This window comes from Alnus glutinosa, chromosome 1 (assembly GCF_958979055.1).
Source record: "Alnus glutinosa chromosome 1, dhAlnGlut1.1, whole genome shotgun sequence".
In the NCBI taxonomy this organism is placed as follows: Eukaryota; Viridiplantae; Streptophyta; class Magnoliopsida; order Fagales; family Betulaceae; genus Alnus; species Alnus glutinosa.
In genome coordinates, this window is record NC_084886.1 from 9,090,113 (window position 1) to 9,225,253 (window position 135,141).

The 135,141-nt window shown below is 38.5% G+C and overlaps 8 protein-coding genes and 1 long non-coding RNA gene across 13 annotated transcripts in view; 5 read left to right on the forward strand and 4 right to left on the reverse strand.

The window, feature by feature from the left end:
• The window catches only part of LOC133858597 (probable trehalose-phosphate phosphatase D), an 8,918-nt gene extending 7,699 nt beyond the window's left edge, over positions 1 to 1,219 (forward strand). The window contains exons 8-10 of the mRNA XM_062294076.1: positions 21 to 98; positions 215 to 358; positions 917 to 1,219. Of these exons, the coding sequence (XP_062150060.1) occupies positions 21 to 98; positions 215 to 358; positions 917 to 1,066 (372 nt within the window). The 3' untranslated portion in view covers positions 1,067 to 1,219. The remainder of the gene's footprint in view (positions 1 to 20; positions 99 to 214; positions 359 to 916) is intronic.
• A 2,245-nt stretch (positions 1,220 to 3,464) lies between these two features.
• On the forward strand, positions 3,465 to 8,141 carry LOC133871025 (large ribosomal RNA subunit accumulation protein YCED homolog 1, chloroplastic). 2 transcript variants are annotated; one of them, XM_062308365.1, is made up of 3 exons: positions 3,465 to 3,596; positions 5,033 to 5,798; positions 7,596 to 8,141. In XM_062308365.1, the coding sequence occupies exons 2-3, from the start codon at positions 5,233 to 5,235 to the stop codon at positions 8,005 to 8,007; spliced, it is 978 nt and encodes a 325-aa protein (XP_062164349.1). In that variant the 5' UTR covers positions 3,465 to 3,596; positions 5,033 to 5,232; the 3' UTR covers positions 8,008 to 8,141. The 2 variants fall into 2 exon arrangements, with proteins under 2 accessions (XP_062164349.1, XP_062164357.1); XM_062308373.1 differs by having other exon boundaries at positions 3,472 to 3,596; positions 5,022 to 5,798.
• A 1,752-nt stretch (positions 8,142 to 9,893) lies between these two features.
• LOC133858514 (protein COFACTOR ASSEMBLY OF COMPLEX C SUBUNIT B CCB3, chloroplastic) lies at positions 9,894 to 12,053 on the reverse strand. Its single transcript, XM_062293988.1, has 3 exons — positions 11,940 to 12,053; positions 11,784 to 11,827; positions 9,894 to 10,655 (listed from the first exon to the last, which is right to left on the reverse strand). Exons 1-3 carry the CDS (start codon positions 11,980 to 11,982, stop codon positions 10,125 to 10,127), a joined length of 618 nt encoding a protein of 205 aa, XP_062149972.1. The 5' UTR covers positions 11,983 to 12,053; the 3' UTR covers positions 9,894 to 10,124.
• A 1,424-nt stretch (positions 12,054 to 13,477) lies between these two features.
• On the reverse strand, positions 13,478 to 34,729 carry LOC133871038 (uncharacterized). Of its 2 annotated transcripts, none has more exons than XM_062308392.1 (8): positions 34,464 to 34,729; positions 33,174 to 33,584; positions 32,237 to 32,317; positions 31,741 to 32,132; positions 29,254 to 30,667; positions 19,647 to 19,741; positions 18,600 to 18,741; positions 13,478 to 14,378 (listed from the first exon to the last, which is right to left on the reverse strand). In XM_062308392.1, the coding sequence occupies exons 1-8, from the start codon at positions 34,639 to 34,641 to the stop codon at positions 13,684 to 13,686; spliced, it is 3,408 nt and encodes a 1,135-aa protein (XP_062164376.1). In that variant the 5' UTR covers positions 34,642 to 34,729; the 3' UTR covers positions 13,478 to 13,683. The 2 variants fall into 2 exon arrangements, with proteins under 2 accessions (XP_062164376.1, XP_062164367.1); XM_062308383.1 differs by having other exon boundaries at positions 19,647 to 19,744.
• Positions 34,730 to 36,647: 1,918 nt separating this feature from the next.
• Positions 36,648 to 37,622, forward strand: LOC133860027 (uncharacterized). Its single transcript, XR_009898846.1, has 2 exons — positions 36,648 to 37,058; positions 37,192 to 37,622. It is a non-coding gene; the product is annotated as an uncharacterized LOC133860027 (long non-coding RNA).
• Positions 37,623 to 40,265: 2,643 nt separating this feature from the next.
• On the reverse strand, positions 40,266 to 99,661 carry LOC133871049 (MAP3K epsilon protein kinase 1-like). 2 transcript variants are annotated; one of them, XM_062308404.1, is made up of 24 exons: positions 99,386 to 99,661; positions 98,234 to 98,368; positions 81,371 to 81,391; positions 80,542 to 80,615; positions 80,352 to 80,442; positions 80,185 to 80,268; positions 75,033 to 75,134; positions 72,341 to 72,472; positions 71,921 to 71,992; positions 62,499 to 62,602; positions 59,491 to 59,605; positions 58,976 to 59,371; positions 57,905 to 58,234; positions 57,764 to 57,808; positions 56,180 to 56,359; positions 55,978 to 56,061; positions 55,581 to 55,672; positions 55,395 to 55,478; positions 49,656 to 50,521; positions 48,902 to 49,287; positions 48,661 to 48,795; positions 41,954 to 42,360; positions 41,110 to 41,224; positions 40,266 to 40,905 (listed from the first exon to the last, which is right to left on the reverse strand). In XM_062308404.1, exons 1-24 carry the CDS (start codon positions 99,443 to 99,445, stop codon positions 40,729 to 40,731), a joined length of 4,287 nt encoding a protein of 1,428 aa, XP_062164388.1. In that variant the 5' UTR covers positions 99,446 to 99,661; the 3' UTR covers positions 40,266 to 40,728. The 2 variants fall into 2 exon arrangements, with proteins under 2 accessions (XP_062164388.1, XP_062164395.1); XM_062308411.1 differs by having other exon boundaries at positions 98,234 to 98,378.
• A 7,729-nt stretch (positions 99,662 to 107,390) lies between these two features.
• On the forward strand, positions 107,391 to 122,273 carry LOC133871065 (multiple RNA-binding domain-containing protein 1). 2 transcript variants are annotated; one of them, XM_062308421.1, is made up of 15 exons: positions 107,391 to 107,711; positions 107,801 to 107,908; positions 108,052 to 108,166; positions 111,017 to 111,750; positions 111,998 to 112,129; positions 112,526 to 112,615; positions 112,705 to 112,828; positions 113,166 to 113,489; positions 114,356 to 114,420; positions 115,985 to 116,156; positions 120,570 to 120,674; positions 120,760 to 120,861; positions 120,946 to 121,119; positions 121,546 to 121,677; positions 121,766 to 122,273. In XM_062308421.1, exons 1-15 carry the CDS (start codon positions 107,623 to 107,625, stop codon positions 121,937 to 121,939), a joined length of 2,640 nt encoding a protein of 879 aa, XP_062164405.1. In that variant the 5' UTR covers positions 107,391 to 107,622; the 3' UTR covers positions 121,940 to 122,273. The 2 variants fall into 2 exon arrangements, with proteins under 2 accessions (XP_062164405.1, XP_062164414.1); XM_062308430.1 differs by lacking the exons at positions 107,391 to 107,711; positions 107,801 to 107,908; positions 108,052 to 108,166 and adding an exon at positions 110,263 to 110,323 and having other exon boundaries at positions 110,997 to 111,750.
• Positions 122,274 to 123,081: 808 nt separating this feature from the next.
• Positions 123,082 to 126,412, reverse strand: LOC133871080 (15-cis-zeta-carotene isomerase, chloroplastic). The gene is made up of 4 exons (XM_062308442.1): positions 125,821 to 126,412; positions 124,390 to 124,536; positions 124,077 to 124,286; positions 123,082 to 123,571 (listed from the first exon to the last, which is right to left on the reverse strand). The coding sequence occupies exons 1-4, from the start codon at positions 126,262 to 126,264 to the stop codon at positions 123,236 to 123,238; spliced, it is 1,137 nt and encodes a 378-aa protein (XP_062164426.1). The 5' UTR covers positions 126,265 to 126,412; the 3' UTR covers positions 123,082 to 123,235.
• A 3,631-nt stretch (positions 126,413 to 130,043) lies between these two features.
• On the forward strand, positions 130,044 to 132,465 carry LOC133871089 (amino acid transporter AVT1H). The gene is made up of 3 exons (XM_062308454.1): positions 130,044 to 130,421; positions 130,767 to 131,374; positions 131,723 to 132,465. The coding sequence occupies exons 1-3, from the start codon at positions 130,118 to 130,120 to the stop codon at positions 132,263 to 132,265; spliced, it is 1,455 nt and encodes a 484-aa protein (XP_062164438.1). The 5' UTR covers positions 130,044 to 130,117; the 3' UTR covers positions 132,266 to 132,465.
• Positions 132,466 to 135,141: the final 2,676 nt, after the last annotated feature.

Consider the following 135,141-nt stretch of genomic DNA (forward strand, 5'->3'; position numbering starts at 1 on the left):
TATCCTTATTGATCATGCAGAATGTTGAGAATGTTAAGAAGATAGTAGACTCTGTCATCAAATCTTATCCAAGCTTTCGCACGGGAGGGGGTAAAAAGGTATATACACTACATATCTTAATTTATTCGTAGGATTAATTTGTTATTCTTTTCTAAATAATTATATTTTCCAATTCATATCACTCATTTTGCATGTGAAGTTTTTTGTTGAACAGGTTATGGAAGTACGCCCGAATATTGAGTGGAACAAAGGTCATGCTTTGGGCTATTTACTAAAAACTTTTGCGTTTGATACCCAAAATGACCATGTCCTCCCATTATATATAGGAGATGATGCATCGGATGAGGACGCCTTTAAGGTAATTTTGGTCTTTACTGACGACATAAAGTTGTTGCTAATGCTAGTTGTAATTACTCTGTTGAGAAAGGTTATTAGCGACGATCGTCATTGATATATCATTATCCGCAATGACATTACTCGTCACTAATAATATTAGAAGTCGTCACAAATAGCGTAAGAGCTTTAGCCGATGTGTCATCGCTAATAACTAGTCATTAGCGCCGACCAAAAAATGTCATCGGTGATCAGCGGTGGCATTTTAATTGTTGCTAAATACCAAAATTTTTGTAGCGTAAGCAATTCAGGTAATTAGCCCATAAAGAAAGGGGTGTGGGGCGTACCTGGCTGGGCCCTACACCCAAGTTGTTCGGGACAATTGCAATTTAGACATTCCAATTGTAGGGGATCCTAATCCGGTCCCTTCAAAGATCGAACCTAATTAGAGAATGATAAAAAAAAAATAGTGATGATCGATGCTATATATATGGAAAAAGTATCATTTGTGGATGGCATTTGATTAATGCATGCAAGTAAGGCCCATGCTAATGTGAAAAATATTGTATACGAATGGTTGCAGTTTATAAAGAAAGTTGGAAGAGGGTTTCCCATCGTCGTCTCTTCCACACCAAAAAGAACGGACGCTTCATTCTCTTTACGTGATACAACGGAGGTGATGAATTTCTTGACAAACCTTACGGGGTGGACAAGAAGCTCTTCTTCCGACTAATCTGCTTCTGCATGCACTGTTTATGATCTCCATATCCATTATATATATATATATAGTCAATTGTACAACGCCATTTAGGCTAGGGGGGAAAAAAAAGTTTTTTCTTTTTGGCTTTATAATGTATAGGTTGTCTGTGTTTGTATCAAAATATATACGTCTGTACGTACGTTTGTAGATTTGTTAGGAAAGTTACTTCGATGTTTGTCATGGTAGATGGTCTTGAGTTTACATCATGCATATATGGTAGAAGCTTCTTTATTCTATGTATGAACACTTCTGTTGATATCTTCGAAACTTCCATCGGTGTGAGTGCAACTATTGAGATCATAAAAATGAAGTCTCCGACCTTTTCAGGATTAGATCCTTTCAAATTATTTGTCTGAATTTGAGAGAATTTGGACAAATGATTGTGAGAGACTACTTATAGGACCTACTTGACCAGATAAATGGCTGGACAACCTAATTTTTATTTGGTCAGGTGGATTCCATAATTGATCTTTCACAATTGTCTGTTCGAATTCTCTCAAATTCAGACAGATAATTTGAGAGGATCTTAATCCTTTAAGAAAATAACTATGCTCATTGCTCGAGGTTGACCAATCTATCTTATGTCTGCATTGGGTGGAACACTAATTAATAGGGTTGTAAACGAAAAAGGCCACTCGCAAACGGTTCGAGTTTGGTTAAACTCGATTTAGTTATTAAATGGGTTGTTTGTGAATGCAAAATTATGCTCGAGTATTGAACGATACAAAATCGTATAAAACTAGACTCGAGTCGATTAATATTCGTGAATAAGCTCGTGTAAGTTTGGCTCGACTCAATAACTCATTTGAATATATATATATAAAAAAGAATAAGTTGTATAAATATAAGTTTCATCTGTTAGAGTATATTAGCTATACCAACTACATGCTACTATGTTAATTAATAGTGATATAACATGTTAACGTATATTGACTATCTCATTAGCTATTTAGTCAATATACTAACTAAAAATAAATTTAGATTCCTAAATTACCGCAAACAAACAAATATCTAAATATAAAAGCAGTAAGGAGAAATAACACAGACATTTTATTACGAAGTGAAAACTCTTTGCACCAAAGAGAAAAATCACTCTGAGAAAGCCAAACCCAGAAAATCAACTATCAGAAGAAATAACTAGTTACAAGACATTCATACTCATAATACCTTTGCAATAGTCATACCTTGAGCTCTAATAAGTACTTATACTTGAACGGCTCTCTCCCAGACCCATCTGGAGAGTTCTTCAATTGATCATTTAACTAGAACTCATCTCTAGTCAGACTTCAAATGGTTGAATGGTTACAACACAATAAACAAAGACTCTAAGAGAGATACATAAAACGTTTATGCATAATATTCTTCTCTTAGCACAATGAAATTCTATTTAGGAATTCTTAAAGAAACAATGTCTAGAAGCCCATTTAAATATGCTTCAGAAATCCTACAATAAGTCAGGAACGGATTTCTAGGTGGCAGTGTCCGAACAATACTTTGAGCGTTCGGACGAGCAACAACAACTCTATGTTTTGTTAAAGGGCGTCCGGACGGCTTGACCTAGCGTCCGAACGATTGTAGGGAAAAGTTTCTCTGTCTGCAGTCTTCAGTTTTGCGTCCGGACATCCTTGCAAACGGATGCTCTCTGTGGTTCGCGTCCGAAGGCTGTTTGGACAAGTAGCGAACAAGAGCTCTCTATGGTTTACGTCTGATGGGCCGTCTGGACAAGTATCGAACTTTGACTTTTTGTGATTGGCGTCCTGACGCTGTTTCTGGCCGTCCAAACAGGTTACAAGGAAATCGACTATGCTGATTCTGTAAAGTCTTCAGAATATTTTCTTTCCTTCTCTGAAAGATGCAATGCAGATCTTGCCTTGTTCAACCCTTTCTATTCTAGATCAATTATTCTGCAATATAATTTCTGACAGTCTTGGAAATACGGAGTCCTTGATATGGCAATGTTTTTGTCGACAGAATGTAGTTAATAAAATAAATCAACACTAATATATAACATATTAAGTAGTCAACACACGAAGTTTATATGTTAGTATTACTACAACACTAATATAGTAATACTTAATATGCTAGAAAATGTTAAGAGAAATACTACTTAGAATATTGTTATATGACTATCATACAATTAAAATGACGTGACAGTAAAAATCAGTTCTTAATTTTTCTATTTTACGAGTAGTCCTTATTGATCAAAAACCCATCGTCTCAGGTGAAATTTCTCAGGATTTATTTAAAAGTCGAATAAATGCTTGGAGTTAAATGCAAAAAATTAAAAACCGAAAAAGCAATTTTATAGATGGTGGGCCTTATCAAATTTTGCTATGAAGGCCCATGACTGCTTCCTCCATATCATCCTCACCCGGTAGCATTTCTCTGGAGAGTCCCTCGTACATCATCTCTCTCTCTCTCTCTCTCTCTCTCTCTCTCTCGTGTATATATACACATACGTTTAGTAGTGTTTCCAATCGTAGAGAGAATATCATTTCACTGTGTAAGTACCCGAGCTTGAATTGGTCTGCTTCTGAGAATTTTTGGGTTGATAATCACTAATACAGTTTGAGTCTGTTTTTGTGCTATTGTTTGCCTTTTCCCTCGCTCTCTTTAAAAGATTGTTCATTTTCTTTGACATTTTTCTATATTTTTCTTTCTGTAAATCAAAACCCATAACTGCCAAACGAAACGTAGTCTAAGTTCACTCATGACCCATGAACATAGGGTCGTGGCGTCGTGCTTGAGTTAGCTGGAACGCAAAGTGTTTGTGGGAATGCCGAACTTAGAACTTTAATTGACTTCATCAACCTGTTGTCGATTTTTTCATAGGTTTGACGTTTTTGCAAGCATTTATCCACTTCCTGACACTAACAACCAGTTTGCTACCAAACTAGCTCCTCCCCACTTCATTTGTTCACACCAAATTCAGTTTCTAATGAAAGCACTTCACTATTGTACTTGCATATCCTATTGTGTACTATAATGTCAATGAGGACATGAAGACATTCTGGTAGTGGTTGGTGCTCACATTCTTCTTCTTCCTTTTTTTTATTTTTTTATTTATTTATTTAGTTTGTCAAGTCAAGTCAACAGCTCTTTCTGGCATTAGTTGCTCACCCTGCTAAAAATCCTGTCCATTATTTCTGGGCTTGATGGACTCTCTTTGCTGCCCTAATTGAGATGGATTGGATAACTAACTATGTTTTAAATTTTTATTATCCAGCAATATGAAAAGCTTAGTAGTTAAAACAATAAAGGAAAAATAACGAAAGAAGAATAAGTGCTGCATGTTATTCATTTCTTAATTATACTACTTCTGAGATCCAACAATCTCTCTTAGTTTAAGGAAGATTTTTATTCCCTCAGGTTATGATTCTTCTCTACACTAGCAAATTTTGCCACTAATGTTTGGTTTTTCTGTTTTATATGTATAGACTTTTCTCTACGCATCATAGCTTTTCTTGATTAATATTTGAATTGAATTGATTATGCCATGATATGCTGAAATCTAAAGTGCCTTTTATTTTCCTTTGTCTTCATAATATTCAGTTACTTCTTGACTGAAATGGTGCTTGGTTTTAACGATACCATTTTTTTTTTTTTTGAGGTAATCTTTTATTTAATGTGGTTAAATCAAAAAGTATTGTCTGCTAACCAGCACTTTCTGCCAAGAGCACTGAAATTCTTCCTTACTATCTTTGTGTCATTGTATTTGTGCGTGTGTTCTTGTTTTTTCTTTAAATGCTTATTATTATTTGAGGCTCAATTTGTAACTTCGGATTCATTTTGAATTCATTATGTTATTTCACAAAGTTTTTTCTGTTTCTTCATGTCAAAAGTATTCTAATGTTTCTTTATTTTGTGCCATGTACTTTAATTTTGCAATATAATACAACTCCAATTGTTTTGTCTGAACTACTTCCAGTGGTCTTGCAGAATTTGGTTGCTCTTTTTCCCTTGCTGAGTTTCCTGACTCATCCAATATAATCATAGAGGCATAGAGCCACGTTGATATTGATTCGCAACCATTCTTATATCCAGAATTTGACACAATGCCCAATTCCTTTGAATAATTATCTGAAAGCCTTATAAAGTTTTCTATCCCATAGAATTTCCTGTAGTGATATCATAACTAAATGTCATTTATATTCCCCTCATCTTCTGTGGTTCCCTCCTCTTGTTTAAACCAATTGAAGGTCTATAGTTTGAAATCCAAGGGAAGTGCTTCTCTAAATCCGTGCTTTCCCCGCGTTCAATACAAAGTTCTATGGAGTATAACCAAAGATAAACATCCAGTTTCCAAAAGTAAACCCCATAGTATCTTAAAGTCTACTGCAAGAGATTGCATACGAACTAATAATCAGTCAATCGAAGAAAATGATGTATCTTTTGATGGGGGAGATCAAGGACAAAAAGAGATTGAAGACACAGGGTCACCATGGAAAGGGGCTGTTATTTACAAGAGAAACCCTTCGGTTTCACATGTGGAGTACTGCACAACCTTAGAGAGGCTTGGGTTGGGAGAGCATTCAACTGAGATCTCCAAGTCTAGTGCTTCAATAATGGGTTTACGGGTCACAAAAGCTGTTAAGGACTATCCGCTTGGAACACCTGTGCAGATCTCCATTGACGTAACAAGGAAGAGGCAAAAGTTGAGGCTCGATGGTATCATCAGAACGGTCATCACTCTTTGCTGCAATAGGTATTCTAATCTATTAATTTGAATCTAATTGCTTATCTCAGCGGTGCTTTGTGCATGTGCTCCAATCAATTTCTATATCTTTTGTGTTCATATTTAACTAGTAGACACTCCCTTTGAATAAATATTTTAGTTTAATCTATGTTTTTAATGGTCACGTTCTGAAAATCATTCTTGTCACTCACTAAGCTGACTGGTTATTTAATTGCTTACTTACTGTGTTGCACTAGAACGTACGCTGCATTTGTCTTGAATTACTTAGCTGTGTTTTGTTCCAGTACTCTCATTTCCGGATTGCTTAGCTGTCCCTTATTTGTATCTCACTGGTAATTATAAAAACAAGTTTTTTGGATGATTAGCAGAAAAGGAAGTCTATACCCTTAGAACCAGGAAATCATGTCTTTTAATATAATAGCAATGCCCTTGAATATGTCTATGTGATCATTATAAAGAATTTAAATGCTTATTATTATTTTAGGCTCAATTTCGGATTCATTTTGCTAGAAAGAAAAAAGAAAAAAGAAAAAAGAAGAAGCATTTTCTTCATGTCGGAAATAAAAAAATGTTAATGACCCTACCGAACAGGCGCCAATAACTAACCTTGTTGGCTTGGGGTCGATAGTTGTTTTTTTTCTTTTTTCCTTTTTTCGCAGGTTGAGTCGGGCCTTTGGGGATTTTGCCTTCCTCTACTTGGATCCCACATGATAAAGAACTAGAGTAATGTTACTCTTCATATCCATTTATCACGCTCATTTCACACTGGCTGATGTGGTGTGTTTTAAGTTGCTTCTTATATTAGCCACTAAAAAAAAAGGAAAATAAGGAAAGCCACTTAAAACACGTATGTAGGTTGGTGTGAAATGAGCGTGATAAATGGGTGTGAATAATAGCATTACTCAAAGAACTATGCAACTTATACCCTAATTTTGGAATCTTAGGCATGTGCATGCTACCTATTAAATTGCAATAGCCTAAAAGTTGCCGCATGATATTAGCAATAAAGCTTTACCTGAACTGACTTGGTAGTTTCCATAAAATCCTAAACCAAGACTGCACACAGTCGTGCAAATTACTAAATGCTGACTGCACTGAATTGAGGTTAGTTTGGTTTGGTTATCAGGTTTATCAAGATTGGATTGTACTTAGTGTTTAGTGTTTCCAGCACGAGTCTTGATTTTGAAACCACCTGCTTGAATACTTGTGCGCTTTGGGTTGTACATGACAATAGACCATGCATCTTATGTTCTCTTATTAGGATGATCAAGTTCGTAAATGTTAGGATGCTTCACAGGCAAAGTCTTTGGACTTCCCCCCTCCACTTCATATTTTTACGTGGATTTTGGAATAAATCTACTTGGATATTTGTGATAAATGAGTTTCTGTTGCCAAACATGTGGAAAGTGTAACCAGAAAAAAGAAAAAAGAAAAAGAAAAGAAAAGAAGAGTTAAAATATGGAACAAACGAAAAAAGTGAAATGTGTATATTTGCATGTATGCTACAGATATTGGGATTTGGAAAATGGTAATACTTCAATCTTCTGTCATCATTTTTCTAGTGTGCGCTCTTTTATGCATTTGGATAAGAGGGACTGCATCTTATGGAATGAAAAAATGCTGCGAGGAACAAACGGAATGGTTTCTTTTCACGTGTTTGAAATCCCTTTTTATGTTGCCGGAAGAACAGAATCTGCATGCAGCAGCCTTGTTTACCGTTGCGGCTCATTCTACCCGGACTATGATGCTATCATTTAATTGTTCCTTTTTCATATAATTTGAATCATTGTTAAATTCTTGTTGAAGGTGTGGCGAGCCTGCTGCTGAGAGTGTATTCTCCAACTTCACGCTTTTACTAACTGAACAACCCATTGAAGAGCCAGAGGTTATCAGTATGGGAGTCATGTTTGGGGATGGGAAAGTCAAAACAACTTCTGGAATTAGTGAGGAAGAAGAGGAAGATGATGAAGCTTCAATTGATTTGGATGACCGGCTGTATTTTCCTCCTGAAGAAAAAGAAATTGATATTTCGAAGAACATAAGAGACATGGTTCATGTAGAAATTACCATTAATGCAATCTGTGATCCGAGTTGCAAAGGTTTGTGTCTGAACTGTGGTACAAACCTAAATACTAGTAGTTGTAGCTGTAGGAAAGAGGAAGTGAAGGAGAAGAGTTACCCTCTTGCAAATTTGAAAAATCAAATGCAGCGAACATGAGGTGAGGTGAAGTGATATGGAGTCCCATTAGAAGTAGTTTTGTTGTTCAATATACCGTCCTTTTCTTTTCTTATCTGATTGTGATTGAAAGAATTGACTGACATTTTAGAGGAAGATAAGAGATTAGTTGACAATTTCCATGACGCCAGTCCTCTTGACCAGCAGCTTTGATGCATGAAAATATTTCCTACATAGTTGGGACATGGGATTCAGTCTTAACAGGCAGGTTAAGACAAGCATAGAGGAATGATATGTATCATCCTTTTATTTCCTCAAAGTTGATGTAGGTTTTAAAATCATTATTGAATCTATTTCAAATCTAATGGTAATTTTAAAAACTATCTCAACTTTGAGGAATAAAAATGTGGTATGTAGCGTTACTCGGCGCCATAACCAACCTTAGGAAATGGAGAGTGTAAACCTATTAGCGATTGAGTAATTAATGTTATATACCACACTATCATCCTACGACTATTTCATTATGCTAACATATCATTATTAATCCACATTTATTATTATTTTTCTTTTAACGAGGGTTGATCTAAGAGTAAATTGACAATAATGATAAAATAGTGGTGTGGTGAACAATTTTACTCTTAGCGATTACATTCCACCAGCGACCAACATTCCAACATTTTAAGCTTGGAGGGGCAAACCAAAACCCTATTGAATACATACATCTCATTTTTGCCTTTTGGAAAGTTATGTCATGACCTTGTATTTTGGCTTTTTGACATTAAGATCCTAGTTTTTAATTTAATGAATCGAGACCGTGTTTGAGACCGTGTTTTAGACATTTGTAAATTGAGACTTCCATTAATATTTTTTGTCGAATAGACAACATAAATGACATAAAAATATGATTGTCCTTCAAATAATAATAATAGTAATAAAAAAAAAAAAAAAAAAAAAAAGGCAAGAAAAGACGTGGCTTGAGGTTCTATTGCCTAGCTCGGCCGTGGTTGAGATGTTCTCAGCCACTTCTTTTCTTGCTTTTTGGCCGTGGTTGGGAGTCTTGGGACGTTCCAAGCGACTTTTTACTTTTCTTTCTCCTTTTTTCTTTTTTTAAATTAAAAAAAAAAAAAAAAAACTCTTTTTGAATATTTTGATTTGATGTACATAATTGTATTTTTACGCCATTTGTTTTCTCTATTTGATGGAAAAAATAACGTAGGTTTCAATATACAAATGCATGAAGCATGGATTCGATTTCATTAAATTGGAAGCTAGAATCTCAAATGACAGATAAAAATCGCAAAAGTTGGGGATTGTGACATAATTTCCATATTTTTTTTTTATTTTTTATTTTCAATCCTTGCAACGTTTCATGGTCCTTGGAAAGAACGAGAGAAAGGAAAATAACTAAAAATTCTATGGTGACTCGAGCAAAAACACAAATCACTTGGACAAGTGAGTGAAAGGTCTCAACTTTCAATAAGAATTATTACTTACGATGAAAAAAGATATTATTTTAATAATAATTTAAGTGTATTTCACACGAGTCACCATAGAAGGCTTCCATAATCATTTCTAGATCACCACAAAATAGGGTATCTAGTTACCACTTGAGGCATTTCACCAAATCTAATTAAAAACTATCAAGAGTTTGAGTTCCAAAATGGCTTAGTAAAGTGCAATTTACGGTCCATCATTGAAGCCACTCTGCATATAATGATAAGAAGAATAATGCTACTTAAGAGACTGTTATATGACTCATACAACTTGATAATGTGACAGTAAAAATCAGTCATTAGATCATGAATTTCTTTTTTTAAAAAAGAACTAATGGCTAATTTTCGCTATCACTTCATTCCAGTTGTATAGCAGTCTACTAAATACTATTATTCAAATTAAAAAAAAAAAAAAAAAAAACTCTTTAGATGAGCTTTACAATCAGAAAAGTGAAACATTCTTTTCCTTCCTATTAGGAGTTTTCTTGTATACTCCATGTGTACTAGGGTTACGTCCATCTGCGCTTTATTAATGAAATGACATTACTTATAAAAAAAAAATTAAAAATTAAAAATTAAAAAAAATGAAAACTCTCCCATATCACAGCAGAGAAGACCATTTCCATAGATGAGCATTCTTCATTCCTACATCATCTTTCAAATTTATCAGCCAACTTGTTGAGAAAGAATGACAAGAAGCCCTTGCCGGCCCACTAATATTTCACTAAGAAAACTGATCAATCCGAACCACACCACAGGAGTTACATCAACTCCACCAAGGGGTGGAATCAACTTACGTGCTGGGATGAGAAGTGGCTCGGTGGGAGCATAAGCTATGACAAATGGGAACTTTCCAACAGGCAGCTTTGGGTACCAGGACATTACTATTCTCACTATAAACAGAAAACCAAATATGGAGAGAAAGGGTCCAAGAAATCCAATTGCAATCTTCGCAGTAGCCGGGTCCAAATCAGCTACTACTACCAATCTCTGCATAAAATCTAAAACACCATGTGATGATGTACCTGGTACGTCGATCTTGAGAATGTCAACAACTGCGTGTGCATCGAATGGCTCTCCCGAAAGATATGCATCTATTTTTGGCAGTTCATTGCTAGGGAATGACACGATTTCTCTAAAATATGAGCTACATCGAGCAAGTTGGGACTTTCTTTTCGTTGGACACCTAAGGTTTTCCTGCCACAAGGTCATGAAAAGTTATAGTCGGTCAATGCACATATGGATTGGACTACAATTTCAACAAGCATGAAGAGGACAGAGATCTTCATTTCAAATGTTTTGGGTTGTCTATTGAGACAAGAGTTATAAGCACTCAAGAGACAAGGTCACAAAAGTTACAAGGTGATAAATTGGATTTATTGTTTTTAATGTAAAAGTAGAAGAGACTTGTAACGTTTATACTATTTCTCTATAAATAGGGTCTTACATACAATCAAACAAATAATCAAGGAAACATGTAGCCAAAGAAAAGGCTTTGATGTGTGGATGTAGGTCATAGGCCAAAACACCTTAATTCTATCTCTCTTTCTTTGTTCTCATCTCTTTCCTAGATTATTAGTTCTTACACCGTCTACTTTCAAAGTCTTACCAGTGTCTTGGCCTTGTGGTTAGCAAAAATAAACACTGGATGAGTAGATTCCCCATAGACTTGATCAGTCCAATTTTAAAAGCATTTGCAGGCAATTACTTATTTCTTACAATGGAATCATTCAAGATAGATTTCACATTAGTACTCCAGTAGTAGAAAGGAACTGTCAGAAAAGCAAAGCCTCTTTTCCTGATAGTTTTTATTCAAGTAGATTGATTTGGCTGTAAACTTAAGTAGCCAATTCAAGGTGCATGAGTTTTTGAACATCTACCAAAGCCAAGGAGCACATAGGATTGAAAAAGCCAACAACCAGAGAGATTAAAAACTTTTGTAAAAGGGAAAACAAGTGCTTATGCTTCTGCAGTTTCTTTGTGACATGAAGGAACACTAAGGGCACTTTTTTTTACAAAAAAAATAAATGAAAACCAGCATTTCTGTGTCTTATATAAGATTGCAGTAACCAGAACGCCACAAAACAATGGTGAATAAACTGAGATTATGAAACCAATTAGTTTCAAAATAATAAAACCATTTTGATTATTATAACTAATGGCAGGCTCCATTTGCCAAATTTAGAAACAGAAAAGAAGGGGAGACTAGAAATTCTGCAAAATATCTCGATCTTATTAGCTATTCTCAGCTCACCCATTTCAAGAGAAGTTTCAGGAAATTTATATCGAGTATCAAGCGATAACAACGAAGATTTGGGTACTCACAGAAACATGGAAATGGCCTCGATTGGATGAAAGAGCCGGCCTTCCTTGAAAAAATTGAAAACACAACCGAAGAGCATGCGTAAGATGAAATATAACAGGAATTTTATAATTCCCAAAAAGCGAAGGACAAAAGGACACTATATTATTCACAAATACCTTTGATTTGAAAGCAGTTGAGCAGTTGAGAACAAGTCGCCATTTTAGTGTCCAGGAAGAGTTTGAGGGAGAGTGTGAGTGAGACGTGGAGGAAACGTTATCGTTCTTACGACTCAAATAACTGTAGTGGCAAACAGAGTAATGGTTCGGGTTGGGGCGGGTTGGATTTTGGACAATTCAGACCCGTTACATAGTACGAATATCTTTGTTAAAGTTTTTTATTTTATTATTTTATTTTATTTATAGATAATTTGTAAAAGTATTTTGATGTAACATAAAAATGAAAATTGTTTTTATTTTACCTTTTTAGGCCTATTTTGTATTTTAGGTTGTTTGCTAATATTTTTTATTTTGAAAATAGAAAACAAAAATAAATCCTTAATAGTGTCCCACAACTAATTAATGGAGTCAAAATAAAGGATTTTTTAAAGTTGTTATTTTATGATCCTTATTCATTAGATATTAGGAGTTCTTATTTATAGAATTAAAAATATTTGTTTAAATAAGATTTTATTTTATTTTTATTTTTTTGTTGCTGGTGATAATTAGGAATCCTTGGACGTTAAGGTTTAAAAGTTCTTATTTAATTCCATTAGGATTTCTACTAATAGTAGAATTAAGAGTCATTGCCCTAAACTTATGATATGAGACCTATTATTTTTACATATTTTTACAAGTCACCTATCCAATGTGACATTTAATATACATTACAATCCGATTATGATATCTCGGATTGTAAACGATTTGTTTTAAATATCATATCGGGTGTATGAATTATGAAAAGCATTATTACATAGGCAAAACCAAGTCCCCATATTGATTATGTACGGAATAAAACTTCGCTTTATAAGTTTAAAAAAGTTATAAACAATTTTAATTATTATGATTAGCCGTTTGATATGATACAAATGTGGCTAATACTTCCTTCAATCACGACAATTTAGTCTTTAAATACAAATATTTGTTATTAACTTGCAATTTTGGATTATTCATAATTATATCTGTAATTTCTAACCTTCACTTTACTATAATTTAAACTTCATGAATTTTTCTAAAAAACACTCGAAAGTAAGGTAAAAATTTGACACACTACACCCAGATCTCACCTCCGTCTTATTGGGCTAATGTGACAATGCTAATCACCCCTTAGTTTTTTTTTATTTTTTATTTTTATTTTATTTTTATTTTTTATTTTTTTTTATTTATTATAACAAGATATGATGTTAAGAACTGATGTCACTCACTACTACATTAGTCTAGTGGGATGAAGGTGATATGAAAATATATTACGTAGCATTACTCTTAAAACACATCTCGAAATGACCCAAAATTACAAAGAATAATGCTACTCTTCACACCAATTTACGTGGTGCATTTTAAGTGACTTTTTATGTCAATCACATTTTTTTAAAAAAAAGTTACTTAAAATATGTCACGTCAGCCGGTGTAAAATGAGTGTGAAGAGTATAGTAGCTTTACTCAATTGCAAAACAATAACTCTTTCGAGAATAACAGATTTTCTTGGAAGTTACAGCCAATTAAAGCAAAACTCAGACTTTCTTTTAGTAGCAACAATGTATTTACAATTATCGTGCACAAAAAACGATTCAATGGAACATGATATTTAACATATCAAATGGTATGCTAAGCTCTTCTCACTATCATACCTCAGTGGTTGTCTGCTGCTTTAAAGTTCCTGTTTGAGTTACCCGAAAGCTCTATATTTGAAATGATAATCCAGCTGCTAAACAGTCAACTTCATGGCCAATCTAAATTTCCCCATAGCATCATCGCTTACATCCCAAGCTCCCTCAGCAATCTCATCAAATAGCTGCTCCCAACCCCAACTGGAGTAGCCCAAGAAAAACCAGTAGTCAGCAATGGATCGATTGTCTGACTTGAACTCTTCAATTTTGCGAATTGTGGCTGCTTGATCAACAAAGTAAACACCTGGTAGGACTTCAGGATACTGATGTTTAGTTGCTTTTTGAGTTAAGGCGACAAGAGGCATTCCATGTTCTACAATTGGCCCCCCAAAGGACAGAGGTGCCTCTTTTAGCATTTCTAACCCTTCTTCCAGTTCATGCAGAGAGTCCCATCTGATATGCTTGTTGATAATTAGACCTTGAAATCCGGTAATTTGATCGGCCTTCACAATGAGAATTACTGACTTATCAAATGGTTGTATGCTGAGAAGTTTTTCAGTAGCAATTAGAACAGAACCAGCCACCACATGAGGAGCCGTTTCATGCAACTCTTTTGATGTGTCAGATTTGATTTGACTGTATTTGAATACTCCTTTTGGTGTCCTGTCTTTTAATAGGACTTCATGGAATTTGTCCTCAGCATCTGGAATTTCATCATGAATTTCAGTTGGTGATGCGTCCTTAAATAGATTCTGACTCCTGCCTCCTTTTTCAGCAACACTCCAAAGAATTCCTACCAAAACCAGCAGAGAAGTTCTATGAGGGAGGAGAAGAACTATAGATAAGTGCAATAAACAGAGACTTAAAAAAAAAAAAAAATGGAGTCAAAAGAAGCGAACAATGAAACCGCGGAGGTTCAAAATGTGCACAAGCTCAATATGATCTCCTTCCATGTATTATGAATTTTAAATCCAGAAAGTTCATCAAAAAACTTATGTAAACTATTTTGCCAGTTTGTTAATAAAATGTAAGATCATTAGCCATATTACAAGTTTGTTCTATTACATGAAATTGCTTTCAATCTCAAGGACTAGTTTAACAAATGCAGATAAAAAATTAATTTTTTGTCCCACAAATTGGGGCATCAAGTATTCAATTCATCTCCACATTGTAATAACAAAACTCTTTCTACATCCATACTGCATTTTGCAAGTCGTGTCGTAAAGGTATCAACATCAGCATCTAGTATGGGTTTACCTTTGTCTATGTGCAAGGCATATGCCCAGCCCACAGGTATATTATTGGGAAAAGAACGAAAGAATGAAGCTCATAACAGCAAGGCTTTACAATGACGTACCAATTAAAAAGCATAATGACAGATTTACACGAGAAGGGGGAGATATTTCTTTTGACAATACAATAATAACAAAAATAAAAATAATAAAAAACCATGACTTCAGAGAAGATAAAATTTGTAAAAAAATACTAGGCTCTGATAATTGGCTCTAATTCTTTTTTTTTTTTTTTTTTTTTTGATAAGTAAGAAGATTTTATTAAAAAGCATAAGGCGCCTTTAAGTACACCGGGAGTATACACAGGAACCACCAAAGCCAGCCCACAAAAAGAAAAAACCAAACAAACCTACAAGGATCAACCCTAAAACTTAACTCATAAGGTTTGGATGCTTTACTCCGACCTTTCTAAACTTCGTAACAAGTTCTCTCTCTCTCCGACCTAGGAGCGGCGCGTGTGAGCGCGTTACGTTGGGGGTTTATTTTGGTTTCGCCTTTCAGACTTCCGGTTGCTGTGCGGGACGAGTTCCTGAGCGTTTGGTGATCGTGGGTCGCGATAGTAGATCGTGAAGGGGCGTCTACAGGTGGGTTGGCTCCTGTCCGTCGAGAATGTGATCGTTCGCTGGGTCAGTCGCTTGGGTTCCGGCTGTTTTTTGAGATGGAGATTAGTTTTATCGTGGAGTCGAAGACATTTGTCTTCTCGGTTCTGGATGGGGCGTCGACGATGAGGGTGGGGGAGAAGAGGAAAAGTTTCTCCGGCGTTATTTTCATCAATCACTCGAGCACTGAGTGGTTGGCTTCGACGTTGGAGTCACTTGTGGGTGTTCCGGAAGATCAAGCTTTCATCAAATCTTTCAGGGAAGGTTCGAGAGTTCTGATCGCTCGGAGAGGATGTAACCAAGCCGGCCGTTTCTTAGAAGTAGCTTCTTTCGGGATGGGTGGTCGGAAAGGGTTTATCCTGATTCCTGAGGGACGTGGAGGGTGGGGATGGATCAAATTTTCCGAAGAGTTGAGGAAGTCCGCTGCTCTTTTCTCTGTTTCTGTGGGCGGGGAGAATGGGTCCTTACATGAACTGGTGGAGAAGAAGGGGAAGGCAGTTGAGGTTTGGCCGAGTTTGGTTCCCTTTTCGAAGGGGCCCTCTTTTGTGGAGGTGTTGAAGGCAGGATCGGTCGATGTCGTGAAGAAGGGGCCTATCATGGGGGGTAATTCCTCCGGGAGTAAGGTTGTGCCAGTGGTTCACTGTGAGCCTGAATTCCTTCCGGCGGCGAGGGTGCTAGATGCAGATCTGAGGATGGCGTTGGACTGTTCTTCTTTGGAGCCGTTCGATCCGTTGGGTAAGGACCAGCATCACCGTCCACTGGGTAAGCCTTATCGTCCACGTGCGAGTTTGAAATTTGAAATCTCTAAGTTGCGCACGTGGAGTAAGCGGGTCATAGGGTCCAACAAGGCTTTGGGCCGGGCTGTTAACAAGATACTGGGTCGTCTTGCAAGGAATGGTTTGCGCTTGGGATGCTTCGTGCCGAAACCTAGATCTTCTCGGTCGTTGTTGCCGGTGATGACGTCGGTGGATTCTTCTGGGCTGTGCAATGTCGTTTCGTCGGAGTTGGTGGGTCCCAGTGGGGACCTTTTGAGCGGAGACTGCTCTGAGCCGACTACTGCGTTCGTCTCTCCACTGCCGAGTGCGGATCTGCCGTCGCCGGCGACCTCTGTTCCTCCGACGTCGTCTGGGTCTTTGAGTGGTGAAAGATGCATCCACTCAAAGGAGAGGAGACGAGCACCTGAGATGTCCTCTGGGTTGGTGCCGAATCGGATTCTTCCTGGGGGTGTGAAGGTGTCAACGGTGGGAGATAAAGTGGGCGTGAATCCAGCTTCTTCGGCTGAGATCTATCCTAGGCCGGAGTCCTTATCGGCGATTGTTACAGGGACAGATTCAAGTTCGGTGTTTCTGTTCGGGGGTGAGACGAACAGCACTATCATGTTCGGTTTCCCCCCTTCTCTGGCGCTGGAGTTGGGTCTTCCGGTGGGTTCTACTACTTCATTCAAGTTTATGCCTCTGGGGAAGATTCAGTATCCTAATCACTCTTTTGCCGCTCCGTCTCTCGCTGGTGCTACTCTTTTAGGAGAGAAGCTGCGTTCTCCCATCCCTGTGATGGACTCTAAGCCTTTCCAGTGTTACTACAGAAGGGCGAAAAAATTGAGGGAAAGGAATTCTGTAAAGTGGGATGATGGGCTACTTTCTGACTCTTTGCAAGCTGTGAAGATGTCAGTTGGTTTTGTTGATAAAGGGGTCTCAGGTCAAGTGCCACCAGCGGAGAAGGCGGTAAAAAATCCTGCAATAAAGAAGGCAACGACGTTAGTGAGTCAGGGCCTTTTTAGGAAGGGGTTTCTTAATCTTCCCCCGATTTCAGTCCCAACGGTGGTGCCTCAGGAGGTCAACAACGGGGAGATTGTAGTACGGGAGGAGGATGAAGATGATTATTCGGAAGTTTTGCCTTTAGATTATTGGGCGTTGGATGGAGATTTTGGGGAGGGGGCTTTGGCTGTTCGGGACGCCATGGAAGAGGAGTTCCAGGTTGTTGCGCGCCAGAAGTCTAAAGGAAAAAGGGAACTTCTTAATTTGCAGAGTTCCATCAACTATGGTGACGCGAACTATCCCTCTAGTCGTAGGAAAGCCGGTCGGAGGATTTGTCAGGGATCGAACATGGGCTCGGACTTGTCATATTTGGGCTCGGATTCTGCCGTGGGTCCACAACTTTCCATTGAGATGGGCTCGCCGGAAGGGAGGATACTTCCTTCCTCCTCCCTGGATGTTCCCACCTTCAAGCATTTAATTCAGGACAAAAGTAAAGGGAAGAAGCCTTTATCTCATTTGGAGTTGTCTATGGCTTGCTCTTTGTATTTCCGGGAAAAGGGGGATAGATCTATGGCTTTCCTCTCTGCCCTTGATGAGGAACATAGGCGATGGGATATGATTGAAGATTGTGAGCTTTAGGGGCTTAGGGGCTTAGGGTTGGGTGGTTTTGTGGGCTGTTCCTTGTCGGGTCGGTTGTGAGGCTGTTGCTTCTTGTATACTCCGTGTGTACTAGGGGCGCCTTACGCTGTTTTTAATAAATTTGCAATTACTTATCAAAAAAAAACTTAACTCATAAGGAGCACCCATAACACCTAGAGTCCAAAAAACAGAAGAAGCTCTCATCAAACACCTAAACTTGCCTTGTAAGCACTCCAACCCAACAAACCCCCCAAAACCCGCAAGAAAACCCAAACAACCCTCCCAAAAAAAACACCCACAACCCAAAATACATATGAAAATAAAACCCAAAATACAAAGTGGACAATATAAACATTTGCAATATGTGTGGACAAGAATGAACCAGCCAACAAATGAAAACACGACTCAAAGAAGATAAAACAGTGATATTTGAACCAACTTGAACCCTATCAAGAGGAAAAAAGATAAAATTCTACTAGAACCAGCACATAGATTAGAAACAGAAATGGTTGATTTTTTAAAGACATACGAGGAATAGCCACTGGCACTTTGGAATTGCCAAGAGAAAGAGGAGAGGGCAAGGAGGGAAGCCGGGAAGGGTTATGGAGCAGAAACATGAGCAACACTCCAATATAGGCAACATCTAAGTTATCAAAGTTAACGAGTTTCCTTCGTATGGATTGTAAGTCTCAATAGTTTGTCATATAATTGTAAACCCACAAAAGATTACCCGTATCACTGATAAGATGATGAGAATTGCTTCCATGATCAGATATGAACTTGAAAATATCAGCAACTGCCATATCTCCATCATAGGGGACAACATTCTTCTTGTCTGCTGGAAATAACATCAGAGCAGGATAAACTTCTCTCTGCACAATTGCAAGACATCAAAATAACGCAAATAAAATGACATTTCAATCTGCAAAGAATGATTCTGATTGTATATCTGTTCATTTGTTTAGGCACAACAACAATAACTGGCAAGCACGTACAGAAATCCTAATCATCTACACATTACATGGGTACAAAAATTACACCACATTAAAACAACTAAGGACAAGATATAAGTTACTAAACAATATATTTGAGCAAAAACATGAAATTTTAAAGAAAACTTTAAGAGGCAACTGCTCAGTCACATATCAAAGCCGCGCCCCCCACCCCCCCCGCGGCCGCCTTTCTTCTTCTCCAAGAGGAGGCTGGAGGGGAAACAACTAAATGGAAAATTGAAAAATCGTATTTAGTTTCCATACTAGATCTCTACTCTATTCATAAGATATAAGAACACATATAGTTTATACACAAAGAGATGCATATAACGCAAATCAAGTTACTAAGCTCCACAGAATAAAAAAATCTCCACCCCAAAAGAAAGTCATAATTCTGAGAAGGAACTAACAAATTCTGAATGCAGCTCGTTAAAACTGTTGCCCCGTTTAAAACCCCAAGGGGTTGGCTCAAGTGGTAAGGGCATTGGTATTTGTAGTAGTCCCATGAGGTCTAAAGTTTGAATCCCCTTGGGTGCAAACAATTCATTGGGGCCCGCCCGATCCATGTGGAGAGAGCGCTTTACAAGGGAGGGAGGGAGAGAGAGAGAGAGAGGGGGAGGGAGAAGTAAAACAGAATCCCCTCAGCCAAAAAAGAAACTGAATGTTTGTGGCAATAATAAACTTTGGTTTATAAAAAATAGAGGGCACATAAACCATTACTTGTATAAAATATTGAAGATACAAGAAAAATATATAGAAATTAAATGTGGATCCCACAAACAGACCTGATCCATAGATTTTAATATCAAACTGCAATCATTCAATGTGCAATCCATCAAATAGATCAGCGGAAGCTTCGCCAAAGCATCCTTCGAGTTGTCTGCTACATGAATAGCCAATTGTCCAACCATGAGATTTATAAGAAGTTAAGTTGTTCTACCATTTCATAATTTAAGAGAAAATGTCAATGACAAAATATACGCAAAGAATCCACAACATACACATATATATAGATCCCAAAACCATGCAGCATGTCATAGGTCATAACAAATAGATGACTAATCTCCCAAGTCTAACAGATAAAGACATAATAACCAAGTTTTGCATAACAATAACAAATTCTTGTATCAAAAGACCACACAAAACTATAATTGCAACCAAAAAGTGAAAAAAACAAATTCTTTTATCGAGAAAACCCAGCTGTCAACACATTTTTAAATACAAACTTTTCTGAGCAAGAATAGTGTTTGCAGAAACACTAGTAGTTCAAATGAACCCTAACATAGAAAATCACTGTCACGCCCATAAATGCAAATATTGCCAAGGCAAAGATTTGACAGACATATAGTTCACAATGGTCATCCGAAGCCTTAACCACAAAAGTTCATAGACAGACTCACGGAATTCATGTCAACTGGTGATTCAGCAACAATTTTCTAGGACTGAGCTACCTTCATCTTAATAAATAGAAGCATTTATTTTGTGGGAAAAAAATTAGTCCATCTTACAAAACAAAATATCCATAAGAAAAAACCTAGTTTCCTATTAGCCAGGCAGAAAACTAGTTGAGTCTTTTGAAGTTTTGAAATAATTAAATGCAAGAAAGAGGGAAAAACATTTTTTTATACAAAAATCTTGCAGAGCACATATTAGTCTGAACTTATTCATGTCTGAACTCACAAATATGGCGAGTGGGTGTCTTCTTTTTTTTTGATAAGTAAGAATTCATTAAAGAGCGCAGAGGGGCGCAACCCTAGTACACAGGGAGTATACAAAGGAGCCCCTAATTAGAGGACCGAAACGAACAAGAAAGTAAAAAATCAGCGTACGACATACTACCCATGCCATTCGCCGACACCCAAAAAAACAACATATTAAGCATAATTCTACAAAGAGCCCCAGCCTGAACCTCCACATCCTCAAAAAGCCTAGAATTTCTCTCCCGCCACAAGCCCCACAAAACACAAAGAGGAACCTGCTTCCAAACACGGTGAGCAGGACCACGACCCAGCAAAGAACCCCAAGCACTCAATAAGTCCAAGACGCTCCTAGGCATAACCCACTCCACCCCAAACAAACCATAAAAAAAACTCCAAACAACTCGAGCCACGTCACAATGGAGAAGAAGGTGATCAACGGATTCCCCATGCTTTTTACACATAACACACCACTCGACCACCACAATTCCACGCCTTCGTAAGTTGTCATGAGTTAAAATCTTCCCTAAAGCTGCTGTCCATACAAAGAACGCAACCCGCTTCGGAGCTTTAACACGCCATATACCCTTCCAAGGAAAAGAAGCCGTCTCGTGACAAACTAAAGCTTTATAGAAGGTCTTCACTTCAAAATTCCTCCTCTTGGAAAGAATCCACACCGCCCTATCAACCTCCCCATGCCGAACCCGAGTAGAGTATAACTGTTCGAAAAAGGACATCACCATCTCCAACTCCCAATCCTGAGCATTGCGCGTAAAGAGAACATTCCAATGAGCCACACCTCGAACCATAGACAAATTATCCACCACCCAAGCATCAGGAGAACGCGCAATGGTAAACAAAGTTGGAAAACAGAGCTTGAGAGGCCTGTCCCCACACCATAGATCATGCCAAAAGCGAATATGGGACCCATCACCCACCTCATAACGCAAAAACTTGGCAACATTATCCCACCCCTTACGAATAAACTTCCAAACACTGACACCATAAGGCCCTGTCACCGGTAAAGAACACCAACCTCCCCTCACACTCCCATACTTTACCTCAATAACCGATCTCCACAAAGCATCGCGCTCCTGAGAAAACCTCCAGATCCATTTCCCCAATAAGGCTTGATTGAAATTAATAACATTACGAACTCCTAGTCCACCAGCCTTAATTGGAAGACAAATACGATGCCAATTGACTAAATGAAATTTAGTCTCATCACCCATACCATTCCAGAGAAAATTCCTTTGAAGCTGCTCCAGCTTTTTAGCTACACTCACAGGAATAGGGAACAAAGATAAATAATAAGAAGGAATGCTAGAAAGAGTACTGTGAATCAAAGTCATCCTACCTCCCTTGGATAAATAAAGTTTCTTCCAACTAGCCAACCTTCGTTCCACCTTCTCAATAACCCCATTCCAAATAGAAATAGATTTGAAAGACGCTCCCAACGGCATACCCAAATAGGTCATCGGCAAAGACCCAATTCTACACCCCAGAATATGTGCCAAAGACTCCACATCTTCCACCTCGCCAACAGGGACCAATTCGGATTTGCCTAAATTGATCCTCAACCCTGACACCGCTTCGAAACATAAGAAGGTACACCTCAAATTTCGAACGTGCTCGGCTTGTGCTCCACAGAAAATTAAGGTATCATCCGCAAACAATAAGTGATTCACCACTAAAGCTTCATTACCCCTAATGCCCACAGAGAAACCTGACAGCAAGCCTTGATGCATAGACGCATACAACATCCTGCTAAGCGCTTCCATAACCACCACAAACAGCAAAGGAGAAAGAGGATCACCTTGCCTAATCTCCCGCGAACTCTGAAAGAAACCATGAGGGGTACCATTAATCAATATGGAAAATTTTACTGTAGAAATGCAAATTTAATCCAATCCCTCCACCTCTCCCCAAACCCACATCTCTGAAGCATGTAAAGAAGGAAATCCCAATTCACGTGATCATAAGCTTTCTCCAAATCCAGTTTGCATAATAACCCAGCCTCCCCTGACCGTATCTGGCTATCCAAACATTCATTGGCAATAAGAACTGAGTCCAAGATTTGCCTTCCACCAATAAAAGCATTCTGAGAACTCGAGATAATTTTTCCCAACACTGATTTAAGCCTGTTAGCAAGGACCTTAGAGATAATTTTATAGACCCCTCCCACCAAACTAATAGGCCTAAAATCCTTAACTTCCATCGCATCAGCCTTCTTAGGAATAAGGGAAACAAAAGTAGCATTCAAGCTCTTCTCGAACTGGCAACTATTATGAAATTCTGAAAAAACCCCCATAATATCTTTTTTGAGAACCCCCCAACATTGCTGAAAGAACGCCATAGAAAAACCATCTGGACCCGGAGCCTTATCCCCATTCATCTCTCGCACCACCTCCCACACCTCCTGCTCCTCAAAGCCTCGTTCTAACCAGAGGCACTCATCCGCATCAATGGAGGAGAAAGAAATCCCATCCACCCTAGGCCGCCACGAACTCTGCTCGGTGTAAAGAGAGTCATAATAATTCACAATATGCTCCTTAATTTCCAACGGATCAGAAGACAGAGCCCCATTTATCCTCAAGACTCCCACATGATTGTGCCTCCGATGGGAATTAGCCACCCTATGAAAAAATTTAGTATTATTATCCCCTTCCTTTAGCCACAGAGCCCGAGATTTTTGCCTCCAATTAATCTCCTCGCACAGGAGTGTTTTTTCCATCTCTATGATCATGTCTGACTTCTGAACCCTCTCCTCCTCCACTAACCCCCGATCTTCTTCAAAACACTCCAACTCTTTAATACCTTCCAATAGTTCCTTCTTCTTCTTCCTCACATCACCAAAAACCTCCGCATTCCATTTCTTCAAATCTACCTTTAAAGCTTTCAACTTATTAGCCAGCACAAAACTTGGTAGACCTTGAAAATCATAAGACTCCCACCAACGATGCACAAGATCTACAAAACCATCGGATTTGAGCCACATGTTTTCAAATTTGAAATATCCTTTCCCTTCTCTATGCACTCCACAATCCAACATCAAGGGAAAATGGTCCGAAAAAAGCCGAGGCAAACGACTTTGTGACACATCCGGGAAATGTTCTTCCCACTCCGGTGATAACAGAAACCTATCAATTTTAGACCAAACCTGATTATTGGACCAGGTGAACTGCCCTCCTTTGAGAGGAAGATCCACCAAACACTGCCCATGAATGAACTCCGAGAACTCTTCCATAGCAACAGAAAAACCACCAACTCCAGAACGCTCACTTGGAAACCGCACCACATTGAAATCTCCCCCAAAACACCACGGCCTATCCCACCAACTCATCAAACCAGCCATCTCATCCCACAGCACCCTCCTCTCCCCATCATCATTAGGCCCATACACACCCCCAAACGCCCACAAAAAGTTATCATTAACGTTACGCAACGAAACAGCTAAAGTATACCGCCCCACGCATTCATCCACCTTCTTCACAACCCTCCTATCCCACATAATTAGAATCCCACCTGACGCCCCACAAGCCCTCATATAACACCAATCCACATGTTGACAACCCCATAAACTTCGAACCACCTCTCTAGAAATGACTTCCATTTTTGTCTCCATCAAACACACCAAATCAGCCTTCCAATCTCTGATGAGCCCTTTAATACGCAATCTCTTGTCTAGCTCATTTAATCCCCTAACATTCCAAGATAGAATTTTAAGCATCATTAACACAAAACAAGCCCCTTCCCTTTCCTCTCCTACTATACGATTGAACCCCTTTCTTGTCATAGTTTATGGAACAATCTAGCCGCTTAATTTCCCTTTGACCTTTCACTCCTGATACTGAGGAAACCCTTGCCAACGATTGGTCCCGCTTGGCTTCGATTAGTTCGAACAAAGCCAACAGTTTGTCTTCAAATTGATCACATGACACTCCTATTAGTTTGTAGTAACCCTTCACCTTCTCCATCACCCATCTAGGAGACACAATCGAACTGGAATCCTCGTCCATCTCCACTGCCAAAGGCAAAACCGATATCGGGCCCAAATCCTCCACCTCATCGCCTACACCACCCTCCACAAAAGCAGAACAGAGCGCAGATTGAGCAACGACAAGCTCAATTGAACCCTCCTGCTCACAAGGAATACCCCCAGAAAAAGCTCCCTCAGCCTCCAAAACCGGGACCATATCCAGCCCCTTCCAAACCCTCAAAGCAGCAGACTTATGAGGAAATGGGTCAGAAACCAGCGCAGATTTAGAGGGAGAAAGCACCGCAGCAACCAAGGTGTCCGAATGGTCTAAACCAGCCCCGACAGCCTGCTCACCGTCTACATGCATTGAAGATTCAAACACAGCAAGGTTGGTCTCCATACTGGGCACTGACTGCGCAAACCCAGTATTCAGTTCTGGTTGAGATGCCAAGCTAGCCATATCACTGGAAGAAGCCGAGCCAACGAAAGGCCCTGGACTCACCGAAGAAAAGGCCATCGACCCATGCGAACCCACTCCAACCTCCTGAGCCGTTGTCCCGAAATCAGGCAGAGGATTTCGCCCAGGTTTGGGGGACTGAAATTCCGAAACAGAAGGAACAGACGAGAAAGACGACGGACACACGCCACCGGAAAGCTCAGAAACGGCTGGAACTGTCTCTGACCCACCATAACCCGACGCCGATGAAGGACCCACGTCAGGACGCACTGCAGGACACACCCCACCGGAAAGCTCAGAAACGGCCGGAACTGTCTCTGACCCACCATCACCCGACGCCGACGAAGGACCCACGTCAGGACGCACTGCAACTAACGGGTCATCTCTGGGCTTCTGAGCTACCGGAGCCCAACGCAGCCTCCTCTTCTTATTCTTGTTGCTGTTCTTCCGCCCAAACCGTTTGGACTTACAGCCAGGCCCAAACAAATAAAGCCCCTCACAAACTCTGTTAAGAGCCTGGTCCACGTCCTCCTTCAACTTTTCCAGCTGGCATTTCCACAACAGGAGAGAGGGAAACGTGTGTTCCACCCCTGACAGCTGACGGTCTGCACAAGAGACACCGAAATATCTATCATCCATGCCTCGAGAATCAGAATTTTCATGCAGCCGACTGACATTCGACCCTTCCTTCACGTAATCAGCGCCACAACGGTCACACCGGTCCTTGCCCAATGGTTTCTCTGATTGAAACAGCTTCTTCTCCTTCACCAAAGGATCACGGCGCTTCACCTCTACCGGAGCCACAGGAAGAGGCATCTTCTTCTCCACCTCCAGACCATTAGCACCCCTACGCAGAACATCGGCGAAGGAGGACCCTCCATGATAGACGGGAGAGACGGCTTGGACAGCAGGGGCAGAAACTTTAAAATTTTCAATACCATCTAAGCTTAACTTCTCTGTGGTTGAAGCCAGAGGAGACAAACCCTGCCCATCCGGGATTTTGAGGAAAGCACTAACCTTACCCAACTCAAGAACAATTTTTCTCCACCCCCGTCCCTCAAAACCTTCAGGGAAGTAAATAACCCCTCTCCGGCCACCCACAGCATACACTGCCACTTCAAGAAATCTACCAGCTACATTGCCCCCTCGTCTAACAATAAGCACCTTAGACCCCTCCCTGAAGGACCTAAGGAAATCCTTTTCCCCCGGACACCACAACAGACTCTCCACCGTTGAAACTAGCCAACCAAACATGTGAGCACCAAGCAGAATCATCCCTGAGAAATTCCCCCTCCTTTCTTCCAATCTCACCACAGAGGCTCCTTCTACCACCGTAAACATAAAGGACTTAGCCTCCACGCAACACCGCCTCTCCATCTAAGAAAACGTAGAGATATTCGGGAACGGCGGCCTGCTCGGGTTGGTCGGCGTGGTCGTGGGCGACAGTGGTCCGCGCTGTTTGTGGCCGGCGTAGGGCGGCGGAAGATGGAGATGGCGAGAAGGATTTTTGGGTGAAAACCAGATCTGAGGTTGCCGGTCCGAGAGAGAGTCTCGCCGGGACGCTGTCGGTCGGTAGAGATGGAGATGGGTCGTGGGCGCCGTTCTTCTGGGGTCGACGGTCTGCTTGGTCGCGGGTCGAGATTGGTGGCCTACGGTGGTCTGAGAGGGCCGGACGATGTCGGCCGTTGGGCGGCAGTCGGTCGGCGAGGGAGGGGACGGTGGAGAAGGGGTGATTTGGGAAATGGGGGGAAATGAATCTCTGGGTGTCTTCTTAAGATTCTATATAAAATAACCCATATTGCGTTTATAAAGAGAAAGTTCATGTGAATTAGCAAAATGATAGGATGGAACCCTAGGTCTTTTCCATCTTAGAAAAAATATATTCAATGCCACAAACTACCTTTCCTTTCCCCTTGTTGACTCCTAAAAAGAGTTTCCACTGGAAATAAAGCTGAAATTCCTAAAATAACTTTAAACAAAATGCCAATAGCATAACAATCTCAACCTTACCCTAATAACTGATTAGAGAAACAAGTGAGAAGATAAGCAATAACTGACTAGAATAAACGTAACAACCAAAACCCGATCCCACAAACCCCAGTTCCTGCGCTAATACACCTTATGCACAGAAAGATCTGTAACAAATTACAAATATTGATACAGCATCTAAATGTGGGAGGGGAAGCAATTTTTTTTTTTTTTTAAATAAAAAAAAAAAAAAAAGAATTCAAAAACCAGGAGACTGGCATTCCCTCAATAACAGGCTAGCTAAATTCAGACATCATTAGGGCGGTTGTTTTCTCTTGTATTCTTTTTGTGTAAGAGGGCTTTGCCTTTCATTTTAATAAATTATTGTTCATTAAAAGAAATATCAGCTCTAGGTGAATAATGACAGAGGCAAAGGATCACATCATCAGTTGGTGAGGAGAGAAGGTGAACCAATAAGTATATTTTAATTACTTGTTTGGATTACTGAGGAATTGAACAAAATGAGAAACCAGATTCCTTTATAGAAACTAACAAAGAAGAAAACATAGAAAGCTATCTATGTTTCAGGAGATGGATGTTCTCTCAGTGGCACCAGATTTCATACACAACAGCTCTAGGTAAGAAATGACAGGCAAATGATCACTCAAGAAGCACATCTTCAGGTGGTGAGGAGAATGTGAACCAATAAGAAGATTCGTCATCACTTGTTTGGATACTTTTTTTTTTTTGATAAGTAATTTAAATTTCAATAAAAAGCGCAGAGGGGCGCAACCCTAATACACGAGAAGTATACAAGAGAGCCCCTAAACAGGAGGAACAACTAATAAATTAAGAAAGTCTACAAAAGTAGAAACACCTAGGTGGCAAAGGTGGGGAGCTATCCATAGATATAGCGTGTTAAGAAGACGATATATCTATGGATACTGATCACTTGTTTGGATACTGATTTTAACTTGTCAAAAAAAAAGATACCGAGGAAATGAAGGGCAAGCACAAAATGAGAAACCAGAGTCATCTATAGAGAAACTAAGAAGTCTACATCAAGAAATTTTTTCGTCCATGTTTCTTTCTTTCTAGGATATTTACATTGAATGACTTGGCATTTATGTGTTGATGCGCATGAAAGAAAAAGAGAACTACTAAAATAATATATATTTGACCACAGTTGTTATTTGAAGGCAGACCCTTGATTGTAGTTGAGTTGACTGACCTGAGTGTGAAATGTACTAAAAATGACCAAGTACCTAGAAATTGTGGCTTGAAAACTTTGAGTACTAAGTTTTGAAGGGGAAAAGAAGTGAGAAAGAAGAGCTAATATAGAAAATGTGGTTCACGAGGGTTGAGAGAAAATATTTATCTAGTCTAATAGAAACAACTTACCACTAAGAGAGAACCAAAAATTTATGATTTTGCCGTTAATTAAAAAAGAAATCTGAAATAGATGGACATTCTCATTGAGTTCTTCTAGATGGATTGCTTTAGCCACGCTATGCTTAGGACACTTAAAACTCTAAATATCAAAGTATGAACACCATGTATCTTTAGATAGCTGCTTTTGTTTCTACTTTGGTATTAGCTATCATGATTTTCTTGTTTTTTTTGCTCCTACTAGATAGGTGGTTTCTCTTGTATACTTCCGGTGTGCCTGGGGGTGCTTTATGCTTTTTAATAAAATCTCGATTACTTACCAAAAAAATAAAAAATGAAGAAAGAAAGAAAGAAAGAGAGAAAACAATCATTAACAATATGAATTGCCAAACATCTTCGCCTTTCAGTGCTTGGATTGATAGAAAAGAAGAGCAAACCTTTTGGATTTTGCATTTTTATTTAACAAACAATCATTTATTGATAAAATACAAAAGGTGGCGGAGAACTGAAATCCACAGACAGTTTACCAAAGAACCCCCTAGAATAACCTTTTGGATTTTGCATGTTCCCAAATGTTAAGCAAATCACTGATTTCGATTTTTAAAATTTGAGGTGTTTGGAAAAGATTAAGAACGATTTACAAAAATTCTATATAAATTCCAAAATATATTGGTATTCTATATAAATTTGAGGTTTTTGGGGAACAATTTATATAGACTCAAGGTTCATAAAGAAAATTTGTAACTATTAGCAAAATTTAAGAGGGAAAAAGAAAAAGGAAAAGAAAAAAAATAGTATACAAAATGGTGTGAAGCTAAATTGCCCATATGAAGCAATAAAATTTTATTTTTTGAAAAAAATTGATAGTGCCAATTTTAATTAACACTTTATTAAGCACTTACCACCACTAAACACTTTTTCCCCATTCCTTGATCCACCCCTTAAAGCGATCATGTTGCCCTTCACAGCCCGGTATACTTCACGAACAACCAGTTCCATTCTCTGGCAAAATCCGCACCAATTATTGCTAAAGAGGACCAACACATCCTTATTCCATGTATGGACTACATTTTTGGTGTCAGATTGATTAAAACCAAGAACCAGCTCAGAGAATGTATGAGTTGTAACTCGAGGAATCGAATCCACCTCATGAAAATCCACATTAACAAATGGAGGGTGAGTGGCCTCCCTAGGGCTTTGAAGAACAGGTTCTGACTGTTGATATGGAAGAAGACTTCCATTAAGAAACCCATTGAGAAAATCAGTAAGTGAGGAGTAGCTGAAATTTGACTCCTGGGGTAATACATAATGTTGCTGCAAAAGGGGGTCAATTATTACCAAGGATGGAATCTTTGATCCACCGGTCATAGCTCTAAGTAACCGGTAGTTGCCATCAGAAAAGAAGAAAGAACCCTCAAAACCTTGAAAGTCAAGTTGTTGCTCCACCAAGTCGTCCACCTGTGAAGAAATCTTTTGTGGAGCCACCACATCTTCAGATCTTATCTCTCCAACCACTACATCTTCAGAGCTTTTTTCTTCCACCACCAAATCTTCAGCAGTAGCAACTTCTTCAAGAGCTGTAACAGATTTGTGGGCTTCTACTGATATTAACTGCCTACTTTTATCAATATAAGCTGTCTTCTCTTCATTATATTGAGAAGGGGGCTCACCATTAGTCATTATAGAATTTTCCTCCTGCATATGAGCAGATAAACTTTCGCTTTGTGGTAACTGGTCTCTGTCCAGAGCAACAATATTTGAGACAAGGCCTTCCTTAAGCACTGCTGGTGAAACCTGACTAGACTGAACTATCTGCGATGTCAAAGTATTCGCCGACTTGATATCAATGTCATCAGATAGAAGTTGGAAACCTAACTCCTTTGCAAGGGAGCGTAATGTACCTTCTTCATTTTGCCGAAAAAGGTGTGCCAAGATCTTCTGCAAGGAACTGCCTTCTAGATTTGAAGCTATTTTATCCAAAGTAACATGTTTATCATCATTTATAATCATGATAGTAGACAGCTTTTCCTTCAATTTAATCTTTCGAGCTGTAGGAGATAGTTTCAATCTAGGATGTTTAAATTTACTATCCGATGCTTGATAATCTTGGACCGAGGATTTCTCAGGTTTTTTCCTCTTCTGCTCACCTATCTGATTTGACACATGATAGTGCAATGCCAGTTCTCTAAAAGCATCAAGAGCTTCCTTACCATTTCCTCCAGTTTCTGATAACTCAGATGATCTATCCACAAATAGAAGTATAGATGGCTTATTTGCAGGTAAAGCAGGTCCAATATCATGCTTATCACCGTCCAGCTACATGATCAAAATAGATATATATAAATGAAACATGCTAACATAGAACTTACTAAGGAAACAACCAAATTATGGGGAAATAAAAACCCAAATTAAGAGAGAAAGGAACAAACATGTAGAAAGATGAATAGTAGCATTACCGGTTGTTCAAAAACCACTCGGCATGCAAGGAAGTCAATTTTGGCATAGTACATAACTATATCAAAGCTTGTTAAAAATGAGTAACAGAAAAGTTTCCGAAAAATCATGGCCCATAAACAGAGAGCTCTTGGCTGTAATGATATTGACTATAAAGAAACTATGGGATGAAATTTACCAAGCGGAGGTCACGGTGCAAAAACTACCAAAACAAGAATGAAAGTAGTCCATCACTTCTCCCTGTATGCAAAAAAGCATTTCCATCCTCACTGGAATTAGTGGCTAGATTTTGCCATCTACTCAGTTACACAGTTTTGGCAATATTATATTCTGGTCCACTATGGGAATTAAAGGTTGTTTAGACTAAACCAAAAAGAAGATGGCCAAACTGTCTACAAAATTAAGATGACACCTGGGAAAAAAAAATTTGATACTCGTTTCATTTAGGACAAGACTATGATGGTGTCTCAAGACAAGTGAGGACAATTATAGTATGTACGGACAAGACCAAACTATAAAAAGGGTTAGCACAAATGGTTACGTCCAAACACCTTGTAGTCCCACACACTGACACAAACATGTTGCAACAATTGAGGCCAGCAGTTAAAGGCTTTCTAAATAATAAGACAAATGAGATACTAAATGGTCAGAGCTTAACTGTCTAACTCAGTAAAAAAAGAGGGAGCCCTTGACACATAAATGTTGATGGACGAGCTAAAAGATGACGTGCATTTTGATCTTCTAAATTTTTCTTTTGACGAGTAATTAAAATCTGCAACCACTGGGCCATGCCAACTCCTAGTGATCCCAATTTGCATTGAATCAGCAAAGCCATACATCTAAAAGGGTTTTAGAGTTTTAGCCACACAATTTTTGGCACACGATATTGTCATGTAAAGAAACCTTGTAGAGATCAACTGACAAGTCAAAATTACCTCCATAACAACAGAATTATCCATCTGTAAAACATTCTTGAGGTCATCCTCCTTTTCAATAATCTTTGAACAACTAGGACATCCAGCAATGTAAGCCATTGCCAACCATGAACCAGAATCTTCAAGACCAAGAGATGAAAGCATTGATCTTTCAAGGACCAAACCAAATCTATGCCTTTCAGGGGGCAGAAAGAACTCTCTTGCAACGATCATGAACTTTGAGAAGAAAGAATCAAACTGCTGAAATTCTTGTAAGGTACAGGATGATACGACATTAGAGCTCACATTCTCAATCTCCTCGAAAGTAGCACTTTCATTTACTGAGCCAGATTCCCCAAGCCAAGGAACTCCGCTGAACCCATTTTCAACGCCACACTTCCAGTTTTCAGCCCCTGTTTATGAAAAGAAGGAGAAGAAGTGACAAATTTATTGCTAATAGTTTTCTTTTATTTTTACTTCAAAATCAGTCTCGTAATGATGTGCAATTAGAAACTACCAGCCACCTTCTGGTTATTCTTCCCTTTAAGTGTCGGTGATCTATTTGTCTCTCCATTAAAGTTCATTCCTCGAAGATGCCCTGAAAATAAAAAAAAAATAAAATTGTCAGTATCATTAAGGGACAAAATAACCCTGCAAAAACCAAATAGTAGCAAATAGAGACATTGTATATCTTACCGAACCGAAACTTCTGTTTCTGCTAATACATAGACAAAATCATTGCGAAAGTTTATGATTAAAAAAAATATATATCTTACAAAAAAGCAGATTAGAAAAATAGAGGATATTGATACATATTGAAGTAAAATTAATTAAAACGAACATCAAATGGAACTCTGGACACAAACTCACAGAGCAGCTAAATTGCTTTTGCTATTTTTGCAACAAATATATATATATATATATATATATATATATATATATATATATATATATATATATATATATATATATATATATATATATATATATTCAGTCACATGATCATACTATTTGGTAAAACACCTAATCTTCACAACATCTCTGTTATCAATATATATACAAGAAAGCTAAAGAAATTTTAGGAAATTAAAAGCTGCAATCTCTTAGGCCAAGCCTACAACATAAAAAGGAGAAAAAAGGAAAAAGGTAAAGCAGTGAATCACAGTCCCAAAATATATATATAAAACTTCAAAAACATACATAATCAATTTCGAATGAGAATTAAACTTGAGTCTTTCTCAGTCTGATGTTAATTAAACCTGAGAAATCATGGTTAGAATTTTTTATTTTTTTTTAAAAAAAAAAGACAAATCAGTACAAAATTCCAAGAAACAAGAAAGGACGTTCAATTCGAGAACTAAATTCCATCACTTCTTAGATAGATATTTAATCAAGGCAAGCATGATTAGATTAGTTGCAAGAGAAAATATGAAAGTTATGCAAGGTTGACAAACCTTGCGCATCAATATCATTTTCAGTTCCATTTTTCTTCTCATTGGCAAGCAATTTAGGGGTCCATCCACAAAATTCCAAAAGAAGTAAAGCCTTGTCAGTTGAACTAAGAAACGTCTTCAAGTCCTCTGGACTATTCAGGGTTTTGAGTGGAAGTTCTTCAGGCAATAGGGACATATAGGGATAGACTGATGATAATATACTTTGTGCCCGGTATTTGCCTCGATATTTGTAAGATATAGAATGGTGGTAATATAAAATTGTTATTTCCTCCACAGTAGCACCAATAGCATCTGCGAGCATCTTCTCCATATTTCTATACATAAACATCAACTTTAACGAACTAAACTCCTCTTGTCTATCAGAAACCAGATGTGCTACTTCTCTCATCAGAGATCGAAACTCACCGGACCCTGCGCATCAAAATGACTGGGTTTAACCTAAAAGTAAAATATCAAAGGCAAGCTCACAATGATGATGATAATAATAACAATAGCAACAACAATAAAAATTAATGACAATCATCATAATCATAAACGTCACCGAAGAGTTTTGCTTGGTGAGCATACCTTTTTTTTATTTTTTTATACGTAAATCTAGTCTTATTGAAAGCGTAAGGCGCCCCAAGTATACTAGAAGTATATAAAAGGAAATACCTAACTAGGAAGAGAAAAACGAACAAGGAAATCAACAAAACTAAGCTTGGTGAGCATACCTACTCTCTTCATATGGCTTCTTCATTCATAAAGCAATATATCCCACTTAACATGCAGTACATTTCAACCACATGGGCATTATCATTTTTCGTAGATGAGTTAAGTTGAACAAAATTTGATTACCAAAAACGAGGAAACGGTTATTAGTGGTTTAGACTTTCCAGTTACGGCTCTAAAATCAAAGATTGCAAACATCAATTCTTAAGGAATTCACTTCTGCTCTAAAGAATTTGTTTGTTTCGACCAGAAGTAATGCCTTAAGAATTTTTTGTGCATAGATAATTGGCCATGAAGGTTAAATATGTTTTATTTCCTTCACCACTCTAATGCATCGAATGCGTTCAAGTTATTTCTGCACAAAGTAATCCTTCATTTTGTCTCTTTCAAACAAACAGAACCTAAAAAAATAAAAATAAAAATAAAAATAAAGAAGAAAAAAATCCCAGGACTATTTGAACTCGAAACAGACAGAGCCCTAGCTTTATAATCATTAACTAAAAGGTCAAGATTCAATTCTACACGACCAAATCAAATATGCATATATACATGTAGAGAGAGAAAGAGAGGAGTAAATACAGGGAACAGTAACGAAGAGGAGGATATGCGGGTGGAGTCGGGTCTGAGAAGAGAAGTTTTGCTTGGTGAGCATCTGCCATTCACCGACGCCGTCTGATTCACAATCAACGGGTAGTATTAAGAATGCTACAAGGACGACCACCGGAACCCCCACCAGCGGCAATTTCCACTTCTTCATGCTCTCTACTCTGTAGAACACAGACTCTTCCACCTCACTAAAGCTGGCAACGCAATAAGAGAAGATCCGGAACGAGACTTGGGCTGGTGGTCGGGTCGATTCTCGCTCCTAACCAACCCAACTTGACCCCGCGGACAATGATTGGTATTAGAAATAGAAACGAGTCGGGTCAGGTTTGGGCCCAACATTTTCGGAATCCCAAACCGTTACAAAATCTATACCCAACTCTGTCTCAAAGTTTTGTTTGGTTTGGCAATTGTTTTCTGAAAAATGTATTATATGTGTTTCAGAAGATAAAACACTTTTTGGGATTTTTTAAACACATTAGATTATCTGCCGACCTCTTGCAATTTGGGTCTAAACTAAATGGAAAACTACACGTATCTAATAGGGAGAAAGCCTTCATTTCTAACCAAGAATGCACAATAACATTTCTTTTTTAAGATATGTTACACATCATTTTGCTGTTCATGCGGATCTAAGAGTGAAAATGCGGATGTAATTATTAGCAATATCCTCATCCGTACCCGCAACATATGGTTATCACTTTTAAATATCCGCACCCGCATTATATGAATATCATTGGCATATGCGCAGTTATGAAATGCGGTTATATATTATCTGTTATCCGCATATGAGGTAATGAGCGTTTTAAATTATTATCTAAATCTATATACAAGCTTAAATAAATCAAGATTTAACTTGTTACATAATTCGCAATTATCAGTTATTGAGGGTCACTGTGTCATAGAGTAATTGAGATTTGGATTACCAAAGAAAAAAAAATGTAAATGTAATGAGGTATGACTTTGAAATGATAGTAAAAAAATCTAACATAACCCAAAAGTCATAAACTTACAAAATCCAAAACGACATTATTTTTGTGAATTTAATATATATATATATATATATATATATATATACAAAATGAATGCAGATGCGGTTATTAACAACATTCGTATTCTCTAAAAAAGCTATCCGCAACCGCATATGTTGATATTGGTTTTTGCTAACTGTATCCACGTGTGCGGATAGCAGATGCGGGCGGTTATTATCCGCCGGCATTTTCACCCCTATGCGGATCATTCCTTTTGCAAATTAATTATATGGATCCCACAAATTTAATGGTTTATTTGCAAAAAAAAAAAAAAAAAAAAAAAAAAAAAAAAAACTGAACGAAAATATACAGCAGATATATACATATAGACAGATACGAAGTAATGCTAGAAGAAGGACTCTTATCCTCCTTGTGTTATTCCAAATGTCGAGTGGTTTTTAAAATTACCTTTAATTTTAAGATGATCATTATTAAATTTTGATCCAATGACAAATTTAAAAGCCAAATAACATTTAAAAGGAAAGAAAGAGTACAAAAATCCACCACTTGCAACAAGTTGCTTTTGTCCAGACTCGGAGAAAGGTTAGAAAAATTCTTCAACATGTTTGGACACTTGCAACTTGGGCAACGTACAGTACTGCTGACTTCTGCACAAAATATGGGAAAATCTTTACCGTACCCTCATTTATCATACATATATTACATACCGATCGACTTATATTATGTGATGTGTTTAAAGTAAAAATGTAGTGCGGAGATCGAATTACTCTTTTTCTAAATGTAGCCAAATTACGGCATGATGAATGATTAAAGAAAGAAAAGAAAAGAAAGCACCCAGTTTGAGGCCCCCACAGAATGGGACATGGAGAGTGAGTTAGTGTAGTAGAGGAATCGTCGGCGCACAATGCGGCATACAGACCGCGGAAGGGAATCAGGAACTCATCGGAAACTAACAAAAGAGAGAGAGTCCCCACGTAACACCTCTCTCTCTCCTCGCCACGTGTGCTCGGATCTCCCCCACCATCCCCTAGCTACCACCAACCGGCTCTCTACCTATTATCATCTTAATTTGCAGCTTCCTCCTCGATCTCTACCGGCTTTCATGCGCATATATATATATATATATATATATATATATATATATATATATCTTTATGGAATTGGAAACTATAATTAATTCTTCTTTTGGGGCCGGCCTGCCTTTTTGACTTTTTGTTTTTCACTGTCATGCTGATCACGACTCTCGTAAGCTAGCTAGGTTTTTCCTTTACATATCAATTTTGATGCATTTATATATATATATATATATATTTTCCTGATTTGAAGAAGAAGAAGAAGCAGAAGAAGAAGGAGGAGGAGGAGGAGACGAGGAAAGGAAGAATATAGAAGGTCGTAGCATGCTTTTCCACGGCTTTCTTGAACTTGGTACTTTTAGGTCTTGCTGCTTTTAACTTCGTACGTCGGTCCTATCCATTATTTAAGCACTAAGCTCAAGAAAGCCGTGGGAAAACATGAAAGGATTTTGCTGCACGCACCTCACCAAATCACTCATCATATATGGCCCCCACAGAGCAACAAGGTACGTAATGCATATATACTAATTGATATATACTTCTCCCCGTACCCTATATATGTTTGGGTAGCGAGAATTGAAAAAATTAAAGCATATCTGATTAATTGAATGATTTTGTTTCTTTTCTTTGGCGACACAGTAGAATCAAGATATGATGATCAGTACAATTATTAGCAATTAGATTTTCCATCTCCTTGCTTCTTGTTTTGGATGGCGCCCGTCAATGGGATCGGTGTAAGGGTTCGTGCGATCGATTTTGGGGGAGCAAGCTAGGCCCAGGGGAAAGAGGGACTTAAACCAGAATTAGTGTAATTTTTCTTTTTTTAGTAAATGTTAATCTGATGTGGATCTTATTAGCTAGATACGTATAATTGATGTTGATTAAATCCTGCTTAATTAATAGGATAAATAATGCGGCACATGAGACACTTGTCAGATTTTGAGAGGCCTTGGCGCAAAATGCCGTTTAAGTTATTGGACGAAACATGACTATATTTGATAGAGGCAAAACACATGTAGTGAAAAATTATTTAACGCAATTAATTTAGTGGAGCTGATCATATTTGAAAAGGTTGTTGTATATATGTGAGGTCACGTACAAAAGAAAATTCATTTGATAAAGTTTTGAGGTATTTATTAAAAAAAACAAAAACTGATAAGTGGTTCTGAAAAAAAAAAAAAAAAAAAAAAAAAAAAAAAAAAAAACTCATGGGGATAGTCTCCATGGTGGCGGCCGCTTGATGACAACAATTATAGTAACGATGTAGTGGCCACCGCAAGGTCACAAAACTAACAACCATCACAAGGCGGTCATATGGTCCAAACAAATCACTCTAAAGCCAGACTTATTAATTGTCACACATCAATTTTAATGGTTTGACCATTTTAATACTTTTTTCTTTTTTTTTTTTTACTTTTATTATTATTATTATTATTATTGGCCTTTTAAGCCCTTAGACAACACGTTTGCGCATGAAGAATTCGTAAATGGGACAAGGATTATCTTGTTCCCATAATGAGAACGATATACACACAACCAAAATCTCCGATCTAGTACACTTGATCCTTAGGATATCCTCAAACCAAATTAAGGATTATCCTTTCTACAACAAAACAAACAATAGACACAACTCAACGGGACAAAAATTAGACTCAAATTGGTTTGTAGCTAATTCTTACAAATTAGTCTAATAAATTGCCAAGTATGTGATAAGTACATATTTTTTTAATAACACGTGCTTTTATATATATATATATATATATATATATATATATATATATATATGTGTGTGTGTGTGTGCTTCTCACATTTATGAACACATGTCATTGAACTAGAATGGTTTGTAAAACTTAGCTACAAACTAGTTTGCTGCTAATTTATATAACTTCCAATCTAATAACCAAATAGGTTTAGGATATCCTCAAACCAGGATAATACTATAGCTTATTCATGCATGATGCAACCAAACACCCTCTTCTTTACAAAAACTCATAGATGCGCACCAAAAAAGGAGAAAATTTGCTGTGTTTTGATTTAACAAAACAAAACCTCATGAAAGTTAGTTACTTCAGAATTTGCATGTGGGTTTTAACGATGAGTTTTGTTAAGGGTATTATAATTTTTTTATAAATTTACGTTGTAGTCCACAAAATACTTATTACTTTAATCACTAAATAATTAAATTTATATGTCAAATTTTGTTGCTTAATTTTTTTACCTACGTTGTGTCACGTAACACTCATATGGATTGTCTGTTCGTAAGAGATGGTAAAAACTGTATTACCCAAATTATTTTTTTTGGAAAAAAAAAATTATAAGATAGTTTAGGTCTAATACCAAAGATACCAACCGAAGTTTCTATTGATGTAAATCAAAGAAAATTGAAAGGAAAGACAAGAGAGTAGTGAAAAATTAAACATAAATGTAAAATATTGGAGATTATGGCGTAATTGAGCAAATCAACATGAATGGAACCAAATCAAACAAGCTATGGAATTATCAACTAATCCAATTAATGCATTATTTCATAACTAACGAGAATTCCTCTCAGGAGAGAGGGTGTGAGCCTCAATGAGACGAGTATTGCTATAAGGAGGACTCATGTCTATCTTGAGTCATCCTAAAATTGATGTTGATACAAACAGCAAGCTAGGGCTGATGTGGCACAACAGCACCCCTTAACCCTAGTTGTCGTACTGCAGCAGCAACACTAACCCTAGCCGCATAAGACATGAGTCCTCTTAAAATTGATGTTGATACGGACAACAAGCTAGGGCTGACGTGGCACTACAGCAGCACCCCCTAACCCTAGCCACCGCACTGCAGCAGCAACCCTAACCCTAGCCGCCTCTAGCATAATAAGAAGCATCTAACCGAATAAGGAGTAGAATATTTCTCCATATTTTCTTTCCCTAAGTGTCTTAACTAAATAAGGAATGTATTTTTCATTCTTAATTTATTTGACGCCGCACTGCAGGTCAAATGGGCTTCTTGGTGAGGTTCATAGAGGAGATTTTGGGACTTACATAAATAGAAAATATTAGAGATTCTTGTGTAATTGATCATATCAACATGAAAAACTAGACAAGATCGGAAATCGTGGCAAAATTGACTTTAATCCATTTAATGCATTATTTCCTAACTTACAAGAATTCCTTTCAGGAGGGAGGGTGTGAGCCTCGACTGAGTAATGCTACATAGTATCCCATTGTCTTCCTTTTATCCTCCCAAAATTGATGTGGCTCTTAAAATCACCATTGAATTTATGATAGATCATTATTGGATTTTAATCTAACGGTGATTTTAAGAGCCGCATCAATTTTGGGAGAACAAAAAGATGACAAAAATATGATATGTAGCATTACTCGCCTTGACTAGACTAGAATGTGAAATGGGTGCCCCTCAGGTCAAATAGGCTTCTTTTTGGCGACGTTCATGGAGAAGCTTTTTGGGGCTTAAATCACCTTCACCGATGAATATTTGGTAGATTTTGGGACGGATAAATTATCGGTGATGTAAACCCCAAAATCTCCTCCACGAATCTCACCAAAAAGCCCATTTGATGAAAGCCCATTAGGCTTACTACCATGAATCCTTTCACCACTCCAATCATGTATAGCACACATAATAACTTCTGTCCAAGTTAACGTTTCATCTTAACAGAAAAAAAGATATTACAACAAAATTTTTCGAATTAAGATAAGGGAGTATAATTTACCAAAGAAAAAATTTATAAGATCTGCTCTCGTATAATGTATGATCCACAAGTATAATACATTTAATGGGACAATCACTAATCACACTTGGTAAAAGATTTACATCACAATTCTAGGCAGCTCACTGAAGCAAAAAAAAGGGGGCCTTAAACCTGAAAACTATGGGGAAAAAAAAGAAGAGAAAAAAGCGATCCAGGCAGCTCACTGAAGCCAAAAAAGACGGCCACCATTTTGGAGTCCTAACGCATCCCAGATAAATATATATATATATATATATATATATATATATGAAAAAAAAAAAAAAAAAAAAAAAAAAAAAAACCGTATCCCCTGATAAAGTTAGGGCACTCCCATGTCCAGTCCCCACGTCATTGGAGGAAGGCGAAAAGCCAAACAGATATGAAAGAAGCATACACAGTGGGGAAAATTGAAAAAGATAATCGAAGGATCTAATTTAAATTTACAAAACGGTGTTTATATGAAGTGCTTTTAGCAGTGATGTAGCCATTTGCTTCACCAACACTTGGCCCCCAGAGCTTTGCCCATCTCTACGTTCCTCTATTAAATTCTGAAGCTTCTGAGGCAAATCATTCTCCACAATCAGTTGCTTGGGCCGGGGGTGGTGCTCATAAACAGCCTACGATATGAAAAAAATTGAGCATTAACCAAAGAATTCAAAACTCATAAACATAAAAAAGACCGTATCCTCAAGAATCAATCTCACTAAAACTTCCTATCAGAAGAAAAAATCGCTAACTATAATTTAGTGATCATCAAAAGAGCTACTTAATTTTTAATTTAGAGATCATAAATAAACGGAGGGGAGAAAAAGAACTCTCACCTTTATCAGCTTAAGCAGATTAAGGCGAGCTATAGCATCTTGATGGTCCAGCCTCGCAATGAGCAATGGTGTCAAACCGTTAACAGCTAACGTTGTATTGATTCGAGATGATTTCCTGCAATACAGAAATGCAATGTTAAATTAATAAAAACCCTTACTGTGCATCCTTCCCCTGCTGCTATCCACTGAGAGAGAAAAGTGTGGGCAGATGAAGAAAGAGAGGGGGCCGATGGAGTGCACAAATTTGTAAACCAAAAGAGTCTGCTTCCCTAATGCTAGACAAGGCATATAAATAATGCGTCAAAGTAGAGTGTTCGGGAAGGAGAACTCAAGTATTGATAAAATCAAAAGAAAACCAACCGATATGCAGCCATGCTACACTTTAAAATTGGTCAGTAAAAAATTGAGGTAATCTCAGAAGCCACCCTCATTCCACTCCCCGAAAGAAGACAAGAAAAAAAGACAAGAAAGAAAGAAGAAACCACATAGTAGTATATATGCAGTAATGATTATCTATAGGCTTTCTAAGAGTCAGTGCCTTGTGCACCAGTTTTTCAGTTAATAAATCCTCTTTGCAGATTTTAATCCATCAAAAAGTTTCGCGTGGGAAAAAACCACTAAGAGAGTTATCCAATAGTCATTGCTATACATGTTTGATCACCATATCAACTGAATATTAGCCCTTTAAGTTTAGGCCAAACTATGTTTAACTCACTTCCTATGTAACTCTTCAATACCGGACTCAACACCTATGAGGATGCTCACGACAAAGTCAAATTTCATAATATAAAAATACAATCTTAATTGATAAAATAGAATATATAGGACATGCAAGATCACGTACGTGATCATTTTCAAGAATGGCTCCAATATGTGTACAAAATGTTGTTCTGGACAGCATTGGAAGAACTTGACCAATTTCTGGACTGCATCTTTTTTCAGCAATGCCTGCTCCACTTTCCGGTTGTCATTGTCAAGAGCTAAGCAAACGGCAATAGAATCCAATGCTGTCACAGACCAAAGCTCATCCTCAAGAAGGCTCAAGTACACATCCAACCCCCCATGAGCCCTTAATTGCTCCCTTGAGTTACGAGATGCATGAGCCATATCACACAGTAGAGGCAATGCATATTGTTTCAAGAGAGAATCCGACATGATAAACTGCATTAAGTGTGGAATAATTCCATTTTCAGCTGCTTGTTCCTGTCTCCTCTTATTTATTTTGCATAGATTAAAAAGCGCATTGAGAACCTTCAGGGACAAAAGAAATAGTTAAAATATAATTATAAACTCGTTAACTGGCAAAAAGTACAATCACTGGGGAAAAAAAAGAAGAAAAAAGCTGTTGTAGGAAAAATGAACAAGCTCAAAATTTCTAAAACATACATTAGTACATTAACAAGCTAACGAAGTGGTAATATATAAGATAGAATATTGAAGATCAAAACTCACATATATAAGGAAGAGGTCGCAAAAAGTACTATTAATAACTGTCTAGCTAAAGATTTCATTGCAGTATAGCTTCTTTCCTCTGCCAGATAGATATTTCTACAGTTGAATCAGAGAAAGGCTACCTAATTCTCAATTCAATTACCTATCCCAGCAAGCAAGTGAAAGTAACATCTGAAATTTCAGAACCAGACAATTCGATGATATGATTAATGAGAAATAGGCTTGGAAAGGAGATATTCACGTTGCACGTTTCATAACAAGGAAATAGGGAACATGACTAGCAAAAAGTCAGAATGCAAACATTAAGGATTCTCTATTGATACTCCAAAATTAAGAAGAAAAAAAACCTTCTTGATTACAAAATCAACTTTATTAAAAGGAGCTCCAAACATTTACATGTCATGCAAATGCCATTATTTTCTCACGTATATTCTCTTCATCAGTAACACATTATAGATGAGTCCAAAGGAGTTATCGAATTCCCCTATGCACCTTATGAACCGAGAACCATATCATGTATCCCGATTCATGGCACTTTCACATTCCAATTCCATAAAATTGGCAATCCCCACATACTGTGGGGAAGTTAAAGGAAAAAGAAAAAAAAAAAAGACAGACTTGTCATATACCAATTTTACATGTCACACACACATATATAGTACGAAAGCGACCCAAACATACACACACATACACACACACATATATAGTACGAAAGCGACCCAAACATGCATTTTGCCCAAATAGAGAACCACCTAAGCCTATCCCCACATACTGTGTTTATTCATCATTGTTGAATAAAGGCGGCATATTTGACTAAACATCATTAAAAAAAATTACAATATGTGGGGAAGTTAAAGGAAAAAGAAGAAAAAAAAAAGACAGACTTGTCATATACCAATTTTACATGTCACACACACACACATATATAGTACAAAAGCGACCCAAACATGCATTTTGCCCAAATAGTGAACCACCTAAGCCTATCCCCACATACTGTGTTTATTCATCATTGTTGAATAAAGGCGGCATATTTGACTAAACATTATTAAAAAAATTACAATATGTGGGGAAGTAAAAGGAAAAAGAAAAAAAGAAAAAGACAAAGACAAAGACTTGTCATATACCAATTTTACATGTCACACACACACATAGTACGAAAGCGACCCAAACATGCATTTTGCCCAAATAGTGAACCACCCAAGCCTATCCCCAATGTACCACATACCTAGTATGGGAGCGTCCCACATTCTCGGTAAATTTGGCTCAACAGAATTCACATAATGTATACATACATATGTGTGTGTGTGTGTGTGTGTGTGTGTGTGTGTGTGTACATATATATATATATATATATATAGAGAGAGAGAGAGAGAGAGAGAGAGAGAGAGAGAATGATGGTAACAAAAGGAGTAAAGATATTAAAAGAGGTCTGTAGAGCATGTCAGATACATATGACTGTTTCTTTTTCTTTTTGATGAAGTAATAGACTTATTAATAAATGGAGAAACAGTCAAGAACACAGCGTGTACAAAAGTTTCCCATATGTACAGCATATCAAAGACAACGCTCTTTTTCTTTTTGGGATAAGTAATAGATTCATTAATAAAAAGGAGAACACTAGATTACATGGCAGGTATGCAAAATTACCTATAAAGTAGACTCTGGAGCAATTATGCATTTGATAACTGAAAAAAATTTCCATTGTATTTGTTAGAGAGAAAGGGACAAGTGTCCTTATTCTAGAAGGTAGTGAAGTGTCCCTATGGGGTGTCCTAAATCTAGAACATTGTATTTAATCCTATAAATACTGGTGTATGAAAGAAATGTATGTGGGTGGGTGGAATGTTTTTGGTGAAATATACAAATCTTAACATGGTATCAAAGCCTAGGATTTCTTTTTTAAGTGTATCCCCTCCCCTGTTTGGCTAATTTAACTTCAGTCATCTCTTTTCCCCGTCTGCAGCAGTGTAGGGGCTGCCACCATTGACCTCATCAATATGGTGGTCGGTGGTAGTGAGTGACGGACGAAAGAAGAAAAAAAAAAGTCCTGCGTTTATGGGTTTATCCAGAGGTTTTCTTGTGGTTGTGGTGTTGTGTGCAGAGTTCTTTGGTAGTTCTTGTGGTCTAAGTTGTCATCTAAGGTGGTTGGCGACATCTAATAAACAAATCTGCAATGGTTGAAGTGGTGACCAGAGTTATTGCTATGGTGGTTTGTTGACACCGTTGCCTCGTCAGTGGTGTCTGTCCATGTTCTTGTGGTGGTTGTCAGCTCGTCTGTTTCGAAGACAAAAAGGGGTGCTTGGTTCCGGCATTTGTTATCCCTATCCAGGATAAGGAAAAGCTCAGTGTGGGTCAATTACTTATCTGGAATACCTTATCCCAGTTTTATCTTTGGGTCAACCCATTCAAGTCCTGCCCAAGTTCAAAGCCAGGTCCATACCCAAATTTTCTTCGCCAAGGTCAAGCCCAATAAAAAAACCAAACCACATTGACCCTAATCTGAGTTGACCTGATCGGTATTGGATCTTCCCAGCGGCACATCGACCGACATTGGGTTTTTCGGTGAATCTCACCGGCGATGCTGTTTTCTTGCAAGTATTGGACCGTTGTTGATGTTTCCGACGAGTTTTCAATCAGCATTAGTGTTTCCCGGTTATTTTTTTACCCGCGTTAGTGTTTCCTGGTCAGTATTTGACCGGTGTTCGTATTTTCTGGCGTAATTCAGCCGGATTTGTTGCTTTTGACGAGCTTATGGTGACGTTTTGACTGCTTCAGAGTTTTCTGGTGATGTTTTGATCGTTACCTGCGCTGTTTTTACTGGTGCCGGTTGGTTCTGTTCCTTTTCAGCCGATACATGTATATTTTGGTCAGTTCAGACGTTTTTCGGCCAGTTTTGCAATGTTTTGAACCGATTCAGCTTGGTTTTCAGCTGGTTTGGTGATATTTCGGCCGATTTAATTTGTGTTTTGTCCGGTTTAGTGATATTTCAGCCAGTTTTGATGGTCTTTCAACCAATTTTATTTATTTATTTTTTATAAATAATAATCTTATTGAAAGAAAAGAGCAAAGCCCTCGTACATGAAAGAATACAATAGAGCCAATCACCCTACAAGCTTCTACAATCTAGAAAATCAACCAGATCTACAAAGTCCGATGAGGAGAAGTTATGAACAAATACATAAAAGAGATCTCAAAAAAGAGGATTTTAAGGAAAACACTTTGGACTTGCAATCCTAAAAAAGACACTGATTCATTTCTATCCAAATGTTACACATTAAAAAAGCATGAATAACTTTTCAGATGGCTTCTTTGGACCAGTTTGGTGGTTTTACGGTTGGTTTCGTGGTGTTTTCATCTGGCTTTTCATGTTTCTTGGCCAATTTTAAGGCATTTCAGCCTGCAGATAAGGTTTACAAAGCCTTACTGTGGATAAGATTTCATTCAAGTTGAGCTTATATGATATAGAAGCTCCAGCTTGAGGGGGAGTGGTAGAGAGAAAGGGACAAGTGTGCCTATTCTTTCTTTTGATAAGTAAGAAATGTTTTATTAAAAAGCATAAGGCGTCCCTAAGTACACAAGGAGTATACACACGAATAACCAAACCAGCCCACAAAAAGAAACCCAATCAAACCCACAAGGACCTAAGCCCTTAAACTCAAAACCCACAAGGAGCAGCCCACAAAAGAAACAAGAACCCAAAACAAACCCTCAAGAAGCATTCTCTGCTACCGCACGTGAGCCTTCCCTTTTCTATGCCAAGTGGACGCACTTGCATCACTGTAGTTGATGGAGCTAACCAAATTTAAAATCTTCCTCCTGCCTTTGGACTTCGGGCATGCAACCTTGACTTCCCGAAGAAAGTCCTCTTCAAAGGCATCCAAAATCGCCAAGGATGGATCTTCATCCTCAGCCCTATCCACCTCCCAACCCAAAGCCATGCTGGGAGGAAGAACACCCAAAGGGTACAGGGAACACCAGTCTCCCTATCCCAAATCTCATCACCCTGCTAACCCTATTGGCCACTCTTGAGATTGGGACAAACCATTCACCCTGAATTCATTGCCCTTTTCAAAGATAGGAGTGATGCAACGGAGTGATGCAACCATTCAAGGGGGAGAGAAGCCCTAACAACCCATCTTGCTTGACATCCAGAGTCGATGACAACACAACCGAGTCTAAAAGCGAGGAATGAGATGTAGAAGCTTTCACAGTCGGGCTTGGGTTGAGAAACCCCCTCTGAACGAAACCCTTCTTCGAAGTATATAGCTTAACATTATCCTTCACGGAATCTGTAACTCTCGCAGAAACCTTCGCTAGAAGCACTGCAACTGCTTCCTCAGCTGTAAAACTGACAGGCAACCTCATTGGTGCCACAAATGCTGCTAATAAGTCCTCATCCAACTGCACTAAACGACCTTCCCTAGACTTCCGGTAGTATTTCTGAAAAGGCTTAGATATCAGAGACACAGGAAAAGAAGAATGAAGCTTCTCACCCAACTCAGCCGCCCCTAAAAAATGTGAAGGGCGAAGATGGGCTGAAAAAACCCCTCAGGTCTGAGCTGAAGGGTCAAACAAGCATCACCTGAGCTGCTTGGCAAAGGGGCAGAGGAACTGAAAGAACCAAACCCAAAAACAGAGCTTACTGGAACCTGAGGAGCATACAGAGCCACCGAAGTCAACATCTCTAGTGTCGGCAAGGGGGAAGGACGAACCGAGATGACATAGAACCACCCCCGAAAGTTGACAGACCCAGAACCACCCCAGAAACAGCCGCCGGACATTGCAAACACTTCGCAGAAACGACCGCTTCAGGGTCCAACACAGGACCAGTAACCTTAGAGGCTATCATCGCCTGATTCGTCTCTTTGAATTTGGGTTTAGGCATGAACCAGCCCAAACAAAATCCTTTGATCTTGTGGCCCAGATTGAACCCAACAACCCGGCCCACAACTAAATTAAACCTGGCGAGCAGCTCACTCCACGTACGCAAATTCAAACACGCATTTGACCTCCTTGCAGAGCCTGTCGAGCCTCGAGTAGAGAGACCAGCTTCGAGCTTCTTCTTACCCAACGGACACAGCAGCTTCTCCTTGCCGATCGGATCAACCGGAGGTATCTCCAACAATGAGCAATCCACCGCCAATCTCAAAACCTCACATTCTACAGACCTCACCGCCGGAAGGATATCAATAGCACATGGCTCTGCCAACGGAGCCCACAAACTGGAATGACGAAATGGCTCCGACCACACCACCTCCATGTACGACGATGGAAAACCACCCACGATGGGCATCATTGTTGCATCAAGGCCCGAGTTCGACCTCACCACCTCTGTAAACGAAGGCCCCATCCTATTCAAAACCATACCCAGCCTTGGCCCCTCCTCCTTCCACCCTTCTTCTTTGCCGAAAACGAGGACCCATTCCCAAAACTCACCGTAGCAAAAAGTAAGTCTTTTTCCTTATTTAGCTCACCAGGAAAATTTGTGCCAGCCCCACCCTCCATGACCCTCAGGGATTAGTAGAATCCCTCTCCGTCCACCCATCCCATAAGCTGCTACCTCTAAAAACCGGCCATCTTTGTTCCTACCTCTATGCACGATCAAAACCTCCGTCCCCTCCCTGAAAGATTTGACAAACTCTTTATCTCCAAGGAAACCCAAAAGAACCTCCATCATCAACACTAGCCAGGCGGTGCACTGGTTGCTCAGGAGGACCTCACTGAAGAGGCCTTTCCTCTTTTTTTCCACCTGCAGCACCGACACCCCACCAAAGACCTAGAGCACAAAAGATTTCGACTCCACTAAGAAACTCCTTTCCATCTCAAGGATCACCCAAACTCAGATGGCCAACCCAGAAGAAAGATGGTCGGTGTGAGGTAGTGAGGTGTAGGTATTCGTATGAGGAGCCATAGTGTAAGGTGTCCTAAATCTATAACATTGTATTTAGTCCTATAAATACTAGTGTATGTGGGTGGAATGTTTTTGGTAAAATACACAAATCTTAACAGTATTCACATTCAAACTTTAAATGCAGAAAAAATGCAGCTTGTAGCCTAGCCATGCTCCATTACTACTCAGATGTAGGTCAAGAGGTCTACCTCATGATGTATTTGAGATACAAGAGACCCCTCTTTGAGTTCAAGATTTGGGATCAAATATTTAATGGCATCTGCCCGCTGAAGATTTTCTAAGCAGTTTGGATCCGTTGACAAATGATTGATACACTTCAGTATCTAAAAAATGATGAGCAGCAATATTAGAGAGCATAGTAAGATATACTGCAACACTAAAGAAAAAACAAAAAAAGATTGCAGAAGTAGAAGAAACTGTCTTACATACCTTTAAAAGAATAGGAGGCTCTACCCTATTGAACATCTGGAAAAGACGGCTTAGCAAACTTTGGCTACACATGTAAGACTTCACAGTTGTATCAGCTTGGGCGAACTTAAGCAGAAGATCCGCCACCTTTTCAAGGTACTCCCTGGCAACATCTGCATTCAATGTTGAAACCATGTGGGATAGTAACCCAGAGGATGTTGCACTCCCTGGTCTAGCATTTAGGACACCTGAACCAGACAGCACACCTGATGCTGTCTGAGATACAATCCCAGATGTTGAAGCAGCTCCCTCATTAGATGCTACTGGTCCAACCTTCTTACTTGTTTTATGTGAAACTCTAGCACTAGAGTCAAGATTTCCATTTTCTCTTCCACGTTGAGAAACATCTGTGAGACCATTAACAAATAATTCACCCTCTATAGAAATACAGAATATGCTCAAGCCAAAAACTGAGAACTACTGCTACTATTGTATTTTATGTTGGTAGGTTAAGTGCACAAGAGGTGAGATGTGTTGAAAACAGCTTTTTAAGTTCATGTACGAACAGGACATTGGGATGTACTCAATACATTAATGAAGGTGCACATAGAAGCCACTTTCTAGATGATGATGTTCACATTCTGGAGGATAACTTCTAGGTATATGCTAATCCCAAAGGATGATATGGTTTTGAGGATATAATACAACAATCCGAGTATCACATTCACTAATTTGAACAGTATGTGAAATTGGGTAAATAAATGCAACTAATTACCTGCAAATTCAGCCATCAGGAAATCTAGTTCACCATTTGTTTTCTTTTCATTAGACACATGTAATAGAGGAAGTACACTCTCATGTTTTTCCAACCCTGAGAGGTGGCGCACATACTCAAGCTGACCAGAAGAATGTCGGGAAGACTCCAACAAGCTAAGAAGAGGACGAACTTGCTCTTGTTGAGAGACCCCTGTTATAGGAAACCCATTTGATGCACCTTCAATTAATTTTGAAGGCCGGTCTGTGGACGTCCTATTAGCAGAATTAGCAGCACGCTGCTGTCTCAGGTCAACATCTGTTCGAGAAGGATCAATCTTCCACCGGTCCAAGTTGTCTCGCTCTTTATTAATTGCTAGATTTGAAACTCTCTCTAAAGATGTTGGGTCTGGCAATTTAGAAGCAACTAAAGATTCCATGGCTGCATTGCTAGACTGAGGCCTATCAGGATCAATTGGTAAGTATCGGGCATCTGATTGATTGGCATCTGATCTCTGCGAATGTGAAATTGAAGCACGTGAAAGTTCTTGCATTCCAATTGACGTGTACTGATCTATTGTACCATGCTTAACCTTGGGTAGATCATGCTGATCTGTTGTGGAAAGTGGTGCCTCAAACTGAACGAAAATTGGATGGCTACTGTCCAATTGACCTGAACGTGGTCGTTGAGTGAAACCATCAACTGTAAATCCTCCCCCAACAGATGTAGAAGCTAGCCGAGTTGCCTCATTCAAGCTATAAAGGGTGTTGATAAGTCTAAACAGCATCCCATTCTTTGCAGCTATGCGACAGAAATCATTTCTAGGGGTTGATCGCTGAAGCTTAAAGACCTGCCACATGCAGTCAATAGCGAGATGAACCATTTCCCTGGATATAAAGAGCTTTATCAGCAGCTTTGTAAAGAAATATGAAAGAAAAAGAAAAGTGGACAGGAGAAATAAGAGAAAGAGGAGATAGAAGAAGAAAAAAGATAGGAAGAAAGAAAGAAAAATGGAGCAAGCGTATATACATATGATCTACACATAAAAGCAAATAGGTCAACAATTAGGTCAACCATGAAAAATGTCAAAAACAAAGTTCTAAAGTATGATTATAAGCTGGAAATAAGCATCATATTGGAATCTACCACTTAAATGTAATATAAGACCCTCAGAAATAACATGCACACCATGCACAGTCAAAAGCCTTAGAGCCTTTCTTCTTTTAAAGGAAAAATCATCACACCAATTCAAAAAAAAAAACTGAACAATGAGATGGATTGAATATCAACGTAGTCAAAGTTCAATATTATTTCGTTTTAATTATGATTTGATATGAAAATATTCAACCACCATTCTAAAGCATCAATACACTGTCTGATGTGGAACATTTCAACCAAAACAACATGGTTTCAAAGAATAAGTTAGGACAATTTTTCCAGTGAATTTATTTTTCTATTTTAAATTTTTGTCAACACCTAAAATGTTGAAGATGAAGCTACCAATAATGTTGACACTGGAAACTGCCACTATGCCATGATTTTATTCTCCTTGTTTTTATTCTCTTATTTATTTTTATAAGGAAAATATAAAAAAACCTCCTGAACTAGCAGCCGATTTTAGAATAGCCCCCTGAATTTCCAAGTGTACTAATGTAACCCATCAAACTACTAAAGTGTGCCAAAAATGCCACTTTTGTTAAAATATTCCTATAATACCCCTATTCTCTAAAAAACTTAAAAAAAAAAAAAAAAAAAAAAAAAAAAAAAAAAAAGAAGAAGAAGAAGAAGAGAAAAATGTAAAATCAATCCATGTGGTTGGCCTAAATTAAAAATCGCACACAACGGTATAAAAGATAATTCAAAAGTCTTCAATGTAGGCAAAAAATAACAATTTAATCATTGTAGTCAAATTCCGTCAAAATACTTTACGGATTCTGTTAGTATAAACGTCAACACCAATAAAATAATGACATATGTCACTCTTACTAAAAAAAAGTATCAATATATCAAAAATATACATTTATAAAACCAACTCATTCCCCGCAGTCAAATTTCCTTCAAAACATTTGAAGAATTTCATTAATATGCCACGTCAGCATCAATAAAATGACGACACATGTCACTATATATATATATAAAAAGAGTTAAAAAGTTAAAAAATTAAAAGAATTTAATTTTTTTAATTGGGGTGGCTGCCGAGCCACCCCTTTTGTTCTTCTTTTTCTTTTTTTTTGTTTTTGTTTTTGTTTTTGTTTTTTATTTTAATTAAAAAAATTTAATTTTTTAAGTTTTTAATTTCTTTAACTTTTTAGTTTTATATTAACCGTTTTTTAAAATTTCTTTTCTTTTCTTTTTAAAAAAATAGTTTTTAATTAATTTCTTATTTTAGTTTTTAAGAGAATAAGGATATTATATGAATATTTAGACAAAGTGGCTTTTTTGGCACACTTTGATAGTTTGATGGATCACATTAGTGCACTTGAAAGTTCAGGGGGCTATTCTAAAATCGGCTATTAGTTCAGGGAGCTTTTTTATATTTTTCCTTACTGTTATTATTCTGATTGAAATCTCCTAATAATTCCCTTCTCTGATAGTTTGTATTCCTCTCCTATTTAAACCAATGTGAACCTATGGAACCGCATCATGGAATACACAGTTTTCTTCCTACAAAATTTCACTTCTTCAACTTCGCCTTCTTTCTTCTTCTTTTTTTTGATAAGTAAACAACAATTTTATATAGAAAGCGTAAGGCGCCCCAGTACACAGGCAGTATACGACGAGCACTTACAAACCCAAAACCCAATAACACGCCCAAAAATAGCAGAAAGCCCCAACAACACCCACAAAACCTGAAACGCCAAAAAAACACCCACTACAACCAAAATCCAGAGGCACCCAAAGACCAAGCCTATTGAAGCCGATTGAAACCACAAGAGACCCAAAATCCAAGCCGACCGAGGCCGGACTACAAAGTAAACCCAAAAAACAACGAAAAAACAACCCACAACCCGCCAATACCTACTCCACGTGAGCCTTGCCTTTCCTACGCCTAAAAGGAACCAAATCGTCGCCATAATTGACGGAGTTATGCAGATTCAGGAGCTCTCTCTTTCCTTTGGACTTCTGGCGCGCAATCATCTTATCCTGCTGAAATTCTTCTTCCATGGCATCTCGAATTGCCATAGCCTCCTCCCCAAAGTCCCTATCCAACGCAAAATCCCCATCCAACGCCCAATCCAAGGGCAAACCATCCCAAAAATCATCTTCCTCCTCCAAAACCACAATCTCCCCGTTATGATCAAAACCGACAGGCCAATTCTTGGATTGGGAGAATCCATTTCCCTCCACAGAGAAAGGAATGATGCAACCGCTCGGAGGGGAGGAAGGTCCTACCACCCCGACATCGATGACTTCCGGAGGCGAAGCGGAAGGGGCTAAAACAATCGGGCAAGGGTTGAGAAACCCCTTCTTAAGAATACCCTGCTTCACTGGAGGCTTTACAACCTTAACCGCAGGAGGCTCTAGCATCAACACCTTATTGACAACAAGGCTAGCAGACAACTTCGAAGCTTCTAGAGAGTTCGATAATAACTCATCATTCCATTGCACTGAGTGACCTACCCTAAACTCCCTAGCCCTCCTGATATAATGCTGAAAAGGTTGAATTTGCAGCAAGGGGGGGGAAGAACGAATCTTCACTCCCAGCTTAGAAGCCCCTGAGAGAGGAGGAGCAGCAGCAGGACGGAAGGCCCTGAACCACACGAGCTACTGGAAAATTCCGAACTCACTAACAGCCCAGCCGGATTCGGAGGAGCAGCCGACGAGAAGGGAAGAGCCCCGCCAAACTCTGCTAGATTTGAGCCCTTCAAAGAACCCGAGGACTGAAAGACCTCCTCCGTCGGTGCAGAAGAGGAACCTTGCGCAGGAGACACCGGAGAAACAAGCACAGAAAACGCCGGGGAAAAGGGGGCCCACCCAGAAGACGCCGGAAAAGAGACCGGAGCAGAGAGCGACTGGACGGGAACTGCCGCCGAAGGCCGCTCAACAGAAGGCGCCGGAGGCAAAGCCTCCGGGATGAGAGAGCGCTGAACGACAGGACCGCACCACCAGCGAACGGTGGAGATTTGGTGAGATGACTGATCTTGGCGGGTGCTGTACAGTGGTTTTGACGAATCGATAGTGAAGGGTTGAAGGGTTGTCTCCTTTGGTTATTTGGCAGCCTCTGGGCGTTTTCCTAAAGTTTTTGAGGACCACTAGTGTATTCTGGTAGCGGCAATTTGCTCTTCAGCGGCTGCATGTGGAGGATGTGTTTGGGAAGCAAAAACAGCACGTCATTTTGGGATGATGGAAAACATGTTGTACAGTGTTGTTGTAGATGGTTTGTCATTTAGACCTCAGAAAAATGACAAGTCGTTCTGCTTCTGCACTAGTTATCGCAACCACTGATTGTTTCTTGCTACATCATGTAACCAAATTACCTTCCACAAATGTACAAGATTCTGACATGAATCGTCAATGCATAATCAATCCAGCCCAATCTGCATCTATATAGGCTCTTATTTTCACATCACCCATCTGCCAAGAACCTTGCAAGTGACGACATATTTTGACAAGAAACATAATTTATAAAATGTCTATGCATTATGACAAAAAAATGTCTTAGAGATTTCAAGTCAGAAGGTCGGTCTACAATCTCTCCACAAGAACGACGACGGCAAGAGATGATCGTTGACAAGCTCAATCTTGACGAGCCAGTGGATCAAGGCAAGAAAAGCAGGGCCACTAATATAGGGTATGGGGGGAACTTGAGGATGGATCTGCTGAATTTGAAGGGGTAATATAGGGATTTGAGCAAAAAAGGGAGGCCTTCAATAACTTTAAAGGGAAGTCAGGGTGGGAAAGGTGACAATGGAAGGTTTGGGTGACTGTTTGAAGAAGGTAAGCAGAGAGGAGATGGAAGAGAAGTAGGAGTTCATGGTTGATTTTTTAGGGGAGAAAGAGGAAAGAGGTGATTTTTGGAGGGAAATTCCATGTAGAGCTCAAACTAGGTGGTGGCCGCAACAATGTTGGAGGAGTAACCAATTCCAATCAAGGGCCAGCTGCTTAGAAGCTGGCACTGTGAGTCGTCCAAATTGGCAAAGATGCTCCAATGTAGTTGTTGCCGGTCAGGAAAGATAAGACCGAGAGAGAGAGTATAGAGTTTTTTTTTGTTGCTATGTAAGAAAGAAAGAGAGGTGTAAAAATGGCTTCCGCTTTTGCATCTGTTGACAAGTCATTTTTCGTTAACCTAAAATCATTTCCAGTTAACCAATGATTTCCATTTGCGATAGACACTTTAAAATATGAAAAATATTTGTCAAAAACAATTTACGCCAAAACAAATACAGCTCAAATTGACAATGACTTATATTCACCGTTCAATTTGAAGCAAAGTGATACATCCACCCACTAGAGGGAAGGCCTTTGAGTATGGGAGGGCCACCGCCACGGTGTAGCTAGCTATCACCATTATACTTAAGGAGGCACTAAAAAATGTGCATCCAGTCACCCATTAGATAGTAGCACCTTCAAAAGCAATGAGATGCACAAGCTCCCACAAAACATTCAATTAGTCAATACTTAGGCCAGCTCTCATAATTTTACTTGTGCCATTTCTGTAGAACTTTCACTTTTAAACCAAAATGGTCAGCTGAAATGTACTTCACTAAGTAGAGTTCCAGAACATATATTGTTCCATCCATGGCAAAAACAACCACAAACCTGTACTTCGCATAATCAGCCTCTAGAAATCCCACCAAAACAGGTATTCCACGGCAAGCTATGAACATTTGCAATGTCAAGGAGCTGCACAGAAAAGAAGCCTCCAAAGTGAATTCTAAACCCCATTTAAGAAGAGAGAGAGAAGAAGAAAAGCGATAATAACAACACAAGGAGACAACACTATACCTCGATTGACAAAGCTGCTGCAAGAAATAAGCTGCTTCCATGCGAACTTCCCGAGGACGATCAGGTGTGGCAAAGCTCATTACCAGAGGAATCTATAAAGTAATGAATCAACAACATCAGTGCATTTAGAGTAACCCGATATTCAAGTCCAAAAACCCAAAAATCAGGATGTTTAGACCCACCACAACAGTAAAACTAATGCAGATAAAGAGGCTCTAGCCTCATCCATTATTCCAGTCTTTCTCAATTTGAAGATAACAGAAAGACTTAATCTCTGCTTTAAAATCAAAAATTGTTCAGGGAACCTCAAGTTGGAACCGTCCCAAGGTAACTTTTCAAAAATCTTAACAGTCGCTCCACAAGAGAACATAAAAACCAGAATATTTGTAGTACTCACCAATCCAATAAGACAGGCATTTTCTTGGAAATCAGTGCTATCTTTAATTATCTGATTTATAATTTGAAGCACAGCACATATGACCTGCAATAATTGGAAGTATTCATACCCGTAAATTTAACTGCTATCTAAGTTAAATTATGTTAGAGAAGAGGGAAAAAAAAAATTCGAAATCAATCCTGTAGAACAATAGATAACATACACGAGTTTTAGGAACTTCTAGCAAATCCATTAGAGGGAGCAAACCATGCTGGGTGACAAAAACAATTTTCTGTTCAGGGCGTTGGTTAAAGATACCAATAAGTTTCTGACTGGCAGACACAATCACATCTTCTGATTCGTCTGGTCTCAATGACCCAACTACTCTACTGAACTCAACAGCCTAGCAAAGCAAGAATACAGTGAAGTTTATTAGTTATCCATATTCAAAAGCATATACAGAGCTGTAAATAAAAAATGAATTCCAATCCAATATGCATGCAGGGCCACACCACTAGATCTAAATAGCATGGCCAAGTAAGTGTAACAGACCATGGATAGCACATTTAATCCATAGAAGATACATGATAGCAATCACAAAAAGCTGCTAAGATTTTTTTTTTCTTAAAAAAAAATCTTGAAATAAATGTTAGTCAAACATGAAGACACTTTAATCCTCAGTATAGAACTAAAACTTAAACAGTAGCCAATGACAGAACAGGGATCAGGGAATAGCAGAAAATTCAAGGTTCAGAATGCCAAAAAATAATCATTCTCAGAAGTCTAGTTCAACTATCCAAAAGGAAATTCAAGATGCTATCCATAGAATTAGGCTGGGTGGAAAGAGTGTTTGGAGTAAAACATAATTGTAGAATGCGTTCAATTTAAGATAATAAAAACTGACACGGGACTGCTATAAGGCAAGCTATGCTTTAGGTATAAAATATTAGACAAATATACAATTGAAAAGCATTCCCATGAATTGAGATTAATTAAAGACAGGGATGTAATAATGGTGGTTGAGTGGCAAAAAAATGGGATAAGAAACCAATATGTCCAGTCAAAGTTGGTGTGGGGTCAATTGATGACAAGATAAGAGGATGTCACAAGAGATGGCATGGACATGCACAAGCAAGATCTCTATATCCATCAATGCAGAAAAGGCAAGGTTTTGTTCTGGTAAGTAAAAAGATTGTATTAAAACAAAAGGGCGAAGCTTAATACACGGGATATATACGAACGAGAAAACAGTCAAAATTGGCATGGCTAAAAGTAGTAAGAAAAGATATTGATCATAAAAGATGTGAAAGACTGAGTGGCAAAAAAGGATCCACATAGCTAAACCCCAATTAGTTTTGAAGGATGACTAATGTAGCCAGGTGCTAAATCAGATGGGATAAACATATAGTAATATTGAGCTGAATTGTACAGCTGAAAATGGACATGTATTCCCTAAATAGTTATGTGCAACAAAGTAGTATAAAAATGGAATAATGTTCATTAATACACACAGAAAGAAAGTTCATTTCAATTAAATTCGCTAGTGGAAAAAGAACCACTATAAGCATTCAAAACTACAGTACAATTAGACAACTATGCAGCTTCAACACGTCAAATAAATTATCAATTTTCAAAACAAATGGATTACCCCTGAATATTGAAGAGAGTGCCACAATAAAATAATTTACACCAGCGCAAGGGAGAGACCATAGAGAATTGCAACTAAATATTACCCATCGAACCATTTTCCAATAATCAAGAAATTTCACAGGCCGACTATGACTTATTGTTCAAAAGAACCGAGTACCTGTAGGGGAAACAGATTTTCTCCGGCCAATTTGTCATCAAAAACCTGGTAAACAAAAATAGAAAATGCAGAAAGCATCAGGCATACTGAAAAAAGACAAGGGGCATGTTTGGAAACATCAACCACGCAGACTTAACATACCAGACCATCCATATCAATAGCATCATCCTTTAGAACACCCATCATTAGGCGCAAAAGATCACCACCACTTGCCTGCCCCATTTCATTCTCCAATTGTTTTTGAGCAATTGTAGCCCTCAACTTTGTAGCCAGGTCATTTTTCCCAGCATCAGTTACAGATGAATTGCCATGGGACATATATGATGTTGACGCTGAAGTTGAAGCTTCAGCTGCCCGATCCTCAAGGTGTTTATCCAACGGATGAAATAGATCATCCAAGGACGCATCTCCTGGAGTGTCACTAAATCTACTTAGCTCATTCTCCCCTGAAGTGACTGACATCTTCACCGCCTTCAAAAGTGGCAGTTACAAAATCCATGAGATTCAATTTACTAATCCATTTACACATTCAAATATTCATAATATTGGTAACAAGGGAGGAGAAAAGAAAGTGATGATAGTTTCAAGCTCCTTATGAAACTTGATCCGAAGTCCTTGATACAATCATAACTAGACTTTACCAAAATCCAAGAAGAAAATGTGAAAACCAACACTGAACACAAATATCCCAGAATATTCTCAAGATTATGTAGCATGAAGCACAGAGAAGAAAAAAGAGGAAAAAAATGACAAGCTATGCAACCATAGGTACAAATCAGAAAATTATAGAAACATCATTTTTAAGAAACCCAGACACAAGACGATGGTCAAACAAATCAACCACAATCAGATAATAGCCATAAAAATAAAAAATAAAAAAAGAGGATAAATCATCCTAAAAATCATTGCCAGTGAAAAACATTTTCACTGGCGGTCCACTAGACAGTGGCCACAAGCATTGAATAAACTAAGATACGTACAAAAAAAGTAAAGGGAAAACCTATGAAATATGAGAATACCAAAAAAGAGGAACCAAATGAATTCATAAGAAGTGAATTGAATGCAAAACAGGATCTTAAAGTATGCCCTTTACAGGTATGCAGGAGTAGTTGGTGCACTAATAACAATATCCACTCGTTTGTGTATAACAATAACCAATCAAAAGCACAGTGAGTAATTAAAAGAATCCGACAGTAAGAAGTGCAACTTTACCTTTTGAAAACTATTATCTTGACTTCTTTGTCCAAAACCAAACGATCTATTCCCAACATGGATAGAGCTTCCTTTTCCACCATTTTTTTCAGCTACACTTTTCCTTCTTGATTCAGGAGATCCCATGTTACCATTCATCAGAACTTCATCATGGTCACTAGTATGTGGTACCTCATGAAGCTCAGTTGCCTCAGAGGTAGCTGTTTCCTTGTTTGAAGATTGTCTGCCAGAACCAGTTGGAAGGGATGAATTATCGTGGATGGCAAAGGTAGGAACTTGATCTAAATCGTCTAGATTAGCCGCTCTTTCCTCAATAATATTAGCATCTGAAGCATGACCCCTGTCAGACGTGCTCATATCTGAAACCTCAGACGATAACTCCCTTTTCCTGGAGTCCTGGAATTGAAAGATCCAGGTCATTAACATAATGTAAATAAAATTCAATTTAAATTCCAATTTTTTACAGAAGCCTATAATTTGCTTCCCAGAAAAGGTCCAGATCGAATGGTTCTTACAACTTTAATTTCAGGATCGGTTACTTCCACTTTATCGGCAGAAAGGCTTTCGGCAGAGCTCTGATTATCTCCATGACAGATCTCTGTGTCCATTGAAACGTCTTCCTGTATATTTCTGAAAAAAATAATAATAATAAAAAGCTGAATTCAACATAATAAAAATAATGCCATCAGCAATGCTATCATCTTTTTTTCCCTTCTCTTAGAAAATGCAAAAGCTATTAAGTTAGAATATCAGATGAATAAAACAGGCAAATAAGGAAAACCATGCCACATAATAAGTTCCCCCACATAAAACATCCCCCCCACCCTTTTTTTAATCCCAATGCCGTATATCTTGAGCACACACCTGGAGCAAACCCCATAAATGTAAAGAGCACAATTTAGCTCAAGGATTGCCACTAGCATACACCACAATGCCATTGTCACAGCCGCAACCCAGCCAAGCAGAAGGTGATAATCCTAACATACATCACAATGCCACATAATGACGTTTGGCTGGTTGGAAGAGGCTTTATTTGTCAAAGGGAGGTAGGTTGACTTTGATAAAAAGCACTCTTTCCAATTTGCCTAATTATTTGTCCATTTTCCCCAATCTTGTAGGAGTGGCTAAATGAATTGAAAAACTTCAGACAAACTTTTAGTGGGGTGGAATTGGTGACGAGTTTAAGTTTCGCTTAGTCAATTGGTCGAAGATTTGTTCTCCGATCTCATAAGGCAGCTTCGGGGTAAGAAATTTGAGTAAGTTTAACCGAGTTCTCCTAGGGAAGTGATTATGGCGTTATGCTCCGGAGAGAGAGACGTTGTGGAGATAAGTGGTGGAAACAAAATATTTTTGATGAATAATAATATTTTTTATTGAAGAAAAAGGAAATTTCTCGTACACGAAGAGTAAACAAAAAAAAACGAGAGAACCAAAGAACAAGCTGCTATACAAGAGAAACAAGAGCACCAAGAACTAAGTGGTGGAAACAAAATATGATAGCACGATGGAAGGTTGGTGTTCCAAGGAGGAAGGGGAGCCTTTTCAGAGTGGAAGTGTGGAAATATATAAGAAGGGGGTGCAGAGTCTTTCCAGAGTGGGAGTGTGGAAATATATAAGAAGGAGGTGGGGAGTCCTTTCAAGATTTATTAGATATAAGGTGGAAGATGGATCCAAGATAAGGTTTTCGCATGATTTATGGTGGAGGGACCATCTCCTGAAGATAGTTTTTCCGGAATTGTTTAGTATTGCTTGATGTATCCAAGATTTATGTTGTATTCTCTTAAAGTAAGTTGAGAAGGAGATGATAAAATTTGTTGGATTTTAACGCAAAGGAAATCAGTTGAAGTGAAGTCTTACTATAAGGTATTATCTAGTCCTATACAGTCTTCTTTTCCTTGGAAGAGTATTTGAAAAGTTAAGGTTCCTCCAAGAGTGGCTTTCTTTGTGTGGATGGCAACTTTAGGAAAAATTTTAACTTCGAATAATTTACGCAAGAGAAATATTATTGTAATGGAGTGGTGCTAAATGTGTCAGACTTGTGGAGAGTTCATTGATCATTTGTTCCTGCATTGTATGATTGCTACATAACTGTGGAGTACGATATTGCAACTGTTCGGTGTTGTGTGGGTAATGCCGCAATCTGTAAAAAAGATGTAGGGGAGTTGGAGGGGGCAAAGGGGCAACCGATTGTGTGTCGATTTGAAAAATGGCTCCGTTGTGTTTGATGTGGTGTCTATGGAAAGAATGGAATGCACGCAGTTTTGAAGATTGTGAGACTGGTTTGATTAATTTGAAGAAGTTGGTGATCCAAACCTTGTTTATGTGGAGAGCGACGATACAATTTATGTCTGAGTACTCTTATTCTGATTTTTTAGATTAGGGGTATCATATATATATCCTGTGTACTTTGGGTTGCGCTCCTCTGCGCTTTGTTTGAAATACACTTAACTTATCAAAAAAAAAAAAAAAAAAGGGAGGCATGAGTGGCAGATTATATGCAATCCTTTAATGGAAGTATTCAATGGAATACATCTTTTACCAAACCAGGGCATGATTGGAAGGTGGACTTAGTCACTTCTTTCTTTGATCTTTTCTACTCTATCAGATTGAGACAAGGTGGCGAGGATAAAATATGTTGGATCTCATCTAAGAAGAGGAGGTTTGAAGTAAGTTCTTTTATCATGCGTCATATATTCCTACCGGTTTCCCATTCCCTTGGAAGAGTATTTGGAGAGTGTCGGTCCCTTTGAGAGTGGCGTTCTTTCTGTGGACAACACCACTTGAGAATATCTTGACATTGCATAATCTGAGGAAGAGGAACATTATAGTAGTGGATTGGTGTTGTATGTGTAAGAGAAGTAAGAAGTCCATAGATCTTCTTCATTGTGAAGTGGCAATAGAATTATGGATCTCGATTTTTCGTCTTTTTTGTGTAGAATGGGTCATGCCTAGGAAGGTAATGTTGTTAGCAAGTTGGAAAGGTCAGATTGGAAGCTGTAACATCTTTGAAGTTTGGAGAATAGTACTTTTGTGCTTAATGTGGTGCATTTGGAGAGAGCGGAATGCAAGGAGCTTTGATTATCGTGAGATTTTGATGGTCGAGCTAAAGAACAATTTGATTAAATCCTTTCCTACATGGACAATGACGTACAATAGTCCACACGAAAGTGCATCACACTTCAACAGAGATATTAACAATATATTTCCTTTTGTATACTTCCTATATGCTTTTTATAATATTTCTCTGATTACCTATAAAAGAACAATATATGACCAATAACTATAGCCTAAAGCCTCAAAGATAGATAAATGTTTGTGCACGTGATGTGTAATCAACAGGGTAAATTTCCAATAAATAAAAAATGAATTAAGAATTATTTATTAGCTAATGATACTTAACCTTATGAGAAAATCAAATCAGCAATCATAAGCGATAAAATTGATCATGTGGCCAACAAATGTATGAATGATACAAGGATTTGCTCCATGAAAGAAACCAAATAAAATAACTTTAGATGTCTACCTTAACGTTCCACTATGACGGAGAGAAGATTGCAAAGCACGCCTACAGTTTTGTATCCAAGGGTGAGAAAGTAGTGTTTTCGCATCAGGCCTTTGTCTAGCATCCTGAAGTATGTAACTAAATGTCAGATAAAGAAATTATAAAGTTACCAATAAATCACACATCAGATAACGATTCAGGTCTAATTGATTAATTGGATTCCACTAATGCATATCAACACATACTTAATAATTCCATGGCCACCAATCAAAATTATATGATTACAAAGCAAAAGTCCACTGTTTTTTTCTATAGGTAGGCAAAGAAGTTTATAAAAAGCATAAAGGCGCCCCTAAGCATACATGAAGTATACAAAAAAGACATCAAAACAGAAAAAAAGAGGGAAGAGAGGAAAAACACCCGCAAAACCCAAATACAGGACGAAACCCAAACACCCCAACATAACTAGCCTACAAAACCCAAAGACTATTACATCACAGCAGGGACCCTCTAGCCTTGCCCAGATAGAACCAAAACCCCTGGCATCATAACTAATCGTGCACTCTACCCTATGCACAAAACTTTTTACCTTAACCGCGTGTTCTGAACTTAATTTACTTTTTGCCTTCGTGAAAGTCTCCACAATCAAGAAGAATAGGGAAATGATCCGAGCAAAGCCTTTGGATACTTTTCTGAGACACTTCCGAAAATTGAGCTTCCTAATCAAAAGAGGGCTAAAAATCTGTCTATTCAGGTCAAGAGCAGGGTCCCGGTTGTTCAACCACAAAAAAGGGGCAAATCCATAAGAGCTAGATAAAAAACAAGACCAAGTGAGCAATCCAGCAAATTCATCCAATAAAAACCTTCTATCACAATCAAAGTTAAGACTGTAAACACCACAAAAGCCCAAGTAAATTGATCTTCAACATTTATGAAAGAACAAGCAACGGTGAGTCCTCCACACACTCCACTTTTTCCACCACCCTCCTATCTCACATAAGCATAATCTCACCTGAGGCCCCTCTATAGTCTAAACAACACCAATCCACAAGTTGGCAGCCCATAAACTACTCACAAGACTACCAGCCATGTGATCCAGTTTAGTTTCTTGAAGACAAACAACGTATGCCTTCCATTCTCTGAGCAGATTTTTTACCCTTAGGCACTTACCCTAATGGTTTTCCACACCCCAACATCAAAGGACCCAACTACCGCATTGGAACACCACCCTCCCCATGGCGTAACACCATAACCATTTCACCAAAAGAGCTGGTTAAACACAAGCAGGTTTCAAACCCCCAAACCACCAAAGGAAAGCGAAGTACATATCTTTGACCAACTGACAAGATGAAATTAAAACTCATCATCAACTCTGCCCCACAAGAAATCCCACTGAAGTTTCTTGATACGGGTAGCAACTCCACTAGGAGGGAGGGCGGGGGGAGGGAGGGAGATAAGGGACATAAAATAAGTAGACAAATTGGAAATAGTACTTTTAATCAAAGTGATCCTGCCACCCTTTGACAAATAAAGCCATTTACAACCTACCAAACATCACTCCATCTTTTCAATAATACCGTTTCAGGTAGATTTTGCCCTAAATGATGTCCCCAAGAGAAGACCCAAGTAGTTCATAGGTAGAGAGGACACCCTACAACTAAGGGTACTAACGAAGCCTTCAACATCCTCCACGGAGTCAACAACGACTAACTCTGACTTAGCCAAGTTAATTTTCAACCTTGAGACAGCTTAAGCAAAAGAAAAGACAACACAAATGACTGCAATAATAAAGATTTGCCTCACAAAAAATTAAGATGTCATCCACGAATATGAGATGAGGCACGAGGAACTCGTCGTTATTCCTAAACCCCACAAAAAATATGATAAGAGACCCCGATCCATAGAGGCAGACATCATTCTACTCAAGGCCTCCATAACAACTACAAAATGCATAGGGGATAAACGATCTCCCCATCTTAGGCCATGAGAGCTATTAAAAAAATCAAAGGGAGTTTCATAAATCAAAATAAAGAAACACCCTGAAGAAATACAATGAGCTATCCAATCCCGTCATTTCTCCCCAAAGCCACATCTCCTCTACCTTCTCTAGGTCCAATTTGAAGAGCACACCTGCAACCCCTGATGTAATTCAACTGTCAAGCTCCTTATTTGTAATAAGGATCGAGTCTAATATCTATTACCGCAGATAAAAGCATCCTGAGACTTAGAAATGACCTTCTCCTACACTGATTTCGGCCTGTTCAGATAAAACTCTAGAGATAATCTTATAGATGCCATCCACAAGATTGATAGCGTGAAAGTCTTTAATATCCACCACCCCATATTTCTTGGGAATAAGGGCAATAAAAGTGTGCATTGAGGCTCCTTTTAAACTTGCCTTGAGCATGAAACTCATGAAAAACATTCAAGACATCTTCTTTAAGAATCTCCCAGCAAGACTAAAAGAATGCCATAAAAACCATCGGGGCTTGGAAGCTCATCGTCGTTTAGAGCTTTCACCACCTAATAGACCTCACTCCCCTCTGGATTTGCCTGTTGAATCTAGGTTCGTTTTTCCCCCTTGCAGACATCGGATGTGCTGTCTTCGGCGTCTCTAGATGCTCCTCCCAAGTCAGAGGGGACTTTTTTTGGCACTGGTAAGCAATGTTGTTGCGTGTTTTTTCTTTCGGTGCTTCTCCCTCCGGTGTTGTTTGTTCGGTCCCTCAGCCCAGCACCGACGTGCTGCTTCCACAAGAATCTTTTTCTCAGCACTTCATCGCCTCTCAATTTTTTTCAAGCAGTTCTACTTCTAGGGCGGATGAATTGGGAGAGAGGCTTTGTTCCTCTTTTCCTAGGTCGTCGGATTCTAAGCCTTTCCAAAAGTATTACGAAAGACAAGGGAAGGCAGATCAGTGCATTTGGATGAGAATTTATTTGCAGAGTTTGTGGAAGCTTTGACGCCAGTTTCAGCAGGTGGGGTCTTCTAGTCTCCTATGCTTCAGCCTATTAGTGCCCCAACCGAGAAAGTTGTTGTTGCGCTTCTAGCATTGGATTTTGCTAGAGTGGCAGATTCCGCGAAGGATATTGTTAAGTTGGCTTCTCCGATGAGGCATTTTCTATGGCGGGGGTTTCTCAACCCGAGCCCGGCTGTGCAATCACATCAAGTGTCAGTCGTGTTGGCGACAACTCCGGTAGTTAAGGAAGGTGGGGTGGTAGGGGCTTCCTTCCCTTTGGATGGTTGCATCACTCCAATCACAGTAAAGGGTGAGGATTTTAGGGTGAATGCTTTGGCCAAATTGCAGCAGTGGCCAGTCGGTTTGGTACATCTAGGGAGGTAGTTATGTGGGAGCAGGGCGACGAGGTATGGAATGGGGAGGTTGAAGACTCCCCTTACCTGTTGGGTGTTTTACCTCCCGAATTGGTCGTGGATTGGGAGATGGACGACATTGAGGATGTGGATTTGTCCTTGGCGATTTTGGAAGCATTGAAGAGTACTTCCATCGGGGAGTTAAGGTTGCACGTCCAAAGACCAAAGGTAGAAGGGAGGTGTTAAATCTGATAAGCTCCATTAATCACGGTGATGCAAGCGCATCCTCCTGGCAAATGAAAGGCAAGGCTCACGTGTTGTAGTGTTGAGTGCTTCTTGAGGGTTCGGTTTTGAGGACCTGGGTTTTTGAGGGCTTATTGGGGTTTTTTTTTTTCTTGTTGTGAGTTGCTTTGATTGTTTTGTGTATACTTCTTGTGTATTTAGGGTGCCTTACGCTATTTTTTTTTTTTGATAAGTAGAAATTTTATTAAAGCGTAAAGGTGCCCCTAAGCAAACAGAAAGTATACAAAAAGGACGCTATTACATGAAAGAGAGGGGAAAGAGAAAACCCCCCCCCCCCCCCCCCCCCCCGCGAAAAACTCAAAAACAGGAGGAAACCCAGAAACCCCTACAAAACCAGCCCACGAACCCAAAGACTAATACATCACATTAGGACGTATTGCCTTACCCTGGCTAGAACCAAAAACCCTGGCATCATAATTGATCGAGCACTCAAGATTCTTCACTTCACGACTCCCTTTAAACTTAGAAGTGAAAATTGGAGCCTCTCAACGATGCTCCTCATCAATAAGAGCCATGAAGTCTAAAAAAGCCTTCACATTCCCCTTGTGGGAGACCCCCAAAGTTTGTATACAGAAGTTAAGATCAATCGCTTCCCCGAGAGGACCATCAAACTCTTCAAGACCACCTCCCCGCAAAGGCTCACTCTCTTCTAAGATAGACAATAAAGGCGGGCACCCAAGCGTAGATTGGACAAAAGAGGGCGGAACATCATCCACTTCTGACGGAGGAGTTGCACTGCTAGGGAGAAGGAAGCCACGCCGAAGAAGAGGCTGACAACCCTCGTCTTGAACAGGCTTAGACACAATTGCATCCTAAGCAAGAACAGACAAGTGCTTGGAAGCAACCCCACATAACGGTCTGGAAGGATCCTTGGAACCACTGAAGGTCTCAAGGGTCTCCGCAAGCAAATGCTTATCCAGTTTGCCAATCTTGTTCCTCCGAGAGTATTTAAGCACCGACTTGGATTCTGACGGGTAAATAGGCGCACCTGAATTCGACATCTCAAGGAGAGAAGAACGCAACCTTTCACCTAGAGTGTCCACGCCTAAAGAGCAGTTGCCGGGACTTGGACCAAACCCAATTGGAGCCGAAGAGGGAGCCATCTCCAGCAAGACATATTGATCAGCACCCATATCCTGCAAATCAGAGTAGACCTCAGACAAAGGCGACAACAAAGGAACCCCACCCAGAGCTGACCTCACCAAGGCGGGAGCAGCCGGTCGATCACCTAGCATAGCTGCCTTTGAACGGACACCAAGACCCTTAGAAACAGAAATAACGGTTGTCGATGACACAATCTCCGGGGGTAGAAAACACCGGAGGATATGGAGAAGAACGCTCTTTGAGCTCTGGAGGAGAAACTGACGAAGCTTCTAGTGCCGGGGCATCCAAGCCCGAAAGAACAGAAACCAAAACCGCATCGGGATCATGGACCAGAACTAACCCACCCTTTTCAGCCTTCTTGATGAAACCCACACTACTGAGACCTGACTTAGAGGTCTTTTTGGAAGAAAAAAAGCCTACAGCCCACTCTATTGGACCCAACACTAGAACATTTCCGGCCCAAACCCAAGCAACACATTGCCCTGCCCATTCTCCACTTTAGACCAACAAAAGGGATCCGACCCAATTGAGATTTATGTGCACAGGCCCAGCAAAGCCACCCTTCAAACAGATCGAGAAGCCTTCAAAAGACCCCCAACTCCTTCACTGCAACGTCACCTGCAATCTCACCATCGTCATCAACCCGTCTCGTGGAACACACCAGAAAGTCCTTGCCTTGAGGACCGGAAGAACTCTCCAAACCGTAAGAGTCGACCGTCGGGTCAAAACCTAGAGGACCTCTCCAAAGCGTAACAGTCCACTGCCTGCCAAAGGGGTTCCTGCTCCCAATCCAACGAAGAAATCTTCTCCACCTCGCACTAGACCATCGTCGCCGTCTCAACTAGAGGTCCTCCAACAACCAACGAGCGCACCACGTCTGCGAACAATGGAACACCCACGACCTTGCCCAATCTCTTCCCCACTGGAAGAAGACGACACCACCAAGCTTCCAAAACAATCTAATACTTTGCTCAACTCCACAAAAACTCGTCCCCAACCCCACCCCCCCCCCCCCCCCCCCCCGCGTCACGGCCTTCAAGAAACACAATCAACCCTCTCCGGCCACCGACATCGTAAACTGCCACCTCCAAGAACCGGTCGGAGCCATTCCCACCTCTCCGAACGATGGTCACCTTCAAATCCTCCCTGAACGATTTAACAAAATCTTCGGAGCCCGAAACTTGCAACACCTCTTCCACCATCGACAAAAGCCAAGCAATGCATCCCTTGCCCAGCCAAACCCGCCCTAAGAATCCTTTCCTCTTCTCCTCCACCCTCAACTTAGACGACCCTACCACCACCGAGAAGGAGGACTTGGCCTCTACAAAGAACCGGTTCTACATACCCTACCGCACACGGAAGCCCCCAAATGGATTTGCAATAGCCCCGCCAAGCCACCGGCGCCACGCCTCACATGGCTGAAAGCCAGAGAGACGTAAGCTTCCCACGAGAATCTCTTTTGGTTGCAGACCCTCACTTTCTAGACACTCCTATGCAAAGAAAGGGTAGGGGGAAGAAATAAATGGTGAGCTGAGGCTGAGAGCTAAAGTGAAGCGCCTTTCAAGATAGTTCTCGCTAAAGTGGCATGCCTTACGCTATTTTATAAAATCTTATTGCTTATCCAAAAAAAAAAAAATCTCTCCTTAAAGGCTCTTTCCAGCCACACGGCTTAGCACCAATGGTTACAGGAGAAACTTGTATATCCCACCTCCTTTTTCCTTGATGGATTTACTCATTTTGATTTTCTAATTTTTTTGATAAAATAATTTATTCCATGAACAGTTTAGAGGGACGCAACCCTAGAACACATGATGTATACAAATAAAGATCCCACTAAAGGCGAAAAGAAGAACAAAACTCCACAAAATGAGAGAAATTAGAAAAAGAATAAATATTAAAAGCGTCTGTCCATTTAAAGAGGGATTTGACCAAAATGTTTTTGAGCTCATCCTCCGACTTTTCGTGATCTTCAAAACATCTTGCATTCCACTCTCCATATGGTCCACATTAAGCACAACGGGGCTATTCTCCACACAGCTATAGCTGAACGAGTACCCACTAGACCTTTCCAACAAGCTAAAAAAATCTATCACTCTTTCAGGCATAACCCATGTAACGTCAAAAAGAGTAAAGAGTGCACTCGATAAGTCTTGTGTCACTTCGCAGTAAAGAAGAAGATGATCTACATATTCTCCACTCCTCTTACACATGCAACACCATCCCACAACTATTAAGCCTCTCTTTCGAAAATTATGCGAAGTCAGAATCTTACCAAGAGCTGTCGTCCACACAAATAAACTCACTTGCAAAGGCACTTTTAACTTTCCAGATACTCCTCCAAGGAAACAAAGAAACCCCAAAAGTAGATAACTCATGAAAAAACGACTACACCTCAAACTTCTTCCTCTTTGAAGGAATCCACTTAATACAATCCTCCCCACACCGAACATCATGTCAAAAGCTAATTTGAGAACCATCTCCCACTTCAAATCTGATAAATCTCGAGAAAACTCCCTACCCCCTCTTAATATGTTTCTCAGACGAGGGTTTCTAAAGCCGAGCTCATCCTCTCATCCATAGGCAGATCGTGGTTTCTCAGGCAGGGGTTGTTCTAGTCCTAGTCGAGCTCATTCTCTCAATTCTGTGGAGTGGTCTTTGTTTTGCTCTTCGATGGGGATAGAGAAGGGGCAAGAGGATAATATTATGGCTTACCTCTCTGCCCTGGACGAGGAACATAGGCGCTGGGATAAGATTGAGGATTGTGAGTTTTAGGAGCATAGGGTTGGGTTGTTTCTTGCTAGGTCGGTGGTGAGGCTATTGCTTCTTGTATACTCCGTGTGTACTAAGGGCGCCTTACGCTGTTTTTATAATAATATTGCACTTATCAAAAAAAAAAATGTTCCCACACTCCAACACCAAGAGGCTCCTCAACTTCCTTAGTACACCAACCTCATTCAAACAACCATATTTTGCCTCCACAACCAAACGTCAAAAAACTTCCCTTACTGTAGAAAATCGCCATAACCATTTACCCAACACAGCTTGATTAAACTTACACAAATTTTAAATTCCCAAACCACCACACTACATAGGAGAACAAATTTGTGACCATTTAACTAGATGGAATTTAAACTCCTCATTTAGACCACCCCATAAGAAATCTCTTTGAGGTTTCTCTATCTTGTTCGCCACACCCAAAGGAATAGGAAACAATGATAAATAATAAGTGGGTAAATTAGACAAAGTACTTTTAATCAACGTCAACCTCCCTCCCTTCAACAGATAAAGCCTATTCCAACCCACCAACCTCCTTTCCATTTTCTCAACAATACCATTCCATATAGAAGTTGACTTGTAAGGTTCCCCCAACGGAAGACCCAAATACTTCATTGATAACTGTGCCACCCTACACCCAAACAGACTAGCCAAACTTTTGATATCATCCACCTCACCAAATCTTTGACTTCGACAAGTTAATCTTTAACCTCAATACCGCTTCAAAGCATAAAAAAGACATCGCCCATTAGGAATATGTGACACAACCATACCTGCATTATTTCTCAAACCCACTAAAAACTATCTACAAGATCGTTGTCTTCTGTGGCCACCATCATCCCACTCAGAAACAAAAGGCAAAGGTGATAACGGATCCCCTTGTCGTAATCCCCAATTGCTACTAAGAATCCAGAAGGAGCTCCTTTAATCAAAACAGAATAGCAAACTGTAGAAATACAAAAAGCTATCCAAGCTCTCTATTTCCCCCCGAAACCACTTCTTCACAACACACATAATAAAAACACCCAATTCACATGATCATCAGCCTTTTCTAAATCCTTTACATAATAAGCCCGGTACCCCATATTTGAGGCAACTATCAGTATTAAAATAAGAAAGGTGTATATTGAATCATATCTGGACATACACCAAACAAATTGTGGGATTATACGGCTTATCCAAAGTGTGAGCTTGGGCAAGATGTATAGTCCCCAGTTGGGCATGAAAGAGCTTTAAAATGTTCTTGGTCAAGGTATGTTCATCTTCTGTAACATACTGGAAACTCCTTCCATGCTAATATCATTTGAAAATCCTTGGTCCCATCTAAAGTGTTCTCTCCTTTGGACTATGGTAGTGTACAATCATGGACCATAGAAAACCCTCCTTGCAAAGAATTAGTAACCACCATTTTTTACTACAGAAATTTATCAGGAAGAGAACACCATTAATTCAGTCACTGGGCATTCACCTCCAAAGTTTGATCTAATTCTTGAGGAGATTTCACAAACCACATTGAAAAACAGAACAAAACAATCAGTACAGAAGTGAAGAATGACAAAAAAAAAAAGGCTATAACACCTGGTTTCTTTTTGGTCAAAGTGTAATTGTAAGAGCTAAGAAGCCCATAGACCATTCGTTTAACCCCACATACATCTGACACAAGGACTTCCTTTGATTAAATAAGTATTGTAATCTACAACTGCCCAAGGGGAGAGAGACAAATAAAAACTTCTTATGGATTAAAAGAGTGATTTAATTCATAATCATAGTGGAAGAAAGAGACAGAGTAAGGGATTAAGCAGCAATTAGATAGAATTTTTTTTTTTTTATATAAGTAATAAGCCAATCTCATAAAAAGCGTAAGGCACCCCTTAGTACACTGTAGATAAAAAATATATGTAATAGCCTTATAAATAAAAACTTTTTTTACCAAATAAGTAAACTCCAACCTCACCTTCTTAAAGCATTGACGCAGAAAATCAGTAATGTCAGGAGATAGACTGTCAGGTATAGGAGGATGCTCATCCTGAAAGAAAGGTGAGGAGAAAAACTGTCACTATTGCTAGCAAGAGTGTTAAGCATATAATAAAATAGCTGCACATTTCACGAGCACAAGACCACCAAGAAGGAAAGGTGCAAACAGACAATGGTGCAATTTGAGCACTTAGTGATAGCAATCGGTAAAGCATGATGATATAACTGTGCCTTCTCCCAGCAAAAAGTAAAACTGATGAGTAACTGGAGCTGTCTAAGCCAGATGTACAATGAAACCAAATTGGCAAAGAGAACACCACAGGATCCGCAAGAATTGCTGCAGAATGCTCCCTCATCCAAATTAGTCGATCGTAATAATAAATAAAGACAATGGGCACACCTGAACAATACGAAAGAGAGCTGGCATCGGCTGAAGATCATAATAAGGAGGCACACATGTAAGAAGTTCAATCACAGTGCAACCAACACTCCAAATGTCAGAAGCAGCACAAACCCCCGACATCTCAATCACCTGAAACAATCACAAGTTTCATCAAGAAGAAGTCTCCCTTTAGCGGATGAAGATCCTCTAAAATTCTAAGGGTATTCTACCATATAGATTTCCTCAAATCCTAACCATTGTTTTCAAATTACATGGTTGGAATTTTACCATATTAGCATTTATCATTTACAAGATATAGAAGAATACGATAAATATTGAGGTGATAAGTGTTGCATTAATAAAGTTAAAAATGTTGATATGGCAAAATCCGAACCATTAAATTTGAAAACAGTTGGGATTTGAGAAAATCTACCTAATACAATACTCTATGAATTCTAGAGGATCTGGATTCCCCTTTAACACCTTCATAACTGCATAAATATAAGGCCACTTTTTTTGTTCTTTTCTTGGCACAATATTGGATGGTTTCTGTATTTAACGATGCAGATTCTGCACGTCAAGCAGAAAACAGAGAATATTTTGCTTGCTCACAGGTGCACCCTGACATGCAAGGTCATCTGCTATTGAAATGCCTCAACGAGACCAATATATATGTTATATAAAAGGTGGTGGGAAAGACCCATCTTATTTTGCAAAATCAACACTATAATCAGAAGAACCGAATAAATAGTTGACCAAAGGCAATGTTAAACTCACTGTACCAAAAAAAAAATATGTTTCGTAAGCAAATATCATCACATTGAATAGCTGGAGAACTATCAAACTTTTAAGCAAGAGTACTAATATTTGCAAAGCTATAATTGGAACTAAAGTATATGACAGCACTAAGTATAACAAAATAGATTATATAGGCAGATGAATTCAAATGGAACAGTTATGTACCAAATCACGAAACCTAAAGGTTTACAAACATCTAAGAAATAAATGTGCATGCATGGCATCTGCCACATCATGTACGCTATTCATATGTATACATATATCTACATCAATACTAACATGCAAAAGCATGCATAGTAATTAAACATTCATTGGACAAAATATTCTATACCCTTTACCTAATTACAAAAAGTACCCAAATTAATGTATCCCACCTAAAATATGATTTCTTAGTTTTGATTGGCCCCACTCAAAAGAAATTTTCTATACATTTTATATTTCATGAGTCGCTTCCCTTGATCAGATACCAAAAAAGAAACAAAAGATGTTCCTACTTAGTTAACAGTTCGAATATTCCACATGAGTTAGTTTGGCCCCACTGAAAAAACGGTTTCTTTTCTCACTTTTTATATTTACAAGAGTGGCTAAACTTATTTTTGTTGCATACCTAAAAAGAGAAAGCAATAAATTACTACTTAAAGTAGGATTTCTTAGTTTGATGAAAAAAAGGACATGCTAGTTAAGCTAGGGTTTTCTTTTCTAGCCTTGTTTCATATTCTTTTATCAGTATTTTTTTTTTATAAGTAATAAAGGTTTTATTAAAAAAAGCGTAAAATGCCCCTAAGTACACAGGAACAACTAAAGCAACCTACAACAAGAAAGAAAACCCAACCTTCAAAAACCCACCAGTATGAAAGCAAACATAACGCAAATGTTTCTACACTACAGTCATGGCTTCACAACCCCAGCTCACTTCACTGAAAAGCAAGGAACCAACACAATCTAATCAAAGTACATTCCCTGAAAAATAATGAACAATCATAATCTAAGCAAAGTACAATCAATTCTTCTCAATTCTCAGTTAAATGAATATTATTGAACCCTTGCTTTCTTCTTCTGTAGTTTGGGTTTTATGGGGGTTTCGTCTGGATTTTGGGTTTTATGGGGGCTTTGGGTGTTGTGAGTGCGTAAGTCCTCGTGGATTTTCTTATGTGGGCTAACTGAGTTGTTCTTGTGTATACTTCATGTGTACTTAGGGGCGCTTTTCACTTTTTGTAATAAAGTTTTTCCTACTTATCAAAAGAAATTGAACCCTTGCTTCCAAGTTCCTTGCATTTTCTTTCTGCTGGACCATCCAGAGAAGCCTAAAAAAGGGTTTTGCAAAATCTCAATTTTCCAACAAAAGGAACAAAATCCTCCAATAAAAAAAAAAAAACTGTATATATATATATATAAGACAAGGAACTACCAATTGACCCACCCTCAATGCCAACTACAATGAATCAACCACATTAATAGAGTATAATACACATTTAAGAGTTACATGAATATGATATACATCCATCAGCTGACAAGGAACTATAAATTGACTGACCCTAGTTAACAAACAAGTTCACTAAATTTTATTATTCAACTATGCTTATCTATGAGAAAACTAGAACAAAAAAGAAAGGAAAAGAGAGGGGGGGGGGGGAAGAATCCAAACATCAGTTCTTACTAACATAATTAATGTGTACTACAATGAACAAGGACAAACCTCAAAACAAGCAAAAATTAAACTCCACTCAACTAAACATTAATTCTGATTAAATAGGGTCCATTATAAATCCCCATCAAAACTAACCGGGACCAGCCAAAGTAACATTGATTCAACAAGTTTCAATTGGGTCTATTGGCCCTGGCAGGGCTCAAACTGCATCATAGAGAACAAAAACTGATCAAATTACTAATCAAAATATAAGTATTAAAGTACCTCAGGGGCCATCCAATAAGGTGTACCAACAACTGAATGTGTATTAACATCAGCCTCTGTAAGTTTTGTTGCAACACCAAAATCAGCGAGTTTCACAAGACCCTGACAGCGTAGATAAGGTAAGTATGCAATTCACAAGAATTACTGAAAACTTCTCATACCATGCTAACTAGCTGATAATTGAACAATCAACCCAGAGAGAGGAAAAACAAAGTTGAAAAAACAGAGAAGCATATGTGGATGACACCGGACAATAATCATTATTGTATGAACACATGCATGACATGAGACTGAAGCACCTCAGCAGAAGTTGAGCATTACGAGATGTATTATATAATTTTAGATCTCTTAATTTAGTTAACCGATAATGCTAAATCTCACATAACTTGATTTGCTTAAATCCTACCAATATCGATCACATTTCCGAATACCACAGCAGCATAATCTCCAAGACTTCCCAATTCAGCAGCACTGACACAGCATAAATTTAGTCTATGAAAGTTATGCCAGTCCAGAGAATAACTAAAACATCCAGCTGGTATTAAAAGTCACCACCACAGGATTTATTACTCTGAACCACATAATTAAAACATATACACAAAAACATGGAAAAGGCTGATAAAGACCTAGCACTCAATAACTGAAAGACACATTAGATTTTGTAAGTCTATCCTTCACTTGAACAAATTTCACTGCTATTCATTCCCAACAATAATACAAACTACTCCTTGTTCCCATTCTATATGGTTTTAATAGACGATGGTTAATCCTCCAATCAGTTTTTAATAGCCAAGTATGATTGTGATTCCATAATTAGCAAGCACAAAAGAGCATCAAGATTTCTTTTTTTAATCCCCATGATATAAAAGATTATAATTGGTTTATCTCAAGCAACTGTTAGAGGTTTAGGATAGACTCCTATTGTAATAAGTATACCATGTGGGGTATACTAGTCTTTCTTGATATATCTTAATGTGTGTATGTATATAATCAAAAAAACTTCTCTTTCTTTTCTTTTTTCTTTTTTCATAAGTCATCAAAATTCATTAAAAAGCCAGGGGTAAAACCCAAGTATACATGAAGTATACAAGAGAAACACCTAACCCAAAAGAAAAAAGAAAAAATCAAGAAAATCATGAAAGCTAGAAAAATGAAAGCAATCAAAGGCAGTCGTCCAATGGTAGAGGGTATAAGGAAAAAAGCATTTAATTCCACTATTGCCATCTTCCACACTGGTGCACAATAAAGACTACCAAACTGCCCTTTCTAAAAAGCCAAGAGGTCTACCACTCATATAGGCATGACCCAATCTAACCCAGAAAGACTAAAAATAGTATTCCATAAGACAATAGCAATCTCACAGTGGACTATGATGTGATCAACGGATTCCCCACTCTCTTGCACATGCAAAAAATCTATTACTGTGATATGCCACTTCCTTAGGTTAACCGTAGTGAGGATTTTCTCTAACGCAGCCGATCAAGCAAAGAACACCACTCTAAAGAGAACCTTATTCGCGAAATACTCAAGGGAAAGGAGTACTACCATGGTGAATTAGGACAAAATAGAACGATCTGAAATCGAACAGCCCTCCCTTGGAAGGGGCCCAACAAAATTTGTCTTTGCCCCCCATCTCAGTCCAAAAGACTACAACATATTGAAGAACGAGGTAAAGAAATCTACCACCCAGTCATGCGCCTCATTGATAAAATTAATGTTACATTGATGAGGGTCACTAAAAACTCCAAATAATCTGCCACGAAAGCATCATAAAAACAAGAAATACTGAATAACTATGGATAAGCTACCTTAAAGGTCTGATCCCCACACCACAAGTCATGCCAAAATCTAATCTTGGAGTCATCACGCACCTCAAATCTGATATAACTAGAAAACTCCCCCCAACACTATATGACCCATGAACCTTATTAGAACACCACTCACCCCACGAGTTGACATTTAAAATCCATTACCACCCTCCACAAAGCCTCCCTCTCATGCACGTAATGTCATAACTATTTCCCTAAGAGAGCTTGATCAAATAAAAATAAATTTCGAACCCCACCCTCTCTTAGAGATCAGAGAACAGACCTTGGACCAACTTACAAGGTGAAATCTGAACTCTTCACCGACACCACCCCACAAAAAGTCTCGTTGTAGCTTCTCTATGTGATTGGCAACACCAGCAAGGAGGGGGAAAAGAGATGTAAAATAAGTAGATAGAATAGAATATTTAAAAAAAAAAAAAAAAAAAAAAAAAAAAAAAAAAAACTCATAATCAAAGTAATCCTCCCAGCCTTTAACAAAAACATCATCTTCCAAACAACGCTCTGTCTTCTCAATAATCCATCATCTCTTTTTTTGTAACCCTGTCATTAACATGGTATGAAAGCATTGGTTCTAGGGTAAACATTTTTCATCATTTTGTCTTCTCTTCTCCTTCATTTCTTAATTCTTTATGTTTTTCCTATTTTTCGGCACTCTTTTTTCATTTACCTTCCTCTACCACAAAGCCTCCCTCATTGGTGTTAGTGTGCATCGGGCTCTTATACTTGACACTCTCAATTAAAGATGGGAGGTGTCGTTGTCATAAAGGTCGTGATTGAATCCTCATACAGTCAATGTGACTCATGGTTGGGTATCAGCTGATAGACCTGGTATCACGACTGCTGCAGTAAAAGGTTTTTTCTCTTTGATTCTTGTTTGTTGAGGTGTTGTTGTCTAAGTCCGTGGTGGTCAACTCTCCTTGTGATGCTTGTTATTGTGGTCGATGTGTGTGGTGATCGACTCTCTATTGTGCTTAGTAGTTGAGGCATTTGTTGGCAAGTGCAGTGGTCAGATTTCCATGTTGTCAGATTGTTTAATTCTAGGAAAGATGCGCTCACAAGAATTGTTGTGGTCATAATCGATGGATGCAAGTTGCAGAAAACCCTACTCGCCACTTTGCATCATAAGGGAGGGTGGCCATTTTTTACAAATACAAATTGTCACTTACCTTGGTTTGAGGATTATCCAAGCTCAGGTTAATCTCAAGTCTAAGGTATCCGCTATTTGGAATTAAATTTCAAGTCAAGTCAAATTGAGTCAACCCAATCCACCTAATCCAATTTGGATTGAACCAAATCGGACAAACCCAATATCATCCGATTTAGCCGTTTTCGGCCGGTTCAGCCCAATTTTGTCCAATTCAGTCATTTTCCGGCCAGTTTAGACCAATTTGGTCCAGCTCAAGAATCTTTCAACCAGTTCAGCCCCGATATCCTGTAGTGTCAAATATTTCGGGTTGGTTTTTACTATTTTTCCTTCTTATTCAATCACTTTCTCCCAAGCATGTCTGGTTCAGCCTACTTCTCACCAATTCAGGTTGGTTTTTACTATTTACCATTCACACTTAAGTGGTTCAAGATTATTTCTGGAACTTCATAAGTTCAGCATTGGTTGGTTGTAAATTTCCTTGAGCAGATTGATTTTCCGACCCCAGCTCACCTTCAATTATTGTGATAATCAAGTCACCCTTCATATAGCCACCAACTTATTTTTCATGAAAGAACTAGGCATATCAAGGTTAATTGCCACTTCATTCAAGATAAAACACCAAGTGGAGATGTTGCTACACCATTTGTGAAGTATAAGGGTCAACTTGCAAATATGTTTACAGAATGTATGAGTTGTAATAGGTTGAAGTTTATTTGCTCCAAACCAAGTTTATGTGACATATATGCTCCAGCTTGACGGGAAGTGTTAGAGGTTTAGAACAAGTTACTATTGTAATAAGCATATCATGTGGGGGTATATTACTGTTCTTGCTATTTCTAAAATATAAATGTATGCATATAATGGGAAATATATACGTGTATATGTATATAGAGGAAAGTAGGGTTCATGAAAAATCCTATTCTCATACACCATTCCTATTCTTTTTTTAACCCCTATCACTAGCAACAAGAAACAACCATTTTTTTTCCATGAACCTACAGTAAACTAATTTATTCCACATAGGGCCTTCACCAAGTTGCATCTATCATACCTAGAGTTAAACCAAAATCATAAAGAAAGCTAACATGTTACTCCTGAACTGAACTAGAAGATCAAAATGAGCTTGGAAAATTTACTATGGCCAAACCAGTAGCAAGGGATGGGAACTTGAAAGCGTTGGTCTAGCAGACAGGAGTTTAATGAAAGCTACAGGAACCAACAAGACAAATGCCACAGCTACTTCTTAATAGAGTCAAGAAGCATTGCTATCTTTACCCTCAGCAACCTACATCTGACCAGCAAGCCAAGGACAGCTAAAATTAAATCCGAACTACAAATATGTACATAAACAGGCATAAATCCCTTAGCAAAAGTACTGTCCCACTCAAAAATTGGTCCGCTCTCAAAGCCTCCGAGTTAGGGTGTCCACCCACTACTCATATCATTCTCAAGCCTCAAAACCATCCACATTGGGCCAAGTCTAATCACTCTTCTAGACCATCATTAAAAAAAATATATATATATATGTATATATATATTGGCAAGTTACACACGTCCAATGAGTCTTTTTTTTTTTATAAGTAATAAACCAATCTCATTGAAAGCACAAGGTACTCCTAAGTACACACCGAGTATACAAAATGAACCACCTAACTAGAAAGAGCAAACTTCACATGTACCCTCTTCTTACAGGGAGCGGAAGTGCAGTTTCAGCTATAGCTCGTTGGCACTATCTCCACAAGATATATAAGCCACGAGGGAAACAAGAAAATTTTGCCAGGTAGTCTATCTAGAGAACACAAGGCAGATTGAACTTCAAACCAGCATTTTAATAATGAATAAATCAATAAAAGTGTTTTAAAAATTAAAAGCAAAAACACTTAATACAGCCCAAAAGGACTTTTTCGTGTTGAACTCAACTAAGCTTTAATCCCAACTAATCTTAGTAGGCTAAACCAGTTGTCTTCTGCACCAATGAGTTTTCAAGACAGCAATAGTCTAAACATGAGGTGGAAAATGATTTCATAAACATTAGAGAAAACTTTTACACCGAGTTATCAATTGCACAAGCACACACTAGATGCATTAAGAAAAGGCAACCAAAGCTATTAAATTCCTTCATATTTAAAAGTTAAATAAAACAAAAGACTAATAACAACAACCAGCAGGAATTTACCTCCTTAGTTGTCAATATGTTCGCACCCTTAATATCCCTATGGATCACACCTTGTTCGTGTAGATAAACCAAGCCTTCCAAAACCTGTCTCTCGATGAATAATAATAAAACCTCAGCAAACCTTAACCCCAAAAAACCAGAAATAAACTACAGGGACATTAGCAAACCTGAGCAATGTAAACAGCAACCAGTGACTCTGGAAAAGGTCCAAATTTATTTGGCTTGATAATGTTCGCAAGTGAGCCATTCTCCACATACCTATGTGAACAACAAACAACAGAAACCAAAGAGTTTTCAAGCAGAATATCCAAATAAGGATGTATGCAAATCCTTCCCACACAGAAAATTTGAGCTTACTCGAGGATTATGTGAAGGTGAGTCTTTGTCTTTAAAGATCCAAGATATTTCACAATGTTTTTGTGATTCAAGTTCTGCAAAAGAAGATTCATATTCCAAACAGCATCAATAACATAGTGAGCATACACTTTATTCCAGAGGAGCTCAGTATGTCTAACTTCTTTTTTTCTTTTTTTCTTTTTTGATAAGTAAGAAGAAACTTTATTAAAGAAAGCGTAAGGTGCTCCTAAGTACACAAGAAGTATACACAGGAATAACTAACGCTAACCCGCAAAAACCCACAACACCAAGGCCCAAGAACATGAAAGAACCAAAGCCTAACTTCAGCAGCATAAATTATAAGGTGCTGCTTGAAAGCTTGTCCGCACAAAATATCAGCACATGCAGAGCAGCGCACGCAGAGCAGCACATGCAGAGCAGCACACATGAAATGCATGATGCTCGGGGGCCATTAAGAACCAGGGACCCTTTCTTATAATAACATAATTCCAGAAGAAAGAAAAGGGGATTAATGGTACAGTCAACTTTTTGTTTTTGTTGGTAAAGGGGTCTTGAACGCATGACCTCACCCACAACCCCATTCCCATAAGAGGGAGGAGCTAAAGCTCATTGGCAATTGAATGATACAATGTACAGATGGTTAAAGCCATATCATTGGTAATGTAACAATTTCAGCATATCCCAATAGTTTTTCGTTTAACCCAAAGCCTTCATGCACTACATGTGCTTGCATGCAGTATAGTTGGAATTAAGCAAAGGAGTACACCATTGAAACTATAAAACTAAACACTACGACTGAAAAGGTTGAAAAAGAAAAAAATATATATACCTTCAGTAAATCAATCTCTTGCTGATGTGTTAAGCGTCCCACGATGAGAGGATAATCAAAGGAAAAGAGCACCCAGTGAGCCAAATCAACATAGTAGAGACAGGAAACAACAAATTATGGAAACATCGCATGCCAGAATAACAATTGCATATAAAAATCAAATTCTCATTTTTATTATCTACACATCTAAACAAAACAAACTCATTTGTAACCTCAGAAAAGAAAGGTTTCATAATAAAATTTAAACCTAAAAATGTGCAAATATTTTATGATAGGTAATTGAAATATCATAAAAAGTGAAATCACCCGGGATCTTTGGAGCTACATTCTTATTTTATTTGGGGTAGAGTGGGTTATACCACGATCGGTGTTGGAGTTGTTGAATAGTTGGGGGCCGGCGATAGGGTGTGGTCGTGCTAAAGAAGCTTTGCGGTTAGCTCCTTTGTGCTTATTGTGGTGTATTTGAAGGGAGCGGAATGCGCGGCTTTTTGAAAATGTAGAGACATCTATGGTGGAGCTACGGAAACGGGTGCTCAATATGTTATATACTTGGATAGCGTCCCATCATAGTTTGAATGTTTTTACTTATATAGACTTTTTAAAATTATTCTCTGTTCGTCCCTTTTAGGGGTTCTCTTGTATACTTCCCGTGTATAAGGGTTGCGCCGCTTTGCGCTTTTTTTATATATTGCAATTACTTATAAAAAAAAAAAAAAAAAGTACATAGAGAGTATACAAGAAAACCACCTAGCTAGGAGGAGACGAAAGAACAAGAAAATTATGAAAACTAAGCTCCCATGGAGTTACAAACGCAGTTATCCAAGTATAAAGAGTAAAAAAGAAAAAGGACTCAAGCTCTACCAACAACCTTTCACGGTCCTCAAAAAAAAAATTCTTTTTTTTTTTTTGATAAATAATAATTTCATTAAAAAGAGCAAAGGGGCGCAACCCTAGTACACAGGAAGTATACAAAAGAGCCCCTAATTAGAGGAGATAAACGAACATGAAAGTAAAAAATCAGCAAATGACATATGACCCGGGCTATGCGTCGATACCCACAGATATAACATATTGAGCACATTTCTACAAAGAGCCCCAACCGTAATCCCCACATCCTCAAAAAGCCTAGAATTTCTCTCTCGCCACAAGCCCCACAAAACACATAAAAGAACCTGCTTCCAAATATGGATTAGCAGAACCACGACCTATCAAAGTGCCACAACCACTCAATAAATCCAAAACACTACTAGGCATAACCCACTCCACCCCGAATAAGCTATAGAAATAACTCCAAACAACTCGTGCCACATCACAATGTAGAAGAAGATGATCAACGGATTCCCCATGCTTCTTGCACATGACACACCACTCTACCACCACAATACCACGCCTACGTAAATTATCATGGGTTAAAATCTTTCCTAAAGCAGCTGTCCAAACAAAGAATGCCACCCGCTTCAGAGCTTTAACACGCCATATACCCTTCCACGGAAAATAGGCCACTTCGTGACAAACTAATGCTTTATAAAAAGTCTTCACTTCAAAATTCCTCTTCTTAGAAATATTCCACACCACCCTATCGAAATGTGCTAATATAGAGAATGATCTTTGGGAAATGAGGGGGCAGAGGAACCAGAAGTGATATGGATAGTGGATAGTGGATAAAAGGAAATACACAAGGAGATGAGAATATACCATAGTTTCTATGAATGTATTGATAAGATGTAGAAGCAAATAATTGCGACACCTTAAAAGCCCCATAACAAGCATGAAATTGGCAGTTCCTCATGTACATCCTGATTGGAGCTTTGATAATTATTGGACAAAAGCATACATCATAATGGACCATAGTAAGAGCTTATTTATCAATCATGTTTTCCATCTCACCCCCAATAAAGGGTTCATAAAAGTAGAAATAATAATCTGATATGGATAAAACAAAGTTGTTAATGCACTGTTTTTTTCCTTCATATTGAAGTAATTAACTGCTTATGCTAAATACAATAAGCCATTAGGAAAACAAAAACAACAATCAATGGTCTACAGTATGCTGGAAATCTCAGGAATAAGATGGGGACATATTCTTTCGTGGAAAAAATAAAATAAAATAAAGAAAGTAACTTATTTTTTTAATGATGTGGAACCCCTAACCCCACCTTCAGTGGGACATGGGGTAAACCCCGGATACCTGCCCCCTCCCACAAGAGTCAAAGAAAAAAGAAAGGAAAATGAAAAATCATGTTAAACATTTTTTATAAATAATCGAAATATCATTAAAAAACACAAAAAGAGCAACCCAGGTACACGTAAAGTATACAAGAGAATCGCCTAACTAGAACGGGGCAAAAAAGAAGAAGATAAAGAAAATAAGGAAAACTAAGTAAATTAGGATGAAAAAGACTATTAAACTTTAAAGAAAAGGAAGGAAATACCATTTTCTAAGGTCAGATCAAATTTGTATAAATCTATGCACTATAAAGTATAAACCTCATTACGGACCTCTCTCTCTCTCTCTCTCTCTCTCTCTCTCTCTCTCTCTCAACGGCGCGTCAAGCTAGAAGATTCTTTCTCTTCGCCTTCCTACTGTTCACTTTGTTGTTGGGGGTTGAGCTTCGGGTTTCCGGTTCTTGGGTCTCATTTGTATCGTGCATAGGGGCTTAACCGGTGGCTTCTCTTTTTGGGTTTCTCTCTTCCGGCAACAATGTATTCTTCTTCTGAGGTGGCCGATTGAGTGCTAGGTGTGTGTTGAGATGGAGAAAAGTTTTATCGTGGAGTCGAAGATTTTTGTCTTCTCGGTGCTGGATGGGGCGTCAATGCTGAGGGTGGGGGAGAAAAGAAAAAGTTTCTCCGGGGAGATCATCATCAGTTCTCAGTGCTCTGAGTCGCTTGCATCAACGTTGGAGATTCTCTTGGGTCTTCCGGAAGATCAAGATTTCATCAAATCCTTCAGGGAAGGGTCGAAAATCTTGATTGCTCAGAGAGGTGGCAACCAAGCAGGCCATTTCTTAGAGGCAGCAGCATTCGGGATGGGTGGCCGGAAAGGGTTTAGCATGATCCCTGAGGGGCATAGAGGGTGGGGTTGGCTCAAATTCTTGGACGAGCTGAGAAAGGCCAGAGATTATCTCTCTACCAAAGCAAGTTGCGGGTCTAGGTCCTCGCTTGCGTCGGTCAAGACAGTTGGGAAGGAAGAAGAGGTTAGGCCAAGTTTGGCTCCTCTTTGGAAGGGACCCTCCTTTGTGGAGGTGCTGAGGTTTGGTTCAATATCGGCCATGAAGAAGGAGCCCATCGTGGGGGGTCGTCATTCAAGGTAGAGGGCGTCGCCGGAGGAGCAGTGTGCTCTTGACCTTCTTCCGATGTAAAGCATGCAGAGGTTGAACCAAGATCAGTGGTGGATTGCTTCTCGCTGGAGTCACCGCCGCTAGAGCTGTTGGGCAAAGACCGGCATTTTCGTCCGAAGGGTAAGAAGGTTCTCTCTCGTTCAAATTTGAATTTTGAAAATTCGAAATCCGAATATTCGAGAACACGTAAGTGGAATAAGCTGGGTTCCGAATTTTATGTGGCCTTGGGCTGAGCTGTAAGAAAACTTCTGGACCGGTTTTCCGGGTCGAGGATGGGTCGTAAACATTTAGGTTTCCGCGTGGCTCGTTTTTGGCCGAAACCTAAAGCTGCCCGTCCGTCCAGATCCCTGCCAGAGACGATACCGAAGTGGTCTTCTGGGATGCTTTTGGTTCAGTCTCCTCCTGGGAGTTTGGTGGGTGACGCACTGGTAGCCACAGAGGGAGCGGGTCTGGCGTCGTCAGCTTCTCCAGCCTCTAAAAAATTTGGGTTTCCCCCTTCACAGGCACCGGAGCTTGCTTTTCCAGCGGCTCCTTCTCCAGCTCGTCCTCCAGATCCTGTGTTTAAGGTCTCTCCTCTGAGGCCGTTTCAGATTCCTCAACCCGGGTTTGCCCCTCTGTCTCTCGCTGGAGCAGCTGTGTTGGCTGAGAATCTGCGTTCTCCCCTCCCCGTGGTGGTTTCTTAGCCTTTTCAGTGTTACTACAAGAGGGCAAAGGTGCTAAGGGAAGGGCAATCTGTGAAGTGGAATGAGGAGCTATTTTTTGATTCTCTGGAAGCCGCAAAGATAACTGTTGGCTGCTCCATTAAGAAGGTTACGGCTGTTGAGCCGCCAGTGAATAAGGCTGCAGAGCCACCAGTGAAGCAGGGTCTTAGGAAGGGATTTCTCAACCCTCGCCCGAAGATGCCAGTTAATCCCACATCGCCGCAAAAGGTCACCGAGGTCGGGATGGTTGGACCTTCATCCCCCCCGAGAGGTTGTCTCACTCCTTATTCCTCTTAAGGAAATGGATTATCCCTATCTCACAATTGGCCTGTCGGTTTTGATGATAATAGGGAGATTGTGGCTTGGGAGGAGGACAATGAGTTTTGGGATGGATTGCCCTTGGATTGGGCTTTGGATGGTGCTTTTGAGGAGGAGGCCTTGGCTATTCGGGACGTCATGGAAGAAGAGTTTTTTAGAGAGAAAATGTTAGCACGCCAAAAGTCAAAAGGCAAGAGAGAGCTTCTGAATCTGCAAAGCTCCATTAATTATGGCAACGGGTTAGCTTCCTTCAAGCGTAGGAAAGGATAGGCCCACGTTTTGTAGGGTTCGTTGTTGCTTTGGTGGGTTGTGGGTTGTCTCTCGAGCGTTTAGTTTTTTCTTGTAACTCGTTTTGGGCTCCTTTGTGGTTGTTTGGTTGTTCTTTCTTGGGTTTTGGGGTTTTTTCTGTTGGTTTTGTTGGTTGTTGCGGGTTAGCTTTGGGTGTTTCTAGCATATACTTCATGTGTACCCAGGGGCACCTTTACGCTTTTTTAATAAATCTTTTCTTACTTATCAAAAAAAAAAAATACCATTTTCTAAGAGCCCATCCTCTGCCATAAGAGATTTTTTTTTTAATAAGTAAATCCAGTCTTATTGAGAATAAACTAAAAACAATCATTATGGTTTAAGCATATCCAATTGCGATTAATTTGTTGGAAATAGGAAGCAAACTATTCTAATATCATGCAAAATCATTAATTATTCCAAAAGCTCAAGCTATAAGGTTTAATGCATAATGTTGCTGCCCATATTAGTTCCAAGCCCATATATGCAGGAGTTGTTAAGGAGAACCTTCGATCAACTTCAGAATTCAAGGCAGGTAACAATTTGAACTCTTCAATATGCTTGGAATTCTTTGATAAGTAATCAAAATATCATTAAAAGCGTAAAGCGGCCCCAGGTACACATGAAATATACAAGAGACGCCACATATCTAATAAGGGCAAAAAGAACAGAAAATCATGATAACTAATTACTAAAGGAGAAACAAAAACAATTGTCCAAAGATACAATGTGTTGAAAAATAAAGACTTAATCTCCTCCAAAGTCATCTTACGGTCCTTAAAACTTCTATCATTCATTTCTTTTCATAGACACCACAAAAGGCACAAAGGTACCATCTTCCACACAGTAGCACTTCGAGTGTTGCCACCAGTCCACCAACAAGCATACAAATCGACCATTCATCTAGAAGACCCAAGACAACCCAAATTGAATGAAGAAAACATTCCAAATGGAACAAGCAACCTCACAATGAAGTAGAAGATGGTGCACAGACTCCACATTCCTTCTACATAAACAACACCAATCAACCACAATGAGATGTCGCTTTCAAAGATTGTCCATGGCCAGGTTCTTTCTTAGAGTCGTCACCAACCAAAAAAGGCCACCATCAACAAAACCTCAGTTTGCCAAAAACTTTTCCAAGGGAAACAGACACCATCATGACAACCCATGACACTCTAGAATGATTTAACATCAAAAAACCCATTTTTGGAAGGGAACCACCATAGCTTGTCCTCCTCTTCCCGTTTCACTCTCACTAAATACAACACCTTGAAGAACGAGCCAAAGGATTCCACCACCCAATCATGAGCCGCTCTAGTAAAGCTCACATTCCACTAAATAGCACAACTAGAAAATTCCACGAGAGTCGCAATAAGTATCCTTTATGCAATCAATACCAAATAAAACTGAAAAAGTTTCCTTAAGGGTCGTATCCCCACACCAAAGATTGTGACAGAATCTAACCCTTTTTTTTTATAAGCAATTGCAATTTTATTTTAAAAAAAAAACAGCGTAAGGCACCCCTAGTACACACGGAGTATACAAGAAGCAACAGCCTCACCACCAACCCGACAAGGAACAACCCACAAAACAACCCAACCCTAAGCCCCTAAAGCTCACAATCCTCAATCATATCCCACCGCCTATGATCCTCATCAAGGGCAGAGAAAAAAGCCACAGTTTTATCCCCCTTATCCCCGAAAATCGAAGAGCACACCAAAGACAACTCCAAAGGAGAGATAGCCTGGAGACCACCCGCAGAATTGAGAGGGCGAGCTCGACTAGAATCTAACCTTAGAACCATCTCCCACCTCAAATCTAGTATGACTCCAAAACTTCTCTCAACCCCTCCTAATATTCTTCCATAAAACTACTCCATACTCCTCGATGGACTCACTAGAACACCACCCTCGCCATACACTTCTATATTTAGAGTTCACCACCATCCTCCACCAAGCCTTTCTCTCAACCCATAGTGCCAAAGCCATTCACCTAAGAGAGCGTGAATGAACATCGGCAAGTTCCTAATCCCCAACCCTCCCTCAAAGATCGGTGTGCAAACCTTGGACCATTTCACTAAGTGATACTTGAACTCTTCACCTGTGTTTGGAATTCTATCACCAGGTTGTTTCCCCCTTACTTCAATTTTATTTGAAGATTGTTTATGTCTAAAATATGAATAGGAATAGAATTCTTTTATTCAATCTATTACCAAAATTTTATATTCTATCCGGTCAGTTGAACCCATTAAATTGTTATCTTGAAATGAATCGAAATTGATAAGGAGTTAGTCAATGATGCTTGAGCATGTACTTGTTGTGAGTGCCCACTTATTTTCTACCAGTATCTAAAGTTTTTCCCAACCCAACAAGCAACGGATTGAGCTGCTAGAAAGCCGTTGTGCATTAGAACAAGCAAGAGATTGATAGCCAACACATTACGCACAAAGCTATATACGAAAATGATCACATCATTGGCATGTATTATATAAGAAAGATAGAGTTTTTAAAATCTTGTTGAATGGGTGATCAAGTTGTTTTCTATGGGGGGAAAATGGAGGGATTGGATACGTTTTTGTATTTCTACGGTGAGATTTTCTATTCTTGTAAATAGAACCCCATCCGGTTTTTTTAGTAGCTCTCGTGGTTTGCGACAAGGAGATCCTCTTTCTCCTTTGTTGTTTGCGGTGGTTATGGAGGCTTTGAGTCGGATGCTGACTGCCGCATTGGATCAAGGTAATGTGACAGGGTTTTCAGTGAGTTCCAGAGATTCCGAGGCCTTAGTTGTGAATCATCTTTTGTTTGCTGATGACACATTGATCTTTTGCGGTGCTCAAGAAGAACAAGTTCGACATCTGAGATGTAACTTCTTATGCTTTGAGGCAGCTTCTGGTTTGAGAATTAATTTAGGAAAATCAGAAATTGTTCCAATTGGTGAAGTAGAGGATGTCGAAAGGTTGGCCAATCTTCTTGGGTGTCGAGTTGCATCTTTGCCTATGACTTACTTGGGTTTGCCTTTGGGGGCTTCTTGCAAGTCCACTTCTATTTGGAATGGTGTTATTGAAAAAATGGAAAGGAGGTTGGCGGGTTGGAAGCGGATGTATTTGTCAAAGGGTGCCCGGTTGACTCTTATTAATAGTACGCTCTCCAATATTCCTACATATTACTTATCTATGTTTCCTATTCCAGTAAGGGTGGCTAATCCTCTTGATAAAATTCAAAAGGATTTTCTTTGGGGTGGCATTGGTGACGAGGCCAAATTTCATCTAGTGAATTGGAACAAGATTTGTACTCCTTTGCATGCAGGTGGGTTGGGAGCTCACAACTTCATCCAGTTCAATAGAGCACTCTTGGGTAAGTGGTTGTGGAGATATGGTAGGGAGAGAGAGGCTTTATGGCGATCGGTGATTGATGCCAAATTTGAGAGTTTAAAGGGTGGGTGGTGCTCAAAAGAGGTTTCAGGTTCTTTTGGAGTGGGTGTATGGAAACATATAAGGAGGGGATGGGAGAAATTTTGCAATTTTGTTCGTTTTGAAGTGGGGAATGGATCAAATATTAGTTTTTAGCATGATTGGTGGTGTGGGGATAGTTCCTTGAAGCAATGCTTTCCAGCTCTTTTTAGTATAGTAAGGAACAAAGATGCAATGGTGGTGGATAATTTGGTTGTTCATAATGGTGTAATTCAGTGGAATGTTCTCTTTACGCGACAAATCCAGGATTGGGAGATGGATATGGTCCTTTCTTTCTTCGATCGACTATATTCCATTTCGGCTCGACATGGAAAGGGTGACAAGTTAGTGTGGAATCCCTCTAAAAAAGGTCAATTTGAGGTGGGATCCTTCTATGAAGAGCTTATTAGGAAAGATGGCCCATCTTTTCCCTGGAAGAATATTTGGCGTGTTAAGGCTCCAACAAGGGTGGCTTTCTTCGTATGGTCAGCGGCTTTGGGTAAAATATTGACGCATGATAACTTGCGTAAGAGGAATGTTATAGTGATTGAGTGGTGTTGTTTATGTAAGAAGAGTGGGGAGTCTGTTGATCACTTGTTGCTTCACTGTGAAGTCGCCCGGGATCTTTAGAGCTACATACTTATTTTATTTGGGGTAGTGTGGATTATGTCACGAACAGTGTTGGAGTTGTTGAAAAGTTGGGGGGCGGCGATTGGGTGTGGTCATGCTAAAGAGGCTTGGCGGTTAGCTCCTCTGTGCTTGTTGTGGTGTATTTGGAGGGAGTGGAATGCGCGGCTGTTTGAAGATGTAGAGACATCTATGGTGGAGCTACGGAAGCGGTTGCTCAATACGTTATATATTTCGATAGCGCCCCATCATAGTTTGAATGTTTTTACTTATGTAGATTTTTTAAATTTATTCTCTGTTCGTCCCTTTTAGGGGTTCTCTTGTATACTTCTCGTGTATAAGGGTTGTGCCCTCTGCGCATTTTTTTATAAATTGCAATTACTTAGCAAAAAAAAAAAAAGTTGTTTTCTACTTGTCTATTAAAAAGTATGATGAATGTTTCCAAAACTAGGGTGAAAAGATAGGCTCTAAGAGACCAGGCCCAAACCGCAACCCCACCCGACAGAAGCTAGATGGAGATCCATTAATCATAACTGCAAAGGACACTATGGAGATACACACTCTGATCCATCTAACCCAAATTTCATGAAACTTCAAGGATGAGCCACCACCTCTGATAGTGAGTGAACTGACGTAAGAAAGAAGAGAAAAGTCAAGGGGATACATGCCAAGCTAGTCCCTTAAGTCATTCTCCCCTCTAAACTAGTGATGGGACTTCATGTCGGATTTAGTCTCTCTCCAACTCAAGGATTGATTATCTTGTTCTTATCTGGGGTATGTCATTGCACCTTTGTACAGATCTTACTTATGTATACACTCTTCTAAAATAACATTCAATTGCATTTGAAAAGCAAAAAAATATGTGAGAACCAACAGTCCAATAGCCAACAAGGTAAGATGGCAACAAGCAGCCCAATTGCTATGAATGTCACCTCATACCCAAATAGGTCAAAAAAAAATTCAAACCAAAACAAATTATCCAATAAATCCAGTTAAAGGTATGTACGGTCTTCTAAGGGGGTCTGAGGCTTGGAAATAGGGCCTAAGCTGGAGCTAAGGTTAGGTTTTTAGGTTGCATTGGACAACAACAAGAACACACAAACTTTTTTTTATATATAAGTAATTCATTTCATTTGAAAGCGTAGAGGGAGACAACCCTAGTACACAGGATATATACAAAGATAGTCCCCACTAAAGGCTAAAAGAAGAACAAAAATCTACAAATTCAGAAAAGTTAGAAATATCATATGCCCCTATCCAATTAAAGAGCGATTTGACCAAAATGTTATGGAGCTCTTCCTTTGACTTCTCACGATCTTCAAAAATTCTTGATTCCACTCTCTCCATTTTGTCCACATTAAGCACAACGGGCTATCCTCCACACAGCTAGCACTAAACAACCACCCATCTGACCTCGCCAACAATCTAACAACTCTATCACCCTTTCAGGCATAACCCATTTGACTCCAAAGAAGATCGCACTCCATAAGTCTCTAGCCACTTCGCAATGAAGAAGAAGATGATCAATAGATTCTCCGCTCCCCTTACTCTTCTCTTTCTCAAATTATTCAAAATCATAATCTTACCAAGAGCCCTCGTCCACACAACAACAACAAAAAAAAAAACTCTTTCAAAGGAACTTTAACTTTCAAAATACTCCTCCAAGGAAAAGAAGAACCCCCAAAAGTAGATAATTCGTGAAAATATGACCGCACCTTAAGGTCCGTTTAGGTTTGCGATTTCAAAACATACGATTTAAAAATATCAATTTTAAAATGTGCGATTTGAAAAATTGATTTTTAAAAATACAATTAAGTGTTCGGCAAAATCGCAGTTTAGCCTTTAAAATCGCAGGTTATCCTTTAAAATTTTGCGTTTTCAAAAAAACATTCAATTGCCTGCGATTTGAAAACACAGACAATTTTTTAAAAATGCAATTCCCAAATGGTTCATTTTTTGCGATTTGGTTTAAATTGCACTTTTTGTCTACGAAATCGCAATCCCAAACGCATCCTTAAACTGCTTCCTCTTTGAAGGGATCCACCAATACAATCCTCCCCACCTTGTCTCCGTAAGAGAATACAACACCTCAGAAAATGCAAGCACCATATCTACCTCCCAATCCTGTACAGCTCGTAAAAAAGATACATTCCACCAATGTAGTAGCAACTAGGGCCTCAGCTCTCTTGTATACTCTTCGTGTACGAGGGTTTTGCCTTCCTTTTTTTTTCAATAAAATTATTATTATTCATCAAAAAAAAAAAAAAAAGATACATTCCACCGAATACCACCATTTTTTTTTTTGATAAGTAATAATCTGACTTTATTAAAAGCGTCAGGCGCCCCTTAGTACACCGGCAGTATACAAGACAACGCATTGCTTGAAAATAAAAAAACAGCCCTAAAAAAGGAAGAGAGAACCCACCCAAGCCATCCCACGATAGCATCAAACCCCAACCCAAACCCTCAAAGAGCACACCACATACCCATCCAAGAACCCTCGAAACCCAACACCCTAAGACACGACACCTGAACCCCACCTCCGACCCACACACTACAGAACCTGAGCCTTTCCTCTCCTACTCCAAGGACGCACACTCGCACCGTCATAGTTAATGGAGCACTTCAGATTCTGCAGTTCCCTCCTCCCTTTGTTCTTCTGCCGCTTCCCCATAGTATCCCGATGGAAATCCTCCTCAATGGCATCCAACAATGCCAGGGCCGAATCTTCATCCTCAGCACCATCGGACTCCCACTCCAAAAGTAGATCAGGAGGAATTACGCCCAAGGGGTAAGGAGAATCACCTATCTCTCCCTGATCCCACAATACAATCTCCCCGGTTGGGCTAAACCCAACCGGCCACTTCTGAGATTGGATTAATCCATTCACTTTGGGATTCTCACCCTTGACTTCTGTCTTTGACATACAGTCGCTCAAAGGATTTCTCGGGAGAAGGAACCCTCGCCGAAGGCCCACTCCCCCATTTGGCTTCGGCAATTTCTGACCCACAGACCCGTCCAACGCCTGGGAAGTACCCGCGCACTGTGTCATCGGCGAACACAAAGCAGTCACTGCCTCTTCAATCAAGGGAATATCCAGCTTACTCGCTTTGGCCTTCGATTTCCGCTGATACCTCATGACTGATTTTGTTTCGGACGGGTAAATGAGCGACCCACTGTCCGTCATCACTGGAAGAGACAATCGAATCCTCTCTCCCAACTCATCCGCCCCCACAGAGGGAAACTCAAATCCTTTAGGGCCCGGCTCCATTCCCCCAAGCTTACCCGAGGATAAGCCACACCCATACCTTTCTAGACGCTTGATGGGCTTCACCGCACACACTGAGATATCTTCAACCATCGCCGTGCACCCGCTAGGAAGCTCTCCATTTTCCGACATCCCCCCATCCACGCCAATCGTCATCTTCTTCGGCCTAGACCCATCTTGCCAGTCCAAAACGTGATGAGCGGAAAGAGCCGTAGTCTCCACCGGGGCAGCACCCTCCATCGACGACGAACCTCCCTTGAGCCCCCCACCGGTAGAACTCGACCCGTCCACGGCTTCCGGCGCCAAAGAGCCCAGTCCCGAAGATCCAGATTCCAACCTCGCTTCGTCGAGACCACAAATCTGCTCCGGGGAAGTCCTCTTAGCCTTCTTGAGCTTGGGCTTAGAGCCCAACTTCTTATAACCAACCTTCCAACGTGGCCTACTAACTGAGGATATCTTGCACTGGCCCATTTTCAGCCCAACAGGAGATCTCCTTCTCCAGCCCACGTTTGACCCACTCACCCAATCCAGCCAAACTCCAACCTGTTCAAGAATCTTTCTGCAGACTCTGACATCGCTGTCCCTGCTACTGCACTTTCTGACTTTTCGCACGTTGAAACCATCGCCACCGAGGTCTTTCCCGGCCGGAACCAAACGGCTCTTCTCCCAGACGTAACAGTCCACCGCCTGCCGAATAATCTCGCAGGACCGGTCCTTTAACGTGAGCTGCTCCTCGCACCAGGCCGCCTCCTCCTGCGCGACCTTATTCCTGCCACCAGATGCAGAGATGGATGGCGACGAGCGAACCGCCTCCGCGAAAGACAGAGATCCCGCAGCCTTCCCGAACCAAACCCCCACCTTCTTCCCCCTTAACTTCTCTTCCGGCGAGGAACCACCGGGCCCGCGCCCAGCCGCATTACCAACCACTACTAAGGCCTTACGCAGCTCAGAGATGAACTTGATCCAGCCCCATCCACCCCGCCCCTCAGGAATGCGAAGGAACCCTCTATGAACGCCCACCCCATAGACCGCTACCTCCATAAACCTGCCATTAATGTTACCTCCAGTGCGTACTATCGTCACCTTCTCCTCTTCCCGGAATGATTTGACAGAATCGGGCATACCATTTCCCCCCCTCAGCACCTCCATAGTCGAACCCAGCCATTCGATGCACTGGATGCTCAGAAACACCGCACCGGAATAAAATTTCCGATTTTCTTCCACCCTTAGCACTGACGCCCCTTCATTGACCGAGAAGACAAACGCTTTTGCCTCCACCAGAAATCGTCTATCCATCCCTCACATCCCTAGCGTGACTCGCCTCAAATCCCTAGAAGAAGTCGTCTATCCATTTGGACTGAGGGCCAACTCCAGTGAAGCGATACGAGCCCTTCTATCGTACCCAGCGAAACAATCCGAAGCAAGAATTAGCGTGACGCGCCTACACGCGCCGCCACTAGCAGGACAGAAGGAATGAGCGGGAGGACAAGAAGAGAGGAGAGAGAACGGAGAGAATTTCAAATTTCAAAAAGGACTAAGATTACTAAATCTGAATACCACCATTAGAAACCTGCATATTGTCCAAAACCTACACCTTACATCGCACAATACTAAATAACTCCAGGAAGGCTTCCTTCAATGAATGATCCTCACACCAAACGTCATGCCAGAATATAATCTTATAACCATCTCCCACTTCAAATCTGATAAATCTCAAGAAAGCTCCCCACCCCCTCCTAATATGTTTTCACACTCTTAACACCAAAAGTCCCCTTAACCTCCTTAGTACACCAACCTCCGTTCAAACAACCATATTTTCCTTCCACTACCAAACGTAATAACGCGTCCCTTTCCATGGCAAACCACCATAACCATTTACCCAGCAGTGCTTGATTAAACTTACTCAAGTTTCTAATTCCCAAAACACCATACTGCATAGGAGAACAGATCATTGACCATTTAACTAGATGGAATTTAAACTTCTCATTGATACCACCCCAATAATAAATCTCTTTGAAGTTTCTCTATCATGTTCACCACACCCAAAGGAATTGGAAACAGAGATAAATAATATGTATGTAAATTAGACAAAGTACTTCGGATCATCGTCAACCTCCCTCCCTTCACCAAATATAGCCTCTTCAACCCACCAACCTCCTTTCTATTTTTTCTACAATACCATTCCATATAGAAGATGACTTGTATGAGGCCCCCAACGGAAGACGCAAATATTTCATTGGTAAACGAGCCACCCGACACCCAAAAATACTTGCCAAACTTTCTACACCATCCACCTCACCAATTGGAATGAACTCTGACTTCCATAAATTAATCTTTAACCCCGATGCCGCTTCAAAACATAAACAAAGACATCCCAGATTTCAAATAAGTTCACCATTTGCCTCACAAAAGATCAAAATATCATCTACAAACAACAAATGCAACACGAACATTCCTAGATTATTTCTCGATCCCACTGAAAAACCATCTTCAAGACCCATGTCTACTGTGGCCGCCATCATCCTACTCAAAGCCTCCATAACAACTACAAAAAGCCAAGGAGATAGTGTATCCACTTGTCTTAAGCCCTGAGTGCTACTAAAGAAAGCAAAAAGGGCTCCATTTATCAAAACAGAATAGTGAACCATAGAAATACAAAAGGTTATCCAAGCTCTCCATTTCCCCCCAAAGCCACTTCTTTGCAACAAATATAACAAAAACTCCAAACTCACATGATCATATGCCTTTTCTAGATCCAGTTTACAAAGTAAGCCTGGTAACCCAGATCTGAGTTGACTATAAATGCACTCATTTGCAATCAAAGCCAAATACAAAATCTATCTTCCCTTCATAAACGCATTATGTGACTATGATATGATCTTCTCCAACACATGTTTCAATCTGTTCACTAACACCTTAGAAATTATTTTGTACACAGCACCCACTAGACTGATAGGACAAAAGTCCCTAAGATGGTACAATTCTATTAATGGAACATACCTTAAGAAGTGATTTGATAAATTTTAAACCCTAAAGAGTGATTTGATAAAAATAAAATAAAAAATTTATAAGTCAAATTAGTCTTATTGAAAGCGTAAAGCGTCCCTAAGTATACTGAAAGTATACAAAAGGAAACACCTAACTACAATCAGAAAAACGGGTAAGAAAATCAGCAAAACTAATCGACAGTGGGGACAAAAAAGACATCATCCAAAGATACAGGGTATGAAACAACGAAGCTAAAATATCTTCCATAGAACTCTCCAAATCCTCGAAACACCTAAGATATATTTCCTTCCAAACACACCAAAAAATGTAGATTGGCACCATCTTCCAAATCGCAACACTCATCGGCCTTCCAGACTTCCACCAACAAGCAAACAAGTCGATAACTCTTCTAGGCATAACCCAAGACATACAAAAACAAGTAAAAATGTTATTCCATAGAGCTGAAGCCACATCACAGTGGAGAAGAAGGTGGTCCACTGATTCCCCATCTCTCTTGCACAAGCAACATCTGTCCATAATGATGATATGCCTCTTCCTGAGATTATCCACAGTAAGGATCTTGCCTAAGGTTGCCGACCACGAAAAAAAAAAAGCCACCCTTGAAAAAGCATGAGTCTGCCACACACACTTCCAAGGGTAGCATCTACCTTCAGAGCCGGCCAAGGAGCTAAAGAAGGACTTAACCTTGATCCCTACAATGTATTTTTCCATTTATTTTTATTAGAATTTGGGAGTCGTACACGAGTTATCTTTTGTCCACTATGTCTTATTATTTAAATTTCTATACGAATTGATACAACGCTTTCAATTCAGTAGAGTGAGATCAATTTCAAGAAAATTTAGCAGCATTTATGCTTTTATAGTTTGTGTGATGCAATCCTTCTCCAAGATATGATGTCGAGGAAACCCTAAATGTGATACTTAGGAAAACTAAGGGCACGTTTGGCATGCGGAATAGACCCCTAAAATGGAATAGCTATTTTGTTGTTTGGTTCGTTTTTTATTCTTAGGAATAGCTATTCCTCGAAAAAAAAAGGAATAGCTATTCATTTCAAGTGGGAATAGCACATCATATTACTCTTCCAACAAAAACGACTAGGGAAACCTCAACAAAGAAAATCAGTCATTGTCAACTCCTCCAAGTATCTTTCTCTGTCTCTCTTTACCACCACAGCTTTTTTGTCTGAGAGAGTACCTTTGTATTCCATACCAGAGCCTCCACTACCAATCTAGGTCTTGAAGTTCTCAGTAGCAACTGCAAGCTCTTCAGAATCAAACCTTCTCAGTAGGACTGGGATATAACTAAACAATAACTTAATTTTACTGTTCTCGGGTATTATTCACATCACCCAGAACAACAGACCAAATCTTGAGTTTTCCTCGTAGTTTAACCTCCAAACCCTACCCTACACCTTTCCCAATTAAAAACGCTTAATTCCCAGACTTTTACCTATTTTTACCATTACAAAACCTTAACTCCAAATCTTACTAAATCCTCCAGAAATTTCCAACAAAAAATTTGGTATCACACCCTTTATCCTATATCAATTTCTCAAACATGGGAAGACTTGCTATAAAAAGTTTCAAGTACTCTTCCCTCTTCACCCCCATATTGGAATACAAAATTGCCTTCAGACAAATATAATGAAAACCTAATTTAGAAATTAAAAATACAAAATGAGGAAAACCTCAAAATTGACCCGTACTTTTTTTCTAGAATTTTGTAGCAAATACCCAGGCCTACAAATTCTAAAGAAAAAATAGCAAAGACTATTGCATACACTTTATTGTCTTCGATAAGCACTTCAAGGGAAACAAAGAAAAAAGGAAAAGATATCAAATTATAGAAAGGGGATTTGGTCGAACCATAATAATGTTGAGATCCTCCTGAGCAATATTCTCCAATGAAACTTGTTTAATTGCAACAAAGTCTCCATTGTCCAAATCCAAGCCCTTGTAAACTCGACCATACGCTCCTTTCCCAATCTCATCTCCAAGCATCTACATCAAACTTTCACATATAAAGATTAACCCAAACCTTTAAAATCCAAAATATTTCCAAACATGAACAAATTGAAATTTCAACCCTAGATCATTTGCTGTTAAAAATGCAACAAAGGATTATCCTCCTTTGAGACAAAAAAAAAAAAAAAAAAAAAAAAAAAAAAAAAAAAAAAAAACCTTCCAACTAAGTTATTTTGATAAGTTAAAAAACCAACTAAGTCTAAGACATGGATCAATTAAGCTGAATTATTTTCAATTAAGAAAAAAATAACAATAAAAAAACACATACATATAATTAGCAAGCAAACGGGGGATACATCATTTGTAAACCCAAAATCCAGACATTGAGAACCAATAAATCAAAGCCAGATAACATGTTCAAATTCTTAACATTCTTTTCGGTATCCATGAAATGTTGAAAATTAAAAGAAAGTAGTTAGTGGCTATACTCGGCTAACCCAACACGCTAATTAGCTCGGTCATTGCAGTGTGACCAAAGCAACAATACTCTATGTTCCAATTTCCATAGTTTCATTTTCTTTCTACAAAAACAAACAAGAACAGGAGAGAGAGAGAGAGAGAGAGAGAGAGAGAGAGGGAGGGAGACGGAAAATAATGAAACAAGATCAGAATCCAAACAATCAAGAATGCAATCAAACCGCAAACACGAAACCCTAACCCGCCATTTACTATCTACTAAATGTAATAACTTTTTAAGAAAATAATGCCTTATGTCACTTTAATTTCCAAATCCAATGGACACATTTTCACTGCGTTTTTCTTTTCTCGGGGCCAGACGGTCAATAGCATGAAAATTCACACTACTCGATTCACAGATTACTAGTCTCCAAATTTTCACTTCCTCACTTCGACTACATTTTCTCGGCAACCAAACAGGCAGTCAGGCACTATTAATATAAACAACGTTAAGACCCTAGAAATGACCGCCAAAGAGATAGAAAAGCAAAAATAAAGAAACCCAAAATTTGCGAAATTAGACATTGATGTCCTCACGTATTTGTTGTCGAGAGTCTTGGATTTATGGAAGGCCGACGACGTCATTTGGCGAGACATTGCTCCCGAATTGCGCTACTACCTTTCAGAAACCCTTGAAGTTTCCATTGCAATTTGCAACGGAGTTTGAGAGAGAAGGAGTTAGGGTTTTGATCGGACGAGGGAAGCCAAAGCTTTCGGAGAGAGAAGAGATTCCGATTGATGGGATATTTGTGTCCGAATTGTAATAATTATTAATAAGCCGACTTAGCATCACTCCAACTCAGAGTACGCTGGGCACCTTTGAGGACGCCAGGATCAAAAGCAGGTCAAACAGAATGTTTGGGGCAAGGATATGCTATGTGTGGCTGTATGGTATGGCCAGTGGGCCTAAGCATTTGCAATTCTTTCGACACCACAAAGTACAAGAGACGGAAGCTATAAATTATATTTCTATTTCTATTTCTATTTTAAAAAAATTATATTTTTATTTTACAATACTAAAGCGATATTCCTAATTAACATTTGGATTAAATCTTGAAAAAATTATAATGTTATAAACTATATTTTTAGCCCCCAATTATCTTACAATGAATCAACACCTCAATTTTTTTGACAATGACTAATTTAAGGGCCGATTAGGACTAAGTTTTGTTGATTTCTTTTAGGGTTAAATGCATTTTTAGTACCTAAGTTTTGACAATTTTATTTTTTAATACTTGAGTTTCAATTCGTATTGCAGATGGTACCTGTGTTTTGAGAAAATACGGACTTGATACGTCCGTCTATTTTTCCGTCCAATATTTAGTGGCCCGCCACGTGTCAACCGTTGAGGTTGACACGTGGCACTATATAAAAAAATAAAAATCTTTAAAATTTAATTATAAATAAATAAATTTTAAAAAATAAAAATAAAAAAAATAAGAGGGGTAGCCGACCACCTCCGTTTTGACCAAGGGGGTGGCACCCCCTTAGCATAAAATAAATAAATAAATTTGATGGGTTTTGGCCCTTGGGGGTGATTCAGCCACCCCTAATGACCAAAACCTATTAATTTATTTTTCCTACTATGGGGTGGCTCAACTACACCTTCTTTTTTTGTTTTAATTTTTTTTTAAGTTTTTAATATTTTATTTTTAAAAAAAAGTTTTATCAATTTTAATTTTAATAATTTTTTTATATCGTGCCACGTGTCAACCCTCAGGGGTTGACACATGGCATGACATTAAATATTTGACAGAAAAATAGACGAAGGTACCAAATTCGTCTTTTTCCAAAACCCAAGTATCTTCTGTTATATAAATTGAAACTTATATATTAAAAATTAAAGTTTTCAAAACTCAGATATTATAAGGATATTTAACCCTTTCTTTTATTGCATCAGGGTTCATTAGTGATCAAGCTTTCGAAAAGGCTTGCGGCATGGAAGCCACTATGGGTATATATTCAGGTATGCTTCTAGATAAAGAACTCGTCCGTTGCTTGTTCATTAGCGCAACGGCTTTCTCGAGCTAGCGCTTGTCTATTGCTTGTTCTAACGCGCAACCACATAAGCCTTGTGGAATCATTATAAGATAAATATATGGTTTTTAACATTATTCTTGTTAACAAAAAAGAAAAATACAAAATAAAATAAAAATCTAAGAATTGGAACTGACACACCAGTATTATTAAATAATTATGAGATAAAAATGTGGTTTCTAACGTTTCTACAACAAGCATATGCATGGCAAAACAATGATCTAAAACTCAATTTCAACCCCTCTTGGTAGACAACAAAAAAGAGAAAAATAAATAAATAAAGGTGGAAAAATTTTTATTTGAATGCCTGTCAATGTGATTTAGTCAACTTAATTATAATCTTTATTGAGACTGGAAATGATATGCTCAGTCATAAAAGAAGGGGTTAGGATTTATAGGAAGAAAAATGGATAATTACACTTTACCCCCTTGTTTTATCCACGAGATTGTGATTTACCCCCCAATGTACCAAAATTATTAAATGACCCTCCCGAACTTTTCAACGTGTGACAATAAATACTATCCGTCCACTCACCTGTCAATTTTGATGGAAATTCGGTCAAATGCGTTGCACGTGACGTTTTAAGCATAAATCATTCCCAAAATACCCCAGTCCCCATCAACCTTTATATCCGGTTCAAACCCACCAAATACCCAGTTCAAACCCCCTCGCGCAGCATGCATCTTCCTTCTTGGTATAACGTCTTCGTCCTCTGCGAGGTACCAGCAACCAATATAGCTACGGATAAATTGAGGGGTGGGCAGTGGGCTGACGTGAATTGGCGAAAGAAAGAAAAAAACCGTCTTGTTTCTGCTCATGATGTGTCAAGCCCACTGGCAAATGTGTATGCGAATAGCACTGAGAGCGAGTTATCCATAGTGACTCGAGTGTTGCCGTTGATCTCACATGAAGTTACTCGAAGGTACATGTTGAAATCCAACAAGGTTTTAACAAAGATACTATCGAGCCCTTCATCCATTAATATCTTTAGTCCATAGATTTGGTGAAAAAAGGACTGTCGAATTACTGTGGCAACTCGAGCATGATATATTGGATTAATGAAGCAGATGTGGGGTTTAACCTCTTACTCATTACTGGACACGTTCTGTGACGCTTGCTCCTGGGTCTCCGTTCTTTTTGGATGCCTCCGCCTCGCATTCAAGTTCGTCGAGTCGGAGTACGTCTCCATGGTTATTTTTCACTACCCATTAACCTACCTCTGTTCAACCCTATTCTACCCAACCAAAACAAAGGACCCTGTTCAACCCTGGCTTTTGAGATTTGTGATTTGAAACAATGTTGTTGGGTTTGGCTGATCTTCATGAAGGACTTGTAACTCATTCCAATCAAACTTTCGTACTCATTCCACCTATTAAGCTTTCGTACCCATTTCTATGCTCTGTAACTTCCAGATTCTTCTCCTCCTTGTGCACGATCAATTTGCAGGTTTTAACAAGAGAAAAAAGTTCGGGTCCGATCCAAGTCTTCCGCCCCGAGCCCAGCCCTTCGGACATCTAGTCCCTTACGTGTTCCGCTCAGCTCCAGTGACAGCAGTGCCCTTTTCCTGTGCCAGCTTCGCTTCAGCCTTCTCATCCTCTTATTCTTTCCAACGCCATCAGTGTTTCGACGAAGAGTACAACACTTCTTAGGGATCTGCTACTTCCTTAGCCATTTGAGGAGCAAGCAAAAGACTCTCATGATCACTTCTCTGTGATAAGCAATCCCACACCTGGGGTATTAGAATAACATGCTCATACTCAATTGGGCTCACAGTGATGGTAACAATGTTGGGAGAGTTCAAATCTGAAGCTACTGCTGCGCTGGAGAAGAATTGACGCTTGTTATCATTGCTTGGTGCAACACGAAACAACACTTCTTGGCTGACTTTGGTAAATTTGAATTTATTTTCATCAAATGCCACGTAGTTATGTTATTTAAGGTGCATGGGGTAGTCAACTGCCATGTAGCAACTACCTGTATACCCTAGGGCTTCAAGGCTCCTCTCTTCCTCTTTTTTGTTAAAGCCCACGTTGCAGGTTCTCTTGCTTTGTTTGGGCTGATTCTTTGCTTTGGTTAAATGAGCTGGATCTCTTCATCGTCTACTAGATCTCTTGGGCATCTCGGAGAGCAAGCTAATGAGGAAGGACTGGATATCGTCGATCCAGGCCACATCGAGGCCCTGCTGCTTGGCTTCTATGTGGAACCACTCTACAGTCATTCCACCTATTAAGCTTTTGTACACATTCCAATCAAACTTTCGTACTCATACCACCTATTAAGCTTTCGTACTCATTCCACCTATTGAGTTACATAGTATAGGAATGGGCAGTGTTCGCCGTCGAATGTGATACTCCAAAGTCAACACTCGATACGTGTTGGCCTTGGACAACCTGCCCGAAGAGGTTTACGAGAGGGAGGGGGACCTGATCATGATCGACTAGTTGCGTGGGTACTTCGCGGAGGCACTAGGTCGGATAAGCTTGATACTCTCGGCGTCTGTGATGGCGAGGAACAGGAAGGGATGCGGTGAGACTCACGTTTTCCTACACGATGGTGATCGGACGGTGGAGAAGATGTACGCAGAGGAGTTCCTGTGCAATAAGAGCACGGTCAAGGGGGTAGAAAGCTTGAAGACGACTTTAAGATACCTAAAACCGTACCATTCCACCTATCATAGACAGCTTCATCACGACTTTCATGTGAATGGCTATTGAAACGCTGCGTTTAATAGGTGGGCAATTTTGGAATGATTTTTGCTTAAAGGTCACGTGCAACGCACGTGATCGACTTTCCGTCCAAACAGATGGGCGAGTGGACAGAAGGTATAACTTGCCACACATTGGTAAGTTTGAGAGGGTCATCTAACAATTTTGGTACGTTGGGAGGTAAATCGCCACCCTGTGATTAAAACAGGGGGGTAAAGTGTAATTATCCATAAGAAAAATAGTTTATTGCCTTTGCAATAGCTCCAAAGCCTAACCCAATTGCTCAAATCTCAAATCTCAAATAACACCCATTCAATGCCAACCCACAAATTTCTTCACTTCAATTTTCTCATTCTTTTTTCACAAATTCATACATCAATGCATGTAGTTGGCCTTTCATGCTTTTGATCATACCTAGTGGTTCAAAAATGTATAAATTTACATCCCAAGGGGCTCGATACCAATATTATATAATTAGTATTTTGATTACTTTCCTTGGCTATCGTTATATATTTGATTTTCTCAAGGGGTCACCAGAGGTTCGCTGTGGCCACCGTGGGCTGAAAAAAATACATGATAATTATTTTTTGAAAAGTGTTTTGTTTTATTATCATTCTTATTATTATTATTTTATATAAATTTTGGATGTTTTTGCTATCCAAGGTAAGTTTGATAGTCAAAAAAGTATGATTAATTATAAAGAAGTTTAAAAACTAAGACCTCGTTTGATTTGCGGAATATAAAAATTATATTTGATCATTAAAACTAACACGTTTTTTAAAGACATCTTTAAGCTTCACATTTTATCGTTCAAACTACTATTTTTATTTTATGGTCTGCATCTTTTAAGGCTAGATTTGTTGTGTTTCTCCTCACTTCTCCACTTATGTGCAACCTATCAATCATCTCTAGCCTCTTTCGCTTCCGTCACAGTTTATGCCTTCGCGCGTAGATGTCACGCGTCACCTAATCACGTGTGTCTCGCACGCGCTTCCACCTCAACTCAGCCTGCTCCTATAAGCAAAGAAAAAAGAGAGCTACATCCAACAAGCTGAGTTGACTTCTTCCTCTCATAATCCCTAAAAAGTGAACTCTAGGCATGACAATAGCAGCACCCAATAGATTGGCTAAATGCACGACGGCTATAAGGGTCCTGGTTGACGTCCTGTGGAGGGATTTTAATAGGATTGGAACCTGGAAGCCGTTGTACTACCTTTAGCGAAAGAAGCCGCTAGGTTTTTTACCATTCGACAAATCAACTGCTTGCACTTCATCACATATGGATCTCCAAATGTGGTACCTCCTTTTTGTTGATGGAGATTCATAGATCCAGTTGCAAACTCATATGAGGTATCCCCTTCGCCTTCATCACCAAGTACCTTTTATTCTAGATATCACAATGGTGCTTCGTTCAAACAGCTCCGATCCAACTTGTATCAATGCTTTATCCCTTTCTTGTTAAATTTGGCGTCTTATAAGGCAAATTTGCCTATGGTTTGTTGTTTCAAACAGTTGTATGTGGTGGTCTTGTTATTGGCCAAAGAGCCAAGCATTAAATTGGCCAGTCCATAATGAATGGGTAGATGCCTGTTTCCACACAAAATGCTATGTTCTCTCTCTTTGTTTATTCACCTGGTTTTATTATTCTTGATTCAGTTGGATGAGAGAGGAGGGAAGGACCACATCTCTTCCCTCCTCTCATCTCTTATTTCCTTTATATCTTTGATTGTTTTTGTTGCTATTTGGAAATAGGTTTCTCTAATCTTTATCACCTCTGATGATGTTTTATCCGTTGTTTTGTATGACTTATTCCACCCGGAATTGCAACTTCAGTGTTTTGGCTTATCCACCGCGTCGTTCCTCTTCGTCGCTGTCCTCCTCGTTTTGGTGGTTGTTTTTGTCGTAGTTCTTAAATTTGGTTTTTTAAAAGCTAGATATATGTTTCTACAAATGATTTATGCATCTCACACGCCTCTCCAATGCACTCATCAGTGTCGTCGGCAGTTTCTTCATCCACCATCCACGTGTTGGAGCTCTCTGCCCAGCCAGTCTCTGTTGTTGTAGTTTTTTGGGGGTTTTTTTTTTTTTTTTTGGAGTCTATTGTATTTGAATTTGTGCTAGTGCTCTTATTTGATGTAGTTTCAATTTCGAACTTTAACAGTACTTTTACCACTTCAGTTTCATTCGGGTGGTTGTTGTTGATTCCAAGTGAGAGTATAGATAGACTTGCCTTATTTTGTACCTCTCTAGCTTATAATATTGCCTTGTGCGGCTCCTTGAAATGACCTGATCATTTATTTGTTCAATTTCTTACTATTTATAAATATTTTAGTACTGTTTTGGTTTGTTTTGGGCCAATTGTTGGGAGCCCACTCCTTTTTATTTTATAGGTTCATCCACCTCTTATTATCTTTAGATCAAGAGTGGTAAGATCCCCATGTAACATTTTCCTCAAATCAATTTGAATAAAAATAAAAATAAAAATGGGCAGTCCAATTGATTGGCCAATTCCCAATTGTATTTTAGGTTTATTTTTGGGTGTTTGTTAGGCTGCCCCACCTTTTTTTGTTTTTGTTTTGTGTTGTGTTGGTTGATGAAATCTCCCTTTCCCTTTTTACCATTCACATTGTTTTTTTTTTTTTTTTTTGTTTTTTTTCTTTAAAAAAAAGAACTACTATTTTCATTGTAATTTATATCTTTACTTGAAAAAATATACAGAAAGCTATAAACCTAAATAAATGCTAAACAAATTAAGAGAAAAAGTTTAAGCACTTGTAATGTCCATCTGAATTATCGATTGAAGCATTTCCTCCAAACTACAAAAAAGAAATTGTAATGTACCCAGTACCCATCTTGTCATAAAAAAAAAAAAAATCATTAAATTTGTTCAATAAAATAAAAATACCCTTATAAATAATAAAAAAAAACAGAAAAAAAAACACAACGAAGACCCAAGGTGACCCACTGCCAGTGCCGTGGGTCACCCCACTTTTTTTTTTTTTTTTTAAATATTTTTTGTAAGGATATATATATATATATAATTTGTTTTGTTTGTTTTTTGTTTTTTGTTTTTTTTTTTTTCATTTTGAATATGTTGCAAATTTTTAACAATTTGGTGTCATTGCAAATTGTTTGTTAGTGGAGGAGATGTGTAGTTTTCTAAAAAGCTAAATTACAATTTTTTGTCCGTAAAAAATTCAAATAAAAAAATATACATTTTATAAAAGGGTAATTCAAACTTCGTTTATTTCGTCGTAAAATATTTTTAAATAAATTATTTTTCAAAAAAATATTTGTTGCTGGAAACATTTTTTAACATTTGGTGCATAGAAAAAATCACAAATATTTTTATATTTTCATTTAACCATATTAACCTATAAAATAAATTTGTATTCATAACATAAAAATATTAATATAATTTATTTTAAAAAATTAACCTAAAATTTTGAGTTTCTGTAATGTTCTACGAAGTTCCGTCAAAGGTATATATGGGAGTTCTGACGATGGTCTAGTGAGTTCCAGCGGTTAGAAGCTCAAATTAAAAAAATGGTTTAAAGTTTTTGAAAAATGAAATTATTTTACAAAAATTTTAAAAAAATTTCTGATCAACTGAAATTATTTTGGGTTTGACAACAATTTTTCATGTACTAAACATTAAAAAATAATAAAAACAATTTAAAAAAAATATTTTATATCGAAACAAAAAGAGCACCACTATTTTAATTAAAAAATTTGTAGATGAGAAAAATATTACGTTCATTGTTGCTAATTTAACACCCCCACTCTCCCCCCCCCCCAAAAAAAAAAGGGCTTAGGAAGATTGATCCAAATACGAGAGAGGGTTCTAGCGAGACCAGGGCGGCCGTGAGAGCATAGAAGTGAAGGGAGAGAGAATCGAGACGCGGTGACGGCAAGAGTTTTTATATATTCGGCCTCGGCGCGCTTTTTCCTTTGTGCCCCAAGAGAGAAGATTGGTGCTAAAAGAAAACAGAGAAAGCAATAGCTGGGTGGCGATAATCCGGGGTTTAGAGATGCCGGCTGTAAAGAAAAAGAACAAACAAGAAGAGGGTGCAGGAATGGAGGATCACTTCAAGACCCGGACTGTGCCTCCGCCGCTTGGGTCAGTTCAGCTCAGCTCAGCTCAGCTTTGCTCTCTCTCTAATATATATTTTATCAGGATACTTATTTCTTGTCCATTCCTGTGAACAGGTCTAGAATATGTGTGAAGAATTTGCCAAAATATGTGGCGGAGGATCGCGTTCGAGAATTATTTTCTCGGAAAGGAGAAATAACAGATGCGAAGCTAATGCGAACCAAGTATTACTATACCCAGTTTTTTTCTCTTTGATTTTATGCTCTTTTTGTTTTTTGGTTTTTATAGGATTTGCTGTTTTCATTTTCTGAGTTCTGGTTTGTCCTTGAATCTGTGATGATTTGCTTAATTTTGTGGGTTACTTTAGGGATGGTAAGAGTAGGCAGTTCGCTTTTATTGGGTTCCGCACAGAGCGTGAAGCTGAAGAAGCCATCAAATACTTCAACAAATCTTATATTGATACTTGTAGGATTACTTGTGAGGTGCACATTGCTATTCTGCTATCTTGTACGATTTTTTTTTTTTTTTTTTTTTTTTTATTTTTTTTTAATTTTTTTAATTTTTTTTTCTTAATAAAAGTTTGCTTGATACTCTATTTCAACACCAGTTGTTACCATGAATTTGAAGTTGCAAACTTGCAGTTAATTTGAAATCCCCATCTCTATCCATATTTGTTTCGGTTGTGCAATTCTGCCTAGTTTTTTTTGTTTTTTGTTAAATATTCTGCCCAATATTTGAAGCATATTTCTGAGAAATACTTTCCAACCAATGAAACCATTTATTTTTGATAAGTACCAATGAAACCATTTATTCAAATTCTGCAACCAGTTTTCCTGCATTTGGTTGAGTCGAATTCTAGGAGTTCAATCTGAATATGAATTTTGCTGTTTGGCGGAACTTATTGGCATGACTGAGAGGATTTCTATTACATTAATTTTGATGAATCAGTAGTAATTGAGACGGTTATAGGACATCTAAGTGTCCAAAATTGATTTCCTGATTAGCTTAAATGTAGTAAAGCTAAACTCCTTTGCTTACTTTTGGATTTCTTGTATTATCTGTAATGCCCCAAAACACAAATAGAGATGCACTGACCAAGAAGAAAGCCATTAAAATTTGAACTTTGAAGAGATAGAAAAACCATTTTGCTTCCTTTTATATATGAGTACCAGTGATGCAGCCATGGAATAAGAATCAAGTTGCTGTCTTTAGGGTGATTTCAATTTTAGCGGCTTAAGAGCTTTCATGTGGAGGGCCATCATATGATGTTCGATCAAAACAAACCTAAATGCTTCCAAAGCTTATATTATAAGCGTTTTAGGGTTAAAAAGAGTTTTTGAATTGATTCATTAATTAGTGAGTTATGGGAACTTTTCTGTGCATGCGCAGATCTGAAATAGAATTTTAGTGTATAATTTTACTTCTAGGGTTATTCGATGTTATGTCTGGTCTAGAATATTCTAGAATTTCTAAAAGTATTTGGGTTTGCTAGGAATTTGTCGACTTGTCAAATTAGGAATCTTAGTCCCTCTAGATTAAGAGTTAATGAGTCTATAGAAATATGCTTCACTGTATTTTAAGAATTCAGACTTTGATTAATGAAATATTGAGTGTATTGAGTATTGAAGTATGTTGGCCTTAGTGTGTTCTTGTCTTTTTCTATCTCTTCTTCTCTTCTTCTTTGGCACGCTGTACCATTCCTGTTACTGTTTCACTCAATTTCTGCACAACATCAAACTTCTCTATTTTCCTTCTTTAGAATCCCAATCCTAAATCAAGCCCTTCTCCTTACATATAAAAACCTTAAATCCTCACATACTTTCTCTGCCAAATAGCCACCAAATAACCCATAATACCAACCCTAAATTCCTGAACACAGTTGCTGTCAGGAACTATCAAGCAACCTGTTTACTTCGAGAAATTGTGCTCGTCTTTATTTCCGTTTGTTTCAAAACCGTAGTCAATCTTGAACCCTAACCCTTTCTTTGAAAATTCTGAACTCTAGATCCACAAATTCCCCTAACCCTAAGGCCACCACGAGCACACTTAGTCAGATTTTCCTACCCATGTCAACTCGATATCCTATTTACATGAATCTAGAATGGTTTTGATACTCTAGAGCTAAAAAAAGCATAATGTATAGAGACACAGAACTTGATCTTTGCTTGATAGGGGAATAGTGAGCCCCTTTCGCTCATGTTTCCTATTTATGGCAACTCGATATCCTAGTCAATCTTGAACCCAAATCCTTTCTTCCAAAATTCTGAACTCTATATCCACAAACTCTCCTAACCCTAAGGCCACCAAAAACACGCTTAGTCAATTTTCCTATCTGTGTCAACTTGATATCCTATTTACTTTAATCTAGAATGGTTTTGATACTCCAGAGCCAAAAAAAAAGGCATAATGTACAGAGCACAGAACTTGATCTTTGCTTGATAGAGGAATAATGAGCCCTTTCACTCACATTTACAATGAAAAGGCACTGAAAAATGATAATTGCTGGACTAGTGAGCCCCTTTTGCTTACATTCACAGTACTTGTAATAATATTCGATGTCTGAGGGAAAATGCAATTATAGGTATAAACATAGATGCAGAGAAGGATAATTTTAGCTTTACAATTCAACTATAAAAAAGGTTTATTTGAGGTGAATTCCTTCTATGTAGAGCTCTGTAGGGAAGATGGCCCTTCTCTTCCTTCTTTTCCTTGGAGAAATATTTGGCGTGTTAAGGCTCCAACTAGGGTGGCTTTCTTCGTATGGTCAGCAGCTTTGGGCAAAATTTTGACTCATGATAACTTGCGTAAGAGGAATGTTATAGTAATGGAGTGGTGTTGTCTTTGCAAGAAAAGTGGGGAGTCTATTGATCACCTGTTGCTTCATTGTGAGGTAGCTCGGGCCCTGTGGAGCTACGTTCTTAATTTATTTGGGGTTGAGTGGGTTATGCCACATTCGGTGTTGGAGTTATTGATTAGTTGGGGAGCGGCTATTGGGAGTCGGCATGCGAAAGAGGTTTGGCGGTTAGCTCCTCTTTGCTTGTTGTGGTGTATTTGGAGGGAGCGGAATGCTCGTTTGTTTGAAGATGTAGAGACACCTATGGTGGAGCTAAGGAAGCGGTTGCTCAACACTTTATACTCTTGGATAGCGCCATATCGTAGTTTGAGTGTCTTTACTTTTGTAGACTTCTTAAATTTACTTTCTGTTCGACCCGCTTAAGGGCTCTCTTGTATACTTCCCGTGTATAAGGGTTGCGCCCCTTAGCGCTTTTCAATAAATTGCTATTACCTATCAAAAAAAAAACTATAAATGAGTCCCATTTGCTTACTTTCAGATTGCTCATAAAGTTGGGGATCCAAATATGCCTCGTCCTTGGAGTCGATACTCTTTGAAGAAAGAAGGAATAGTGACTGAAGAGGGGAAGAAACTTGCTGGTGCTAAAAGTTCAAGCCTTGTGGAATCTAAAGGAGAGAAAAATATTGAAAAGGGTGGTGAGAATGATGATCCTAAGCTTCAGGAATTTCTTCAGGTCATGCAACCACGCATGAAGTCAAAATTGTGGGCAAATGATACACTAGTAGCATCTACGGCCCACCAGAATGTCAATGTCAGTGAGAAGGAAACTCAAGACAAGGAGGAACACAAGGAGAAATCAGTTTCAGTGCACGTTGGGTTACATGAGCCTGAGACATCTGGTAACCATGTAGCTAAAAAATCACGTAATCTTGCTCATGATGAAGTCATTTCCGATATGGATTACTTCAAGAGTAGAGTAAAACAAGAATGGTCAGATTCAGAAAGTAGTGAGGATGATAACCACGACAAATATGACAACAGTGGATCTCTAAAAGAAAGCCTTGAGGGCCAGGTTGCTAAAGTAGATTTAAAGGGATCAAATACTAACTATAGAGACGGTGTCCTCAGGAAAGAAGTTGAAGACGAGGACCCTTCCCAAGACCCTGACAGTGAAATACCTGAACCAGGGCGCCAATCATCAAGTTTGAAAGGCGAGAAAGAAGTTCTTGAGACTAGACGCCTTTTTGTCCGTAATCTGCCATATACAGCAACGTACTCATCTTTCATTTTTCCATATTGTTTTGCGTGTGTGTGTGTTTCCTATCCAGTATATTTGATAAAATCTTTCTTTTATGAAAAATTAAAAAAAAAGAGAGTTCTGTTTTGTGTAGTATATGAAATTAAATTTTTTTCTTCTTATTTTGCCAACAGCTATTTCTAGTTTTTGTTACCTTGCATTAGCCTTTTCTATGCTTTTAATTTTTTGTTTGTTTTTGTTTTGATATGCTTTTTGTAACAGCGAGGAGGAACTAGAAGAGCATTTTAGTAAACTCGGTGATGTCTCAGAGGTCCATATTATTATTGACAAAGATACGAAACGGTCCAAAGGAATAGCTTATATTCATTATGCAGTTGCAGAATCTGCAGTGAGGTTGATAGTCTCCCTTTTTTTCTAAAAGCTGTTTTGGCTCTTGTTATGATGAGTTTTAGGTCACTAATGAGCAATGTGAAGTTTTGGCTCTCCTTACCCTAGTTTTTACTTATCAAAAAAAATAAAAAAAATTGATACCCTTAAGACTTCAATCTTGTCTTTCTCATGCCATACACTATAACCTTTTGCACTTTTTGATATTTTTGCATCATAGGGTCATAAGGGCTTTGTCTTTCTTTCTATTCTTTTTGTAAATTCTTTTTAGCCAATGGGTTCATGCCTATGAATCGATGATGCTATTTAAACCTCTGGCGGATCATTTGCTGGCATATAATTAATTTATTTGTTCCACTGATCTTTTATTTAAATCATTAACTATCTTAATTTTTTGAACAGGGCATTAGAAGAATTAGACAATTCAATTTTCCAAGGCAGATTAATGCATGTTATGCCAGCAAAACAAAAAAATTCTTCTGACCAGCAGGAGTAAGTGGTATTGAGCTCTTTGGGATTTTCAGATTGCATCATTCATTGTTTTCATTGTAATCATGTCTTTGACATTGCATGCTCTTTAGGACTGATGTTTCTGCTAGCCAAACTTCAAAAAGTTTTAAGCAAAAGAGGGAGGAAGAGAGGAAAGCATCTGAAGCTAGCGGGGATACTAGAGCATGGAATAGCTTGTTCATGCGGCCTGATACGGTATGTTTTAACCTGAAACATAGTGTACTTAAATACTCAATTGTGAAGCTTAAACACACTGCACATATCACAACAATAAATCCGAAGGAGCCAATCTTATTTTATTTTATTTTTAATCTCATATTTGTTATACCATCAAACACCCCCCCCCCCCCCCCCCCCCCCACCCTGTGGCCTGTGGGTATTAAATATTGAAGTTTAGTTGTTTGCTTTGTCCCATTTCTACATAATACTCATAGCAATAGCATTCGTAGTAATTGATAAAGTGCTTCTGAGTGTTTATTTTATCCTTTGTGTTGTGGGAATTGGACCTCATTCTTCTCCTGTATGTTGTTAGGTTGTTGAAAACATTGCTAGGAAATATGGTGTAAGTAAGAGTGATTTACTTGATCGGGAAGCTGATGATCTTGCTGTGCGTATAGCTTTGGGAGAAACTCAAGTAATTGCAGAGACTAAAAAGGCTCTTACAAATGCCGGAGTAAATGTAGCATCTTTAGAGGAATATGCTGCTGGGAAAGTTGATGGTGTGAAAAGAAGCAACCATGTTCTGTTAGCGAAGAACTTGCCATATGGTTCTTCTGAAATTGAATTGGTCAAGATGTTTGGCAAATTTGGGGGTTTGGACAAAATTATTCTTCCTCCGACAAAAACGTTGGCCTTGGTATGAACATTCATGCTTTCCTTTTCCTTCTTTTTTCCCCCTCTTTTTTCATTTTCAATTATATTATCAAAAAACTGTTGATGTTAAAAGAAGATTCTATTTGGCATATCATCTTCTAGTTAAATTTACACTGATTCTTAATTCTTAATTTTTCTCAACTGGAATCATGTGGTGGTTGTAACCTGTCTTAAAGGCAGTTAGACTAAAACAACCTAGGGTTTATCCTTTAGAGAGAGAGAGAGAGAGAGCTATGGACTGAAACTGTGAAACCACAAAGGTGTACAGGTTTCATTTATATTTTTCTATCAAAATTTGTCATTCCTATGTGAGCAAGTAAATGTTCTACAAATCATTATCAAGGGGACTGTTCATATGATTGAGATAGAATAAACGAACATTAAAGTGATCCTAAAAAAAAAAACATTTTTGTCACCTTAAAAGTTGGACAAGAGGAGTTTTAGGCTGTTCTTCTCCTAGAAGAGTGGAGCAATGTTAATTTTGGTGTCTTAGAGACAAAATTTAGACATGCATGTAGACTCAACAGATGGCAGGGTGGTAGAGAAGAGGATCTGGGTTGACTGGGCTGCAGGTGGCATTTAACCATCCTGAGTGCAATATAGATAGAGGACTACTGTTATAGTTTTCCAAGTATTTGAAATGCTTTCTGTCAAGGTTTCCTTGTCAGTTCTCATCTCGTGTAGTATTATTTGGTAAGTTTTTCTTCTATGTTAGAAAGCTCTGTTAAGTTTGAAGATTCAGTGTTCCTTTCTACCTGCAAAGTGGGAGAACATTGTGATAATTGGTAAAAGTGGACAATTATGTCATTGTTGAGTGGCATATTACTAATTTCTTCCATGATATTTCAGGTTGTTTTCGTTGAACCAGCTGAAGCTCGTGCAGCTTTTAGAGGTTTAGCATACAAGCGTTACAAGTAAGTATATGTTTTTTTTTTCCTTTTTTCTTTAGTACATTAATTGAGAATCTTGAAAAAACAAAGAAGATATATATTCTTTTGCAAACCTAGCTGATGAACTTCTGAACATCCAGCATATGCACTAAATTTTGGTTGTGGATTTGGTTTGTGTCAGATCGGATTCTGCTCAGCTCTGCAACTGCCCAACCTAGACTTAGCCTAATGATAAATCTAATATTAATTTTCTTTTGAATTACTATTAGAGTATATTACTGTACTTAATAAAAACGAAAAAAAAAAAGCTTTTACAGAAGCCAATGAGTTTTTGTTTAAATGGCACTTCCTCCCACCATAAGAATGTGGTGGAGGTGAGTATTGGGTTTAAGACATATTGGATGCATGTTTAACTTTTTAATCAAAATCCAAAAAGAAAAAAAAGAAAAGGAACGAAAGAAAGAATTGAAAACCTTGGAGGCAATTTCAAGTGCTTTGAAATGATACTACATTACATGGATGTTCAGTGTGGTAGTGGAAGGTTGGCTTGTCTTTTGAATAATTCCACCATTTTAGCATTTCTAGTGGCCATACTTTTTATGTTCATCATATCATGCAAAGGGTCCAAATAAGACAGTTGTATTGGCCAGCTCCTGGTGTGAATTCAATTTGTCAATAGTTGCTCAAAAACAAACTTAGTGTTCATTTGCTTCCTTGATTTGGAACTCAAGCCGAATCATTTTTTAAGTTTGAGTTTTACTCTTTCCATGGCTTCAACATTTTAAACTTTCAAACAACTTGGAGTTGCAGGCAACCCCTCTTATTTTCCGTATGAGCTGCTTGGGTTGGGGTATTCACGTTTTCACTTTTGTTCTGCCCCCTGGGCATTGTAAATTTATGTGAAAGAAGATAGATTCTAGGCTTCCTAACTTGGGTTTGCTGCCTCAGGTTGAAGCCAACCTTTTGCTTTGAACAAGCTGCAGCAAAACCAAGTATAAGCTGCCTGAACCAACGTGAGGGTGGTTTGGTTAGATTGTTGTAATTGTATTTTTTTTCTCTTTCACTGGCAATAGAATATTCAAGAAAGCAGGTAGATTGCAGTTTTCCTGCTATTATTAGAATGTTGTCACAAGCACGACCAACAGTGTGAGTATATACTAGAGAACCAGATGGTATGATTTTATCCCCCCATGCACCTTGTATTCTCTGGCTTATCATTCAATTGTATTGGGAGAGATCTAGCCTTGTGTCATAATGCATCAGCGTAAGTTTTTCACTCCAGCTTCAAGTGCACAACCTGTAGGAGGCGCTTAGAACTAGGGGAATTGCAGAAGAGAAACTTAGTACATGTTGACCTGAACTTAATGTTGCTTCTTATCTGTGAGGCTTTTTGGTCTATCATCTTCAATAACCACATATTTACATCATCTTTAAGTTTGCATTAGAATATTGGATCCCGTTATCTGTTTGATTTCTCGTTGTTCCTGTGATTGCATTCACTTTTTCTTTTCCCTCTATATTGATTTCTGCATCTAGGTTTTTGGTAGTCTAGGAGTTTCTAGCTCTTTACTTGTTTTTATTAATATAGGGATGCTCCACTATATTTGGAATGGGCTCCTGGCAATATCCTGAGTCAAAGTTCAACATCCAAGACTGATGACAAAGATAATGCCATAGGTGAACATGATGCCAAGAGGGTAACACTAGAGCAACAAGTGGAAGGATTAATTGATATGGATATCGATCCTGATAGAGTTGAGGTTTGATATGCATTTCTTGCACATTTATTTTCATTTCCTCTTCATTATAGGATTTTATTTCCGTCACATATTTCTTTGAGTATGCTGTATCTTTTGTGTATCCTGTCAATCTCATCGATTAGAAGCACTAACAATCTTCCGTTTCAAATTTGTAATATTGACTAATCTGTAGCAAGTTTTTAGGCCAAGATCTATTTTATTTTTGGCTTTTCTTTTGTGTGTGCATACGTTGCGTTCAGCTTGGACATGTTCAGATGTTGGTGGGAAATTAGCCGTGTTTAACTGTGGCTGGTTTCTAATAATCATGCTGCAATGTTCGGTTGTAAAGGCTTTTCGCTTTCCTCTGCTGTATATGCGTATTTATTAGTATTCCTGCTTGTTATTAGCTTCTGGATACTGGTTGTTCTAATGTGCATTTGGCTCGAGTTCTAGACTAAATATTGAGTTGAAAGTCCTCCGGTGTGTATGATGGCTAACTAGTAATATTGCTTCTTATTATTATCTTTTGGCTGGTTAAGATTAAACTTGACTTTTGGGCTTGGCCTAGTTCTTTTTTTCGTCCTGATGATATTTGTGTGATGACTATTATATATAATCTTGAAGTATTTGATGTGGTTCATATTTTGCTTTGTTTGTTTGTGATAAGTAATCAAGATATCATTAAAAGCGTAAGGTGCTCCTAGGTATATAGGAAGTATAAAAGAGAAGCCACCTTGCTAGTAGGGGTTAAAAGAAAAAGAAAATCATAATAACTAATCACTAAAGGAGAAACAAAAGTAGCTGTCCAAAGATACAATTTGTTGAAAAATAAAGACTTAATGTTCTCCAAAGTCCTCTCGAGGTCTTCAAAACTTCTATCATTCATTTCCCCATTTCTTTTACACAATAGCACTTCGAGTATTGCCAACATTCTACCAACAAGCATACAGATTGATTACTCGTCTAGGCATAACCGAAGATAACCCAAATCAACTGAAGAAAACATTCCAAATGGCACAAGCAACCTCACTATGAAGCAGAAGATGATCCACGGACTCTCCATTCCTTTTACACATACAACACCAATCAACCACAATGATGCGCCACTTTCGGATTGTCCATGGTAAGGATCTTTTGTAACGACAAAAAAAAAAAAATGTTAACCACATCTGCGTTATCACCTTGAAAGGACTAGTCAATTTGAAGTTTCCTCAAAATCACTTATAAAGCCTAGTTTTACCTAATAAGTAAGCAATGTAAGACTTAGCACCCATAAGTATCTCTTATAAACCACCTACTCTTTATGTGGGCTACTTATTTTCTCAATATGGGACCGAGGTGTTACATTTTTCCGAGGGCTGCTAACCAACCGAAAAAAGGCCATCCTCAACAGAACCTTAGTCTGCCAAACATGTTTCCAAGGGAAACGAAAACGATCCTGGCAACCAATGTTAGTGATAAGGTTAACTCCAACTCAAATACTCAAGACTCATCAACGGAAGATAAACACCCAAGGGTTCACGGCAACTCAACTAATGATAAAGATAGATTTGTAAAAACTAATTCTCAAGACTTACACTTGAACTCAATCACTTGAGATAAGTCTTATTGAAGTCGACTATCTTCTGTTAGCTAGATAAGACTAAATTGTAGTCTATCATCACCGACTATCTTCTGCTACACGATGCAGAAGTTGTATTTCATACCTATTTATCGTTTCATTCTTGCTAAATACAACACCATGAAGAACGAGGCAAAGGCTTCCACCTCCCAATCATGAGCCGTTTTATCAATTCTCACGTTCCCCTGAATGACACCTCCATAAATTTCCATGTGAGCCACAACAAAGCATCTTTTGCGCAAGCCATACCAAATAAAACTGGAAAGACTTCCTTAAGGGTTGAATCCCCATACCAAATATCATGTTAGAATCTAACCTTTGAGCCATTTCCCAACTCAAATATGGTATGACTACAAAACTTCTCCCAATCCCTCCTAATATTCTTCTACAAACCCACCACATACGCCTTGATTGGCTCAATAGAACACCATCCTCCCCATGCACGTCCATATCTAGAGTCCACCACCACTTTGCACCAAGTCTCTCTCTCTCTAACCCATAGCGCCAAAGCCATTTACCTAAGAGAGCATGATTGAACCTCAACAGTTCCTAATCCCCAACCTCCCCTCCGAGATCAGCGTACAAACTTTGGACCATCTCTCCAGGTGATATTTGAACTCTTTACCTACCCCCCCCCAAAAAAAAAAAGAAAAAAGAAATCACGTTGGAGCTTCTCAATACGGTTTGCAACACTGAATAATGTGCTCGATGATCTCCGATCAATTGGTAGAAATAGTGTCATCAATCAACAAGGATTCAATGGAGTTCCTTCCATTGTGGAGTTGGCCATTGTGTGAAAAAACTTTATCCACTTGTCACATTCCTTGAATCACAAGATCCTAGATTTTTGCCTCCAACCCACTTCTTCCATGAGAGTGGATCTTTCTAAATCGCTAACAATTTCTACCTCCTTCATACTCTCCTCCACACCTAATGCCCTCCCCTCTTCAATGATACGGAGAACATGTAGCTCCTCCAAAAGGATCTTCCTTCTGATATATAAAGTCTTGAAATATTTGTGTTAGTTCACATTTTGGGTGGTGTATGCTAAGGTTGCGTCGCGGTGGCTAGGATCATAATTATAGATTGGCCAGCCAGTGGGTTTCATGAATTGTTTGGTAGTTTGACTACTAGGAAAAAAACAAAAGAATCATGAATATCTTGAAATTTACCAATTTTTGGGAATATTTCTAAATGGAAGACCATAAAATCTGGGACAGTTGCATTCTTGATCAAACAATTAAAATTTTTCAGTAATTAAAGTAAACAATTAACTTGACTTGCAGGATCAGATAAAGTCATGTGGGAATGGCAACATGTATTTAAAGTAGCAGAACTAAATTCAGGAAATAAAAAGGAAAGTGCTCTAAAGGTCAAGGGTTGTGATAGACAATGATGCATCATTAGTGCCATACTTTAATCACAGGCATAAGAGTATGATTATTAAAACTTGAAAAGTCCCCTAAAATTGATTATTATTGTGTTTGTGTCAATAGATACTACGTTCGTTTACTGAACAATTTTTTTTTTTTAATTGGTAATCGAAATATTATTAAAAGCGTAAGACGCCTCTAGGTACACATAAAGTATACAAGAGACTGAACAATATATTTAAATATTTTCTACACATGCTCTCGCAATTCTAAACATTTTTAAGTTCTCTCAAAAAATCTGTATAACGTATTTACAATTTTATTTTGCCAATTGATAAGTGAATGGAGCAATAAACAACCTTCCATTTTTTTTGAAGGAAAAAAGTCATCTTAATGACTATGCTGTGTAATTATGTTAGCCAAATAGGATAGTACAGTGGTTTTTGGTAAATGGGCCTCATTTTTATTGACATAGCATTTTTTTATTATTATTACTATCATCGTTGTTGTTACTGTTTACCAGATAAAAAAACAGAGTTGTGACTTTTTGGTTAGCAAGTGATAAATTAAAAAGAAAGAAAAAATACAGAGGCACAGGGGTACATACGCAAGATACAAACTAAAACATCCAAACAGAGTTTTGACTTGTAAACAAAGAGCTAGTAGTTCCCAACATTTTTCTTGTTTGTAATTGTTGTCTAAATAGGATTCAACTAATTTTTGAATTTTTCTTGATTCCAAATTCCTGCCATGGGATTTTTGATTTCGTTCCTTTCTTCATTTTCATTTTCATTTTTTGCTTTAGAAAAACTAATACAGAAGCAATCTGGCGTGGATGCATGGATTGTCTATTTAACTATATACACACACGCGGGCACACACAAACAAACTGTAGAAGTGATCTGGAATTATCTATTTGATTTTATTTGAGTTAACTATTTATGAAATCTGAAATGCACAAAGAATCTCTCTCTCTTTCTCGCTCTCTCTAGATGCAGCATCTATTGTGTTCCGAGGTCATTTCCATAGTCTTGGTCAAATTATCATACTATATTGTTATAGTTAAAAAGTTATATTTTTGTGGATCATAAATCAAGGACGTTTGCTGTTGTGTTGGTTTCACTTGCATTTTTTAGTTGTCACCTCACATCTAGTGAAGTGAAACTTGTATATTCTGAAGCAACAAAATGATCAGATATAATCAATAAGAAGCGAGGAAGAAAAAATAAATCACATTGACAGCTGCTTTAAGAAATTTTACCCATGTATTTGTTGGAGCTTTAATTGTTCTTCTATTGTTTACGGAAGATTGTGGCATGATAATGTTCTTTTAATAATCATACAGATTTTCACTTTATGTGCTTGTGGATGCTGTGGCTATTTTCTGATTATCCATATTAATTACTATGCCTTTTTTTTTTTTTGTCTATTTTGCTTCAGTCACGATCTCTATTTGTCAAGAATCTGAATTTTAAGACTGCCGATGAGAGTTTGAAAAGGCATTTTAGTGATCACATGAAGGAGGGAAGAATTTTAAGTGTCAGGGTAATTATCTTGGTCCTCACAACTTTTAATGTGATTTATATATGACAATGCTCTTATCTTTTGGAGTACATCTGGTCACATGCAGGTGAAGAAGCACTTGAAAAATGGGAAGAATGTTTCGATGGGTTTTGGTTTCATCGAGTTTGATTCTGTTGAGACGGCCCTCAATGTTTGTAGAGACTTAAGGGTACTAACAGACTTATCAAAATTACTTGCATACTACATATAGTTTTGGAAACTTATTGCAACTCTCACATTTTCTCCTTTTCAGGGAACTGTGTTGGATGGGCATGCTCTTATCTTGCAACTTTGTCATGCTAAGAAGGATGAGCAAGCGGAGAAAAAAGTTGAGAAGGATAAGAGTTCAACCAAATTACTTGTAAGAAATGTAGCATTTGAGGCAACAGAGAAAGATCTGAGACAGCTATTTAGTCCATTTGGCCAGGTGATTACTTACATTAATTAAATCATAGTACATTTTGTTAAATTCATATATAATTCTGGGAAATGTTCCTACAAAGTTAGTGAAGTTTGGAATCTTTATTTCTAGAATAGGGTTTTCAATCCTCACTTTGCAATTAATCTATAAAAATCAAGATGCAAGAACTAGAGAATGTCTAAGAGGATTGCTTGTTGATTGGTTTTTCCTCTCCCAGTGATTATTCTGGGTTTTTGGATTTTGTTTGTTTAGACCCCCAACTGTTGTGAAAGATTATGCGGAGCTCAAACTCAATAGGATTGAATGTTGACTGGTTTTTCCTCTCCCAGTGATTAATCTGGGTTTTATCATTCGTGATATAAATAATTGTGAATTCTGCATTGTCATGTAGTGTAAGCGACTAATGTTTTTCTAATTGACTTTGTTGTACAGATCAAGAGCCTAAGGTTGCCAAAGAAGTTTGGAAATCATAGAGGGTTTGCATTTGTGGAATATGTTACAAAGCAAGAGGCAGCGAATGCACTTCAAGCACTTTCAAGCACACATCTGTATGGTCGGCATCTGGTAAGTATTCTTATTCTAGATGTGTGGGCCAATTTGTCCATTCACACAATTGAAAAATTGACATAACTGCCCGCATATATACTTTCAGGTTCTTGATAGAGCAAAGGAAGGTGAGAGCTTGGAAGAATTACGAGCTAGAACAGCTGCTCAATTTGCTGAAGACCAGAGTGGGCCTCAAAATTCAACTAATTTTTCAAAGAAGCGGAAGCACATGGCCATCCTGGGTGAAGGAACATTGAAGTTTGAAAGGATTGCTGATTAGCGAGTGCTTTCATGTCATTGTCGTGTATTATAAATGGCAAGGCATAAATGGCTTTTCCTCTAGGTTATAATCTCTCTTCCTTTTTTTTTTTTTTTTTTTTTTTTTTTTCTTTCTTTTCAAATATAGGCCCCGTTTTTGCTTGTTGGGGGCCGGTTATCTTTTACACTCCCGACCGTATGAGCCAAGGGGAGGAGGGGGCGCCAAACTCTTCCACCGTTTTTGTTTGTTGGGTGTTTGATTTTTGAAATCAGAATTAAATTTTTATTTGGTTCGTGAATTTTGAGGGAAATAAAAGGTGTTTGGGTAATGAGTAAAATTTAAATTCTATTTGAAATTGTGTTTGGGTTAGAGTTGTGTGAGATTGTTTTTTCACCGATAATCATGGTAAAAAATGATTAGAAGTATGAAAAGTTGTATATAATGATTGGTGTTATAAAAATTAATGTCTGATAATGATTGAAATAATTATTATTTAATATAAATAAATATGAAAAATTATTATTAAATTTTTTAATTTCTGTCAGGTGGTATGATAACCTGTACCAATGGGTTGCTTTTTGCAACCCATTTTCTCCGTGCATCAGACAACGTGGTCCTGCCTTGTGTTCGGTTTGTTTTTGAAATAACTAATAAGAGGGAAATGAGTTATTTTTTGGGTTGAATTCGGGTGTGAATTTAAATGCCTGGATTTGAAAAAAAAACCGGATATACTTTTTTTTTTCCCGCATCCAAACAGACTTGATCATTTCTTTTTCTCAAATATACTTGTCACGATTCTTTCTGTTTAATTCATTTTATTCTCCCTTTTGTTTCGAACAGCGGTAGAAAGAAAATAATATTAAAGAGGAGAATAAATATAAATATTCATATTTACATTTTACTTTCTTCATGCTTCAGTACCATATGACTAAGTCCGAGTGTTTTTTTTTATATAGATGACTAAGTCCGAGTGTTGAGTGTTTAAATAGAGTGACATGAAATAGAAATATGAGCTTGATATGAGCTCAGGTCCATGTTCCAATTGTGGATTAATAATTTTTTTTTTCTTGGCTCATCCTGAGCTTAAGAGGTGGTCAAGTAATTATTATTAAGCACAACCCACTACAAAAATGTCATTTTTTCATGCTATACGACTTCAAATCTTTCTGAATAGCTTGCCTCACTTCTAACCACTCCATAAAGATTTTTGTTGCATTTAACCAAAATTGAACCCAGATGATATGCCTTATTGCACATCGATTATATACAATTCAGAATCATGTGTCTAATCCACCAATACAAAGATGTCTATGTACCCTACCAATGAAGCCGAAAACTGGCAGCACGCATTAGCGGGTGTGCAAAGTATGCACCTAACGTCAATGCTGTGATTGATAAATATGGTAGTCGAATAAATTCCTTGTAGTATTCTTTTGGCAACTTCTGACGGCCGTCAAGAATTGCAGCAAAGGGAATAACGCTTGTACGCCTTTTCACATCTTCGAAAGCCTCACCATATCGCACAGCTAGCCGCCTATCTCCATTCCAAACACCAAATAGATGGTGTCCAATTAATCCAAGGGAGGCTGCCACCGCCACGGAGTTCCCAATCCAAATAGTGTGAGCCAGGCACCAGATTACCTGCCCAACCATCTGAAAAGAAACACAACCTTGAATGGCTAAGCAAATGATTGTGTGGCTGGCTAGGTGTATATGTGTATGTGTGTGTAGTAGAGAGGGAGAGTCTGATAGGAGTCAATATTTTGGTTGATGCAAAAATATTTATGCTTTCAGCAATAAGTGTCTTTGATATTGTTATGTTGGCAATCCATTAGAGATGTAATGATTTCAGTCGTCTAAACACCCAATATGAAGGGGAAACGGTGTCTTCTACAATGAAACAGATGCAATCACTTTTGTCTAAACACAGCACAGCAACTTTTTTAACAAAACAACCAAACCTGGGGATTTTGCGAGCTATGGAAAACGTCAAATAAACTACTGACTAATGGAATAAGATCACAGGTTAAAATTGATTCTAGGCTGTCAAGATCACCAAAGATGAAAATTAGCATTCATCCCAACGCCCTATATATTCCAAATTCTTCGCAAACCCAATTTTAAATAGCCATTGCAAATGAGATGAAAAGTCTCATACCTGCGGGTGCCTGGTGATTCTTATGATCCCAGTTTCCCAAAGATGCATTTTGGGCTTGTCAACTGCGGCTACCTCTAACAGATTAAAGGTTGAAGGATAAAGGAAAAGGAAGGAGATGAAAGAAGATAGCCACACGAGTTGGTGTAACCCAGGAACACTCTGGAGCTGCCATAACTGTAGTCCATCATATCTGTGGTTGATGAAGTACACCTGCATCACAACCCCTTGAAAATTTCAACAGGCCAGAACAAAACAAAAAAGAAACAGCAACAGTCATCAAATTAACTATTGTGCTTCAAAGTAGAGAACTCACAATAGTACTAACAGCCAAAGGCAGAGATGTCCCTGCAAACAGAACACGGAAAGCTCGTTCTCCAATGAGTTTCTCACCTACATCTCGGAGGCTAGCCAAGCCACTGTGAACAATGGCAAAAATGAGAATGAGGGCCAACATCACAACCTGCAAAATATTTGTTTCAGGGCTCAGATTTTAAAACCAAAACCCAATAACAGTTCACAGAGTTATGCCTAGCTCTTACCAGCATAACAAACCAGAAAGATTAACTAAATAGTTATATAGCCTACTAGTATTTTATGAAAATTACCTGACAGCTGAATTCCACCTATGTCTCGAGATATCACACTTTTGTCAAGGGTTTGCAAAACTAAGGTTACGTTTGGTATGCGGAATTGTTATTTCATTATAAAAAATGAATAATTTTTATTAGGAATGGAAGAATGTGGAATAAAATATCGTTGATATTAGAATATATGATAAGGATCTAAATGGGCAATGAAAATGACTATTCAAAAGCTATTTTATTCCACATTCTTAAATTTTCAATAAAAACTGTTCATTTTCTTAATGGAATAGTCATTTCGCGTGCCAAACGTAAATAGAGTAAGAACAACCGAATGAATTCCATGTGTTGAGAGCAAAGTTACAAGCAATAAGGCAAGCTATAGATGGCAATCAAACTTATCGATGGTGAGCTGAGGCCCTTGCAATTTGCAATGAATGGGGATGACCAGCCACCCTCAGCCTGTTATGGAGATGACCTGCCACCCCAAAGTAGGTGATAGGGTTGGCTGGGCCACCGAATACACCTTCATTTTTTTTTTTTGGCTCTTTTTTCGGCTGGTTTCCAGTAAATGAATGGCTGGGATTGAGACAATTAGAATTGCAGGGGATCTCTATGGGTGATACCTTGGGATTATTCCACCTATGTCTACCATAAATTATGATCCTCTCAAATTATTTATCCGAATTTGAGAGATTTCGAGCAAGTGATTGTAAGAAACCACTTTTGAGACCCACTAGACCAAATAAAAATTGGGTTGCTCAATCACTTATCCGGTCAGGTGGGTTCCATAAGTAGTCTCTCACCATCACTTGTCTGAAATCTCTCAAATTTGAGCAAATAATTTGAGAGAATTCGGGCATGTTATTGTGAAAAATCACGTATGAGACACACCTGACTAAATAAATATTGGGTTGCTTAACTACTTATCCGATCAGGTAGGTCCATAAGTATTACCTCACAACTACATGCTCGAATTCGAGCAAATAATTTGAGAGGATCGTCATCCATCTAGCACGGCACAATGCAATTCTATTTATATATTGTCAAAGCTCTTACAAGTTACAACTATCCTGATCAGCTGACTGTTACCCTTCCCCACCTTTTTCTCTCAGCAAGCAAACAGGTGGTAAGCAAAAAAAGAAAAAGAACAGAGAACTCACCTCGTGGCTGTCGGAAAGTTCCGAAACAGCGTCGATAAAGGCCTTGCCAAGGCCCGTGGAGTTATCGATCCAAACTAAGTCAAGCAAAACCAGAACCACTCCAAGAACAAGAGAGAAATAGATCCAAGAAGATATCTTCTGCTCGCCAAAGTCGAACGCGGCGGATTCCTCGCCCACCAGCCCCTCCCCCAGAAGCCCGTCTTTGTCATGATCATCATGGGAGGACGAGGTCTCTGTGTCAAGGGAAGTGCGGGGGGCCAGCCGAAACTTCCGGAGGGAACTGAAACCGGAAGGAAATGGTGAATTGAGGAGGCACTCGTTGAAGGAGGGTTTGAGGGTGGAGGTTGGCCGTCTATGGAGGTGGGTCCGCTCATTTCCATGGCGGTGGCGGTGGCGGTGAGATAAGGGAGAGAAGGCGTTCGAGAGCACGAGCGTCGTACCCATTTTCCACAGAGAGTGAAAACCTCAAAGGAAAAGAGTATCCGGATGGAATTTATGCTTTCGGGCGTGGCTTTGGGATCTTGTGGCCGCCGGCCTCTTGTTGGTTTTGTCCGTTTTTGTTGGTGGAGGAGTTGGAGGAAATTAAGTGGGTGTTCACTGTTATCACCATTTGCTTAGGCACGGCCTCCACTGGTGGTGTTTGCTTCCCAACTGTTGACACGTGTCTTCCTTTTTCATCAACCTCTCTTTGTTATTTATTTGTTTTTAAAATGTTTAGTTTTCTTCTTTTTGTTCATTTGTGTTATTCTATTCAAGATATTAGCAAATTTATTATTAAATATATGAGATCATGTGGAAACAATATTTGGTCTCACAGATTAATTGATGACTTTACAAAAAAAAAAAAAAAAATATGAATGAAAAATAAGCAAGAGATGAATGTGTAAATTTTTTTTTTTTCTTCTTCAGGATAAGTGCACTTGCTCATTTCAAATTATCACTTAATTAATAATATTTCTTCAAACTCTTAATTGAAACAAATGTCTTTCAAATTATCAAAAATTTGTTAATATCTCCCAAGAGCATAAAAAAACAAAAATGATCTTATTTTTTTTCAGTTAGACAAAACAACCATTATAAATTTGGAAAAAAAAAAAAAAAACTCCAAACAAAAAAACCAGGGGGTGGCTTCCAATATTTTATTTTTGTAGTTTTAGTTTTTTTGAGTTGATTATTATTATTATTATTAAGGGTATTTTCGTTATTATGAGACATTGAAAACTTTTCGGTAGTTTTGAGGATATTGTCCCAATTGAAAGTTTGGCATAAATGCTATTAATTAGGTGGTAGTTTAAATGGGGTACGTAGACTCCTCAGGGATAATTTCTTTTTACTATTAAATTAATATTTTTCTTTAAAGTATATGTTTGTCAAATTTTATTTTATTTTATTTTTATTTTTTTATTTATTTTTTTTAAACAGAAACATTGAAAAAACACATTTAAGAACATAAAAAGAATTTTTACCTGTATGTTACACATCACAACATTCTTTTAAATAAAAAACAAAAAAACACATTTCCAAAATACATTAACAAACATAACCACATATTACAACATACATTTTTAATAAGATTAACAAAAAGATAGAGTTTTCATCCAAATTAGGTTAAAGACATTTTTTCTAGCCCAGTCTATAAAAATGACATGTACCCATTGAGCATGTGAAAAATACATATACTTTTTTAATACTAAAGACAAAGTTGTCTGCGCGTAGATGGGGCCAGAAATTAATCTGCCGATCCTAGCTTGGCTTATACGCTCAGAAGCTTACCACTGTGTGTGTGGGTCAAGTAGCATGAGATACTGTTCGACTATAAGTGCATGAAACATGATACCCTAAAAAAAAAAAAAAAAAAAAAAGTTAGAATGAATGAAGTGTACGTTATTACATGCATTTTAGAAAATGTATACGCAAATTACATAATCTAAAAAGTAGACGTCAATAGAATAAACTGAAATCTAGAGAAATTAACCTTTGGACTTTTTGGCAACCTTATATATGCGTGATGCTATTCTCAAATATGCACAACTCTTGGGAGATTGATTCGTGAATATAATTAATTAAGATGCTTATTCCCATGACGCGGCACCTTAATGTTTTTTTCGGACGAGATGCTTATCCCATGCATGATGCCACTTGGTTGCAACCGAATTCCATTAATCTATATATGAATAATGATTCAATGCCACCTAAATATACAACTTTTCACCACCTTATCTATGTGGCAAGGTGGTCCCCCACTACTTTTTGAGTTTTTTTATTTTTTAAAAATAAATTAAAGTGGGGGACCACCTTGCCACATAGACAAGGTGGTGAAAAGTTGTATATTTAGGTGGTAGTGAATCACTACTCTCTATATATTGCTATTAATTAAATAAAAACATGTTGTAAATCAACAACTTGTGAACACCGAAGAGACATCCCCCACTTGTCAATTTCCAAGAAATCAGCTACATACTTTGCAAATGGCATGCCACAATAAATTTTCTACATACGGATTTATACGAAATTATTCTTATATATAAATCGATATGCTTTTTAATTAAAAATGCTTGAATATGTGTTTCTTACATACTAAGAACACGAGTAACAACTCTAAAGGGTTGGCCTAGCTAGTACGTGATTGATGCTTGTGGCTTTTAGGGATATTATTCCTTGAGTGCGATTCGTGCGAAACTTCTTAAATGCTGCCTCCTTCTTGAGGCCAGCTATATATGGAAAGCTCGCATTTCAAGGCTCAATATTTCTAGTTGCGTGTGGTATTGGGTGGGAGATTAATCTGGTGAATCCTAACTGAGTTTCTATGCTTAGCTTGGTGACTACTACTTCATGTGGGGCAGCCCGAAGTACTGCCTAACTATAGGTGAAATTGAGAAACCCTAAAAAAAAAATAAAAAAAATACGAGTAAGTTAAAACAGAAAGAATCATGTCTTTTAAAAACTGATTTGACTTTTTAAAATCACTATTATAATATTAGATCAAAATTTAATAGTACGTAATCTATCACAAATCTAATGATAATTTTAAAAAGCATATCAATTTTGAGAGGACTCACATAAGATTCATGTCTTCATTTTAGCATTCCTACGAGAACAAATTAATTAATATTACTTTTAAAGAAGACATGGTTTATTCATAGGAAGTTTCTGTCCCAAAAATAGCATAACTTTCGGCTGTAATTGGATTGAGCATCGATCAGCCGATTCATGTATGTCATGTCATGTTTTCTTCACCTGGGACGTTCTTTGCATGATCGAGTTCGCATGCACCTCGCCGTGATTCCTTCGGCATCGATCACCTTCTGGCCTCCAAATACTACTACTTTAGGCAATTCACATAGGATACGGCCGAAATCAAAAGAATAATATGACACATTCACATTGTGGGGAATATCATAAAATAGAAATTCGTATAAGTGAATCCATCCTTCTCCAGCTACATGCCATTACATCAGTTTGTAAGTGATTTATAATAAAAACTGTAATATATATCCCGAAATATAATTCTCTCTAACTTTAATGATGTGCATCTAATAATGTAGAGAAATGTTAGAGTTCATTTTAGTGTCTTTTTGGGGTCCTCCTATGCTGATACGACACTATTTTTTATTTATTTTTAATAAAAACAAAAGAGAGATCAAGCTGTAGTTATTTTATTTTTTTATTAAAAATAGGGTGTTATGTCAACATACAATGACCCCAGAAGAACACTAAAAGGAGCTCTAACATTTTTCAATGATGTATATTATGTCAATATATATTAGCAAGCCTTTCAAAAAATTTAAATAATATGATATCATATACACCGTTAGAAACATTAATTTCAAATTATGATCACGAAATAGATACAGTCCGTTGATTATTTCATACCTATGGGTTGCTAACTTCATATTAGAACAATAGCGACTGTTCAATTTGGCAACTCCCACACCAAATTTCCAATAACCCTATAGAATCCACAATTGGTCAGATCTCTCTCTCTCTCTCTCTCTCTCTCTCTCTCTCTCTCTCTCTCTCTCTCTCTCTCTCTCTCTCTCTCTCTCTCTCTCTCATGTGCACATCTAAGCATATCTTAGAAATAGAATATGAGATTCTTACAAATAGTAATTAGTAGTACGTGTACTGATATCCGTCTTGAACCACATCTTTAGTTAGATTCTTAAATTTGGTATTGGCAGGGGAGATTGTTTATCCTCATGATCAGTTATAAATATACCCCGCTCTTATACCTTCATTGGCAAGGTCCATACATCCATTGGCCTTATACAATTCCTTCGATTCTTTGAAGAGTACTATGTGGGAGAAGATATCGAAGTCCGTTGGAGATCTTTTGCTATGTCTTAAACCAAATTCTCTTCCGAATCGTGGTCGCACTGGTCGAGTTCCTTGTCATGAGATAGTGCATGGTGCCAACTTGGATGTGCAGTGGGGCAGTTGCCATGTCTGTTTAGAGGGAAGTAGGCTATGTATGTGCACCGACCACATCATTAAGGACTCAAAGATTGTCGAAAATGGCACAGCCACAGACATTGAGCACCATGCGGAGGCCAATGGCTCTTTTGCTCATGCTGTCCTTAATATGATTGGGATGCTCATAGGTGAAGTACTCTCTAGCGTCCTTCAACTTTATTATCCGTCTCTTTCAAAACACCATTTATCTCAAAAACTTGTATTCTTACTTTCACACATGCATGTGAGCTCTCAAACACTTCTTCAATAAGTGAGGCGCGTCCAACACGGAGGTGGGGGTATGGTATAGGCCATGCCCCTAGCAATAAAATCTTGTCCGCAATAATTTCTGGCTTCGTCCTTGTGAATATTTGATTGAAAGGGTTGAACTCATGATTCTGATCGATCTGATATCGATTATGCTTATTCAAAAAGTTTAAGCAGAGAGAAAAGTTTAAATTCAATAATTAAATTAATGTTTAACACTTTCGCAGGTTTGGGGCAGTTGTCGATAGCATATGCAGTGGAAAGTGGAGGTTGGGCATCTGTGTTTCTGCTGATAGGACTTGGGATAATATGCGCATACAGTTCTCATCTACTAGGAAAATGCCTGGACAAGAATCCCAAGTCAAGAAGTTACTCGGATATTGGACAGCATGCATTTGGAACAAAGGGAAGAGTGTTGGCTACAACCTTCGTCTACATGGAAATTTTCATGGCACTCGTGTCCTACACTATCTCATTACACGACAACCTAATCACAGTACTTCCAGGGATACAGATTAAGGTGCCATGGCCTAAAATATCTACATCTCAGCTCCTGACCATAATGGCAGTCTTAGTAGCACTGCCTAGTCTTTGGTTGAGAAATCTGTCTTCCATATCTTTCCTCTCATCCGGCGGTATTGTCATGTCGATGCTCATTTTTGTATTAGTGGCTTGCACTCCCATTTTTGGAGGTGTAAAATCCTATCACAGGATACCAGCCCTCCACCTCCATAACATTCCTTCGATATCTGGGCTGTATATGTTCAGCTATGCAGGGCATATCGTCTTCCCCGATTTGTATAAGGCCATGAAAGATCCATCCAAGTTTACCAAGGTAGCTAGTCCTATACTCATCTCCAACCCATAAAGGAAACGCTAATTTTGCTTCCTGATATCATGCTATTTTTGTTTTTCATCTTTTGTTTTCTGTTTTAATTAAGTAGATTAAATATATTAACGAACAACTCAAATCACATGACATTTTTCACAAAACGCAAAATATGTTTTTCCCTTTATGACGCTGCTCAGAATATATGGTAAAACTTTTTAGATGACGTTTTTTTTTTTGTCATTTTAGTTGTGATACCGAGGAAAAAGTTGTTCTAAAAAGTGTTGCCAAACGAGCTCAAAATATTTTCGCGTCCTACTTTATAAATTAATTTATTGATTTTGGGAATTTCAGGTATCTATCGTAAGCTTCACATTAGTGACTGCACTTTATACGGCACTAGGATTCATGGGTGCCATATTTTTTGGTGCTGAAGTGAATCCTCAAATCACTCTCAGCATGCCTAAACACCTTGTTGTGTCAAAGATTGCATTGTGGGCAACTGTGATTACACCCATGACAAAATATGCGCTGGAATTTGCACCATTTGCCATTCAGCTCGAGCATAAAGTACTTCCGGATTCAATGAGTTCAAAAGCAAAGATGATAGTAAGGGGCGGCGTAGGCTCATGTCTACTTCTAATAATACTAGCCCTGGCTCTTTCAGTGCCATATTTTGAGTACGTTCTCAGCCTCACTGGCTCTCTTGTTAGCGTGGGTATCTGCATAACTTTTCCCTGTGCATTCTACACCAAGATTTGTTGGGGTGAAATTTCAAAACCTGTCATCATCATCAACTTGTGCCTCATTGCATTTGGCTCTCTTATTGGGGTATTTGGTACCATTTCCTCATCCAAGTCACTTGTACAAAGCATACGAAGAGCTCACTCGGCCTAAGAAGGACAGAAATTTCCTAGACGAGTTTTAATGTCATCACCTACCTTATTACCTATACACGTACGGGTCTTGCGGGTGACTTCTTGTTGAATCCAAGCTAGAGGAATCATTTCTGTTTTATGTACCATTTTCAACTGAAGTTTTCAGCTGGGATGATGGCTAGCTTCTCATTGAATCCAAGGAGTTTAATTCTGCTATTATATTCCAATTATCAACTGAAATCTTCGATCAGTTCGGATCCTGCATGTGCCTAGAACAAAATTAAAGGAAGAAAAGATCCCATGGCATGCATACAAATATATTAAAGCTATATATATATATATCCAAAGAATTTTCAGGTAAATAATCTTATGAGAAAAAAAATCAGAACAAGTGTCTTTGGGAATATTAAAGAATTAATCCATTGAGGAACTAGGTGGTAAAGAAAATGCATGAAATTAGGCGGCAAAGATACGCAGGCCAACTGATGAAAGCATCTAATACGGCCAATACCATGAAAATGTCCAACTAGCGACCTTTTTGTTTTGATTTGGGTAGGTAAGTATATATGTTCTAATAAATTCATATTTTTCAATTGCAAAGAAGTAAAAAAAAAAAGAAAAAGAAAAAGAAAAAGAAAAAGAAAAAGAGAAAAAAAAAAAAAAAAAGGAGAATAATGAAATAAGCCAATACTATAAGACACCAAGATTTGCGTGGTTCATTTTGAAGAAGCCTACATCCATGAATTGAGACAACCTAGGAAAATTCTACTAAAAAATTATTAAGATACGAAATAATGGTAAAGAAAAAAACTACTCAAACTCAAAACCCTAAAACATGGTTTATGAGAATGGCTCCTTGGGCTAAAGGCCTACATGGGGATATTTGAAACCCTAAAAATCTTTAAGAGCTAGCAACACTTATTTATAAGCTTCAAATCCTATTCTTTGTAGGACAAGGAATATCAAATTGCTTATGCATTTGATTCTTATTCCTTTTTAGATAATGGATACTAATAATTACTTATGTGACAAAGAAAATATTAGGAAAAATACACTTTGGTCCCTTGAACTACTACAACTTTTCACCTGCACTACCACTGCAGTGTCCTAGATTATTTTTAGGGTTAATTAGATCTTAATTGAAAATTTGACCTTTTTATATTTTTGTGTTGACCAAACGTTTGCTTTGAAACGAAAACGTTTGAAGTTCCCACGACTTATAACTTATTAAGTCGTAGACTTACGCTTATATATTTTTATTTATGAAACATGTGTTGTTTTATAATTGGACTATCTTTAGATGTGAGATTTGGGATGGACCTAGAGGCTGATGCAGCAGCTTAGCGTAGTGATATCGTTCTAGTTATACTTGAGGACTGATTGCGAGATTTTGAACATATCACTCATAATTAGTACTTTTTGGTAATGTTGTGGGCTTAAAATTTGGGGCTTTATTGTAAGTTAAGGTTTTAATATTAATCTTTTATATCGATGATTTTTGTAATGTAATTTTAGTTAATGTAATGAGTACTTTTAGTAAATGCTCTGGTTGTAATTAATGTTGATAGAATATATTATATTTTTGCTGCGTAGTGTTTATTTTTTGAAGAGTAGTAGATCGATCAATAAATCTTATTCTTTATGGAACGTGACCGAGAGGCACGCAAACCGTAAAGTTAATTAGTAATTAACTAATTTTTTGGATAATCACAACGTTAAAACTTCAAAAAGTGACATCTGTGTACAGTAAAACTACCTCTGAATTTGATGTGTCATATCCGGCAAGAAGTGACATCTTAATATCCCTCCAACAATGATGAAGACCGAAGAGGATGTGGTTGCATCTCACCCCACGTGTCACTTCCTCTTCTGAGTTCTATGCCATGGACATGAAGAGCCCAATGTTGTCTGATGGCTTAAAATTCCTCCCTATACAATTGTTTAGCTAGAGGGATCGAAGTTAATTATTAGAGAATATAACGTGAGTAAGGGGAAGTATGTCAAATTTACAAATAAATTACATGCCTAAATGTACGTGTTGTGGTATGTATGGAGGGATGAAGGTTGTTGCGTGTTATAGAGTATATGGGTCTCGGGTGAGGCAAGAAGCCATTCCAAATAAAGTCAATGCGACCCACGTGTGCTAGGAGGTATAAGAATTCGATCTATTTTAAATTCCAAGTGGATTACAAACAAATTGCTTGATAAGTTTAAAATTAATACAACCCAACATGTCCACGTGGATGCTATATACATAGTTGCTTTATTTATTCAATTTTTTACTCAACAACGACTATTTCTCCCACCTTCTTCCATTTTCATATTATTAAATTTATTTCTTTCATCTACTTGAGAGTACCTAATAAATATATTGGTTAAGAAATCGAAGGTAATCCTAATATTTTATGAGGTTGAGGGGGTTTAATTTCTGTTTGTCAAGCAACAACACTTGTGGTGTAAATGCAACAGCAGACATTTGGCTCCCGACATGTATATCGAGTCCCAGCACCATAACCCGCTGGGCATAAGGCATTGCAACCAAGGGCGAAAAAAGGGAGCTCGAGAGGGGTCAAATGCCCCCTATCACCTCTCAAAAATTTTCTCTACTCTTGAAATTTTTTTTTCGAAAGTCTTAGTTGCTCCCCTTCAAAAACTCATCAAGGGGCAAATTTTTTTCAAGAGAATCAAGTTTCATGAGTCACATCATGTTATGCCATTTTTTAACCTAAAATCAGTCACCACAGCCCAAAAGTGGAAGAGGATAAGGTTGAAGATGAATAGGCATATTTTTTTTGCTTCGATAAAAACGCACCGGTTTGTTTTTAACAAAACGCAACGTTCGTTTAACCCTTCACTCAAAAGGAAAAAGAAAAATGATTAGACTTGTTAAATAAG

What these genes read in the sequence shown, in the direction of transcription:
- LOC133871025 (XM_062308365.1), top strand. Translation starts at nt 5,233, where the DNA reads ATGTCATTTATATTCCCCTCATCTTCTGTGGTTCCCTCCTCTTGTTTA. An exon ending in ATCACTCTTTGCTGCAATAG is followed by an intron (nt 5,799 to 7,595) that starts GTATTCTAATCT and finishes TTCTTGTTGAAG; the next exon opens with GTGTGGCGAGCCTGCTGCTG.
- LOC133858514 (XM_062293988.1), bottom strand. Translation starts at nt 11,982, where the DNA reads ATGGCGACTTGTTCTCAACTGCTCAACTGCTTTCAAATCAAAG. An exon ending in CAACTGCTTTCAAATCAAAG is followed by an intron (nt 11,828 to 11,939) that starts GTATTTGTGAAT and finishes AATTTTTTCAAG; the next exon opens with GAAGGCCGGCTCTTTCATCC. An exon ending in GAGGCCATTTCCATGTTTCT is followed by an intron (nt 10,656 to 11,783) that starts GTGAGTACCCAA and finishes ACCTTGTGGCAG; the next exon opens with GAAAACCTTAGGTGTCCAAC.
- LOC133871038 (XM_062308383.1), bottom strand. Translation starts at nt 34,641, where the DNA reads ATGAAGAAGTGGAAATTGCCGCTGGTGGGGGTTCCGGTGGTCGTCCTT. An exon ending in GAATAACCAGAAGGTGGCTG is followed by an intron (nt 32,133 to 32,236) that starts GTAGTTTCTAAT and finishes TTTCATAAACAG; the next exon opens with GGGCTGAAAACTGGAAGTGT. An exon ending in TATTAAAATCTATGGATCAG is followed by an intron (nt 18,742 to 19,646) that starts GTCTGTTTGTGG and finishes GCAATTGTGCAG; the next exon opens with AGAGAAGTTTATCCTGCTCT.
- LOC133871049 (XM_062308404.1), bottom strand. Translation starts at nt 99,445, where the DNA reads ATGTCTCGCCAAATGACGTCGTCGGCCTTCCATAAATCCAAGACTCTC. An exon ending in AGACTCTCGACAACAAATAC is followed by an intron (nt 98,369 to 99,385) that starts GTGAGGACATCA and finishes AGTTTGATGTAG; the next exon opens with ATGCTTGGAGATGAGATTGG. An exon ending in CTCTCTTTCGTATTGTTCAG is followed by an intron (nt 71,993 to 72,340) that starts GTGTGCCCATTG and finishes CCTTTCTTTCAG; the next exon opens with GATGAGCATCCTCCTATACC.
- LOC133871065 (XM_062308421.1), top strand. Translation starts at nt 107,623, where the DNA reads ATGCCGGCTGTAAAGAAAAAGAACAAACAAGAAGAGGGTGCAGGAATG. An exon ending in TGTTCATGCGGCCTGATACG is followed by an intron (nt 112,829 to 113,165) that starts GTATGTTTTAAC and finishes GTATGTTGTTAG; the next exon opens with GTTGTTGAAAACATTGCTAG. An exon ending in ATCTGTATGGTCGGCATCTG is followed by an intron (nt 121,678 to 121,765) that starts GTAAGTATTCTT and finishes ATATACTTTCAG; the next exon opens with GTTCTTGATAGAGCAAAGGA.
- LOC133871080 (XM_062308442.1), bottom strand. Translation starts at nt 126,264, where the DNA reads ATGGGTACGACGCTCGTGCTCTCGAACGCCTTCTCTCCCTTATCTCAC. An exon ending in AACTTTCCGACAGCCACGAG is followed by an intron (nt 124,537 to 125,820) that starts GTGAGTTCTCTG and finishes AATATTTTGCAG; the next exon opens with GTTGTGATGTTGGCCCTCAT. An exon ending in CTTTGGCTGTTAGTACTATT is followed by an intron (nt 124,287 to 124,389) that starts GTGAGTTCTCTA and finishes GTTGTGATGCAG; the next exon opens with GTGTACTTCATCAACCACAG.
- LOC133871089 (XM_062308454.1), top strand. Translation starts at nt 130,118, where the DNA reads ATGTGGGAGAAGATATCGAAGTCCGTTGGAGATCTTTTGCTATGTCTT. An exon ending in TATGATTGGGATGCTCATAG is followed by an intron (nt 130,422 to 130,766) that starts GTGAAGTACTCT and finishes ACACTTTCGCAG; the next exon opens with GTTTGGGGCAGTTGTCGATA. An exon ending in ATCCATCCAAGTTTACCAAG is followed by an intron (nt 131,375 to 131,722) that starts GTAGCTAGTCCT and finishes TGGGAATTTCAG; the next exon opens with GTATCTATCGTAAGCTTCAC.